Source organism: Falco biarmicus, chromosome 1 (assembly GCF_023638135.1).
Source record: "Falco biarmicus isolate bFalBia1 chromosome 1, bFalBia1.pri, whole genome shotgun sequence".
Classification (NCBI taxonomy): domain Eukaryota; kingdom Metazoa; phylum Chordata; class Aves; order Falconiformes; family Falconidae; genus Falco; species Falco biarmicus.
The window spans coordinates 55,130,552-55,274,730 of record NC_079288.1 but is presented as its reverse complement, the minus strand read 5'-3'; the positions used below and the strand labels follow the sequence as shown (position 1 = coordinate 55,274,730).

The 144,179-nt window shown below is 39.0% G+C and overlaps 1 long non-coding RNA gene across 1 annotated transcript; it reads left to right on the top strand.

Annotated features, from left to right (window-relative positions):
- Positions 1–67,702: 67,702 nt before the first annotated feature.
- On the top strand, positions 67,703–120,666 carry LOC130143906 (uncharacterized). Its single transcript, XR_008819920.1, has 3 exons — positions 67,703–67,848; positions 86,167–86,258; positions 118,950–120,666. It is a non-coding gene; the product is annotated as an uncharacterized LOC130143906 (long non-coding RNA).
- Positions 120,667–144,179: the final 23,513 nt, after the last annotated feature.

Sequence of the window (144,179 nt, the reverse complement as noted above, 5' to 3'; positions counted from 1 at the left end):
ACTATTGATCTTACAGGCTTACTTCTCTTCCTGTTTGTATAATTGTGTCATTTGGGAGAAAAGCGGGGGTGGCCAAAATGGATCCTAGGGGCAAAAAGCCTAAGCTTGAGTGATGCTGAACTTATGCAACTTCCTGCAAAACCCGCAGCACCTTCCCCAATGTACCCATCATTTTACAGCATCAGGTACCAAATGTGGGTATGTTTGCTGCCGTCTACAGCGAGAACTCGATGGCCTTATAATGTGATAGGCATGAGGCTGCAGGCTCCACTGTCTGTCTGCCCTCTGCAAAGAAATCCCCCGTATTGGTCAGCAGTCAAGCCAAGAACAAAACTACTTTCAGAAGTAGTGAGGTAATAAGAGACCCTAAATAATAGGAGTGCAATACAGACAGCTTTTTTATCTCTGGGAAATGTTGAAATGACAGTTTCACTCTTTTAGTGCTAGTATGAAGCACTGAAGACAATTTCAACATCAATTTTGTCTCCATTCTTTACAAACTCAAGTGCTTCTCTTCTCTCCACCTCTTTACTCATCATTCATTCTTTCACATATATGCGGTCCCCTGCAGCCACCTTTCCCATTTGCACATCTTCCTGTTCATTCAATGCTCTATTTTAACCCATCACACAGCTAAGAAAAGTATAACAAATGATATGTAGAGCAGAGATATTTTGGATATCTCATACTACTTCAGAGTATGTGTACTAGATGAATTTTTCATGTATTTTCGAAGTTTTCTTCTCAGCTGTCAGGGTGAGATAAATGCGTTCATGGTACTCCCTGCTGCCCTGATGTAAACGCTGCAGCTGGGGAGTGGTAGGTGAGGCACTCTGGTTAATAATCCAGGTTATTTTCTCAAATTGAAGAGAACTTAAATTCAAAAGAGACCTGGATAGTCTTTTGCTAGATTAGACAGAGTTCAACATAACACAGTGAAATACATAGCATGTGTTGCAACAACACCATATTCCAGCCCTCAAATACCAAGGAGGTTCTTCACACCATTTTCACAGCTGGGAGAATTGAGGAATGTAAAATTACAGTGGCATTTCCTTGCTTTGAGGAGATGAAGGTCAAATAGTATCTCCTCCACAAAGTAAGAATATAGTATGTCCTGTGAAAATACTGTGTAGTCAGATAGGGTGCATTATGGAGAATTGTGGCTTTTTTCTTTTTCTTTTTCTTTTTCTTTTTCTTTTTTTTCTTTTTCTTTTTATTTTTATTTTCTGGAGAAAATGATTCTTCAAAAAGTGTGACTGGTAAAAATTCACTGTGTATGTTGGTAAAATTTCATACCTCACAGAAAGGGAGAGAATGTAGAGTACATTATCTACTGAAATATACATTATTACTGTGGACTACAATAGACTGAAAAATGGTAAATTAATATTCTGACAGAGTTTCATGTCAAGGAATTGGAAATGGAGAATTTGGCCCCTTGCTATTTTTTCATAGAGAATGAGACATTCCAAGCACAAACCTTAGAGCTTCCAGTTGCTCTGTGATGGATAACTTATAGTCATGCTGCCTCTGTAGGCAAACATACTGATACATATCTTTGCAGTGATGTGGTTGTGCATACCTCTGAGCAAAATGCAGTAGGAAGTGAAATGAGTACAAAGTACCAAAGGCAGATTACTGTGAGCTCAGCAAATACAATATGTATCTAGTCAAGGCATAAATATTCAAGAACTGGCAGAAATTATCAATATGGATGACCAGGGAAATACAGGAGGAAATCAAGGCCAGGAGAAATACAGCCAAGACATCTATAATTATATTTTTTTAAAATGTTTTGTCAAGAAAATCCCACTGAGAGCTAACATCTCATTTCCAAGAAATCCCTTAGGATAAATCAGAAGTGCTAGCTCTGAAAGAGAAGGTATAGGAGGCAAAAGAAAAAAGGTAAGGAATGATCAAGAAAGCTGATATCAGAAATGAAAGGAAAATTACATGGGACATGCATATGAATAATAAATGGTTATACAAATGTAAAGTATTAGGAGCAAGAGGTTGATCAGAGAGACTACAGGCCCTTGTGGGGGAATACAGAAAGGGAACTTATGACAGAAGATATGGATATTTCTATGAGACAGAATGACTTCTTAAAATCAATGTTCACTAAGACTGGCAGGGAGGCTTGGAGGAGTGAGTCAGCAACACAATTTTAAGTGGCTGGCTGGGCAGTTGGGAGGGTAACTTCTTCCACGCTTTAAACCTTCAACTAGTAGCAAGTGATAAAAATGGAGGAAATTGTAAAACTTACTGAATGATTTTGGTTTTACTGTGCTTCTAAGTAGAAACAGTAATGAACAAAACCTCAGTTCTGGGAAACCTCTCTACTTTAGGAGGATCTAAAATCCTGGTGGAGAGCAGGATAGTGGTATTACAATTTCAATTCAAATGAACAATTGAGGAGAAGGTGAATTTCTTTTTTTTTAATATTTCATTTTAAAACCGGTTTTGGAGCTGGGCTGGAAGAGTACTGGATCTGTGGAATATTGGCATTGGGGATAAAGAGAGATTTGGTCCAAGCCTTAGATCAAAACTGTCAGTACTTGCAATGTTTCTCTGACAACCACAGTAACCCAGTTATAGATGTTTTCCTATTGATCCTATACGATGGATAAAACCTCAATAAATCTTGTGCAAATGTCAACTGAGTCTCAAGATATTAAAGGACAGTAGAAAACAGATGAAATCATAGAATTTAGAGGGTTTTTAACTGTGATGCAAACCTATATGCCGTGGCCTCCAGGAAGCCGAAGCTAGACTCTTTCATTAAATATCTAGGTTGGTTATTTTAGAACTGAAATTGGCTAAATTTCAGATTTATGTTCTGCAAGTACAAGATCTAGAAGCTAATTTGACCTACTGGTTGTACAACATTTAAGTAAATCAAGCCACATTATTTAAGTGCCTTAGTATGGATGCGGAAGTCAAAGTTGGGCTGTAAAATTCAAAATGCTCCAGATACTTACAGTACAAGACATAAAATAGCTGGTGTTGGTGGGCTTTGACCATTTTTAGGTTTTCCAGTTGCTAATAGTTTCTAAGGTTCATTAGAGCACAGATAGTTCATTTTCTGAAGGATTTTGAAAGATAAAAACTTAGTCTCGTTCTATATCAAAAAATTTCTGCACACAGAATTTTCTCCCATGGAAAACTGGAGTGGTAGATGTGGTCGACTGTGTATTTACAGGTTATTTAAAATGTTCTATTGCAGGAAGAACAGTTTCAAACTTGACTTTATTTTCCATTATGTATACATGTATGCAGAAATCTAAGCAAAAATGTGTTTTTAAAAAATCTGCCATTTTTCTTGTAAAACAATGATTTTACAATACTCTATGGGTATACATTTCCTGTTTTCCCTCCTGTGCCATTCCTTGTTTCTCCATAAAATGTTGACTGTTTTCTTGATATTTACGAAGCTCTTTAACTTTGACATAATAATAGACTTCTGTAAGTGTGGTTTAATCAAAATATGTTGTCGTGGTTTAACCTCAGCTGGCAACTAAACACCAGGCTCGCTCCCTCCCTCCACGGTAAAATGGGGGATAAAACTGGAAGGGTAAAAGTGAGAAGACTTGTGGGTTGAGGTAAAGACAGTTTAATAGGTAAAGGAAAAGCTGCACATGCAAGTAAAGCAAAACAAGGAATTAATTCACCACTTCCCATGGGGAAGGAGGTGTTCAGCCATCCCCTGGACAGCAGGGCTCCATCACACATAATGGTTACTTGGGAAGACAAATGCCATAAGATCAAATTTCCTCCTCTTCCTCCTTCTTCCCCCAGCTATATATACTCAGCATGACGTCCTATGGTATGGAATATCCCTTTGGCCAGTTCGAGTCACCTGCCCTGGCTGTGTCCCCTCCCAATTCCTCGTGCCCCTCCAGCCCTCTTGCTGGCAGGGCCTGAGAAACTGAAAGGTCCTTGACTTAGTATAAACCTTACCTAGCAGCAACCAGAAACATCAGTGTCCTACCAACATTATTCTTACACCAAATCCAGAACACCGGCTACTAAGAAGAAAATTTACTCTATCCCAGTTGAAACCAGGACATATGTCCACATGGTTCTCACAGATTTCTCTTTAATCCCTACAGCTCTGACCCTCTCATGCGACAGACTGATGATTTGCTATAAAAGTTGAACTCCTGAAAACCTTCATTTCTTGGGGGAGATATTGGCCAAGCAGGTAATTTAACTGTCAACATTTTGATCATAACGGTGACCCACTGAGAATAATAGATTCAAGATAAATAAGATTTCTTTTAGCTCTAGTGGTGATATCAGAGCTTAAAGAAAAAGTGGTTTTATTTCTGTTTTCTTTGTAGTGTGTGTGCATCTATGTGTAGGAGTAGGAAACAGAGAGATTCCTCTATCCTGGATCAGTTATCAGTTGGATATGAATTCACCATGATGTAATGTTTATAGCTAGCGAAGTATTAAAGGATAAATGAGAAAACAGTGTATGTGCACATGTAACCTTTGAATTAGGAAAGGTCCAAGCCAATAATTAAATAAAGTTAGGGAAAAGCTGTACAGATACAGACTGATCAGGGAGTCAGTGCAGGTTAATGAAAGGGAGGTCGTGCTTCACATGTCCAGTTAACTTCTCTGAGAAGGAGCGGTCGTCAATGAGACTTGACAGGGGTAAAGAAAAAGATATAATGTATCATGACTTCAGGAAGGCTTTGTGACACAGTACCAACCAAAAGGCAAGCACATTTCATTAGCCAGTATGGGATTGATGGGGAAATTAGTCACTGGATACAAAAGGGCTTGGGAGCTTAGATCGCAGTGAGTGGCAAACTGCTATTCACTGGTTAACAAGAAGCGATGAATGAACAACTGCAGAATTGGTGTCCAGGCCAGGTCAGCTTTCAGTAAAAGAGAGAGAGCTATAAGCACAGCAGACAATGAAGTATTAACACTTGTAGTAAACAATAATCTCAGCCTGGAGAATTCTCATCAGTGAGCTAAAGGGCCCTGGCTAAATTAGAGCCTGATTAAAAAGTAGCTTACTTTGCTAACATATTAAATGATAAACTAATGGAAATAGTGTGTTTAAAAAAAAAAAAAGAGACAAATAAAAAACATTTTCTTTAAATGAACTCATGCTACAAGTTGTGCTGAACCTGAAGGTTGTGTTAAAATATAACATCTTAGCTGGAATATTGAAGGTGTTACTGCCAGTACACATCGGTCTTAATGACTATGTACCTTGAAATAGTAAGAGCAGATTTAAAAGGTTGCACAGAATTTAGATTCCCGTGCACCGGGAAATACTGAAGAACAGAAGAACATGAAGTATTAAACTGGGTCACTGCTGGTTTTTTTTGAGGATAGCTTATGGTATGTGGTGGTACAGCAATTACACTTGTTGTTGGATGCTGATATGCAGCTGTTGGGAAGGTGTAAGGTGATTGTGTCTGCCTGGGTTAGTGCAGAACCTCTCATCTGAAAAAAATAGAGGATATTGAAAAATACGGTGCAGGTTAGTATTTGTCTAAAAGTTTACATGGATTGTCAGTCAAAATGCTATGGAAAATCTGTATGAACTAAGGCTTACCTCTCTCCTTTGCACGTTGGATGCTTATGTTCAGCTGCTGGCTTTCTTTTACCGGTCCAGTAGCTTTGTGTAGAAATTGTATCCTGGACTCGTCTCTCTGCCTTGTTGTGATATTGAGATTATGCTACCAGAAATACGTGTGAACTTGGGGGTGAGATTTTTCTAAGCATTCACAACTGATATCTGTGTTCCTTACTGGAAGACAGTGGTAAAATTCCCTTTGATTCCAATGGGAGAAAAGGAGTTAGGACTGCATACTTCTGAAAATCCAACAATAATGCTTCTCCCCTTGCCTTTGGCCATGTGTGTGTATATATATATTATACATACACAGACACACACACACTTATTCAAGATCTAATGACTGATTTCAGTGAGGGTTGTATATAAGTACTTAAGGGCAAAACTGTCTACAAAACCTATAGAAGTGAGGCAGATCTCGGGGGTCGGGGAAGAGAAACCTCAGTTTCATGTTCCTCTGTGAATCTTTTATTAAAATTACCAACGCACAGAGCTTCCAAAGAGGTTAATAAGTATAGAGAATGAGTTCTATACAAGTGTTTTGGTTTAACCTGGCAGGCTGCTAAACATTACACAGACGTTCGCTCGCTCCCCCTACAGTGGGGTGGGTTAGAGAATCAGAAAAAGAAGTAAAATTCATGGCTTGAGATAAAGGTTGTTTAATAAGACATAAAAGCAAGGGAAAACAATAATAACAACAACAATAAAAGAATTAGAATATACTAAACAAGTGTTGCAAAATGCAATTGCTCACCACCTGCTGACCTATGCCCAGCCAGTTCCTGAGTGGCAGCCCCCAGCCATTTCCCCCCCTAGTTTATATACTGAACCTGACATCATATGGTATGGAATATCCCTTTGGCCAGCTGGGGTCAGCTGTCCTGGCTGTGTTTTCTCACAACTTCTTGTCCCCCCAGCCTACTCACTGGCAGGGCAGTTTGAGAAGCTGGAGGTCCTTGATCACTGCTTAGCAACAATTAAAACATCAGTGTGTTATCAACATTATTCTCATCCTAAATCCAAAACACAGCACTGTACCATCTACCGGGAAGATTAACTCTATCCTAACTAAACCGAGGACAACAAAGTAGTATTTCTATACTTTGCACTGCTGTGAAAGCTGGATCCTTAAATGAAACCCTTCAGCCTAAGACAGTTTTCCTTTAATTTTTGCACTGTAAAAACATATTCCAGTGAATAATTCTTAGCTTGGCTGAGGTTGGCACATTAGTATTGATCTTTGGATAGGGAGAGAAGCCTGTTTTGAGGCTCTGCAAAGTACCTAAGATGATTATCTGTTCTTCTGCGGAGTAAGTTGCCCTGCAGTGTGACCTCTCAGTTTGAGCAGCTTGCTATTGTACCTTAATTGACTTTTGTTCTGGACATTTGAGAAAATAAAGTAAAAGAAAGCATCCTTCTCAGAAAAAAGTGTGATGTATTGTATGGCTTAGATGCAGAATTTCCAGATCTAGCAAAGTTCAGCAAGAGCCTGCTATCAGCAGACATCTCGCAGTGTCTGAAAGCAAAGCTTGAAGCATTTTAATTGAATCCTGCAGAGACCGGTAGGCTTCTGTTTCTCAGTTCAGTGAAGACATCTTGTTTCTTAAGTGATATTTTTCCTTTCTGTAATTGAGTAATTACCAGGCTAGTTGCTTTCTCTTTCTTTCTCTCTTATTTCTCGCCCTGTTTCTGAGTGCTCCTGTTTTCTTGTTCTGACTGATGCTGGTGGTTGGTACAGTGGTGACTGCTGTTGCATACCAGGCTTGAATAGCAGCAGGCACTAGAGTCCTGATTTCATGCTGTGCTGGCTGGTTCTCCCATCTGTGCCTCTTTGACTTGTACTCCCAGCTAGTTCTCTAGTAAGACCTAAACCAGGTCTCAATCCCTGAATATTCAGCTTGGCCTCCATTTTGGGAAGCAAGTGATTTATGCTTAAAACACTCAATGAGAGTACAAATTAAATACCTGGGGAAAAAATATAGGCATGATTCATCTGTTGAATTGGACTCTCGGAGACAGATGCTTTTATTCAAAATCTGAATCATGTTTACAGTGTCTAGAAATATCACTTGAGAGCTTGATTAGTAGGAGGCAAGCACCAAATGGTGTTAGAACTGTCGCATCGCTATTAATATATGCAAGCCATGAAACCTGTTGATTACTGCTCAGAAATTGGTCTCACTGCAAGGCTAGAATCATTGGCTTTTTGTTCTGCAAAACAGCATGCCACCAGCTGGACCACAAAATTTTGCATGGTGTTGGGGTTGTTTTAGCATAAATAATACTTCCCCTGAAGAAACAGATTTATAAAAAATACTGGTTTTTCTATGGTGTTATTGGGCTTGAAAAGCCTTTACATTGCTTATTTCAGAATCAGATTCTCATCTCCACTTGTAGTATATGTCGGAAATAGCTTCTGCCTTCTGCAGCGCTGATGTCGTTATAAATGGGTATAAATAAAAGAAAAAATGTTTATAAATTTACAAATATTAACATTTAAACAATCCTAAATAATTTTTTTACCCTTGTATATTAATAATTTTAAAACGAATTAGGGAAAAGGCAAATTACCCCAAATAAATGGTTCTGTTTCTTGTTAGACTAATACAGTGTGAGACCTGAAAAACCTCAGAATGCTCTATCTATGAAGAACACAAATTTTTTTAATTTGAAGGAAATATGAAGGCATTTAAACTAATTATAGAGGAAAAGCCTACCAAACTGCAGTCATACGGTCATAAGACTGTTTAAAAAGCAAGGAAATTAAGATAATTGATTAAATTTTTCACTTGTTCACATGGGCATGGATGAGTTGCCTGCCCAGATTCTTTATGGGTTTTGAAGCTAGCCAGAACACTGAGTTGGACCCTGAAAGAAATCCTGTTCAAGTGAAAGAAAGAAATGCAGGCAAGGACCTACTTTCCTGTGCCTGGTGAACTATCTTAAGGTTGGATTTTAAACCTTATTTGTATCTCTAGTTAAGGTTTAGGATTCTTAAATATTCAGTAAAAAACACTGAAACAAGTATATCTCTGTGAAACAATTTTTTCAGCACCAGTTTGCTACCAGAATCCAGTAATATCCAAGTGTACTGTCAGATTTCCAGGATAGTCTTGGAAGTCATTGATATAACCTTAGACAGCAATATTCAGTAATTTGTTTCTACCATTGCCTTATGTCTATTTACTTTGTAGATGTCTCAGAATGTTCTTGATTTAATTCTGAGTTAAAAAAAAACAACAACCCAACACAAAACACATACAAACAAACAAACCCACCAGCATTTGAACAAAAATAATTTAGGTAATATGACGATCTCTTAGAGATGATAAGTTTTTGCTGGAGAATACAGTCAAAGCTCAGCCTTCTGGTGGAACCATGCCAACTGATTCAACTTTAGTTGAGAATGGCATTTTTAGATCCAAGATTAATTTTCATCAGTCCAATATGGGCATCCCCCCCTCCCCTCTCTATTTTTTGAGCTTGCTAACTGGATTTTATTTTCGGTGTAAATTATAAAACTGTAACTGTGATTCTGTCACTTGCCCTACTCATCGTGGTCCACGTGTCAGACACAGGGAATTTTCATTATAGTTCCTGGGCTGAAAGGGTACATGAATGTGAAATTGAGTTTCCTGTAGCCAAGACAGATGTCTTACCTATGAAGCTGGTATTTACAGAAGGAGGTGTGGGGGTTTGTTTGTTTTGATTTGCTTTGTGGAAAACTTTAGTGTTCTTTCAAAGATCTATCACTAAATTGTTTCCTGTATAAAGGAGGAAAAGGTGTCAGCAGAGAAGTATCTTAATTAGTTCTTGAAGAGTTACAGTGGTAACTCTCAGGTGGAGATGGGAGATAAGGAATTAGGTACTTTGATTCTAGTGATCTTACTGCCTCAATACAAACTTATGCAGATGGGAACAAATGTTCTTGGTAATTTTACATTTGACGAAGAAGTTCAGACATGAGGAACTTGTTAGAAGTTGGAGTCTTAAAGCCTTCTTAAACTGATGGTCACCATTGTGGCTTTGTTAAAAGGAAGTTTTGTGATATTGGAATTTGTCTAACAACAGCTGTCACACATGGCATAATTAAAGTTTGTGAATACTGTGAATATTGGATATCTGATTATATGTCATGTCTTGAATATTTATCATGATTTTCTTATCTGGACCAAATATTCTGTGCTGATGCTTTTTCTTTTTTTCTTCTTCTTCTTCTTTTTTTTTTTTTTTTTTTTTTTTTTTTTTTTTAAGAGCCTTCTGGAAATTTCCAATGGCTGACACACAGTCTTAGGAAAGACTAGAACAAGGATGAGGCAAATAATAATGCACATTGCTTTCCATTTTAAATAATTTGCTAGAGTTAAGAAAGCTGATAAATTAGTTAGCACTTCTGATTATTGTTGACTATATTATCTGTCATCAGGGTTATTGCTGGAGTTGCAGCTGAAAATTGCTGATTATAGCTTCTCTTTGCTTTTGTAAAATAGGTTTTGCTATAGACATTTTTTTCGTTCTTTTTTTCCCGTCTGTTCTTTGGTTTTAATCAGTGTTTATGATATAAAGATTTAATTTGGGGTATAAAGTAATCACATTCCTTGAGTTTTCCAAAACCTGCTTTTACCAGTGCTAAGGTCATCAATTAGGTAGGAGAGGTGTACTTTTGTTTTATGGGGAAAAAAAATGATGCCTACAGTCTTCTCCAATGTTTTTTGGTGTTTGGAGGCAATTCCAAAAGTGAACTACAAATAAGATTCTTGAGGAAGTAATTATTAACTTTTTCAGTCTTCACATCTGATCAATATTAAATCTGGTTGGCTAAAGGTTTAACCAATTAAGGGGTCTTTTGCATATTTTATTTTTTTCCCCCATATTCACCAAAATCCGAGATACCTGAAATCTCACAAGGAAATTTGTTCTCAAGACAGCAGTCTCTGGGAACCAAGAGATTAAGGAAGTTTGAGGTGTTTGGATGTTTGTGTGGATAACAAGAATAATGAGAATTATACCAGGCTAAATACTGGATGTGATGTTAAACATCATGCCTGATGCTTAAGATTATTTACAGGTAAAGGTATATGGGATACATTGGCTCATGCAAGTCATCTACTAAGATATCTGACCTTGGGTGGCATGCCTTTGCTTTGACTGCTGTCTGTGCCAAAGCCAGATGGACTGGGCTGTACAGCTTTGTCTACAGCACTGCACCTTAGCCGCTGCCCATGAGCTGGGAGAAATCTGTGTTTCATGTTTTGGATCAACTTGACTGCAGCGTGAAAGATGCCTCCAGAAGAGGAGTGCTAATAATAAATGTGAATAATAGTGTCAAGAATACAAGCAAACCTAGAAAAATGGCATCCTAGAAGACACAGAGAAACATGCAGAAAACCCTTTCCATCAGCACAGAGTCAAATGTTCTGAAGCCTTTTGAATTGGGCAATGGTTAAGTTATGTATTTTCAGTTACTGATTAGTGAACAAAAGCAATGTAACTATAACTTATGGTCTTCTTGGTAGTAATGGTGTCACAGTGTCATGATAGGGGGTTGGAGTGGTCAGAGTGTGTTGGAAAAGATCAGAGCTTGTCAATAAAAGCTTATTAACATAGCAGAAGTCTAGCTTAGGTTATATTTTTATGCAACAGAATCGTTGCTTCAGAGTGTGTGTCCTAGGAGCCTCCTGCATAGTTCAGCCCTAATTCTTCCACACAGCACTCCCTCAGATTGCTATCCTTGGCCTGATTATAGAGAGGAAGAAATTACATTTGCATCTAAAGTGTGTCATAATCTCATTTTTTTCACCTCTCATATTCTTTTCATAAACATCCTTTTGTGCCATTGGTCATCAGTAAGAAACCCCGTCTTTCTATTTTATAATTTCTGTGCATATCCCAGCTTGTGTTCTCATTTTTTTTTCTTATTCAGAAGCAGTCTCTGCTTACTGTACATCTGTTGCAAAACAAAAGATGACGAAGTGGTTTATATATCAGTTTGATTTATAGATAAAGACTTAAGCGATAACATGGTAAGGCAGACAAAACCTGAAAAAAAACGTGACAGATGAGATGCATTAAATGAGAGTGGCTATAAGCAGCTCAGATGACATGTCTGTGTACCAACGTTGCATGAATTTCAGCAAAGAGGCTGCTATAATAAGATGTGTGAAAGCTGGTGATTTGAACAATTATTTTTTTTTCCCCTCCAGCTGAGGAGACATTTGCCAGTAGTCTATGAAGTAAATTCTCTGTAGCAAATCATAAGAATTTGATTCTTTTCATGTCTGTATGATACAAACAGAAATATGACAAGATGCCACCCCCTGCACATCCTTAAGAAGAGAGTCTTTATGTGGTGCTCCGTGTTAGTTTGGTGAGAGGCCCCGTTTGTTTGTTCTCTGCTTCCACTTCTCTCTGCCGTTGTGAAGCTGCTGATCAAGGGAGGCACCCCTGCCTCTTCCCATCACACCTGAAGATGTGATGCTTTTCTTAATAAGGATTGGGGGAGACTCACGTGGGTCAGCATCTTCCTACTCCTCTGTGAAATGTTGCCCCTGGACATCAGATGAGCAGCGAGTCTTAACTGACGGGGTTAGAAAGGAGGTTAGTGAGAGCTGTTGTAGTGCAAGTCAGGTACTGGAAGGCTGCTGTCGCATTCTGCCAAAGCCTTCTCTTGTCCAGTCTGTTTTCCTCAGCCTTTCCTGACAGGGCAAGTGCTTCAACCCCTGGAGCCATCTTGCTGGTCTTCTACTGAACACGTTCCAGTTGTGTGTAAGTTCATCATCTTCTGGAAACCTGGTGAAGATCTCCACAACATGGAGTGTTCTCCTGTGTGCAATTAGGTGGGCTGACTGCACAAATCTGAGCTCAGTCACCATCTGAGTAAACCCATACCAGTTCTTCACAGTTAATTTTCGCAATTGTATTGTTGGCATGACTGCAGATTGGACCCCACATTGGTGTGTATTTTGGGAAGAAGCAAGTGGTCCATATTCAGCAAAAGCTTTGCAGGGACTGGCTGGGTACTGATTTTCCTGCACTTCTGTTAAACAAGTACTACTTTCCCTTTGCGGATGAAGAAACTGGAGGCAGGTAATTAACAGGTAAGTAGTCAGCTGCAGAGGCAGTGTGAATCAGAGCTGGAGCAAGAGCTTGGCTGTTCAGTAACCCTGCTCCTATGATCATACTTACAAACTCCTCTCTCTTAAAAGTTAGTTTGTTACACAATCACAGGGATCTTAATTGCTGAAGCCTAACTACACAGCAGATTTTCATGTCTAAAGAAAGCAGTGAGGTGCCTTGTATCTTAATTCAGTTACTTTGATGTTTTGGCCTTACTTTATTGCGAGCAAATCATGAAGGCATGTAATTTCCTAGCCATTTGCTCAGTGTATTGAGGACAACCCCGGTTCTCATGGTGGCAGGCAGCTCCGTGCTTGCATTTGAAGTGTCCCAAAAAACGGCTTTTCTTTTTACTGCATCATCCATGGAGAGTGTGGTAGATACTCCCTGGCTGTGCCTATCAGGAGGCATACTTGCATGTTGAGGAGCACAGACTGTAACCACTGGGATACCTGCTGTCTCCTGCTGGAGCATGGCTGGAGCACTCATTCAGGAGGATGTGAGAGGGTGGCTAAAAGACTCGATCACCCAGTCTTGGAGCACGGATTTGAACCCAGGTCTCCCAACCATAAGAAAACCCTAGCTCCAAAAAGACAAGGCATTTTCAGAAGGGCTTTTCTTAACTTCTTAGCTCTTTCACTGTGTACGGTATCTAAGAAGGCAGATCTCCAACATCTGGAAAAATGGATGGAAAAAATAGCCTAGGGAATCATGGGTAATTCAGGCACTGATGAGCGTGTTGGTGCCTTATTCTGCCAAGCTGACTCTGTAATATATAGCACAGGTCCAGCAAGAATTTTTAGCTTCATCTGAAGGGCAGACAGCCTCAGCAAAACCTGAGATATTGTTTTCCCTCATCTCTGAAATAATCATGAAGTGCTAGAAATGCAGTGGTACTGATGGCAAGTCTTGTACTGGAGTTTGAAGGGGGAATATTTGAAATGACTAGAATATTTGATTTTTTAAGGGAAGAGTAAACATGAAAATTCTTTTTGTATTCTACAAGTTTTGGCAAAGGGAGGGAATTTAATTGCATCTCCTGTACTCTATTCTGTGGTAGTTTTCCCTTAATGACATTTCGTCGCTTTTGGTGTTTCTGAGAATTACCACAAAAAGAAACTTCTATTTTTTGAAAACATCTTTTTATTATCTGTTATTGCATACAGAATGCTATTTAAAAGTAGTTAGAAAATATGACTATGGAATATATTAAGAAAAGAGATAGGAAAAGTAAAAAAGTGTCATTCAGCATTTTAAAGGAGATGATATACTATTCTTTTTTCCTTCTCTCTCACTCTGAATCACACTAATAATCTTAAAAAGAATGAAGAACTGTCTTCTAATTTTCCTATGGATCCTTTTGAATAGGTTTTCAGGTTTTGGTTGGTTGGGTTTTTTAGTTAGTTGTCGCTGCTTCTGCAGCACACTTGCAAGTATTGTTTCTCATATTTAAGTGTTTAGGACTGCTGGCTCTCAAATTAACAGTAATTCACACACAAACATGTGCGGAAGCCACCCCCAACAACAACCACCAGCAAAACCAGAAGATTTGGGCAGATCACAACAGTTATGTCCAGTGTCACAAAATGTAAAATAACTGGCTTAAAGATATTTTTTTTAAGCTTTGTCTCCCCTCTGCAGACTTCCATGGCTGTCCTCTGACGACAGGGATCAGAGGATAACTCAGGCTGGAAAGGATCTTCGTAGATGTCCAGTCTCACTTCTTGCTCAAAGCAGGGTCAGCTGTGGGGTCAGGCCAGATTGCTCAGATTTATCCTCTTGGGTTTTGAAAACCTGCAATGTTGGGGATGGTGCAACCTGCCCGACCAACATGTGCCAATGCTTGAATGTCAGCATGAAGAAAATGTTTTCCTTGCTAACCAGTCCAAACCTCCCTATGCTCAGTTTAAATTCTGTTACCCAATGTGACACACCTTTGTGTGAAAGGAATCATAGTGTTGATGGCAGAGGGGCTGGGAATTAATTAACTTACTGTGTTCTTTATTTTCCTTCCTGTCCTTTCCTGTGCAACATTTTCTTCATATATAAAATAGGAGTAATGAACCCACCTGTATTACTAAATAAATAAATAAATAAATAAAATACAGATCAACAGCAGGAAAAGCACCAGCTTTAGCCTTAGGTTGATTCTCTGCTTATAGCTACAGTGAATGAATTGTGATTATTTAGTGAGATGATTCTGCAACCCTAGGGAAAGGAAGAAAGAGGAGGACAGGAAAGTGTGAAACGTGTGGTGCTCTCTTGCTTTATTTGCAAAACAAAGTCAATGGAGTACTAATTAGTGTTGAGGGTTATTGCATATTGCATGTCAGAGATACCTTCACTGTACTTTGCATATACTTTCAGTAATTAAAACCTGCAAAGGAAGTTATTGCTTAAATTTCCCTTCTCTTGCAGAATGATGATGATAAACCTTAGCAGCCATCATGCAAAGTAGTATAAAGCAATGACAGCCTCATCTTAAGGGAACTCTGTGGATTGTCAATGTGTTTCTTGTTAAGCAAGCCATTAGAGTTATATGTTTCAAGAATGAGGAATTTAAGAGTACAATAATTTGCTGGCAGCCCAGTGTAATTGTAAAGCATAGGCAGGGCTAGAATGAAACAGTAAAGTAAGGAAATGAAGAAAAAAAAAAATCTGTTCCTTTCAGTTGGTTTTGGAGAAAATTATGTGAATTATTTTTATATTTCTCTGTTTCAGGTCTGCATGGCTTTAAAAACTCAGTATCAGAAGGTATTTTTACAGCCCAGTGCTGCTTCTCTTTCTCTAATGATTTGAAAATGACCTAATATAAGGGAAAAAGGTGGGACTAATATTGGCATAACTGACCTGTCATACTACAGCAGATCTACTTATTTGCATTTGTATATTACAAATGTGTGTTTAATAGAATACTGTGAGGTAATTATTATGAACTGCCCTGTGTTACTGATAGCTATGAAACATGCTTATGACTCTTTAATTTCCTGTGTTGTGACTTGTCCCTGTGAAATCGCACACCTAACCCTAGCAGGCAGAAGTGGGCACATGCACTGACCTTTAAAAATTGGGTTTTGCCAGGGAAAAGTGCAGCATGGCTGGTTCCAGAGTTGAGAACTCTGGAGTCTCCTACTGGGTCTTTGTGCTGAACCTCACCCTCCTAATATAGACAATATAGACAGTTGAACATTTTTTTTTTTTTTTCTTCTTTGTGTTCCCTTCCCTGCCCCCTCCCTGCCCAGCTGTCCCTATTTCTGTCAGCACAAGCTGCTGGAGCTATCTCCACCTGCTCCCAGAGCTGGTTGGCTGTGGAGTCAGGCAACCTTGAAAGGCAACTCCTAGGGAAGGAGAAGAGAATGGATGCTTGAGGATAAGCCAGGAAATATCACTTGAAAAAAAGGGATAAATGTATATGCACAGTTAGGTTTTGGTTCAGCTGAAGAAACGTTTTTGGGTTTTTTTGTTTGTTTGTTTCCAAAATGTGAAACGTTTTGTGGGAAGGAAATGGACTTTTCTGGGTTAGCTGTTACTTACCCAAAATTAAAAATTGATAAGTGTGAATCATATCCACTTCTGCAAAGTCTTTGGTGCATCTTGGAGACATTAAAACGTTGACCAGCAAGTTTTGCTGTAGAAAAAGCATAGCCATAGCTTGTGTAGGATATGGAATGATTAATTTGAGAGACAATGAGGTCCATAGAGAGGGGAGAGATTTACACCACAGCACTAAGCTCTGTCTGAAGTGCACTGCGCCTATCCTGTCTCATCTTAGTAAGTTACTCAAGTTCTCTGTGCCTCACTTAAGCTTGACTATAAAATGGAAATAGTAGTCACTTGATGTCCCTGTTCACACAGGACATGTGTGCAATAATGCTTATTATACTACACAAAGTTTCACCAGTAGTTAGAATTTGTCATTTAACCAAAGCAGGGATAAAATCAAAAACCCAAAGTCTCTTCCTATGTGTGCTCACCTCATAGAAGGCGTTTCAGTGAAGAGCAAAAGACTCGAAGGATGCCTAGGGCTTGTGATCTGTCAACCAATATGAATAGTCTGTTAGTTCAGAAGGATTTGGAGGGACCTGGTGGCTCTTTGTGAAGCTGCCTTTCCTTATGGAAGTCACCTTTACTTTTTTCTTTAGTTATGTACTTAGCATGTGCACAGGAAAACAAATATTCTTGACCAGCTAGAGTTAATTTTGTGTAACTTTTACGTGGACTTAAATCCCTGCTAGTCTCCAAGACCTTTGGTTAGAAAAATGTAGTGCTCCCTGTCTCAATCCTTTCAATTGTAAACAAATGGGATACAATTTACTTAGCTCAATTTTCACACCAAAAGGCATGAAATAAGGGGATAGGGACTTCAGCTGTCATAATCTTTTCTGCAATATGATAAAGAATTCAGAAGGAGTTATAGTATCAGAAGAACATCTCAAGTCATGGTAATTAATATATGATTAAGAGAAATCAGATTAATTTTCCACCGGAATCTGTGTATTTCTTCAAATGATAAAAAAAATGTAAAGAAATGTAACCACACTTATATCTGACAGTCTCCAATCACTAAAACTCTGTCAAACTTCCAGTTTGAGTTAACATATGTAAATTGTAGTCCAAGGTGGTATTTGTGAGTTGAATGCTTGGGAATTTACTGGGCAAGAGAAGCACATTGGACCTTATAACAAGAGGATCCTATTGCACTTCAGATCAAAAAGCTTTAGAGACATAGGCATTGTTATTAGATAAAAATAAAAATAAATGGACAATTGAGCTTGTGGACAAATTGTTTCTACAACACTCATCACTGAACAGATGAGGTCCACTATAGACAGATAGGAGCAGCCTTACATTCACAAGCCCTGATCCTCATGGGGTAGTTCAGCTCCCCCAATATCTTTTGGAGGAACAACACAGCAGGGCATAAGCAATCTAGGGGGTTCCTGGAATGTGTTGACAATAGCTTCCTTCTCCATGTGCTAGAGGAGCCAATGAGGAGAGGTGCTACGCTGGACCTTGTTCTCACCAGCAAGGAGGGGCTGGTGGGGACTGTGAAGCTCAAGGTCAGCCTTGACTGCAGTGACCATGAAATGGTGAAGTTCAAGATCCTTAGCGCAGTGAGGAGGGCGCACAGCAAGCTTGCTATGCTGGAGTGCAGGAGAGCGGACTTCAGCCTCTTCAGGGATCTGCTTTGTAGAGTAGTGTGGGATAAAGCCCTGGAGGGAAGAGGGGCCTGAGAAAGCTGGTTGATATTCAAGGATCACCTCCTCCAAGCTCAGGAGCAATGTGTACCCACACAGAGAAAGTCAAGAAAAAATGCCGGCAGGCTTGTATGGGTGAACATGGAGCTCCTGGAGAAACTCCAACACAAAAAGGAAGCCTACAGAGGGTGGAATCAAAGACAGGTAGCCTGGAGGGAATACAAAGAAATTGTCTGAGCAGCCAGGGATCAGGTGAGGAAAGATGAAGTCCTGCTAGAATTAAAGCTGGCCAGGGGTGTCAAGGGCAAGAAGGAAAGCTTTTCTAGGTACATTAGTGATAAACGGAAGACTAGGGAAAATGAGGGCCCTCTCTGGAAGGAAACAGGAGACCTGGTTACCTGGGACATGGGGAAGGCTGAGGTACTCAACAACTTTTTTGCCTTGGTTTTACCTGGCAAGTGCTCCAGCCACACCACCCCAGTCGCAGAAGGCAAAGGGAGGGACTAGGAAAAGGAAAGACCACCCACTGTAGGAGAAGTTCAGGTCTGAGACCATCTAAAGAAGCTGAGGGTGCACAAGTCCATGGGACCCAATGAGATGCATCCGTGGGTCCTGAGGGAACTGGTGGATGAAGTTGCTAAGCCCCAATCCATCATATTTGGCAAGTCGTGGCAGTCAGGTGAAGTTCCCACTGACTGGAAAAGGGGAAACATTCCCTCCCATTTTTACAAAGGGAAAATGGAAGACCTAGGGAACTACAGGGCAGTCAGTCTCACCTCAGTGCCCGGCAAGATCATGGAGTAGATCCTCCTGGAGACTATGTTGAGGCACATGGAAAATACAGAGGTGACTGGTGACAGCCAACATGGCTTCACTAAGGGCAAATTATGCCTGACAAGATGGTGGTGGATAACAGAAGAGTAACTGACATCATCTACCTGGACTTGTGTAAACCATTTGACACTGTCTCACATGACATCCTTATTTCTAACCCGGAGAGACACGGATTTGATGGATGGACTGTTTGGTGGGTAAGGAATTGGCTGGATGTTTGCGCTCAGAGAGTTGCGGTTGACAGATCAATGTCCACGTGGAGATCAATGATGAGTGGCATTCCTCAGGGGCTGGTATTGGCACCTGGTGCTGTTTAACATTTTGGTCGGCAACATGGACACTGTGATTGAGTGTACCCTCAGCAACTCTGCCAATGACAACAAGGTGCGTGGTGTGGATGACACGCTGGAGAGAAAGGATGCCATCCAGAGGGACCTTGACAGGCTTGAGAGGTGAGAACCTTGTGAAATTCAACAATGGCAAGTGCAAGGTGTTGCACGAGGGTCAGGGAAATCTCAAGCACCAATAAAGGCTGGCTAGAAAATGGTCTGAGAGCAGCCCTGAGGAGAACTTGGGGGTGCTGGTTGATGAGAAGCTCAACATGACCTGGCAATGTGCACCTGCAGCCCAGAAAACCAATATAATCCTGTGCCACATCAAAAGAAGTGTGGTCAGCAGGTCAAGGGAGGCGATTCTCCCCCTCCACTCTGCTCTTGTGAGACCCCATCTGGCGCACTGCCTTCAGCTCTAGGGCCCCCAACATGAGAAGGGCACGGATCTGTTGGAACGAGTCCAGAGGAGGGCCACAAAGGTGGTGGGAGGGCTGGAGCACCTCTCCTATGAAGACAGGCTGAGAGAGCTGGCGTTGTTCAGCCTGGAGAAGAGAAGGCTCTGGGGAGGCACTATTGCAGCCTTCCAATACCTAATGGGGGCTTACAAGAAAGCTGGAGAGGGACTCTTTACAAGGTCCTGTAGTGCCAGGGCAAGGGGGAATGGCTTTCAACTGAAAGAGGGTAGATTTAGATTAGATATTAGGAAGAAATTGTTTACTGTGGGAGTGATGAGACACTGGAACAGGTGGCTCAGAGAAGTTGTGGATAACACATCCCTGGAAATGTTCAAGGTCAGGTTGGATGGGGCTTTGAGCAACCTGGTCTGTTGGCAGGTGGTTGGAACTTGATCTTTAAGGTCCCTTCCAACCCAAACCATTCTATGATTCTCTAAAGAAGAACACGTCTTTTGCTCCCAACAAGTTACTGCACTTTATGGTATATTTCATTGCATCACAACTGTTATAATGACCAACTGTGCCAAAAAATTAAAGGTATATGACTTGTAGCTATGGTACCTATCGCAGATGGGACAGGAGGATGGAGGAGTTTGTCTCGAGCTTGAATGGCAGTGTTTTCATACAAGCCAAATATTTGACATTTCAGAATTTGTTTGCCAATTACTTCCTTTTTTTTCCAACTGACTCATGGTTAAGAAATAGAGTCAGTAAACAGGTAGCCTTGTTTACAATAGAGACAAGTTTTTGCACATTGCTAGTATTTCTGCATTTAAAGTAATGTATTTATTGCTAATGCTAAAATGCTTCCATAGAAAAACAGTGCTGCTTTATAGCTGCCTGTTCATTTAAAGCATGGTCTAATGCGATAGGTAGGATAAAGCTATGTCCTTGGTTGTTGAGCTTTAGGATGCTTCTTTTTCTCTTAGTTTTTCCCTGTGGAACATTGAGTCTACTGTCATAGTGGTTTTGGGGGGCTCTACAGACAATAGTAATGTACACATGTGAAAAATGTAAATTATAATTTCCTAGCTCTAATTTTTCATTGATATCTTTGTTTCAGGCTGCAGTGTGCAAGATGCAATTGCATCTTTTTGCCTATTTAAGTTAACTCAACCTTGTGGCACTTTGCTGGCTTTGACTGGATCTGACAGAAGCATCCAGCAGGGCAGCTTACTTCTGATGCCAAAATCCCATCAGTGAAGAGATAAAACAGAGTACAGAAGGATGAGTTAGAATGCTTCAGTCTGTTTCTCTGTCTGCATGACACTGGATAAAGTTTCTTAAAGGATAAAATCTCTTCAGATATTAGATCTACAGTAAAGAGGAAAAAATAAGAGTCAGATATCTTTAAGAGAGTAGAAATACTGACCCAGACTTATTTCAGATTCCTGTGCTGGGAGCAGAAGACCTATACGATGAGGAGACAAAAGTGTAGTTATGAAGGTGATGACAAAGTTTGGTCAATTCATGGCAATTTTTGCATAGAGAAGATGTTAGAAAATCAACCTGGCAAACAGATGCAGGGCAGAAGAAAAAAATTTTGCAAATGAGGTAATGGGAAAAGGCAAACGTGGAGAACACAGGGAGAGACATCCATGGAAGAAATACTTTTCTAGATCAGCTTTCCTTCACTTCTGAAGAGTGGAGATTAGTTATCATCCTTGTTCTTTTGCTTCCTTGTGTAGCTGAGGACATGCTGAGCATGGGTCTTTAGGTACCTTCAAAATCAATAACTGTTCATGGTAAACAATTTCCTTATTTGTTCTCTAGTTAATATGTAGTGCCGAGACATTTTCCTTTGTGAAAGCATATTCTGGATGCATCATTGTGTGGTTATTTTTTAAAAGAGTTTAGTTTTTAGTGGGATTCATACCTGTAAGTTTATCTCACTTGGAAGTCTCTTAAGAGGAAGATGCTTGACTGCTTTAAAGGCGCATTTTTTGGCACTGTTTAGCCTTTATTGCCCGTTCTTCTAAGATGTACTTTTCTGTTTCCTTCTTTACATAATTTGAAACCTTTTAAAGCTTTTGACCACTTCTCAAATGCAGGGTTGGGACTGTCCAGTTTCATCTCAGTAATATAGTATTTAATACTTGGAAGTGAAAATTATATGAATATAATATCTGTGACATAGAAACTGCAAATCTGATTCTAAAGCTGTAACAGTGTTATTAATGGGCTATATTATGATGTATTTGCTCTTAAACCCAGGGCATGAAGTAGGTAAGATATTCTTCTCCCATTCCTTATTACTCTTCAACAAACTAGTCATTCACTCTGTTTCAGCTTAGCCCAGAGATTAAAAAGGTATGATGCAGTCCCTGTTTGGGTTGTTCATTAGCTGAAACAAACATAAATATTAATTGTTTCCTCTTTTATGTAACGATATAGATATGGATTACGGTAACAGGGTTTATGTTTAATAAAATTTAAGGAGAGAATAGCATTAGCCAAAAATATACTGAAAATGTAGTGTTAGGTCTATTTTGTCATAAAAGCTTGATAACAGTGGGCTGATGGAGCATCTCTGCCAGTTATTCAAGGTTGTCTGTGGAAATAGATCAGTTCTGAAGAACAAGAAGTAAATTGTACTGGAAAGTAATGACATAGTTTATTTTTCTGTGATACTTATTACAAAGAAAACATTTATTTTGAAATGATAAATGGTAAAATTAACTTTTCATCAGAAAAGGGAAAGCTGAGTTCTATTTACATTTTTGGTAATGGAAAGCCAATTGCTTTTTGTTGAAAGCAAAAAAGTCTAAAAAATGTTGAAAAGTTGCCTCTCTCTTTTTTTCTAATGAGCAACATGAGAAAGCAAAACAGACCTTTACTAAGTACATTTGGTTTATCAATCTCATGAAAAAAGAAATGTTCCAGAAGAAAATTAGCAAGCAGTTCAAATAAGATCTTTGGGTAACAATGTGTGAAGAGATTGAAAGAAATGGGAAGCCCTAAGAACAGGCTGTTCCTGAATCTCCACTGGAAACTTACACAAACTTTTTGTAGTTGATATTATACTTGTGGTTTCTACTGGGATTTGATTAGGAATTGTTAATAATGCAATAACGTATGTTGCTTTTCCTTAAAATTCCCATCCAGTTTTGCAGATCTAAGGAGTGGTAATTTGTTTGCAGGAAATTAGTTCTTGGTGAGACCACTGATGGGGGTATGGGAGGAAAAGATGAGAACCCAAATATTTTGGAGCGCTTTGTCCAATAAATAGTACCTTTGCTTCCACCAATTATCAACTTGCCTGAGGAATCTGGCATGTCTGTAAGGCAAGGCACAGGGCCAAGTTCCCGTGCCAGTAATGAGGGGTTTAACTTAAAGTATACCCTGAATTATTGAAGGTAATATAAATTTCTACTAGCAAAGGTAGGAACTTGTTTCAAAAATTATCTGATTCTTACAGGACTTTCACTCCTTGCTTCCTTCTGTATATTCTTCTTGGTTAATATGGTTTCACTGAGAAAGAAAATGAGTTTGTTTATAATTTTAGTGTTTTCCAAGGAGGATTTCTGCAGTATTGCATACAGCACATAATACAGTCTATGAAAAAAGAATCAAATTACAGTAGTTCTTGCTTCCTAGGCACTGTTAGATGTAACAGATAAATGAATAATATGGCAGAGCAGAGTCTTGCTAGTCTGTACTCAGGGGAGAAACTGCAGATTTGATTAGTGAGACTTGAAGACTGCCCACCTATCTGCCCACCTATGGATAGTGTTGTGGTGGGTGGGATCAGGGAATTTTTCAACTCAGAAGCTTTTTCTGATGCAAAGTGACCTTTCTCATTACTGGGCAGAAATCTTTCTCTGTCTGCTCTCGGATTGCTCACCTGGAAGCCTGTTAGTGCTTTCAGACTAATTATGAAAGTCCCTGCCTGCTACTCCAACACAGGCAAAAATTTGCCCTGTTGATGGTTATCACCATTACACCACCCCACCCCACCACCCCCTTCCCCCAAAGGAGAAAACACCCTCCTTCCCAAAGCCATACCAGTGGCTGGATGAGGGTGAAGGAAGGTTGTGAACTATCACATTTCCTATGGAGGAGGAAGGCAATCACCCTGGAAATGTGGTAGCACAGCTGGGAAGCTGCTGCATGACCAATACCAATGTTTGGAGCAGGTCTGCAGAAACTTAGTTTGTCTCTGTTTGTCTCTGTAGGTGGCATCTCTTGTTCTTCTGTATCAGTGTGTGGTAACCACCTGAGTAATGCAACATCACTGAGACAAAAACAGTAATCTTACCTGATGATAGTGCCTGCAGCCATCAAACCTTGTATTTGTGCCTCAAGAACTAAGCACAGCTGTGCTTAATCACTGTTAATTAGAATTACAGTGAGGGTTCCTCATCTGCGATAGTAGTATTCGACTACATTATGTTCAACTGGGAGGTGAAATATTGAGCATTGTTATGAAGTTTGATTTTAACGTGCTTTCCAAACTGTCAGCCTTTGGAAAGGTGATAGGTGGAAAAAAAAATGATAGGTGTTGGTAAGGGATTACTGAAGTTATCTATAAAAAGAATGAAACTATGATTTCATATCAAACCACTGCCAAAAACATCACTATCCTATTCACCCATCCAGTGAAATTGAAATTTGTCATTTTAGAAACAGGAAACATGTATCTTCCATCCTGTGGAAAAAAAAAAAAAAAGATCCTGCCAGCAGCTAGACCAGCTGTATAATGCTAATTTTGGGTTTTGTTAATGATTATGAAGTGTAACAAAGGCAACAAAGAGGAAATAGCTTTTTCAGTTATAAAAAGGTGCTTTTTTTTGTTCTGTTTACTTATATACCAATATACCTACAGCTATGATGTGTTTTGCAAAATTTCCATGGTTTGCAAGAAACAAAGAAGAATGAATAGCATGCTTGGATAAAAGATGTACCCAGGAAAGGATTTAGTTTTTACCAGCAGTAGCATTTGAAGAGCTTTCTCCATTGAACAAAAATCACGGTTTAGTTAAACTAAGGTTAGGTAGTTGGGATGCTGTGGTCTCTGTCTGTTGCTATGAGTTGTTTCCCCATACTGTCTTACCCATTACACTCTGTGTGGGTCTCTTGTCTTACAGTTGCATTGTAAGCTGCTTGGGGCAAGTGCTGTGATTTCTGTGTGTCTGTAGTATAGCTTGCAGGGGGTGCTGGTCCCGTGTTCTCACAGTCTTTTGGTTATATTCTATAATATAAATAGTGTTATCGCTGTTGATTTATGACAGTTGTAAAGCAACAGTTTTTGTGTAACATGGTTCCCTCCTACCTGTAGTTAAAAACTAGGCTAAAATGACTTTTAATTAAACTTAAAAGATGTTTCCATGTTAGGCTGCTAGTCAGTAATAGTTTTACAGTACACTGTATATATCTACAAAAGAGTATATGATCCTAAATTGTATACATCACAAACCAGCACATTTCAAATTATTAATGCGAGTTGCACCCAATAACATTGCAGCAGTAAGTACAGGGAAAATTTGGTGAACTTTGGGGAAAGAGTGGTAAGAGATCTTATGATTTATCTCAGGCAAGACCAACAAGGTCCTTTTGATTTTAAGAGAAATATTCATTAGGATAAAATAGCAGAAACAAGTTCTAGATTATATTAATCTTTCAAGAACTCTTTTTTATTTCTTTGTTAATAAAAGTAGGGAATTTCCATTTTTTTTTTTTTAGTAGCAGAATGTCTTGAAAGAGACACACCTGTGAAATGGCATAGAACACAGAAGCTGTGGGGAGACTGGATCACATAGTCTGTATTGTTTTGGTTTTTTGGGGATTGTGGTGTGTAGTGTAGTTGTTCTTTGTTTTTTTTTTTTCTTTCTTTTTTTTTTTTTGGTAAGTTGTAGGGGGTTCTGATTCTGCTATTAGTCCAGCCAAAATGAATCCCCATACTGAAAGTCATATTTTTCTTAGAAATTGTCATGTCCCAGAGTATTACTTAGTACAGTAAAACCACCCCATATGGAAGATGAGACTATTAAGAGTCTGATCTTTTTGTTTCTTGGCATCTGTTTACATTTTTCTGTATTTCTCAGGTATAAATGCATCTGTGTAATCAGCCATGCACAGTGTAATTTCTTAATGTATACAAAAAGTAAAAAGTTCCCAGTCCTAATGTTTTTGAGAGAGAGATGTTAACATAACTTGGGTGTACATTGAATCTACAGCTGCAAAATAAGGAAGAAAATGTACTTTATTCCAGAGTTTTGTGGGCAAGGGTAAAAGTTGAGTAGAAATCTTATATAATTGAACCATAATATTTTATTGCTCTAAGAATTTCTACTCTTTAATCCAGCCTTGGGTGCCATTTTTTGAAATAAAGGCTTTTACAGTCAAATTTGTGGTTCATGCACATCAATCTGGCTTATTCATTTGAAAAGCAATCCTTTAAAATAACCATGTAATTAGACTTCCACAACTATGGGTGCTAGTGTTTATCAGCAAATGGCATTGACTTCAATAGGCCATCAGTTCAAATAATTATTTTCAAAGGAAATCAAGTGTTTAAGCTCTCTAAAAAGATTTTTGTTTTCTTTAGAAGTTATGCTCCAGCTTGTTAGAGTTATCCTAAGTGAAAAGCAAACCAATCTGATCACAAGAATTAGATTAACTCAAATTTGTGCAGCTGGTCTGGAGTACCCCTCTATTGCTACAACAGTCCAGTGACCTGGCTACATCTTAACCTTCCTTGTTTTGCAAGATGTGTATTTTTAAGAAGTTGTCTGTCCTGGATATTCAGTAGAAATATGGGAAGCCCACCCCAACTATGAATACTTTGGAAAGTGAGTAGGTTATTGCCTAAGTGAATGTGTACCCCAAGCCCTGTCTTATGCACCCAGCTGAACCAGACAGCCTGGGTTTGGGTTACCATTAAGCTCAGCAGATGTTTCTACATAATTAGGAGGTGGTTGAAGGGGGTGGTATGTTTATAGCTGTGTGAGAGTTGGGTTGACTCTCTAGTGGAGAGAAAACTTGCAGGGGTCTGTTTGTAAACTAGTGGTTTTACATTGGCCAAAAGACTGATACATTGCCCAGCTGCCAGGCACCATCACTATATTTGACAAGGATGATCACATACAGAAAATGCAAAGGCACAGCTGTGCTGGGGGTGGCAATGAGAGCTGAGCAATGACAGTGTTTTCTAACCTAGGTGGTGTTTGTTCAGAGCAGCAGCCTGACAAGGAAAGGCTGAGCTCAATTATGAGCATTTCAGTAGACAACTTGCTCTGCCCTTCCTGCTTTGTCTTCTCTCCTGAGAGGTTAAACTTGTAGGCACTTTGTACTTGAATTCATTCCTCCTCTTGGCAATTTGGTGTTTTCTGCCACAGCCTCTGGGGTCTCCTTGAGATTTCCCGGTTGCTCTTACCACGGCTCTGCATGTGGACTGACACTTGGCTGCCCTAAATGCTGTTCTGAAGCCTGTCCCACAACGGATGGCAAAGCTAGCAAGCACTGAACTTTTTGGAGTAGCAGACTACATAGATTATTCTGCACAGATACATCTAAAAATATTATTTTGAAATTGAAGTGAAATATTTTTGAAGTTATCAACCATTTATTGACTGTAGATAGCTTAAATAGCCAAGTAGATTTTTTTAATATAAAAAATTAATACAAATGAACCCTTTAAGCCAAGAATATAATGCATGTCAACTCATGCTTATGAACTCATTTAGTTTTCACAAATAGCAATTTTAGAGTGAAAAAAACTCATTCATGAAAGATCTCCTACTAGTTGTAGAACCAGGAGCTAGAAGGGAGGCAAACACTTCCTTAATGTTTTAAGAAAAAGCTAAGAATTACAGAAACTTGGAGCATAAGTCTCAGATCTCAGTTGTATAGGTAGTGTAGAAATTAATTTTTAAAGTGGCCATCAGTCATTTAGATGAATATGAAGACTGAGCCAGCATATTTGCACAAAGGCCAAATTCTTTTTGGACAAATTTGAATAGGAAAAGACTTACAAAAATTGTAGACATAGTGTGGAGGACATACAGATAGTTCTCATCTGTGTGAGATGCAGGGCCATGTTCTGCACTGGATTACTCTAAAAGCATGTATGAAAGTTGTATTCCTGAAGGATCAAAATCTCACTGGGTGATTGAAATCACAGCTCAGTGCTGAAAGATTAGGATTGTGTCTGGAAAAGGTAGTATCAAAGGCTTGGAATCTAATGCTGCTCACATTCATGCTATGCACAAATATCTTGGAGAAAGACTGGTATGCTGAATTTTGACACAGAATGTGCTTTCAATCCTACTCTGTTATAACAAAGAAGTATGCCTTCAGGAAAGTTATCTGTGAATTCTACTGGGTTTTTTAGATGAAACTGCAGAAGGAATCCGTTGGGTTTTGATGTGTACAGCTCTGAGGTCAGCTAGCAAGCCGACATTAAGAATGAGAAAGTCCTAAAAGGACAGTGTAAAAGCTGTTGGGGTGCCGGAAGAAGATGGGTTGCCTGCTGCAGACTGAATTCTGTCACCTGGGGAAGTACTGCAGACCAAAAAGTGGTCCAAGGAGAAAATGGCCAAGTAACGTCATGGAATGAAACAATGGGTACCTGATGAGCCCGTATGCGCTGAAGACTGGTCAGATGGATAAAAACTGGCATGTGATTGTCCCTGTGGATCAAGGGAAGGAGATCCTGATTGTTGTGCCACTTAAGAGACTTGCTGGAAGTCATGTCCTGGTTTGAGCTAAAGCTCAAAGCCAACAGAAATATGTATCCTCTTTCACAAAGGCCAGCATTTCTCCATCTTTCCATTTTGATTTCTGTTTGCTACTCCTCAGATTTGAGGCAACAGAAGTAATATGCCAAACAGCTAATTTCTCTCTTTGAATTCCGTGCCTTTTAGGTTTCTGAGACTCAGACTTTACTTCCCCTAATTTGGGTAATTTAAGCTGAACTTCCAGGCTGCAATATCTTTGCTTGCGTAAGAGTGGGGATCCCCTCTTTCTTCAATGGGAAAAACAAATACTTTGATTGCGTTGCAAATTCAACAATGAATAAGGCAGGCATAACTTACCATCATCTGAGCTCTTCCAAATTTCATATAGCCATTTCATTAGAAACAGCCAGATGATACTACTGATTGTTTGTGTTGCTCTTCCTTATCAGCTGGTAAACCCCAAACTGTCTTGTAGCAGACAAGAAAGTACTCTTGCTTTCTGATGTTAGCTGTCATTGGTTATCCACTTACCTTATCTTTCTGGAGTTTCCCTATTTGCAACTTTTATTTTCTTCTGATATGTTTTCCACAAAAGTGTTTCTCTAACATGCTCCACATTTCTCTTGCTGTGTCTAGTGCCTGTCATAAATGTGAACATGAATACTCAGGCTCTTAATGATGGCTTTGAGCTGTAACTACTTAATAATAAAAAAAACTTTATGTGCTATTAGTGCTTTTATAGTGTGGTGCTGGGAATGGCAAAGATTAGATGAGAACATTTTCCACTGAAGTTATATTCCCAGAACAGGTGTCTTGTAACAGCCAGTCATGTCCTGTGACTCTTCATGACTTTGTTCCAGCCTAAGGGCTTGATATTCACATAACAAAAGCAAGATGGGCTTTTTTTAAGTTTTAGCTACAGTATTAGTAGAAATAGGTAAGACTTCCATTACATTTTTGGTTTGTTTGGGGTTTTTTTTGTTTGTTTTGTTTTGTTTTTTAATGGAAATATGATGTAGAAAATTTTAGGATGAGTTATTTATTCAAAGGCTGGCATGTTAAACATAAGTTTCTATTCTATATCTTAGCCGGCAGGAAGCTACTGTCTTTTTTCTGCAAATTTGCAGTGTGAGATGTAGTTAACGTTGCCTTGTAAAGATCCACTTCTGCAGTGGTTTATGAAACTATGATTCAAGCTTTTATATCTCTGGATTAATTTCTTATTGTCTTCCACAGAGGAGGAAAAATCCCTTCTTTTTATAGCTCATTCATTTTTACATTTCCTTCTGTGTCATACCCCTCTCTATTAACACAAAGAATCCTTTTATTTTATATGCCTGTAAAAAGCAGCAGGCTACTCTCTTAATCAGTGTTGTCTAGGTTCATTGCTGGAAGGCCTAGGTCATTAGTAATAAAGGTCATTACTTGATGTTTCTAACACACAGAGACTTTCTGATGATTCCTCCCTCCCTCATTTAATCTCCCAGTGACTAGAAACAGGCCTGACTTCGTGTTATTAAAGTTATTTTATTTTCTTAAAGGATAAACTGGTGAACTCCTGGAAACAAAAGCTCTATAATTGTGGTGGTGTGTGCACAATAGATGCAAGGGTATGACAGAGCACACAAGACCTGAAAGCTGAGGCATGGGGGAAGAGAAGCAAGTGCCTGCTATCAGATTCACCGCAGGTTCCTCCAAGGGGCTGAATCAAATGCTGAAGGAAAATCCCACGGAGCCCCAAGGCTGCCGTGTCATGCCTGCCCTCATTACCTTACATCTTAGCCTCCTCTGATTCCTAGCAAACTAATTGAAAAGACACTTTGTAGTAAAAAGCTGTGTTTGAATCACTTTGAAAACCAAGCTTCTCTGGTATTTTTCCCAGCAAATGTTTTTCTCGGATCTTTGAGCTTATTAAACAAAGCGATCTTCTGAAGCTTCTTGGAGTACAGGCATAACTCTGCTGTCCCTGAATAAGGGCAAAAATAGCAAATTCTAAATGCAGTGTTTTGTCCAGGTTTTTAATCAGCCTGGCTTTTGAATGTTAACTCATCTCTCGTGCTTTCCTTCCCCTTCTTATTTCAGCTTTTATCATCATTCCTTCTGTCTCCACAATTAAACAAATGACATGTATTTAGTGGGGGATTTGGTTTGGTTTTTAGTTGCTTGCTTATAAAAGAAAAAAACCAACTTAGGTGCTTTGTTTGTACAGAGATAGGAATTTTAGAAAACAAAATTCTGTCATTAAGGAGCTTTCAGATGCCCTCTCCAGAGGGAAAAAGGTATTTATAGTAGATCTGGATGAAACTCTGTTTTTCCCATTTTCATTCAGTAAGAGCAAGATGAGAGAAGAGAATGCAAATCTAAATCTGCTTTTATCCTCATTCCCCTCTTCTTCTATTTTGCAGTGCATGGAGAAGTGTGTGTCCATAGTTCATTGGTGCATTACAGATTCTCTTCTGAAGTGTATGCCATCTGAGGTTTTCCTGAGAGTTATTAAAATACTTTTGAGGAGGGATTTTTGGGAAGTGGCAAGTTAAATGTGTTAAATCCTTGAGCCTAGGATCAGATTTGAAGGGCACAGGGTGACCCACGGCAAGCACTAATAACTCCTAAAGTCTACATTCATTAAACTTTTGGACAAATTTTAAATTTATTTGGCCACCTGTGTCACTGCTGGGTGTTCTTCAGCTCTTCAAATGACCTCCTTGCCTGAAAGGAACACAGTTAAAGAGGAGCTTTACATAAGCTGATCCCATTCCTTTTTATTTCAGCCACCACCTTCCCCCATGATGGACTGTGCCTGCCAGCCTATAGAACTTCTCTACTTTTGGGCCATCAAGGCAGACCCCACCCTGCAACTCAACATCTGCTTTTATAATCTAGTTGTTTCAGAAAAATTGTAACTGAAAAATGCTCATTGGAAAAAATAACAAAAGGAATTGTCAGATAGACACATGAAAGGAAGATAAACATCAACTCTAATGACTACCAAGAAAATAAATGTTTTGTCAATTTAAAGCCCACTTGCTGCTCCCATAGCTAGCTTTTAAAGTATTGCTTCATAAATTGAATTCTTTTTCTAAAGATCAATGATAAATCATAAACAGTTACACTTTGAAGAAAGCTTTCTTTCTTTATTAAGAAACATAGTGGCATTCACAACTGCTCCGTTATTGCTTAGTGTGTTCAGAGGCTCGCCTTTAATAAGACCTGGTAGTGATGTTTTCCACATGTATACTTAGGGACCTTGAAAGAGCTTATAAATGGACAGGCTTGCAGTGCTGCGCTGAGGTAGTTTGGTGTCCTCATTGTGCAGATGGGTCAGCTGTGGCGGAGAGATAATAAATTACATTCTTTGTTTTGTATGATAGTTCTGTTTGCCAATTTACAGGTCTCTGCTCATCACAGATTTCATTATTTCTTTTAATGTTTAACATGGACCTATTGGAACTAGTCCAGAGGAAGGTCACAAAGGTGGTGGGAGGGCTGGAGCACCTCTTCTATGAGGGCAGGCTGAGAGAGTTGGGGTGGTTCAGCCTGGAGAACAGAAGGCTCCAGGGAGACCTTATTGCAGCCTTCCCTAAAGGGGGCTTCAAGGAAGCTGGAGGGGGACTTTTTACAAGGGCCTGTAGTGACAGGGCAATGGTGTATGGTTTTAAACTGAAAGGCAGTAGATTTAGTTTACATATTAGGAAGAAATTGTTTACTGTGGGAGTGATGAGACACTGGAACAGGTGGCCCAGAGCAGCTGTGGCTGCCCCATCCCTGGAAGTGTTCAGGGCCAGGCTGGATGGGGCTTTAAGCAACCTGGTCTAGTGGAAGGTGTCCCTGCCCGTGGCAAGGGGGCTGGAGCTAGATGATCCTAAAAGATTTTGTGATTCTATGCCAGTTTTATAGAAAGAGAAGTTAAGTGCTCAGTGGAATGTAAGTCTTGGAAAACTCTGTTGGTCCAGCAGAAAACACAATGTTATTTGGAAATGGTCTGATCCACATAATGTGTGACTATTCTGCACTGACTTGAGGCTAGATGAACAAAGCAAAGCAAATTAAGTTAAGTGCTTCTTATGAGGATCATTTTTTTTGCATGCCTGAACTTGATATGGGAGATTAGCCATTCTCACTGGGAATTGCAGAGGATATGAATTTTAAGAGGCAGTTTTCAGAAGACTCTTCAAAACAAAGCAAGTAGTCAGTTTCTTTCTCCCAAAATGCAGAGGTGTTCATTCACCACAATGTTACTCTGTCCTGTGGTATGCAATTTCATTGAATAGAAGCACATAATGTAGAATAGCCCTGTGGTATTAATTTTTTTAAATATAATCATTTGTAGAATTTCTATAATTTGAATGATTTCTTATTAGCTTATGTTACCACTTCCTTTTCTGTGCAATTAGATTTTGTCTTGTTTTATGGAATGCTTTATTTGCTTTATATACTTGGGTTTGTTAATAGGTAATAAATCTAAAATAAAGTGTAAAATTATGTGGATATTAAAACCAGAATACTTTATTATAATCATCTGCATACATCCAACTTCCACCAAGCCAGGAAAGTGAATAGAATATCAATACTGAAGACAAGAACCCAACATTTATTTGTAAAGATATTTTAGCAGACTAATCCCAATTTTATTTTAAAATTATGAATTAATGCACATTTACTCCAGGAATAACAGAATAATAAAAAATCCTATGTATATTGAAAACAGAGTTATTTGTAATTATACATGGGTTTAATAATTCAGTAGGTGCATTTTTTCAAAAAAATAATACTTGAAACTGGCTTTAACAATCCCATGAAAATCTGTATCTGTTAGAAAAAATAAATCACTTAAGCAAGTGTGAGCTGCTGCCTTAAGTGAATCTGTAGGTTTAATAAAGTGAAGCTCAGAGGAGGAAGCTGAAAAGGATAGAATTATGTGGATTATGAGAGAAAGTTTCCTTTGACAGGAACAGTACACAGGGCCCAACAAGAAGCCCACAAGCCTGGGTGCTGGGCTCTGTAAAGCTGGAGTAAACTGTATGATAGGGAAAAATCCCGCACCAGCAGGATGATCTAACTCTAATGTATTTTTTTCTACACTGCATGACACTCACAGAAAGGTAATTAACTCAAAACCAACAGGGAACTTGTAGTAAGCAGTACCTAGAAAGATTAGTATTTAGAGTAATGCAGGAAGTGTTTGTTGTGGGTGTAAAATTGGCTGCTCAGGCAAAGCTTTTTAACAAGCATTAATGCCTGTTAAATCATATAATCGTTTACCTCTGGTGGCTTAGGTCAAACTATCCTTCCACAAAAACCTAAAAGCCGATTGATGCACCTTAGACTGCAGCACTGGTGAGAAGGGGGTGAGGGCGTGTTGCTTTTCAGAAAGCCATGGGATTTTTTGCCTTTGAAATGCACTGGCTGATGTTGCAGCGTCTCATTAAAGCTGGCTGCTGCAGGAGAGTTCTCTGCATTTACTTACAGGCTTGCAGGGTTTCTTCTGATAGGGCTTCTGATTTTTCTGGCTGAAAAGGACAACAAATGTAACAAATGTGTCCAAATCACTCTTACACGGGCTAACCCGGTGAGTTGAAAGAGCTCACTAAGGCGCTACTGTTGCATTCGTTTTCATGAGGCTGGTTAGATGCAATCAAAGTTTTCTGTGTTGCAGGCAAGACAGAGATTCTTGACCTACAACATACTTGAAGATCTAACCCTGCACCTTTTTCCTGGCTGATAACTGCTTGTTGGATGCCTATCAGATCAGAAAAATGTGCTACTGTACACTGGTGTGGATGAATATCCATAACCTTAGTATTACCGTGCAGCTTAGCAGATGCTCTGATGCAGGCTCTCAGATCATTTGAGGCATCTAATTCCCACTGAAATAAAAAAGACCTTTTATCCAAGTTCCTCAGCAGAGCTGATTCTTTGTGAAAACCATCGGTAGTAAGCGACAGTCTTGTAGTATACAACCCTTCAGGACCGATCATGTCCTTAAAACATGTTTTTCACTGGAGCTTGCATTTATCCAAACTTAGAAACTACCAGTACTACTGCCAGCTGCTGAGCAGGGTTAAAATGAACATCAGGACTTATAATTGAAATAACTGTGTAATCCAATTGGATTTTTGGGCAGGCTTTACGTCCTGATCCAGACCTCCCAGTTCTCATGGGTAGGCCTTGATTCACGTCTGTTACCAGGGGAGGAACAAATGTAAATTGTGAAATGTTTTTCTCCTGCTTGCTCTGCTTTCCACCTGCACTTCAAGTCTTGGCCTTATTATGTCATTGATCTACCATATGAGTGCTCTACCATTAACAAGCACTGGGTCTCTTCAGAGCTAATGAGCAGGGAGGACTTAGAAAGAGAAGTGAAGCAATGAAGATCATGTTAATGAAATCCATCTCCAGAGCTGTTAGAGGGTTCAACCAGAATGTGAATAAATTTGGGCTCAAGAGTCTGGAGTGCTATAAAGTTATAAAAATGTAATATTTCTATTTTCTTTGGGAGGTACTATTACACTTAATTGCTCTGTCTGAATACACAGTTTGGGAAACATTGCTCTGTTCTGATGGCAATAGGGAATAGCCTATATAATTTCTTGCAAACCATTATTGTGAGTGGCTTGTTTTGCTTTTTACCTTCTAAACCATGTGTTCTTTTGCTAGATTTTCAGCAAATGTTGGGAAATACTAGATTTCACTCCCTCTCTAACATGTAGGTGAATATTTTTTTTGTTTTCTTTCAAAATTTATCCAAATTGAAACAGGGAAGAATATGGGGTCATGAAATCAACCTAAGATGTGGCTTGAATTCTAATTCAGGTTAATAAAAAGAGGAAAAGAAGCAACACATTTTACAGATAAGGATTTATTTATATTAATAAGTTTTAGTTATTAAAATAAATAGCATTTATATTTAGAAATATAACATGTTTATTTATTCAAATATATTAAATTAAATTCATATTAAAATAATTAATATCTGCAAGTTGTGCCATTTGAATATGTAGATAACCGTGATATCCAGCAGAACACATCATCTGTTGAAATACCTTGATAAAATACTAGTGTCTGCCAACTGAGGTTGGATGGCGTGATTAAAGCTAGCATTTAAATGGGAAAACTCTGAATGTTTGCAAATGAAACAAACTTAATATAAGCCCCAGATTATCCAAATTTAATTCCCTTATCCCTGGACTATTTCTGTTTTGTTATTATAAAAGCCAGATAACAGATACCATTTGTAAAAGGTCTGTGAAGAAAAGACCACAACTTTTAAGTCCACTTTTGATCCCCTCTGAGTCTGTTGGAACTGTGGGGAGAATAGAGGGGAGCAAGATTGTTGGCATATTGGTGGGGACATCTCATGGGCTCGTGTCACTCACAGCAGGTGTCAGCTGAGCAGGATCTGGTGGGTCACACCAGACTTGAGTGCTCACAGGAATATCTGAGCTGAATGGATCAAATTGTCACTGTTGTACCTATTAATATTGCCCGCCTCAGTACTCTGGTAAATAATTGGATGTAGATCTGAGTTGAGAATACATCAGTTAACAAGCAGGATCTTCACACAGGTAAGTCACCCTCAACAGACTTTTTGAAAACATTTGACTTAAGCAACATAGGATTATCTAATTTATTGAAGCTTGTTGTTTGTATCTTGATGTATGAAGCCATGATGAACTCAGTAGTACTCTAGAATTCTATACAGAAGCTGGTAGTATTCTAACAGCTTTCTCTTAGGATCAGGGCTATCTGGCCAGTTAGGACTGAAAATACTAGTGATCTAAATTTACTGAGAGCTTCAGACTGTTGGTGCTCCAGTAAAATGAAACTCTCTCTCCCACATGCTGCCTCTCAATTTAAAACAAACAAATAAATAAATAAAACATTTGCTGGCAGGAGGTGGAAGCCAGCTTTGTGTTAGATATATAATGTGAAAAATAGAAACACATGCTTCTTGAAAATTCAACAAGTAGCAGATGCATTCATTCCCAGTAGGTTTTGTAGCAATTTTCATCTCTCTCCTGTTTTTTTCTGCTTAGGACTTAGGACTGCATAGCAAAATTTTCCTGAGAAATCTGAGACTATACTGTGCTTGCTATCTCAGTAGCCACCAACCCAAGGTTTGTACTCCGATCAGGTGAAATATATACTTTCTTTTGGTCCATTTGTTATTTTCAAGTTCTCCCTCCTACACTATTTAAGACTTGCTTTCAGTACACCTAACTGAAAGGGCAGTAGTATAGGGTTTAACAACAGAATTTTCCTAAAGGATTTTGGAGCAGCTGCAGAAAAGCAACTTACACAGTTATCAGGTTCAGGAATTTTATTTTAAATTAATGAAAAATGTAACTTAAAGTAAGGATTTATCCACTTTGAATTTCTGCAGGAATCATAAATTACATTACTTGTATCAAGACTACGATAAGAATCTGGTATTAATGTTCATCCCTGGTTCCAGTAGTGGAAGAGTTTGTTATGGTACAAACCATACCATAATAAATGGTACGTTCAGATTTTCTGAAATGGGCCCTGGACTTGGTAAAATTCAAATGCCTATGTCAGAATGACATCAATTAGAAATGCAGGCATGAGCCATACTGTTTGTCTGGTTTTTGTTTTTGGCAGAGAGGGGGAAGCAGAGACAAGAAAGGAGCTGTTTGTTAGTTTATTCAATCAAGCAGTTTGAGTGGTTTCAGGAAAGTTTTGAATGGCAGCCAGCACTTTGCAAATTATTATTATTCCAACATGAGTTACTTCTGAAGTGAATGCTATCATGCTTCTATTGTACAATATGTACAGTGTTTTATTTCACATCACAACAGCACACTACTTGAGAATGTAATCTTTTGGGAGCTGTTATTGCTTTGAGAGTAAAGCTGCATATGGTTACAACTTTAACTTTATACCATAAGTGTTTGTGTGCCTGTGTGCAGGCAAAATGGCTTTCTACATTAAGATGACAGATTTGACCCTCTGTGTTTATGCCATAAACAAGTCTGATACAGAAAACAGTTTTTGTCTAGTCTAACCCAAGACAGCTTCTGTGTAGTTTAACTTATGGTAAGAGTATTTTTGCGTATTCTATAAGAAGGATTACTTTTTATTTTGATGATATAGAAAAAAAGGACAGTGGAACACAAAGCCATTGTAGGATGTTGAGACAGTCCAAGACAGGTTTCTTGAATGCAACCAGCTTGGCTTTGGGTACCTGTAGAAGTAGATGGCACTTCCCAGGGTTCACATGTCAGTCCTCTCAAGCCCATGTTGTCATGAAGACTGTGAGTGCCATGAAGGAGAGAGCTGGAAATGGTAAGAGGCTTGAAAGCAGTAGAGGGAAAGAAAGGAAACTAAAATTTAAAAATAAAAAACCCCTCCAAACCCTCTAAAGTGTTATTTTGAGTATATACTGGTTTTACATGATGTCTAGTAGGGACTTGTGGAAAATTTCCACTGCATGGAAAATGTGTAGCAAAACTGTGGTATTCAGTGAATCCAATGGTAGGCAAAGCAAAGTAGTAGATATACAAGAGCTCTGCTCCTAAACAATATAGTAACTTGCATTAGTCATATACCTAGATGAATAGGGGAGAAATAGAGATGATATGAGGAGCTGAAGGAAAAAAGTAGAGTTTCAGTGCCAGTATGAAATCTACCTTGTGTTAAATGCTTGTAAAGGATATAAAACGCAGGACAGTTGGCAGCTGAATAATGTAAAAGAGCAGGAAGCACTGAGGTAGCACACATTTCAGAGTCATTAATATGACTGAGATATGCTTAAAGTACCTTTTATAACACTTGTCTGCTTTTCTTTTTTTTCTTGACAAAACATTTTTCCTTTTGAAGAGCTGGAATTGTTCATGAAAAAGTTTCATTCTCTCAAGAATACAACCTTACAAGTACACAAAATCTTGTTTCTAGGAGTTCTTTCCCTCTCCTATTTGAATATCAAACTGAAAAGGAGTAGGAAAAAAAATTAAAAAAAATACAAAAGCCACAGAAATATTTTGTTTATTCAAAATCCTCCAGGGGAAAAGATGAGTGAAATAGTTTGGTTTAGTTAAAAAGTTTTGGTTTAGTTTCAAATTTGTACTGGTTTTTTTCAGTTCTTTGAGTAATTCTTTTCATCTTGTCTAGGGAAAAAAACCCACACCTTATCTCATGGCAAATTTTTCTTTTCTCTTACTGGATGTAGAATGTCTGTCACAAAACATATAGTAGTGTTCTTGGAGAAAAAAACAGAAGTAAGGAACAATTATATCATTGATTACACATGTAGGCAGTAACAAAATCTCTGAAGTTAGGAAAGCCAAGAGGTATACAGATGCATATATGTGTGTGTATATATATATTTGCATTTATGTTAATAAGGAATAGATTTCAGATGTTAAGCATTAGGCTGTATTTCTGCTTTCAATTATGTTTTCCAGCTGCTTAAAGGAATCATAACTAACTTACACAGTGGTAGTGCACAGGAGCACGAGTCATGGACCGCCGTCAGACTATGCTGGGTGAAGTATAGGTAGGAAAAAAAAAGATGAATCAAGCACTCTGAGACATTCTTTTAAAATTATTTTTAGATTTTTTAAATTATTATTTAGGTTTTCTTACAGAGTAGGAAATGTAATGTGGTAATTTCTGGGACCAGTTCACAGGAAGCAAAGCCACATGGGCAGATTGCTGTGTCTTTGTAGCTTTTGACTGAACTGACACCTCTACACAGGTGTAAGCAATTGCAGGATCTAGCTTTTGCAGTTTGAACTAAAAATACCTAGCCTGAGTGATACAGAGGTTATTGTTGATCTACTTATGAATGAGTATTTAGAGGTGCTTACATTAGAAAGGGAGGATTGTTTAGTAGGACAGTAAAACTGAAAGGTTTCTCAATGGAGATAGACTAGCACTCTGAATTTAGGTTAGGATGCAAATCTATTTTTAAATATTCTGAGCTGTAAGACTGCAGTTAGAGGCTGTAACCCTAAGAATATGGCAATGCTGAAATGACAGGAGGGGTTGAAGTGACCACACAGTCTCTAAATAGAAAATGTGTGCTCTTATTTTCCAGTACCCTTAGCGCTCCACTTTCTCTAAGCATCACCAACTTTCTCCCAATGCAAATACTAATTTGAGTTGAAAAGCAAGAGGGTCAACGGACAACCTCACTGTTTTTCTCAATAAGAAAACAGAAAGGTGCAGTAGCAGCAGTCACTGAAAAAGTGGCAGGAAAGCTTTGGCAGTGCTGGCTGATCTGTAAACTCTTCAGAGAGACTAGTAAAACTGGAATAAGAAGATGTGAAAAAGTTTAAATATTTTTAATGACAACAGCTTTTCCCAAGTGAGAATGTAGCACAAAGACAGCCTCTGCTTCCAGATCGTAAGGAAATGAGGGATGGGCGTTAACAGCTGCACAGAGGCAGCCAACTGGCTATTACAGGGCTTGCCCTTATGGAGACAGTGACCCAATATGACCTGTGGGAGAACAAGTTTCTCCATCTGGCTTGTCCACCTGGAACTATGTGGCAGCTCAGAGGGAATAGCAGTTGCTGTTGCTGCAACTGTGCTGGCACCCAAAGTCTTTGGCTTGTCACTGCTACCAATGCTCACGTTGCTCCTGTGTAGGGCTGACTAAGTTCTAATTTGTCATTCAAGTTAATATTTTTACTAGTAGTGCTGAATAATTACAGTCACCTTTAAATGACTTATATGCCACTAGATATCTGTAAAAGTCAGTTTTCCATTATCTGCCTGGGCTCTTTAGGGTCCCTGATATACTCAAACCTGACCTTATTTTGTTTGAACATCTGGCTTGAAATGGGGTCTCCTCCAGAAGCTATTTGACAGGGGTGGGCTCAGTTTGCAGAGGTGTCCTCATTTCACCTGTGGAGGGTAATTCTCTGTACCCACAAGTTTATAGCAGACCTATCACCCCCATTTCAGCATCTGTTTCTTCTAATCTTCAGAAGATTTCCAGTCTTCCTCCCCTACTATTTCTTGAAAGGCTAAAGAAAGAGAAGTGTTGCGATGTTTGGTAATAAAGCATGTTAGATGCTTCTCTTTATTCCTTTCAGAAGGAGTTCAAGGACTGACAGTTGCAAAGACTGATAGGTACGGTATAAACACAGATGACAGGCAAGGAGAAGCATCAGTTACAAAGGGCTGTGGGGTTTTCATAACATTTGTCACTAAAAGTAAGAAACTTCATGTTATTTATTAGCTTCCCTCCTCCATTTTTTTCTCCTCCTTCGAAGGGAAAAAAAACCTGTGATCTGATCATTTAAAGAAGCTGTTGCTTTTGGAAAGGATGCTAAGAACTCACATGGGCTGCATTCCTCGTAGCAAGGGAGCTGTGTGTGTGAGGTGAAATTTGACCCTAAAATAAGGAGTTATTTCCTTAGGTTTAAAAAAATATTTTTCCAGTAGAAGTCAACAGATTCAAACTGAAATAAATTAGTTACCTCTGGCAGTCTTGCAGTTCACCTTGGATGCATATGTGCACTCAGTTTTGCTTAGTCTTCTCTCCTTCCCTCCCTCCCTCCACTCCAACCTTCCTTTGTTGCTGACTTCAGGCCTTACGGTTCACCAGGCTTGTTCCCTTTCAAGGACACTGCAACACAATAAAGATATCAGGCAAAGTTTCTATAGGGTATACATTTTTATCTGGCTTCACAGAAAGAGCACAACTCATAAGAAATGCATGGAAGTAATTGTTAAGTTCAGAGAAAGCTGATGTGACTAATTTACGGGGCCTGAAATGTTTGAATGTCGGAGGGGAAATGATCAAACAAACAGGATTTTCTGCCAGCAGCACACTGCTTTGCCAGCTCTGGTACCCAGGTGCAGGTGCCTGTTTCCAAGCTCGTGACTATTAGAGGCTGAATTACCAGAGTGGTGAGAGATATAATCTGCAGACAGCAGAGTTAAAGCTGCAACGCTGACAAAACTGTCCTGCTAGCCAATGCAGGAAACTGCCTGGGCATTTTCATAAGAAGGTAGCTGGAAAAGGTTTCCGTTTAATAGGAGGATTGAAAGAACTAATCAATACTTAGAAAGGATGAAACAGTAAGGGAACGTTACTGAAATAAAGAAAAAAAATCATGTTCCCCCAGGTATGTTCTAGTTCTGCAGAAGAGGTATTGTCCATAACATTTTTTTCTCAGGAATAGAGGCAGTATACAAAGTACACTAAAGAGCCTGTGTATGTGTGCGCGATGGGTTGACCTTGGCTGGATGCCAGGTGGCTATCAAAGCTGCTCTATGACTCCCCTCCTCAACTGCATAGTTGAGAGAAATTATAACAAAAAACCTGTGGTTCAAGCTAGGGACCCAAGGGAGATCATTCAGCAATTACCATCATGGCCAAAACAGACTTGACTTGGGGAATTTAATTTATTTTATTAATTTATTAATAAGATAATGAAAAATAAAACCAAAACTTAAAAACACCTTCCCCCCAACCTTCCATTTTTTCCCAGGCTTAAATTCATTCCTGATCTCTCTACCATGCCCCACCCCCCTCCCCATCCACCTCTCCCCACCCCATCAGCACAGGGGAATGGGGAACAGGAGATGTGGTCAGTTCATCACATGTTGTCTCTGCTGCTCTCTCCTCCTCAGGGGGAGAGTCCTCACACCCTGCCCCTGCTCCACCATGGGGTCCCTCCCATGAAAGACAGCTCTCTGTGAATTTCTCCAATGTGAATCCTTCCCACAGGCTACAGTTCTTTATGAACTGCTCCAGCATGGGTCCCTCTCACAGGGTCACAAGTCCTGCCAGGAGCCTGCTCCAGCATGGGCTTCCCATGGGGTCACAGACGCCTTCATGCATCCACCTGCTCCAGCATGGAGTCCTCCATGGGCTGCAGGTGGATATCTGCTCCACTGTGAACCTCCATGGGCTGCAGGGGCACAGCCTGCCTCACCATGGTCTTCACCATGGGCTGCAGGTGAGTCTACTCCAGCACCTGGAGCACCACCTGCCCCTCCTTGCTCACTGACCTGGGTGTCTGCAGGGCTGTTGCTCTCACATGCCTTCACTCCTCTCTTGTGCTGCAATCTGTTGCAGAGGGTTTTTTTCCCCCCCTTCTTAAATACGTTATCCCAGAGGTGCTGCCACCGTCGCTGACGGGCTCAGCCTTGGCCAGTGGTGGGTTCATCTTGGAGCTGTCTGGTGTTGGCTCCATTGGACATGGGGGAAACTTCTAGCAGCTTCTCACAGAAGCCACAGCTGTAGGCCCTTGCCCCGCTACCAAAGCTTTGCCACAGAAACCCGCTACAGTGGGAGAAACCTCACAAAGAGGCTTTTGTTTTAATTAATTTTCATTCCTCTATTTAATCATTTTTATTTGATTTAAGACTCCCAAATGACGATCCTTGAGGGAAAAAAGGGCATTACCATGCTCGTGTTTTCTGGCTTGCCTATAACTTTCAGCTTTCAAATTTTGTGTCTTCTTGCTAAGAAAATATAAATCAAATTACCTTTAGCAATTAAGTTTCTCATTATTGACATCATTGACTTCATGTTTTGATGGTGAAGCTCCTGATGGAGGATGATGTGGATGGCACTGGATTCTGTGGCAGAAGGGAAGAGTGTAGGAGATTACTCCCCAGCTCACTTGATTTTTACCTGATGATTTACAAGGTATGTAAATGAGGAGACAACCACAGAAGGTACATTTAATGACATCTTAATGCATCATGGAATTTACGACAGGGCATGAATAGCTTGTGCACTCAACTGTTGGAAGCAGATGCTGCTATAATTCTACTTAATACTTAGAAGTAAGGTAAAGCATATTGTTTTTTGAACAAATGTTTATGAAACATTAATAAGAATAATAACATGCACTATTCAATGCTGAACATATAATGTGAAATCCTTATAAATATTTATGACAGCGACATTTTGATTCACTTGTATAAATTGATTTCAAGTAGCAGTTCTGAGATTCTCCATTGTTTCTTCCCATCTTAGTCATACTGGTATCCTAAAAAGAAAGGTAGAGTGGAAAGGAGTCAGTCATATAAATATCTAATATAAAAGCTGATATCAGTTAGGAAAAGACTAAACTGCTTGTGTAGTAGAATAGGTTATTTAACAGTTTGAAACCAAGACCTTTTACTTGTAATACAAGTTTGTTATTGTTATGAGAGGAATTGGAGAGCTTCATTAAATCTGATGGCATTTACATATAAATTCTAGATTGTTTTGTGATGGTCCAGTTTTCTACAGGTAATTGAAATGTTTGAATTAGTCGTTGACTGTTATCAGTTCTGGGTTTTTCAGGAGGTGCAGTATATTTGCAACGAAATCCATCATGCCCTTTTCTGTAAAAATTTGATCTACTGATTTCAAAAATTATAGTCTTTATCTTTTCTCTAGAATGACAAGGTTTTCAATCATGTTATTTTAATTAGGTTAACAGCCTTTCAATCCACACCTCTGACATTTTTGACAACGATGCTTAGCAGCCAACAAAATGTTATGGACACTTTTCCAGTGTAAATAGGAGATTAAAGCTGTGCAAACCTTTTTTTATTATTATTGTTTTTTACACCGTCACCCCCACCCCCACCCCCAGCTTGAAGTTTTTTTAATTGCTAAATATTTCTTATTATCTAGGGTCTAGTGTTTCATAATACTTTGAAAGGGACAGAAAACATTAAGGTTTAGATAGAAATTGTAGCCACATCTTTATTTTATACAAAGAATTTGCTTTTGGAAAATTTTTACACTGAATCTTAAACACCTTCAGGAACATCAGAAGTGGGTCAGTGAAGTTGGATGTAGCAGAAAGTATGCTATTTATGAGCTTCAAATAAACGACAACAAAAAAATGAGGTTTGAATGAGCATGTTAGTACAGAGCCTTTGTCACACATCTCCAGAGATCCTTTAAATACTTGGGCAAGGTGAAAAGCCTAGTGGAGCTTGTTGCACAGAGATCTGCCAGGATCCATTCTAAACATTGTAAATCTCGATGATTTTAACTGTTTGAAAATTGGTCTTTTCTCTCCTTGGAGAAGTCTGAGCTTCTGGTGAAAAATCAGAACCCTCATTTTTTTGTATTAATCTTTAGTAGTTTCATTTGAGATTGCTGTCATGATACCTTAGAAGGTTTTTATTTTAGTGTCTCATGCCTCCATCTACCAATATTGTTGATGCCACCCCCAGCCAATGTACTTGTTCCAGAAGGCATCACAGTCTTTCCTTAAAGCACCTAACACCTACTGAAGGCTGAATGTATGGGATAATTTATCTCTAACTGCTTGCTGTGAAAAGCTCCAGTGACATGTCTGAATCAAAATATTTGTATTTCCCAGATATCATTTTGATGGAAAAATGTGGAAACCAGACAAATTTAGTTGAACTGACAATTTCCTATCAAGCCATTTGTTTTTGTGGTAAAGCACATGGGTGCTGCTGCTGGTAATGTCCCTGCTAAGCTCCTGGTTGGAACGGGGGAGGCTCAGATTAAATTTCTGGTGGTAGTAAGTAATAATTTTGTGTGCAGAATTAGCTCAGGAAGGAAAGGAAGCCTGGGTTGTCTTCCTGTCGGGGTAGAGGTGGAGCTACTAACATACAGAATTTTCCTTGTCTACTTAGTTTAGTGGAAATACCACTAAAATTGAGAGTCCTAAATCAGCGCTGTGATATGTAAGTTGTCTGCCTGTAAATGTAGGTTTACTAGGGAACCTATACAGTGTTGGCAAAACTGAATACTGGCTTAATGATACTATATAAAGAAATTGTAGTTCAGAAAGGACTGACTTTTGCACTTCTAATTCAATAGTGTTTCTGAAAGAGAATGAAATTTCTAACTCTAGTGTGTTGCAGAATTTCCAAGAAAATAAAATTAGGCACATTTCAAATGCACAGGAGGGAAACTCTATTAAAAAAAGCAGTGGAGTCATGTTTTATACACTTGTTCAACAAGTGTTTAAATGGCAGTTTCTTTACTGTTTCCTGTGGTTTAATATTATGTGTTTGCCACTAACAGTGTGAAAGTGCCCTAGACACAAATAAATCTGTTAGTAACCAAAAAACCCAACAAAACCCCAAACAAACAAAAATAATATTTAACACTCACAGGGGATTTGAGAGGTTAGGGAAATTGATCTAATATATTTTCCTGCATTGATTGTAAAGGTCTCATTCTCTAATTTCATTAAGCTTAGCTCTGATATGAGGTGCTTTTGAATCAGTCTCTCTCTGACAAAATCTGACTGAATTTTTCCTTTATTCTTTTTACTACACACACCCCCTTTTCTTTATTCTCCTCTTCTTCCTGTTTCTCTTCTTTTCTTCTGGTGGGGGTTAGGGAGAGGGACATGACAATGTGGTTAGTTAGTGTACTGTAGCCATAATAATGTGAGAGCTCGATTAAATTTAATTAAACAGGTTTAATGACCAAAATGTTAATGCTGTACCAGTTTATTATTAAGTTCAAACCTTAATGTGATTATTTTTACTAATTAATTCAAGGCTGCTACAAGCCTTCAGTATGCTTGAACGTGCAGTTGATGGGGCAAATTATCTTGATTATAGAACTCCCCTGAAAATGAAAAGTATCCACCAATATTTGTAGACCTTGTACTGGGTTTCAAGAGTGTACTTGTAACCAGGATCTGACTTATTCCATTAAGAGTTTGAATGATTCAGTGAGAAGGAGAAAAGCATTATATAAGTCCTTGCTGCATGACACACACTTTATGGGGGGTGTGTGTGTGGGCGTAGTAAGAGAAATTCAATTACTTGGCGATGTAGTCAGTTTACCATTCTACAGAGTCCAAAACAAAGAACTCGGATTTATAAGAAAGGAATAATAAAGCCCAAAGCAACATTCACTCTCAAATAATTATTGTTCTCATTAACTGTTATTGACTTCTGCAAATAGTATTAACCTGCTGATATGGTAATGCTGTGAAAATATTCCATTAGGCGGATATACCTGCTAAGGAAATTAACACATTCTTGCTTCTATATAGACTGTTATAATTTCTGTTTCTTTCCTATTAAATTCTTAAAAAAAAAAAAAAAAAAAAGAAAAAGAAAAGGAGTAGGTGCAATGAAATATTTATTAATTATTTAAAATAAAAACAATTTGTAATGAATTATTTTAAAAGGTCCACACTTTTTTCTAGCATTGTGGGTGCTTTATTTCTATTTTACTTGCCTGGTTAAAGTAAAAGACAGGCTGTCTTTTTTCTTGTTTTTGGAGATGTTTGGAAATTAGAGCTCTGTATTTGCTGAGAGACTCCCTGGAGGCACAGAGGTAACAAGTGAGAGAGGTGTTCAGGGTGCCCTGTCACACTCCTCGATACATTTTCACGTGGGGTGTCCAAGGACCAAAGAAGGGTAGCACTGTGTCAGAAGCTAAGGCCAGGGGAGGTACTGCAGCATTTGCAGTCCTGGAGGATAGAGCACCCTATAAACAGAAACACAGACAGAGAGCTCCCGCATCTCTGATAGCTCACAGTGGGGTCTGGTTCTGCTTGCCCAGCTTCTGTATGGTTCTGTTTCATTAGTGCCAGGATTTAAGTGGAGCATGTTTCACCCCCGCACTTCTGACAGTGTTCTTTCTGTGCTAGTACCATGACTTTTCTTTTACCATTATACATGTTAACTTTTTTTTATTATAAGTGCAACACATATAAGCAACAGAGCCTAGTAGTGTGGAGTTAAACATGTTCTGTTTTAAAATCAGATCACCAAATATGCCTTTGAAATACTCCTAGAAGCCAGAAAATATATACTTTAGTGTTACCAAGACATCCATCTCCACCCCCAGCCATTCAAGGTCTTGAATGAACTACAGATTTCCTCTTGTCTGCCACGTTGAGTTGAGTATAATCTGATGTGTTAGCTCAAAATTGAGTTAGAAATCTTTCTAGAACAGGCTGGAAGCTTTTTATATATCTGAAGCTTTTCTGTTTCTGATTAGATAAAGAAAGCTAACGCAGCAACAGCCCCTGAGGTAAAATAATACAGCTTTGACTTCCAAAGCTATGCTTTAAACTGCAGCATTTAGATTCAAAAGATTCTGGGTTTATGGTGTTTCTGTAGTCCTAACCCAAACCAGAAAGTTGTGTATTTACTCATACATCTACAATGACAGAATACTTGAGAAAGGAAAATTTTTCAGCCCATATCATACCTGCACTAAAAATTTCTGATCCAAGTAGATCTTGTTTTGGGCAAGATTTCAGTTGGTTATTTCTCAGATTACATTTTACTATTTTACATCATAAATGGGCTGAAGAAAATGTGTGTGCCCATTCCTGACATATTTTCTTGGGCTTGCAGGATCTATCAGAGAGTACTTTTTGCTACTAATTTTTCTGGCAGGTAGAATTTAACTGTTATCAACCTTGGGTAACAGAACCCAGCAAATGTGATTTGGCATTCTGCTGGTTTCCTCTCTCTTCACTGCTTTCTGTAACCAACAGACAAAATGAATCAACTAGTAACTTCTTGCATTTTTTTCTAAATTCTCTGAAGATTTATGCATACCTTGAGTAGAATTTGCCAACATTCTTTAAAGTTTCTGTTAACTAGTATAATATTAAAGTAAGGTACATCTTGTACTGTGAGGTTAGAGAATACTTTCAGAAAGAAAGAAAGAGAGGAATAGGTGCTTTTTCTGTTGTATTTTTATTTGCAGCACCAAAGTGAGTGCCAACACATCCTCTTTCAGTTATTCCAAGTCAGATCCAAATGCTCGGGACAATGCTCTTCCAAGGGCTATGAATTTTAGTGCAAATGTGAATTATAGGTAATGGACTTGGCTCTAAAGGAGCTTTAAAAATCTCTCTTATGAAACAAAGCTGGTGCTGATCTGTCTTTGACTATAACTTCAATAGCAGACCACAGTCTACTGGCTTCAGTCAAACAGTGATTTTATATCTGGGAAAGCAAAAGCATATTGTCAGCTTGAGGCAAGAGGTTTTAGCTGTTCACTTGCCATTAGGAGGAGATATATAGCTAGACCAAAAGCACCTCCAGTTTGACTGTACTTTTGAAAATAATCTCAGAATATTGAAAATGTGTCACTTTTTTTCAGATGCCTTTCTCTGATCAGTTGATATTTCCATTTGTAATGTCACACATGGAAGCAGGATGTTGGCTGTGCCATTTGTAAAGAAACAGCTAGATTACAAATGTTCAGCTTTTATCTTTCTTTAGATAAATGCTCAGAATATAAAAAAGTATTTGGCAGATAAAAGTAAGAGCCAGTGCATGAAATTTTAAACCAAATGGGACCTACGAGATCATCTGGTGTGATTATCTGCATGATACAGTACAGAAAAACTCATGGAGTAATTTGGATTTTTGAAACAGTTTTGCAATAAAGACAGTAAGTGGTCTTAGAATCAACGTGGATTTGACTGCATCTAGTTAAATGGACATACTATATGGTAAAGTTCATAAAGCTTAAGAGCAAAAGGGACCCCTGATGCAGTGTGGGTCAGTTTGAGTTCTTTTAGGTAGCCAGTTACTTTTTCATGCAGCTGCCTCGAGTGTTTCTAAAATATATATGGGGTTTTTAGTAAAGATTGTCTTCCATAAAGGTTTCAGATCTTGATCTGAATTTGTCATTTTGTCACCACTTTCTCTGGTAAGTTGTTTCAGTGGTTGATCGTCACTCACTAAAAGGCTGTGCATAATTTCCAGTACTGGGATGCAGGTAGGAATAGGAATGACTCATATGGTTGGTTTGAAGCTGCTCCCTTCTATTCAATGCAATCCAGGGTTTGTTAGGCCAAAGAAGAACAATCTATTGGAAAACCATGGTCTGTAACAATTGAAGCTTGGGACAAAAGGACTTTTATTCCTGTTCTGAGTGATCATTTTGTCCCATACTGTGTGATCATATATAGCAGCTGTAGACGAGGGACGGGAATCAAGCAGTCTCCAGATTAAGGTTTAGTTTAGGCTGTATAGTCCTATTCAGTCTTGCTCTCATTGTCTTAAAACTTGATTTTATTCTCTCTCTATATATGTATAAATATATATAAAAATATAATAGATACACACACACGTATATGTTTTTAATAACAAATTGAGAAATGTCAGGAAAAGGAGGTGACTGCATCCTGTCCAGCCTCATGGGGAATGAGAAATATTCATTGGGGAAGCCACAATTCCTCTGGCACCTGAGAAGTTTTAATGTCAAAACCAATGATGCCTAGGGATTGTACAGGCTTAGATGATCAGCGACAGGGGAATTTGAGAAGTAGTTTTGGAATTAGGGTGCCACAGTGAGAATTAGGTTGGATTTAGGCAACCACCTCCATAATGTAACTGTGGCTCTTTCTGTTAAAAGTTATATAGTTATGGGTAGGGAATTTAAGTGCAAAAATTGTGTGATTCTTAGCAATAAGAGAGAGGAAAGAATAAGGCATGTGCTTCAAGGCACACCTATGAGCTGAGAGGCTTTGAAAGAGCTCTGAGGCCTATTTAAAATTATCTACTATCACAGTTTATATCTGCAGACTGGATTATTACATGCATATATGTAATGCGATGTTACATGCCTTTGTGTGTAGTTGCACAAATGGTGCTGGATGCATGAGCAGGTTCAGATGCAATTCCGAGCCAGTACCAGGAAATTGTTTTTCCTGAAACTTGACCCCCCCATATTTCAATTTTAATGCAGTGAGGACCTAATTCAGACTTATATCTGTCAATGGGATGATTCTCATTGGCTTAAATGGGCTTTTAATGAGACACCCAAATGCCTGGGGAAAAAGTCCTTTAATTTGGTAAAGAAATTCAGCATCAAGGACTCACTTAACCACAGGAATTTTATCTGCACTCAGACTCATTACATTGTTCTGTCATTAATAATCACAGTGCAAAGTAATTGAATTTGTGATGTTATTACACGGGTCTTTGTCTAATCCGAAATGTGAGTGCAAGACTTTTTCTTTTGGTTTGATTTGGCTCCCATTGCAAGGCAGAATGAGCAGGTTTATTGTGCTATTTGTCAGTGATGCATTGGTATTACTTAACAGGTGAACTGCACCATACTGAAAATGAATGTGGGGAGGAGCAAGGGCACATCTCCAATTACATGCCTTATTATGTAAATTACAGGTGGTAGGTGGTGAGAGCCCTGCAAAATGGATGGGCTGGTTAAAATCCTGCCAGTACTTCTTTGTAATGTGTACCAAGAATAATCATGAGTAAAACTGGAAGCTCTGTTTCCAGGTGTGCTTATGATACTTGCTTTCTCTTAAATGAAAGAAACAAATCTGATTGAAAATATCTGAATGTAAAGAATTACCTCCTATCTTCAGTTTGGTGGAGAGGAGAAGGAAATATATTGTTTTCTTGGTGCTCCCCCTCCTTCTCATTAGCAAACTGGAAAGTTTTAGTCCATGTTGTATAAACAATCTGAATCGATTTCACACTAAGCAGGCTTTACAGATCCAAGCAATATTCTAAAACTGTGTATATTAAATACCTATCTATATGTGTGTGTGCATGCATGTATTCATTATTGGATCACTGAGCTTTTAAAAAGAAGAATCCTTCGAAACATTCTGAAGATGTTCTGAAGAGATTATGCAAGCTTTTATATAAGTAGAAAAACAGTCTTTTTAAGAGTCATCTATGTTGTCTTTTTTACTACTATTTCTTCTACAACTACAATATTTGCTTTTATTTACTTAAAAGCTGACTTACTGGATAGCTTCATGTGATGTGCATCTCACTGTTTTGTTGGCCTTGAGAGGGTTTGGCATCCCAGAGGTCTTATTTCAAAGTGTTTCAGTTGAGCACTTGTAATATGAGACATACAGACCACAAAATAATAGATAGCAACAGTGAGTAGCTGCCCTCTCATTTCAAAAAATAATGAAAGCTCTGGGAAAGAAGAGACCAAAAATTTCTAAAAATGAAACAATGTTAACACAGGGTTTGTGAAACTAGCAGCTTATTCTAGCTGCTTGCATGTATAAACCCCTTGAGTTTCATGATTTGTATTTATATTTTTCCAGATGAGTAATTAAATTTTTGAGGTTTTATGCATAAAGTTAACAAAATCATCAGAGAATATTTGAAGGCCTTTCAAGCTACCATTACTATGCTGAGTAAGCTTGTGCCACAGTAAATGGCCACTGCTGATGCCCTGTGGATGTCCAGCAGGTACAAAGAGCAGACTGAATTCATACTGGAAGCAGACCCGAGGAAGTGTCAGCATCTACACGTGAAAGACACTTCCTTCACACTCCTCAAAGCGTAACTCAAAATTTTCATTAGAAAGACACTTCACCATCAAGCCTGGAGTAACATTCTAATGAAGCAGTAAACCCATGCAGCCATTAGTTAGAGAGCTAAATTCTGCTGCTGTTTTAGTTTTACCAGCGTAAATTGAAATAACTTCTGGAGAAAACACATGAATATTCTTGATTTACAATGAACGAAGTATATAATGGAGGCAAATGGTCGTACATAATGGTAAAAGCAATTTAGATATTTCATTGCTGATTAATCCACACATGTAGGAAGATGAGCATTATAGCTTGCAGATTGTTCTCTGGCTTCATTCAGATAGCCAAGCAGTCAATAGTGTTATCTAATTTGGATTTTGCACAAATTAAGAGACAACACCAAACAATTTGTTCAGTTGGAGCAGAGAACACTGGAAGCAAATGTTGGTCTTTTTCTAGTTTTCTGGGTTTCCATTATATTGCTATGTGACTCACTGTAAATTAAAAGAAACATTGCGGAAAATATTTGGTGACTTCTTACTTCAGAATCTTCTACAAAAGTGAAATTGAGTGCCAGAGGAATATGTGGGCAATGGTATTTTCATCATGAAATTATTTTTATTTGAGGAACGTCTGTGAAGAAACTTTTATGCGTTTCTGTACAGAATTGAATCATTTTGACTGAAAAAATTGTAACTGTAAATATGAAGTGGTAGAATATGTCATGAGTTTTCTTTCAAGCAATCATGACTCAGTCCACAAATTAGTAACAATATTGTGAACTTTTGTAAAACTTAGTTTCTCAGGTTCTTAGTCAGGGAAATGTATACAGTGAAAATGGATTTCTATAGGTCTCAGTGCCAGAACAGGAGGGAGCTGTCTGGATCATGCCTTGAGAATGATGGAAGCTGACTCAGTTCAGCTGAATTTTATAACAGAAGTGTAGTAGGTTTGCGTAGCAATGTTTTGGTAGGGGGGGGACTACAGGGGTGACTTTTGTGAAAAGATGCCAGAAGCTTCCCCCATGTCCAATAGAGCCAATGCCAACAAGCTCCAAGGTGGACCCACCACTGGCTAAGGCTGAGCCCATCAGCGACAGTGGTAGTGCCCCTGCGATAGCATATTTAAGAATGAAAAAAAAAAAAAAAACAAACCAAAAAACAAACCCAAAAAAACCCTGTGCCAGAAGGAGAGAGGAGTGAGGATTTGTGAGAGCAACATCTCTGCAGACACCCAGGTCAGTGAGGAAGGAGGGGCAGGGGGTGCTCCAGGCCCCAGAACAGAGATCTCCTGGCAGCCTGTGGTGAAGATCACGGTGAGGCAGGCTGTGCCCCTGCAGCCCATGGAGGTTAACGGTGGAGCAGATATCCACCTCTAGCCCATGAAGGACCCTTGCCAGGCAGGTGGATGCCTGAAGGAGGCTGTGACCTGTGGGCAGCTCGCACTGGAGCAGGTTTGCTGTCAGGACTTGTGACCCCGTGGGGGACCCACCCTGGAGCAGTCTGTTCCTGAAGGATTGCACCCAATGGGAGGGACCCACGCTGGAGCAGTGTGTGAAGAACTGTAGCATGTGGGAAGGACTCATGTTGGAGAAGTTTGTGGAGAACTGCCTCGTGTAAGAGGGACCCCACACTGGAGCAGGGAAACGTGTGAGGAGAAAGGAGTGGCAGAAACAACGTGTGATGAACTGACTGTAACTCCCATTCCCTGTCCCCCTGTGCCACTCAGCTGGAGGACATAGAGAAATATGGAATTTTAAGTCACTGGAAGAAAGGGTAGTCTTCTCTGTGTGGAAGGTGTTTTTTTTCTGATTTGAATGACAATAAATTAAACCAACTTCCCCAAGTTAAGTCTGTTTTGCCCATGATGGTAATTGCTGAGTGATCTCTCCCTGTCCTTACCTTGACCCGTGAGCCTTTCATTATATTTCATCTCCCCTGTCTGGCTGAGGAGGGGAGTGACAGAGCGGCTTTGGTGGGCACCTGGCATCCAGCCAGGGTCAAACCACTACAAGAAAAACCTAACCAGAGTAGAAAAGCTGGCATCTAGCTGGGAAGCTAGAGTTGAAATTTTATATGGGGAAAGGATAGTTCAAATCAATGCTCTTTGTGCTTGCAGGTCATGTTGCAAGTTCTTGATCACTGGCTGACTTGCTGCCTTTTGGCAGTCTGTCATGAGGGATTCTTAAAAGCCAGGTTGAAATAACTCTATAGTATGTCAATGACTTCTGTTTCATGACAAAGTAAGCTAATATTTATTTAAAAAAAAAAAAAAAAACAAAAAAAAACCCAAACAAACAAAACCCCCCAAAACAAAACAACAACCAAAACGCAAAGAGAAAGAATTCTGTAATAGCTGAGATACTCTTGTATGTAATAACTCGGAGGGAGTGAAATTCAGCTCTTGCTGAAAGCAACGGTGGCATTAATCTAAAATCTTATTGATCAATTTAATTCTCCAGAAAACTTGATAAGTTTTCATATTCTAACTTGAAAATACACAGCATATCCATACCAGTTACAAATGGTGAAGAAAGAAAATTCAGGAGTCCTTCCCTCCAAGAGGCACATCCTAATTTGAGATCTTGGTGTGCAGCTATTAGTAAACTTCATCCTCATATTTGGATGAAAAAATGTATGTGTTAACCTTGGTTCAGAATTTCAAGAAATGAATGCTGAGAAGAAAAGAGGAAAGAAACTGTTGGTCTGCAAATAGCGAGTAGTGATGGCATATTGTGGAGGTGATAATATTCTTAGCAGACAGTACTTACCTTCGGTTTTCTCAATAAGCTCTGATACATTTGTATTACCAGGTAAATCCTGCCTAGGCTTGCAGCTGCTTAAAAAAAAATTCCCTTTTTCAGTAATCACCTACCAGCTGGGATGGAATTTGATCCTTTTCTTATATCTGTAGACCTCACTTTCTCCTTGCTTTTTAAGAACCCGGTTGCAGTGCTTGTGAGTTTGTGTAGATAAAGTGAGTTATTTTGTCAAATGAGTATGAATAAAGGAAGCTTCATGAACTCCACTGTCCTGTCTCCTGATATGTATCTGCTTAATTGGCATCTGCACCACGAACAGAGACTCACCTCCTTTGCCCTCTTTGCAGGAACGTTCCCTGTTGGTACTACCTCTGCAAGGTGGGGGAGCTAAGAGCACCTGGGATGCTTGAGCAGAGCTGTAGCTGTTTTGAATTGCACCTTTTTGATTAAGATAACTTCCCAAGCATCTTTAAAGGATGTGACTAAGTAACCTGAGGAAACGGTGGTACTTACAGCAGCAAATTTCTGCTTTTGATAATAGAGAATGCAAATACTACTTTCTATTTGGTTTTACAGATATTTCTTTTTTTTTTTTTTTTTTGAGAGAGAGATCCTACTTTAATGTATGATAAAGGACAGAAACAGTTTTTTGGGCTTAAAGCACAGCCCATGGTGTTCCTCCTCCTGCTTCTCAGGCCATGCACAAACACAGAGGAGGGTGGCAGAAACGGCTTTCCCCTGCGGTCAGCCGTGCACAGGGCATCCTGTAGGCAGGGGAGCGCCTGTGCCTCCCTGTTGAAAGCAATGGCAACAGCATTTGCACTGTGGCTCTGTAAAATTAGGAAGGGTGAGAGTTAGAGCTGCAGCACCAATTTAAGGAATTGTAGGGTAGGTAAGTTAACCTACAGAGAGAAAGAAATCATTAACATTAAAAAAGGAGGTATATACTTCAGCTGTATTGGAGGTAAATTTTGAAGATGTCCTACAAAAAACTGAGTGAAGGTTAAGTTTGAACAGTAGAGACATCTGAAACAAGCAGGAGAATTTTAGATGCTTAAAAACAATGAGAAGGAAAAAAGCTGGTCCAGCCATTGTGAGACTGTGTTGCTTTATTAATGCCGAGACTTTATATTGCCTACTCTAAGTATGATGTGCCAAATTGAAACAATTGTGTAAGTACAGCCAGCTGCTGTGCTGGCCTGCAGTTTGTTGGATGACTCCGCTTAAGTTTCATTAGCTTATACTAAGGAGGAAAAAGGGAGGGATTTGTATGATATGTATGCTAGTGTGTCTTAGTGTGCAAAGATTAACCCACTCAGCATGGACATGATGATACAGTGGAACAGTTGTTTTCTGCTATAGTAAGTGGTTTTAGAAGTGCACAGATGGATTTATCTAAGGAAAATGAATCTCATTATGTTTTCTTTGATTTGGTTCAGATGGGTATGAGATTGAGACTTTGATGATAAACTCTTAATTTTAGTTTTTGGTCTCTGTTCAAATATAAGGTCTTTTTTTAATTATTATTATTATTCCCTAAGTTTTCCAGATTTTGCAGAAAAAAAATTCTGTATCTGTTAGAAAAGCCCTTTGAAAAGGGTAACCACTTTGCTAAGAATTGTCCAACCTTTTCCACAGTGCTGCAGCAAACACACAATGAGAGATTGTGTGTTTTGTTTCAAAAGTGCATCATTCACTGTGAAGGAAGATAAACAACCAAAACTCGCAGAGAAAATACGTCATTATTGCTGATTCACAGCACCCAGGGCAGCAGCGAGAGCCAAGGGATTTCTGCTAAAGCCAGTAAAGAAACCATTTGCCAAGTGATGTTGGCTCATTTTGTGTTCAGGCCGCTGAGCACAGGTGCCTCTGGAAAGGTGCACAGTGTCCTTTATTTGACCCTCTTTGATGTCAGAGAAAGCTGCTTGGTTTTCCTCTACCTTTGAACTGCTGCTTGGAGTGAAAAATCTAAAAATAAAAAATTAAAAAAAAAAGAAAGAAAAAAAAGAACAAAAAAAGGAAGTTAATTAAAAAATTAAAAAAAAAACCAAAAAACACCACAAAGAAAATCTGAATGGAACCTGATTTCATTTCTTCAGGCTTTTGGTTTATTTTGAGATCCTAAAAAGCCTCCTTCCTTTCAGGATGAATCCACACAGTATTATTATCTTCCTGTTGGTAGTGTAGGAGGAAGTGTCCTTTTTACTAGGACAATCTGTTCTTGCTGGAAAGGAAGATTATAAACAGAACTTTATATGAATGACTGAAGAGGGAAAAAGAGAAAGTAAAATGGCAGTTTTCTTATGATTTTGTTTGGGGGGTTTTTTTGGTGGGGTTTTTTTTTTTGTTTGTTTGTTTTTGGTTGTTTTTTTTTTTCCCTCAGCTTTAAAGGAGTGCAGCATTTTGATGGCCAGAAGCCTATCTGCAATTTTTCCTCAGAATTCTAGCTTCAAATGAATTTTCCCTGTCCTATGTCCCTGCTTCCAATGAAACAAAATAAATCTCAAGCTGAAAATTTTTACTATGTGCAGCCACTAGAGCTCCTGTCTGATTTCATGGATTTTGGACAAAATGACAAAAAAAAAAAAAAATGACATAAAGTAGAAATACTGGTATATACCAGAATGCTCCGTCAGGCACTTTCAGTAAAGCTTTGCTGCTTTGTGCCCCAGGATCTGTAATTCCTAATTGGAGTCATAGATTTGTTGTATAGTCACAACTTGTAAATGCTGAATATTTTATAAATAACATTTTCAATAAAGTATAAACAGACTGGAAAACATAGGCTGCAGCCTAAATAAATGCTCATTTACTTTAGACAGAAGTTGAAGTTAAGGATACGTGGTCAAAAAAAGCTAGGCTTGGATTACACAATTTTTCTTCCAAAATAAAAAACTAAGTACAAGACCATTGTTCTTCCTATCTATTGGGTGAGATTACATGAAAGTTTTATTGTAATTTGTTCCCTTTAGTACCCTTTAGTATGTTATATTAGTTAAAACTGCACTGTTACTAGCATTACTTTGTTCATTTCTTTTGCTTTAAGTTATTTATGAAAGTAACCCATTTATGAAGTCTCATTTTTTGCTTAGAAACAGATGTTAGGTAATGATAAATCAAATTCTACACATCCCTGCATGAAAACTGTTGCAGTTATTTTAGCTTTGCACTGTACAGGTGCTTTGTCATTGAAATATGGACGATATCTCAGCTAGATTTTATTGTCACATTTTTTTGCTTTGTGTGGGTCTTGGGACAAATGTCACTGGTTTAAATTTAAATGTAAATTATTAAAGCAACGTAGCATTAATTAAGAAGTCTGTTCTTTCTCCTGACTGTACAATTGACTTTCCCAGTGATATCTGGAGAATTGTTTAGTCTCTGTGTGCTTTAGTTTCTTCTTTGCTGGTTTCTGACTGCTGCTTATGTATGTGACAAAAAGTGGGAGAGGGAAGCTCTGAACCAAAGGACTCTGCTGACATTCAATAGAAAGAGAGAAGAGAGATTGTGGTTCTGATTTCTGAATATTGTAAAGATTTAGTTTTCATTCCAATATGGAACCAAAACAACATCAGAAATTCAGAAACTGTTTTAAAAAGAAGTGTGTGTGGGAAGCTATTGTTGCCCAAACAATTCTGAAATGGTATTACACATAGTCAGTAAAAGATTTTATGCAAGGGTATCTAAAAGCAAAATACTACAATACTTGAATGGAAAGCCCCATACAGATGGTTGTCAGAAAACAAGAAGCATTTCCATTACCTCTGTTGCTGCTGTATCTTGCCTTACCCAGTCAGCCTTTGGAAGCAGCCACACCTTTGAGAAGTGTACTGAAAATGTAAGATTGGCATTCCAGGTGAATATTTTCTCAGATTTTTCAGAGGGCAGCCTTCCATAATAGGGATCATTAGCAGAGATCCTCTTCCTGTCACACTTTGATTTCTAATCCCATGTAATTCAGGGATGGTTTATAAACTGAAACATGAAGGCATACAAGATAGCTTGCATAATTGTGAATGGTCTTCATGCTAGTCAAACAAGAAATGAATTCTCTCTTGAATAAATATGCACTTCTCTTACCAACTGGTTTCAATTTTGTAAGTATTTTTAAAAGAAAATTAAGCCACTTCTTGCAGAAAATTGAATGCTAAATTTGAAATCTCGTTTTCAATTTTATTTGAATGTAATTTCAATTCAGACTACTGTGATCTGACTAATAACATTTCCTGAGTTTTTTGTTTTGTATTTCTTCATGGAGTCTTGCTCAGGAAATACACACATGTGCCATTTACCATATTTTGTATGTGCAAATAAATTTCTGGATGACTGTATACAGAAGTGGACATTTTCTCACATTATAAATATCTGGTAAATAATAAAATTACGTGGTGTCCATGTGAGTGGACTGTAGATATCAGCACTTAGCTTAAACTGTTCCTGCCTACATCAGCCTAGCACAAGGGCTAGGGCAGTAGGACACGCTGGTGTTGCATCTGTCTTGACCTGTCCCTCTGCACGAGAACAAGGTTCAGTTTGTTTGTTCTTATGCTTGGATCTGATCTGTTGGAACACTTGACCACTGATGAATGAGTTGGGGGTGGTGTCTGGAGGGGTTGTAGTTCTCTGCAGTAACATTCTTCCTTAGTCTTGCTCACCAGAAACACAAATTGCCCCAGGATATTCGTTAGATTTTATATAAAGTGGTAGATCATAAGGTTGTTTGATTTTGGGGTGTTTTATACATGGGTTTTTTTATGTCATTAAAAGGCAAGGAGTAAGGTTATTCAGAACCAGAGAAGCAGTGGTTCTGCCGGGTGGACTACTGGTTCAGCAGCACAAAGTGCAGGTGCCCCAGTGTTTCCTGGGAGTGAATTCGGTACAGTTAGATTTTACTATCAATTTGCGGACTCGCACAGCTATACTGTTTTTACTGCTTTGAGCAAAAATTTTCTTTTGGCCTCACACTAACAGTTTTCATCATGGTGGTAGGATATGTAGGATATTGCTGTCAGCAGGGAGCATGTGTTCAGTTAGCTTTCAGCTGGAATTCTCCACATCTAAAGATTCATTAATGCTTATCCCCCTTGGATATCATTCTCCAGCAGTTTAACACTACTCAGAATGGCTTTCATCCCCTGTGCCATGCTTCCTGGGATTGCTGCTCGCTGCTTCAGTTCTTTTATTGGCTCTTTGCAGCATGCCCCAGTTCTGGTTGCATGGGTTTCCATCTCACTGACCGTCCTCAATAGCTGCTCATATTTGTCACCCAGTCCAGCTGCAGTGAACATCAGATGGGTTTTCACAGCTTTTTCCAACAAGGTGGTGGTTGTTGAGACTGTGGGCTAAGGGATCTGCTGGAGCACACTGCTTCTGGTTACTGGAGTTGGCCACTCCACAGGCCAGCTACTGAGGGTGCACCACTTGGTGTGTAGGGAAAAAGCTCCTGCTACCATTTTATTTTGACATTTTTTGAGCCTTTAGTGTTCTTTTCACTCATCAGCAAGTTTGCTTTGTGTTGCCTTTCTGCTATTAACACAGCAGCAATAGCCACCTGGGGATCCACTGGAGTGCAACCACTTCTGCTGGAAATCCCCCGCATTTCCCTCTAAATTACCATCATCCTGCTGAGATTTACTTGCTGCCATTAGACTTTTATACAAAGACTGGTACAAAATCAGATTTTTTAATATCACCCTATGGAATTATTCTGGAGGAAACCCAGTGTTTGTGAGACTAATTACTGACTTGTGAGACACCTTTTAAGCAGGTATGCTGCAGTGGTCCTAGTTCTCAGCTTTTTGGTGTTAATGTTAAATTGCAACAACTTTATTCAAATTAATAGAGTGCTTCTGGATTTCCAAAATGTCATTGGGACCAAGTTATTCTTCACTTGATTCAGCACTATTATTCATAAGTATTTATTTTAATAGGAGATCAAGGTCAGTCCTTCATATCCTTATAAAAATTCTGAGGAATTTATTGACAGGTATAAACTGCCCTTCAGTTAGGCTCTGATGAAAGGCAAAAGAGTCCACCTCAGACTGGTTCTTCTGTATGTGTTCAAAATTTTGGATGTTTTTTTCCTTTAGGCTATGATCTTGCAGTTGGTGGGATTCTGCCCCTGCATGTTAGTAACTCTGTCATTTCTCTTGGTATAAAAAGAGGTAAACACCAAACCCAAGCCATCTAGTTTATTTTAACAAAAAATGTAATTATAAAAATGAAAATATTAACATGTAACCAAGACAACACTTCTCATGCTGTACAGCTCAAGGGTTGTTTATTACATTATTCTTAAATGATTATTTTGCTTTACAGTGCCTGACAGAAATGAATTTTGTTCTTGGAAATTACCAAAGTTGCTCAAGAGTATGCTTCTGTTTTGAAAAAAGAGATTATGGAATATCATTCTTTTTGGTCTTGATTATCAGTAACTGAGTAGAAGAGGGTGAGGAAAAATATAAAATAATTCATCTTAACTTTCACCAGGCTGTATTTGGATCTTGCCAAGTGTCATGGTTTAACCCCAGCTGGCAGCTAAGCACCAGGCAGCCTCTTGCTCACTGCCCCCCCCCCCCCCCCCCCCCACACACACACAGTGAGATGGGTGAAAAGTGAAAGTTAGAAAACTTGTAGATTGAGATAAAGACAGTCTAATGGTCAAAGCAAAAGCTGTGCACAGGAACAAAGCAAAAACACTCCCCATGGGCAGGCAGGTGTTCAGCCATCTCCCGGAAGGCAGGGCTCCATCACGCATAATGGTGACTTGGGAAGACAAATGCCATCACTCAGAACATCCCCCCCTTCCTCCTTCCCTCAGCTTTATATGCTGAAGCATGATGACATGTGGTATGGAATATCCCTTTGGTCACTTGGGGTCAGCTGTCCTGGCTGTGTCCCATCCCAACTTCTGCACCTCCAGCCTTCTCACTGGTGGGGTGGGGAGAGAAACAGAAAAGGCCTTGACCCTGTGTAAGCCCAGATGAGCAATAAGTAAAACAATCCTGTGTTATCAACACTGTTTTCAGCACAAATCCAAAACATAGGCCTGTAGTAGCTACTGTGAAGAATATTAAGTCTATCACAGCCAAAACCAATATACCAAGTTAGACGTGAATATTTGTCACTATCTTTTGGTATTTGTTCTGGATCCAATAAAAGGAGACTTTTTTTGACCTCTTTTTATGACACTTAATTCTGGCATACTCTCTCTTCTCTTTTGGGACCTCACATTCCCAATATGCTGAGTTTTGCTCCCTGACAGCTGCCTTCCTTCACCCATGAGTGCTCCCTTGAATGCTCCTGTGTCACTACCATGCCCCAGTTTGGTTAAGAGGAGGCACCTCCCTGCCACCTCCTCTGTGGTGAGGTCTGTCAGGAGGGGAAATGGGAGAGAGATCCACCAAACCCCCAAATACAAGTTATCTATTTGAAATAGACACAAACATGGAAATGGCAGCGTTGGTATGTTCATATACAGTGCGCAGCCATTAATAATAAGAAAACATGCAAATTATTATCTGCCTCAATTTCAGTATCTGGATTAAAAATGCTGTGCTTTAAGAGAATTTGTTTGATCAAGAGATGGTACTACAAAATAAGAGCACATTTCAGCATTGTCAATGCAGCTAATGTACCTTTTGTATACTTCAGGAATGAAACCGTCAAGTATGATGCTAGAAGTGTGTTACACCACTTCTCTCTTGTGTGTGTTATAGCTTGGTGCTTTTAAATCAACATGAATAATTATATGTACAAAAAGGCTTCTTAAAACACTTGGAATGGTGTGGATATGCTTTTTATCTGCAAAGGTTTGGTGTCTTCTTTTAAAAGACTGTGTGTGTTTTAATGACCAGAAGATATGCTATTTGTGAATGTGAATATGTGAATTCTAGATTGAGAGGAAAGGTATGGAAATTATTTACGAGAGAAAAGAAAAGTTTGTTTACTTTCACCTGGTAGCATTGCTATTTTACAGCCAGTTTCTAATAGCATATTCAGGTAAAATTTTCCCAGAATTTTGACTGTTGAAGTTGGAGAAAACAGATATCCCAGGTTTGTTCAATTATTACATTTTTGTTGCTTTTGGGAGCTATGCTAGTAAGGTTATGGAGCTAGATGTATTTGTTTCTAAATCCAGGTTTTTATCCCAGTTTTTCAGAAGTATTTGAAATACCTTATAATTAGAAGTATATAAAAGCTGAAAAAAATATTTGCAACCAATCATCAGGGACAGTTTTATATGTTAACTGTTAGGATTCCAGGGTACTAGAATTTGAGGGGGTGGGGGAGTGTGGGGGGTGGAATTTCACCTAGTTTTGCAAATAAATTTTGCAGAAAGCCAAAATTTAGGAAAGGCAAAGTGCATAATTTTGGCCATTTTATAATGAAATGGCTAAGATGTTTCAAAATCACTTTTTGACTACCTAACTGTAACTTCAATAGTGTTAAGAACCCAAATTTGAAGCTTAATACTTGGGTTTAAACTGAACAAACCATTTAATTGAAATCCATATCAAACATGTGTTTCGTCTTAAAAAAAACAAATTCTATCCTTTGTAATTATGGCCATTTGTTCAACAGTTCTTTTTAGAACTTTTTATTCCTATTTGCCAATATTCACAGCTATTTGTTTGCATTCTTATTCTTTTAAAGAATAACATTTTGAGCAAATGATAGAAGCAGGCAGGTGACATCCACCAGATGAATAGACCACTGTTTAATTCTCAGTCCTAGGAAGTTTTTAAAACTTAAATAAATAAATAAATAAATAAATGCGTATGTCACCATTATGATTAAAATGATAACCAAGACCCTTTGTTAAATCAATCGTATCGTCTGGAGAACTTAAAGAATCACTGAGAACACACCCTAGGACATAATCTGGTCAGTGATGGGGAAAGGGATAAGTCATGTATGCTGTGAAGCCTGCACAATTCAGTTTGCAGCCTGGCATTGCTGTTATTTGTCTCCTAATAAATCTAGAAGGAGGTAATAATGTCCAGTGCTATAGCTGCACATAAGTAAATTGCAATTGTTTTAGTTTTTATGATTTATCTATCAGAAATTACTGCAGGAAAGTTTGCATGATCTCTAATTCATAAGTGAACTATTAAGTAAAGAGTTGGGCACGCAACAGATGATCACAGTAGTGGAGAAGCAGTAGCTTACCATCTCTAATGCTGAACAAGCTGTTAGCAATGCTAGTCTGAGTGTGTGTCTCCGTGGGGTTTGGAAGTCGTGGAACATGCACATCTATGGCGGTAGCACCCTCTGTCACAGCTTCCTTGCAGGTGATAGATGCCAAATACTTCCAGCTGCTAAAATGGGGACAGGTCATCTGCCTTTTTGTGACTTTCACTTTTTCAATAATAATAATGTAAACTATTCCCAGACTGAAATATAAAATAAACAATCCTACCATTTGTTTACTTGGTGTAAAAGATGTTTGCTGGTGCACTGCATTTAAGAATGGTAAGATCTTGCTAGCACTGCTCCTGGTAAAACTGTCATTTGTTTCAGTAAGTGGGATTAAGGCTGCTGAAATATATTCTTTGGTAAAGTATTTGGTTTTAGTATTAGCATCCCTTCACTTAAACGGCAGAAGTCTTATATAAATATCACAACATATTAAAAAAAAAAGAAAAAAAAGAAAAAAAAAAAAGGATGATGTAGCTTCAATTTCTAGATTATTACAATAAAACTGAGTGATAGAAGCAACTCCTTTTCCTCCAGGAGTATAAAAAAGGAGTGAACAGAGTAGGTTTGTTCAAGGAGTAAGGTTAAAACTCTTAGGAATGGATTCACAGATCGGTATCCTAAAGGGAATGAAGGCATTTCTCTTCCTTAAGGCAGGTACCAACACTCTGGAGAGGTGAGATTTCTTGAGCACCTGCAGGGTTAGTATTTCCTAGTAACTAGATCAAGGTAACTGCCTGCCTTCTGTGCACATAGTTTAGATGATCTTGCATGCACTGTAATAAATTATTAACTCTAGAAATCAGGGGTTTTTTTTCAGTCTTGAGCTTCTTTACTGTGCCACCTCCCTGGAAACTTCCCAAATCCCTCACTGGAACCAGTCCATATGCAAAGAAAATATACTTCTCTCCCCATGGTCTGTACAATGCATGCATATTTTTTCGCTCTCTTGCAAGCTCTCACACAAATTAAACTGTAATTATGAATCTGTATCAGGTATCAAATCAAAATGCTAGCTACTAAACCACAGATTACAGCAGTAATCCCCCCTGCCTGACAATCCCTAGTCCTTTGCGAACAATTGGGCCATTTATTACTCTACTAGTCTAAACAATTGTATCATAATAGCTGAAGTGAAACATTGCCACATAAATCAAGGTGCTTGCTTTTTCTAGTGTCTTCAAGGCATTCAGCTCAAGGTGATGTAAAAAAATTCTAGCTGGACTACAGAAATATGAAAAATGTAAGAGAACTTGCTGTGTGCTCTGTGAGGTGCTGGTCATAAATTAGACCCTACGGTGTTATGTCGCACAAACTAGTCAGTAACATTGCAAGCAGTTATTTCCCAGGAAGCTGGGACAAATAGGTTTATTATTATTTTTTCATGCACACCTGTTTTGTTTTTTGGTATGTAATTTCATCCTTTTTCTTAAAAATTGTTTTTTCCTCCCCACCCCTCCCACCACTATGTTTTCCTTCTGAAATTCTGGGGATAAATCCAGAGGAGTTGTGGTAAGGAGAGACTGTGAAAATTACTGATGCTTAGATGCAGTTGAACTGAAGAAACAGAGGGTTGCTGGACCAGGATCTGATCTTCATTAGGATGACAGGGAAAAAAAAAAAAACAAGCGGCTGATTTTAGTGGAGCTATTCTGTGTTTCTACGGATATATAGAGGAAGCAGAATAAAGCCCAGTCACGGACCTAGGATTTTCATTCCTATCATACTACTTGCTGTATTTCCAAATTTTCCTCTAGATAAATATACAACAACTGGTGGAGTTAAAGGGTGCTAGAGATATTACATAGCTTCATTTGGAAGAAGTTGGATTTAGGATCTACTTAAGGACTGATGAGCTGAATATATCTCACTGATGGAGAAAAAAAAACCCTCAAAAAAACCTTAGAGCAGCAGGATCCAGTAACAACTGAGTGGGGGAAGGAATGTGTAAAACCCTTTTACCCTTCATTTTTTCACTTTGTTACTGTTTTGCCAAGCCAGGGAAATTCCTAGTCCTTTGTTTCTGGGAAACATTTATACCAGTGCAAACATTGCTGCTGAGTCTGTGAAGGCAGGTTTAAAGCTTTGTACAACAATGCTGCCCTGAACTTGAGCGCTGTGCAAATGAATGGAGGAGAGAAAAACACTGCAAAAGGCAGACTTGCACATAGACGCAACAGCCTTTTCTAGACGCTTACTCGGTTAGTACTTCTCTGGCAATAGCCAGCCCCTCCAACAGCCCCAGCAAAGACTCATCCACTGCTCCAAATCTGCCTGTAAGTACGTATTGTGCATTCCCTCTTTTTCCCATCCTAGCCTTAGCTATTTTGTGTATCAAAGACTAGGCAAGTCAGGAGCCACAGTGCTTCGAATTAGGTTTTAATCTGCTGCTGCTGACTCTCAGCTCTGTCATATTGCTTTTATTCACAGTGTCTTTCCCAAACAATAACATAAAGTACTCCTCGGAGAGTAGGTTCAAGAAGTAACTAACACTCAGGTTCATTAGGAAGTGTGTTTGTGAGCAAGCTTCAGGTTTTTCCATAACCCTTGACTAATTGTTTTTGTCTTATTTTTTGCAAATGCATCCTGTGGGTAAAATTTGTGACTTAATTTGAAATTGCATTGCATTCTGTCATTACCTGTCTTGTTCCCCCACTTTTCCAGTTTCCATGTTTCTGATAGATTTATGGGAAAAAAAGGCTTTTGCAATGAGGATTTCACTCATCTCTGTTTATTCTTCGCTAATACAAAAAATACAAACATAATAACCACTCTCTTCTCCTATGTCTGGTTTATTTAATGGATTTTATCATGGATATAAGTTCATAATTTAATTCCCTACATGTATTTCCAGCATGTAATTAATGTCAGCCTGGGAAATATTCCTTTAGTAGTTTCCATGATGGAAAAGTTGATATATTTAGCACAGCATTCCAGTTCTACAGAAATTAACAATTCTTTCTTTTTTACTTTTTGCTACTGAAATCACAGAAACATACTTAATTTATAACAAAACAAACAAACAAAAAAGGTGAGAAAAATACAGAGAGCTAGACAGGACTCTGTGAGGAAGAGCAGGGCTCCACAATGAACTAGGCCACTTAGAATAGGTTTTTTCGAGAGGTTTGTAAGTGTTCAAATAAGAGCCTTGAATTGACCTTATTTTCCTGTTGGTTACTGTGCTTTCCAGATTAAAAGCTGTTTTCTTTTATTGAAATCGAAAAGTGCCAAACATTGAACTTGCTTTGTAAGGCATTCATCAAGAGAGAAAATATTTCAGTGCAATGACATGACCTGACATTTTAAAGCAGATAACAAATGACACCTTGTCAATGCCACCAATTTATTATTCCCTCTCTTGTACCTCTGTGTCGCAGTGGGATACTACATTCTTTTTAATCATGGGCCTGTGTTAAACAAATTTTTACTAGAAAAGAATATAAAACACCCCTAGTTGTTTCCCACTCACTGACCTCCCAGCCATCCCACTGTAACATATAAAGACAAAGGCTGCATTAAATTTTTCATTATTTTATCCAATTTCTGATCCAATTATGTGAGGCTCTTCCATCACTAACATGAATGTATATGCTATAATGTCAACTGCTGCACATTAATCAGGCCTTTTTTTTTGTTCAGTGGACACTGGTGCTAAATCATCTCACTGAAAAAAAGTGGGACAAGAAAGAGATGTAAATGAATAAGGAGGAAACTCTTTTTTGTGCAGTTACAGCAGGAAATCACTGGAGTGGGTGGCTTTCCAATCAAGCCCACAAGGACCTGGAAATGAACCAAGTTGTTCTGCACCTTTCATTTTCATCTAATTAACAAAAAAGAGACGCTTCTTCCCATGGCTTCACTGTTCACTACTTCTTATAAGCCTGCATCAGCCCCTTGAACTGTGGTTAGGATGCTGGTCTTGTTTAATTCTTGTAATGAATACACCAGTAAAGCTGAAAATGTTTGGTGTTATTAAGGCTGATTTCTGGAAATGTGATAGAAGAAAGGCTTCTACTGGGAGGCATGTCTCTCTCATTGGAGTCTGGAGTGTTACCTTGGATACTGTGCAATTTTAGGAGTGAGTGAGAGTTAGGCTTTCAGGTGAGAAATACACAATAGCTTCTAAGTTTAATATTTAATTTATTTCATTGAACAGGGAGAACAAGATCCTCCATGTGATTTCTGCCTCTTAAGGGTCTTGGTCTCCAATTCAGGTCAGAGTTTAAGGTTATACTTATAATTAGCACTGGTAGGCATAAGCAGCTTAGAAGCTAGAGCACTGGGGGTTTTTCCTGGGTCTTCAGAGTCAAGACTAGGGGTGACTTATATGGAGGAAACCAAAAAGTTCAAGAGAACAAAGCCATATTGGGTTGTGCAGACCCTTGAATTTGCAGCAAAGCCTGGTATTAGAAGAGGTGAACCCATTTTCTCATGTTTTGTTATGGTTGCCTGGATATCTGGAAGGTCAGTTTTAGCTTGAACAACCCCATAGTTTCAGGAATATAAATGTTTCCTGGATTTCACATGACTTGAAAAGAGTGGCTGTTTACAGGGCCATTGGCTTGTCTTTCTTCTTTGATACTCCATAGATTGAAATTAACCTTAATTTTAGAGTTACATTTGTGGTGATTAGGAATTCTTCTGAGTGCAGCATCTTCTCAAAAATCTTTTAACAAAAGCTGTTATACCCAACTTCAGGACTAGTTAGTTTTCTTGTGGTTGCACTTTTGTTTGTTTAGTTTTATTTTTGATTTTGTTTTCTTTTTTTTCCCCTGATATTAATTTAGCATTAAGTCTGTGATAGGAAGGAATAGTTTGCATTGCGTAATGTATGTATCTCATAATTGTTGGATGCATATTTGAAACCTTTTCCACAATAATTGGAAAAAAATATGTGGGTATGACATTCAGCACAAAATAAGTGGGGGGACTTGTTTTTCAGCCTTTGAAGTACTTGTGTTTATATTCTTTACTTTTTGAAATACCCAAGGAAATCTCTAGTCAAAGAGTTGTTAGAGCAAATAGACACTGAAACCAATACTAGATTTTTAAGAAAAAAGAGCATTTGGACTTTCAAGTTTAAATAGCAGAGTTTTATTCTTTTATGGATCAAACACCTTCCATGGTTAAAAGTATCATGGCTTTTAATACACAGTTTATGATTTCTGTTATTTCTTCCGCATAATGCAAACATCTTAACTATCACAGTAAATACAGGCATCTTAAATTTATGGTGTATTTGATTTCATTCAGCTGTGTCAGACAACAGCTCTGTATTATACTGCAGCATAAATAAGTATATATACAATATGGTAGTTAATACTTAGACTACAAATTATAGATGTACATTTAAACTAAAAAAAAATCCAAAATCCAGCAATGGGAATGAAAGGCAGTGTTATGATTTTTTTTTTTTCTTTCCATTTCCTTAAGGTGAAATCCAGGGTTATTACTTCCAGGGTGGCTTTTACCTCAGGGATAACATGGCCCATTTTCACCAGAATTTCAGAGGCTTTCGTACAGCTTTTCTTTGTTATCTTATCTTGATGGTGACATGCAGTGGCAGCCTATCACAACAGAGGTAACCTGCAAACCTCCTGGAAACTGTTGCAACACCTAAGTTACAATATGTAAAAACCTCTTACAGCATGTAAGAGGCTGCCAGGACATAGCTTTTGAGAAGTGGTCAGAGTTATTGCAGTGTTCTCATGCTGTCAGGCACTCGTGCCAAAGCCCTCAGTGGGCTATCCACAGGCTCACGGAGACAGAATGGGACAGACTGGGCTGAGTGCAAGATGAAACTTGAAGCCCAGTTTCCTGCTTTCTTAATGCTGGTGCTGTGAAATAGGACAAATACAGCCTGATCACCTTCAAGTTAACATGTTGGTGTAGCAACAACCAGGAGAGAGGTTGCAAGGATGGAGTGCAGCATCAGTTAAATGTAACCATGGGTGACTGGCTGGTTTAGGCTGCTTAAAGAGAATTAATATTTAAGAATTGAATTACCTGTGTCACTCATCGCTTCAACTTTGTTGGTTTAGAAGAAATACTAGTGGATGATGGCAGTGTGGTGTATGTAGTGGGAGGCATACTGAGTGAAAGGGTTAAAAGACTCTATGTTGCAAAAATAACATAAAGATAGATATAAAAAAAAAAAAGAGTTGTCTTATAAAGAAATCTCATTTCTCTAACTTTGCCATCCTTCGTGTATTAGGGAGTAATATCAATGATACAGATGTAATATGGTATATGAGTTTCCATATTTGGCTAAACCTTCTACTCAAGTAAAGCTCCCTAGTGCAGCTAAGTCTGGTCAGCTGAGGATAAGAATGAGCGACTGAAATAAATAACTTTTTCTTCTTTCCAAGTAACAGCTTTTTGGCAGTCTTGGTAAGAGCACAGTCAGAATTGTGTGCAGTTTGGGACTTCTCATCACAAAACTGAAGTTAACAGGTTAGATGAGATTCAGGAGAGGACAGCTAAAATGCAGATGAACCAACATGCAGTTATGTCTGGAATAACAGACAGATGTGGCTACAGACCACTGTGGTGGGGGTAAAAGAAGAGTGCTGGGTCGTATATAATTTTTTATATACTTTGTCAAAGAGAGAGCTTTGCTGTCTTCAGGAGGCTTTGACTCAAGCATTATTTAATCAACAGTAGGTAAAGAGTAGGTAAAGGTATACCTCTGTAATATAAATACTTTACTAAAAAGCACAAGGAGGACTTGCTTAATAATGGTGGCAGATACTGAAAAGCACAAGGAGGACTTGCTTAATAATGGTGGCAGAATAAGGAGCAGAAGCTTCAAGAACAATAAAGGGAAGGAGAAAGATTATTTTTTAAAAATTTTTTTTTTTTTTTAGTAATTGGTAAAACTGAACAGCAATTCAAAATAGAAATTGCTACAAACAGAAGAACATTTCCTAAAGACAGTGACCTTCAGGCATGATACCATGACCTGACTGGCACTGGTGTCAATCCAGGAACATTCTGCTGAAGCCTGGAGTTACTCTGACTGGTAATGGGAAGCAAAATCTGCCCTCAGGAGATTTATTCTGCAGAGTAGGCAGGATAGTAAAATCAACTGCAGAGTGAGAACTCAGCATTTTTTGTTATGGGAAACTTCTAAAACAGCCAAGGTAAAACCCTGTTGATCTTAGCGCTAAGTAGAAATCATGGTGGAATACAAAAGTGTGAACTCACTTCAAGGCCGTGGTTTTCATGTCCTTTCAAACCTCACCTTTTTTTTGTGAACTGTGCATATGTTCAGTTTAACAATTCTACTTTGTGCTCTTTGTCTTCACATTTAGTCCTTATCAGCTTCCAACAACACTACTTCACATGCAGCTCTATCAAGTTTCCCAAAGCGTTGTCTCTGGAAATCTTTGCAGACCTACAGCTTCCAATTTGTCTGCATTCATGTTTTGGTATCCTATTAAAACAAAATCTAGTTTCTGCCACAGCAGCATAATCCTCAATAAAAGCAGTCAAAAATTCCAGATGATAGGCTGAAATCAGCGATTACAACAGAAAAAAGTGAAGTTATTTATATGATTAATAGCACCATATTAAATGTGATAACCTAGAAAGAGAAATGAGAAGACTGGATAATCTGAGTACTGCAAGTGGCCCATCACAACCTTGAAGTTCAGACAGGGTACATTCAGGACCCTGTTTTCTCCTGTAGATATTGGAATTGGTTGTTGGTTGTTGTTTTTTTTTTTTTGTCAACTTTGGTGGCATTTATACCGGTATAAAATTGTGTAAGGGAAAAATTCAGTGTCTGGTTTCTGGGGATTAAAGGGAAAATATTACAGTGGTCTCCTGTTCCATTTCTGAATGCAGGTCTACCACGTACGCTGCTCCAGATATCTGCAACTGAGCTCACACTCATGCAACTTGGGAGGGTAGGAGGTCACCCTTGCCGCAAAGCCTCTTATTGAGGGGATCTTGTTAATCCATACAGCCTGGTTCAAACTAATTAGGATGGATATGGACACTGTAACGAGAAAAATAGGCCACCTGTCCTTGAGAAATCCCCAGGGACACGGGAGTGGAGAGATAGCTGCACAATTGCTGACTCCAAGGAAGGATCTGCAACAAACTGCAGAGTGTCACTTCCAGCACCTTCTGGCATACCTGATGAAAAGCAATGGCTTTCAACTTTTAAAGGTGAACTACAAGAGCAAAGTAAAAGTTAAACCTAATTAAGCACCAGTTTCTATGCTGAGGTCTTCCTCTGAGAAGACAGTGTGGGACAGTATGAAGAAAAGGACATGATAAGCCACTCTTTTGTGTTTTGGTTTGGTTTGGTTTGGGGTTTTTTTTGTATGCCCATGGACCCTTCTCGGGCTGTGTTTACTCTGCAAACATGTCATCATTCAACTATGTAAATACCCTTTTGTTTTTCCTGTGAACTGCAATCTTGATTATTATTTTTTTAAATACATATACTTTTTATTTTCTTCACTTAGGAAGAGGAAAGGTGTCACAGCAGTTTATCTAACCAGTTCTTGCTCTGAATTCTTCTAAGCAAGGCAGAGTTTGACCCAAGATTTTAAAAAAGAAAGGGTAATTTAATGAAACTTGCATAATTCTCTGAGGGGAGGGTTGTTTTCTATAGTTCTTATTAGCCAGTTCTTGATGATGTGATCCCAGAAAGAAAACTAAAAAATTCCTAATACCCCAAAGCCACACCCTTTCTCCCCAATATAAAAAAAATATAATGAAGAAAATACTTGCACTCTGTAGATCGCTCTAAGCACAGGTATGCAGAGCAAAAGACACATTTTTTTGTTTGTTTAGGCTTTTTTTCAGGAATCACAGAATGGTTGAAGCTAGAAGAGACCTCTGGGAGTCATCTGGTCCCACAATTCTGCTCAAGCAGGGCCATCTAGACCTGGTTGCCCGGGACCATGTCCAGGCAGCTTTTGAATATCTCCAAAGATTGAGACTCCACAGCCTCCAAACATCCTGTGTTTCAGTTTGTGCCTATTGCCCCGGTCCTGTCAGTTCAAGAGGATGTAGTAGTCTACAGTGAACCAAGTAGATGGAAGCTCATTTATGTGTTTTGTTCTAGTGACAAACAGAAGTGTGTAGCATGAGACCATCCCTTGCAATGTCTTTTGGTCCATTTCAGGGAAAGACAGATGTGAGTCTGGCAGTCCACGCTGAAACATCCTCAGCACTGTCAGCCACTTAAGGATGCAGAGTTTGCCTTTCATTCCAAAGATGTGAAATATTACCTTCATTTTTCTTCTAGAATTTAGCCTTCAAACCCACAAATCTCAGCAGGAAGTACCACACCAACCTTTAAAATTGGGCAGTGGGTAGGACTTGTTACTTTCAGTTCCCTTTTAAATTACTGAGCTGCTTTTCCTTAATTTTTTCTCCAGCTACTTGACTTCACAGCTCAGCATTAGCAGTTTCCCTTTTTCTATTTCTAAAAATGTTTTCTTACCCCCCCCCCCTTTTTTTTTTCTCTTTTATTTGTTTCCTCTCACTTGAGTGGCAGAAGACAGTAGCCATGTCACACTGATACAGCACTGACAGCCCTGGCGGTGTCTTGGCCTTGTTACAGAGAGCTGCCACCAGTTTCTGGCACTAGCCATGGTGATGTTTAGGACAGATGTCCTCTGGCTGTCAGGAAGACATGACATGGACAGCCTTGGCCTGAGGCTGGGAGGGTCTTGTGCAGGGAGGCAAGGGCTGCTCATGGTGATGGAGGGTGTCTGCTGCTCCTTGTTTCTCCTGGTTTTGACAGCCTTAGCTCTAGCCAGGGATGTGACCAGATCACGGCATGCTCCTGTCCTCACCCTCCTCCAACACTCAGCCAGAGAGTGTTGCAGCTTTGTACAAGGACATTGACCTAAGGATAAGAGAACACACATAACCCCAGTCTGTACCATGTCATAGTCCTACGGGCAGCTGGAATGTCCCCACAGCTGTGAACAAAGGAAGCTCCACATCGCCCACCTTCTCTTTAGCCTGTCATCACCTCCTAAAACAAACAAACAAAACATCTCAACTGGAAATAGAAGAGTGTATAACAAATTAAATCAACATTTTTAAGTTTTTCACCTTTATGCAAAGAACAGTCTAGCTTGCCAAGACTGTACAGTAATATATTGAATATTCTAGGTGGTTCAGCACTTTACTGAAGGGCCTTTTGCTGTGTTGCCAATGAGTCACATAAATTCACTGGTCACCTTTGGAAATCTTGGTTGAAGCCTGAAGAACTTTTAAAAATGGTTATAATTCAGAATTTATTTTCTTCTTTTATAGTTTTGTCCTTCCTTACTTCAGCATTTCCCTTCAGAAGGACTCCAAAGATCATGATCAAAGCTGCATGGGGGATCATGCTGATCACCACTGCAGGTTACAGGTATAAATTTCTTCTGAACCTACATCACCTCCATACTTTGGGGATCTCCACTGCTCTAATCTCAGTATCCTTGGTGAAAAAAATAAGTTGCTCTCCTGACCCATGGCTGATATAATTTTCACAGCTCCTTTGAACTCACTGCCACTATATCAGTCTGTGATGTTTGGGCCATAAAGATTTGTGAGGGAGTTATTCAGTGATACTCTCAAAAGTTGCCTTTTAGTCAGCAAGCAGAATCTGTAGAATCTAATTATCAGGGGAACACAGATGATTTTATCAATGCTGTAGTGCCCTGTAGTAGCAGTCAATGAAACCAGTGTACTACAGATCACCACAAACCAAAAGAACTGAAGAAGGCCAGTTTTGCAGAAATAATGCTTTTCATGTGCAAAGCAGCACATGTTGCCTAACAAAAGTTCAGAAAGAGACAAGGAGAGGAAGAATATTGGATGTACAAATTCTGAATCTAGATGAGAATGTAGAGAATGTGACTTGATATGAGAATTTTCTTCAAAATCTTACAAGTAATTCTTCTGTGTTTTACATAAGCAAATTCTTAAATATTATGCAAAATGCCACTGCTCTTCACAAATAAAGTGTTGATGAAAAGCAAACGCAGCAGTGTGATTTGAAGTCTAAAGTGCCAACAGATGTTGTTTTTGAATGAACTTCCATTGCTTAACCACTGGGTCTAGTTATTGCCATCTAAAGAGGAAGATGAAGCAACTTTGCATGCTGTGGATGCTGGCTGTCAATTTGCAGCATGCAAATTAAATTGTAGCTAATCCTTAAAAGGCAGTGCCTCTAAACACAATAGGTGGGTGGCTCAATTGTCAAATGCAATGTGGCTGCAAGTTGCCTTTGGAAGCACCTTCCCCCCTTGCCCCCCCCCCCAACTGGGAGACTCTGCCAGTTCCCCATGTTAAAACCAGAAAACATAAGTGGGATAGATACCTTAACCCAGCTCGCTGTTGTACTGTGATTTCCTGATTGAAATGCCCCAGAACCACATTTCTTGCACCATACTTGTTTCCTTGTTATCAAGCAGGGCCCTGCACTTGCAAAGCTCTCATACATGCCTGCAGCTGTGCAGGGCAGTTTGGCAGTGGGACAAGCTTTAATTGAGAGTGGAGAAGTGCATGGTGAGAAGATGTAGTGGCTTGGGTGCTGCTGAAATGCCAAAAATCTTTGCTTAGAATAATTGCTTCCTGAAGATTATTGCAGGCATATCTAAAACTCTAAATTATGGTAAAATGTGGGAGCTCTCCAAGGTGGCTTTAAGCTGACTTTGCCCTTATTTTACTGCCCTTCTGCTGTGTCAGCAGATCTTGGATGCAACCAGTCATTTGACCTAAAGTACTTATTTGTAATTAGGTGTCAAAAATAAGGTGACAACAGCAGTCTAATTCCAGTGGCTCTGTCTACCTGAAATGCAAATCTCTCTTCATTGAGTAATTAAGCTATGAAATTTAGAGTGCTCAAAGCCTTTGATGTTTTGAAGTAATTAGCAATATGGAGAAAGATACTGCTTTCTGCAAGTGCCAACAGCTGATTTGTAATAAACCCAATGCATTTGGTTTTCTGTTATTAAATAAGTTGTATTATTCATTATTTACCAGTATTTTGCCAGCTGCCAGCATTTGTAAAAATGTTTGTATAGCCCAAATGCACTGCAAAGATGAGCACAAACTGTTCAAGTCATTAATTACCATTTACGTGACTGTAGCACGTAGGAATTGATCCTCATCATATAACAGAGCCCTATCATGCAAGAAGCTGAACAAACCAAAACAAAATTGTTCAAAACTTGATAGCAGGCAATACTGAATAATGAACAAAACAAATATTCAGCAAATAATTTTAAACAACAAATCCTCTGTTGTTTGTATTTTTATGGCATCATGGTAAAATGTGATGAAGACATGCATACCCTCAGCAACTGTTAGGTAGTTTGCAAGCTGGTGCTTTCCTGGGCTGGTGCACAATACACTTGGAGGAAAAAGGCTGGTTTCTTTCCCCGGACACCAAAGTGGCAGACAGGGTCTGCTGGATACTGGGACAGAGAAAGGTAGCAAAGGTGCTGGGACAGGACAGGGAGCATGTCCAGGTTTTGCGGGGAGTCATGGTGGGTAGCAAACAAGGTACAGGACAGGATTAACTCAGCTGCAGGACTGAATTCCTTGTTGGGAGTTTTACATTTAAATGCTTCACCTTAGAAAATGGCAATTCACCTCTGGCAAGGTAAACATCTGTGAGCAGTCACAAGCATTGGGAAATATTTAGCACTCTTTCTTTCTCTGACTTACTAAAATGCAAACTTCTACCCCTACAAATCTGATGTATATTCCATCATTGGTCTTTGAAAGATATTTCTTCCTACCAGCTGGCCTGGTATGCTTAATACTCATACTTTTCATGTGGGGGTATGGGAACTGCTGGTTTAACCTCAGACTTGCCATGCTTTCTTCTGGAGAGCTTCTACAGGCTTATCTGGAAAGCTAACTGGCCTGAGAGCATACAGTTCTTACTTTCGTTTTCCTCCATTTAAAGTCTTTATTGCTTGTGGAAGTGGGTATCATTTATCTGATTGGTTATGCCTTTTTATTGTTATTATTATTATTATTTTATAAACAGTTTCTAATGATCACAGGCCATCAGCAGTCTGCAGGCTAACAAGGGAGCAATACCGAGTTCAGCTGTTCAGCTCCTGCAAGGGTAGCCTGTTAGCCATCCCAGCCTGGTCTTTATCTAACTGGTTCTCAAATCCTTCAAAAACGGACCTTCCACATCTTCCTTTGGGGGATGTATCTGGTATTTAGCTACCATTTTATGACATGAACTGGGGCTAGTAGGCTTGTGTAACACACAGGACAATAAACTTTTGACTGAAGAATAAACAAGCTATTGTAAAATATTTAGCAAGATTACTGAGGACTAAAAAGACTTATTATTTTATTGGTACTAAAATTATAAACCAATTTTCAAAGAGGTTTAAAAGTATTCTGAGCTGTTTACCGGGTGTTTTGTAAATGAGTTAATTTGGATGCTGATGCTGCTATCTAACAATGAAATGAGCATGCTTAGATAGGGGCTGGGGCCAGGGAAAAATGTTTCTGATCAATCACAGCAAAGCTTAAACTTGTTTATGAAAAATATGAATTAAGGCTATTCATAAATGCTGGGTATGGATCAGCTTTGAGTTACTTTTAAAACAACTTATGTGCTTTATTATTTTTTCACTTTTTTGCATTATCATCAAAACAAAATCAGATAATGCAAGTTTTGCAGTGTTTCACTAATAGGAATGGTATTTTAATTAGCAGTCTCGTGAACTGATTCTGGGAATAGCATCTGCCCAGTTAGTGTAGATAGGCAGGGGTGAGGGATAAGGGAATATTTTTTTATACCACAGGTCTTTTGAGGATTTACGTATGGTCCTGCCTATGAGTGTAAAGGACTACTGCTGGTGGTGTCTGTGTGCTTAAGTGAAGCAGGTGCACAAATCCTTCAGCATCTATAAATCTAATGGATCAAAATATTCTCTCACTATTAGAGTATTGCAGTCCTGAAATATCTGTAGAATACCCTGATATATTTTTTACTTCATCTATCATTTGCATACAACACCACTTAGAGATACAAATGGTGTCCATACTGCACTGTTACAGCAACAGTTACCTTATGTGATTGCTAGCAACATGAATGGGAACAGAATAACAGGCTTGGAGGTGCTTCACAGGATGACAGGCAATGAGAAAAGTCGGGAGGAAGGTTTCTAAATGATAACTAAATCACAATTTCTTAACTCCCTCCCTTTCACTGCAGTAGCCCAGCATCAAGCTCTTCACAGGTTTTAGAGGTTTTTTTAAATATTATAATAACACATTCATAGAAAGGCAAAGGTATCACATACCTGAAACAGTGCTTCTGATTATACCTGCAGGTGCAATATTAGTGCATAAAGATGGCTATTTGCATATCTAGCTCCAGAGATACAGATGCAAATCAAGCTCAGTATATTTGCACACATTTCCTAATCTTCCTTATTTAGCTCATGGACCAGCCTTGGTAAACATTGTGACATCTACAGTACTTAGTTCTCTGATGCTTTTCTTCCAAGCTGAATGTCTGGCTCCCTGGTAAATGAGCTGGGAGCACACTGTGAGTCTTAGAGAATCAAACCAGTTTGAGAATGATAGATTCTGGAGGTAAATAATGACCTTTCATATTATATTTTGCTGCCATTCAGGTGAGATTTAGTTACTTTTGCAACAAACAAACTGAGATTTTTCTGTCAAAACCCAGTGCTTTTATCTATGCTGTGGGCAATGCTCTCATATGTAGTCTAAGTTTATTTTCAGAGATGTAAATCTATCAGTTAGATGGGTGATGTGTTAAAAGATACAGGTGGCCTGTGAATCCTCTAAGTAAGGAGGAGGCACTTGAGAGGTTTTAAACTCCTGAATGATAAAGAAGAGGTATAAATAGTGGCTTGTAACAGTATTAAAAAGCTTTACCAACATAGAAAGAGGGGCAATATTTACTGCAAGTAATAAATATTTGTAATTGTTAAGTGGTGCTTTTCAAATGATATTTCATGTCTAGTTTTATTTTGAGTTATTTTTTAAAACTTCAGTTCCTCATGAAAACAAGTTGTATAGCTTATGGTATTACCCCAGCAAAATGATTTCCATAAATAAAGCAAGAGGCAATAGAAGGGAACGTATATAAAGATTAATGCATCAGACTTTTAAGCTTACAGTGACTAACAATAATTTCAGAGACTTAAGTTATTGGGAAGGAAATCTCTCATATGGAACCAGGCAACAAATCCAAAACTACCTGAGCAGCATGGGCAATTTACTTTCCTTCCACTTAAAGAATTGTATTTTTATAGCCATTTTCCCTGAGCTTATTGATTTTGTATGCAATTTTCTCCAAAGACAGAAAGCAACTAGATTTAGCACACAAATGGATGTAGATGGTAATTAATGTTTGTGCTGTTTGTCAGCCTAACGCAGCCGATGAGAACTTCTGTGGGCTTCCCTGCACAGGATGGGAAGGGGAGTATTTCCTTCCTGCAAAACTGCATGGGGAGGGGACCATGCAGCTGTGGAGTGGAGTAAAGATACCAGAAAGGTGATGGCAGATCTGGTCCTTCTGATTTGGTCAAGATTAGAGATTCATGTATAGAGTCAGGCAGTTAATATTTCCTTCTTTAAAAAGAGAAAAGTCACAATCAGATGCAACTGGAAAACTATACCTTACCTTCTATTATTTCAAATTAATTTCCATTGAACTAAGTGTGGAAAAAAAATAGGTGTAGAAAATGTCAGAGAATGTAAGGTCGCTTTACCAATTAAAGGTAGTTAACCTTGCACTAAGTCCTAGATGCTGGAAAAAAAACCCCAAAACTAAAAAACCCCACAACATAGGCTGGATCTCAGTTAACATCTGTAGCATGTAGGAACCACATAACATCAGTTTCTTTTAGAAGTTGCAGTTTCATTTCCTAATACAGTGAATATAACAACACTGTTCATTAGGGATCAGTTTAGATTCACTTTAGATAAAAATACATGGAGAATAGGGGCCTAGATTATTAATATATTATTATATCATTCTTAAATAAATAATGTAGAGATCACAGAATAATGAATAATAGTATCAGAAAATTCATAAAGTACATTGTTAAAAAAGCAAGAAAAGCATTAATTCAGATCTGGGGCAAAAATTTAGCTCAATTTTTATTTAATTCTAGCTTATAACTCCGTTACAGAGGACCAAAACAACCTGTATAACAAGATTCAAATGTCTGGAAGGTACTGTCAGTTAGTGAACTGATGCTGTTTTGCAATGTAGCATGATGCAGTTGTATCATCTAAGGTGCATGTTATCAGTAGAGTGGATCTAGAAAAGGGTTTGCTACAAACTCATTAGGTATTATGCAAATCATACATTACCGAGAATCTCTTACTGTACCTAGAATAACAGAGATGTCAATGTTGTAGCTCTACAGATTGGAAAATGCTAATTTTATTTAATGACATCCAGGGCCAGTGAATGAGCCACTAATGATCACTCTCTTTTGTTTTCCATTTAAGAAACATATTCGGTACAGTTGGTAATCATCAAAACAAACCAGAATCAAAACTGACATCTCAAGCTTCCAATTATGAACAAGCTGCACACATTTTAGAACAACAGTCTGAAAATACTGGAGACCAGGTGCAACCTTTCACCCTTCAGATCTACCTACTTTAAATTCTTGATATCTGCTGCCTTGTCATTTCCTCTGTCACTGCATGGTGATCCCTTTCAATGGGTAATAATCCATTGTATTGTATCTCACGGGCTGAAGAAGCATAGTAGATTGGATAGGTACGGTTCCCACATGACATACCTTATTAACTTCAAACAAAACCGACAGGGTAAACCGATGATCAGAAACCCTTACAAGCATGCATGGTTAGAAATAAATAATGAAGAAAAAAAAAAAAAAAGGAAATTCAGCTATTCACAATGAATTTCAACACTGTAAAATACACAAATTCAGAACTGATGGGAAAGGTGCCTTGACATTCTCAGGAACCTGGCTTCTCAGTTTTTACTCTCCTTGTTTCAGCCAGAGCTGCTTTGCATACTGTGTTATTTTTGGAACAAGGGTTTGTTTTTTTCTAAGGACTTCAGGAAGCCTTTATCCACGGCTCACAATTTGTACAGCCTCTGTTTACAGTTTGTAGGTGAAAGAATTGCCAATTTGAAGCACAGAACTTTTGCTCGTATTCAGTTACAACAAATGCACTTTGTACAGAGCTTAATGACTAACATCATTGACTAGCACATAGTATCACAGAGCGTTGTCCTGCAGGCAGCTGGGTACCCACTCTGAGGCATCGAGTCCTTGAGCAAGCTGCGTAATTGAGCCTCTAATGAGGCATGCCTTTTGCATGCTTTTTCAAAGTAAACCCCTGTTTGTCTGCAAAGCGTAAGGAAGCCAGGCAGGAGCCAGACATGGTGTAATTAGAGAACAATTTTGAAACATGTGTCTCATGTTGTGGGGAGTGACGCTGCAAGACTTTTCATTTCAGAAAGTACAGCATCCTGTGCTCTGACTTTTAGAGGGCACCAGTGCAAAGAGGAGAGTGTGGGCAGCTCCTGCTGCTTGAACAGCCTCTAGGAGCCCTAAGGCCTTTCTGGTTTATTCAAGGGTCTGTGCAGCCAGCTTTGACTTCTTGTGCCCCTTCCGCATGCTCAGGAACCCACAGATCCTGAAATGATGAAAAGCTTTGTACGTGGAAGGTGACTCTTTGGCCTTGCACATGCACATAATTGCCAAAGCAGGACAGGTGAGCAGCACTATGGAACAGTGTGTGCCAGCAGAAATCACAGCAATGAGGGAATGCAACACCTCTGAGGTCAGACACAGGAAAGTTTTACTTTGCAGAGGAGTCTGGTAGAGAAAAGCATCCTTCTGGCATAAATGACAGAGGTGATTCCTGTTATGGCCTGGTACGCTTGACAGAAAATGCATTATCTAGCAAGACAACCCTATATAGTGCATCCTGCAGACACTAAGGGTTCCATGGAAAATCATTCCTAGATCTGGAACTTCGTAGTATAGGAACATAAAAGTGAGTTTGAAAGAAGGACTTTTGTCCTCACCTGAATGTGGCACATGAAAAGGGAGAGTGTATTTAATTTGTGCTCACATCCAGTACTACTGTTCCAATATTTTGTATTTATGTATATTCAACTTTCTTCTAATAAAGGAAACTAAATGCATATTGACTCTTTGAAATGCATACTGTCCTGATACGAAGGCTCTTGTCACTATGCTAAAAGATGTTTGAAATACCTCCCCTATGATATCTATCAGAATAATAAATTCTGAGCTTTCGATACCCATAATCCTTTTCTAAAAGATATCAGAGCGCTTTTGCAATTTTTCTGTGATAAAGCTCATCAATCATACCGGTCTCAACTGTATAATCTCTCATTATTACATTGTGAATTTATTTCCTGTAGCTCCATTGCTTCTTAGTGTTTTGCATGTGCACTTTCTGTTCCTGGAAGATTTATGCACCGTGGTCTTGGCCTTCTCAATAGTTTAACAGGTATTTAAGTGAAATTATTCTAAGTAAACATCCAAAGTCATTGTGTACCATTTATCGACTGGGAGTCAGATAAGGCAGCACTTCAGAGGGTTGTAAATTGTGTTTAAGCTTGCAATAAACTAACAAATCACATCATACATATGAGTGGTTCACCTATGTGAATATCAGACAAGTGTCCTCACCAGACAGGAGAAGAACATGCCTGTCCTATGTGTTACAGTTCAAGGGATGTGTTTAATGAAAACAAAAAATAGGATTCCCCAGAAGCCATTTTTCTTTTGGGAAATAAGACAAGTTTCAATTCAGTTTACAGTTTTATTTCTTGGGAGGTGAAAGGGAGGTACAACCTAGTTTTGCTGTAATCTCTAACCAAAAACCCAGCCAGAACTGCTCTCCCAACTGTTTAACTACCTTAAGTTTTATTGAGAAACTTAGCAAACCTAGTGCATTCGGAGCTGCTGGTAGCATCAGCTAGATTCCTAGGCTCTGACTTAAGCCTTGTTCTTTCCTGGATACAGTATGCATGTGTGGTGGGTTAACTTTGGCCAGCGGCCGGCCACTCAGCCAGCTGCCCTGTGACTCCCCCTTCTCAGTAAAGCAGTGTAAGAAAATATGATGAAAAAGCTCACGGATCAAAATAAAGACACCAATTACCATCATGGGCAAAACAGGCTTGACTTAGGGAAAATAAATTTATTTTGTTGCTAATTAAAATAGACTTGGACAATGAGAAACAAAGACAAAATTAAAGCACCACCTTACCCCTCCTGCTTTTTCCCAGGCTCAACTCTACTCCTTCATTCCCACTCTTCTACCTCCCCCTGCTCAACAGCACAGGGGGATGGGGAATGGGCAGTTGCAGTAAGTTCATAACTCCTACTTGCTGCTCCTTCCCCCTCACACTGTTCCCCTGCTCTGGTGTGGATCCTCCGTGGACAGCAGTCCAGCATAAACCTGCTCCAGCATGGGATTTTTTTCAGGGAATACCCCCTTGCTCCGGTGCTGGTTCTCCTTGGGCAGCAGTGTGGGTATATGCTCCAGCCTGGACTCTACAAGGGCTACAGGGTAATCTCTGAAGCAGAGACTTTTTTGGTTTTGGCAGCTGCACTTCTAAACAGCTTTCACAGGAGCTGTGTGGGTGGGGTCACTGTACCTATGCAGGGGTCAGCGTGGCAGAGCAGCAAGAGCTCAGATGCAGAAAGAACAAATGTATTTCAAGGTCATCAGAGCCAGGTGTATCATTAAAGCACTGGCTTCCCTTAGGCAGGAATAGGATATTTTCAGCATTTTATACCTGCCACGGAAGAGGCTGATGTTCCTCTGCCTCCAGCCATTCTTTGCAGTTACTTATTGCGATTAATTTTGTTAACATTGCTGAGCTCTGTGTTCAGATCAGCTTGTGGGGTGATGTTGAACACCGTACCATTAAGTCCTGCCCTAAAGCCCACTGCAAACATAACCAGCCTGTCTAAAAACACGTTCAGTCAGGATGCGCAAACCCAGTGCACTGGTCAGGAGGCTGCTTTTGGCATTACTGTCTGCTTTTTTTCCTCTTCCTTTTTTGTGTCCTCTTAAATCACTTTACCCCAAAGCACTGCTCTGTCCTCAGTGATGCCACCTTTAATTACAAACTACCATTGATGTATTTTTTTCAGCTCTGTAATTCAGATGATTAAGCAGCATACTCTTAAACTCATGTTTCCCTGCCTTACAGGGCAGTGTATTTTACACTTGGTTGTAGAGGAATGCAGGCAGTGGGTTGATTGACATGGATGATGTGCAGCTGTAGCTCCTTCCTGCTAAGTGGTTAAATAGCCCTGAGGAGCGTGGGAGAGGTGGTTGGAGGAAGGAGGAGTGGTGTGGCCTGGCCTTGCCTCTGGAGGAAGGAGAAAAAGCACAGACATTAGCATCTGACCAACAAGGTAAAGCCTTGATGTAGCTTGCTAGTTTTGTTTGTGCTGTGACAATTGGGGCCCTGTGTGAAGCAAACTGGTTTGGACTCCAACTACAACGCTTGGTCACAGACCAAGGGCCAAATACAGAAACCCTCTGTCTGAAGCCATATGTATTCATTTGTGGACAGTTTGTAAGATTAAATTACACATCAATATTTGCTTATTCTGCCATGTAATTAATGTACTGCAAGCAGATTTAGAATCATAATTTGTATAGGTTTTTCAAGAGCTGGTTAATATGTTTACTTTTGAAAGTACTTGTCTATTAGGTGGACTGTACATGGGATAAATCACCCAAACAGTGATCAAAAAGAAAGCATATTTGACCATCATATCATTTAATTAAGAACAAATGTTTCTATAGAATTGCTGGACTACGGCAGATGAAAAGAGCAATTCCTACTTTAACAGCTCACAAAAGTGCAATCGCTGCAGTGAAAGATCGGGGTATCATGTAGGTAATGTGCCTTGTCAGTAGCTGTGGTACGCTGTGTAATGGAAGTGGTTTCAAGAGGTTCTCCATCTTGTTATGCTACTGCTAACGTGTTGAAGTGATCCTTCCTCCAAAGTGATGAAAAAGCACCTAAAGCTAGCATGCTGCTGGGAAACACTTTATGGTTGCCGAAGACACTACATACGGTGGGACATGTACCAAGACCTTACTAGACTTACATGCAAGAGTCAGTGAGGATAAACACTCCCTGATGAAAATAACTTGAATGTGTCTGCCTTGTAGATCAGAATATCAGTAATTTTTGAGAAATGATAATTTGTTCCCTGGTGCTGTAGTGACAGTCCCAAAGGAAGAGCTGGTCAATGCCCATTGTGCCTTGTACTTGCTTGCTTTTGTGCTTTTTTTTTCTTTTTTCCCCCAAAAGCTGTAAACCTGTAACGTCCTATTCCACAGAATCCAACTTGTGACCTACTATAAGGGGCACTATCTCATTAATCAGTGAAAGCAGAAACAACATGTCAAGCTCATAAAAAATTATGGATCTGACTTGCTAACTATTGAGCTCTCTTGACAAATAAGATACCGTTGTTTCTCAAGGCCTTTGAGGAAAAAGCCGCTGAATGTAATTAAGGATCTGGTATGGCTGCCTTTATACTGTATGTAGAACAGTGCTGGCTGCACAAAGAAGACTTTATCTGTATTATCAACGCAACTTATGTTAACAATTGTTACTGTACACGGAGTGGCTCTTGAAAGGCTTCTCCTTTCAAAGTGTTGAGGTTGTTCAGGACTTCAGAGGGAAATGGGAAACAGAAGACTAATTTGATTTAAATATTCCTTTATTTAGAAATAAGGACATAGAATAAACCTTAATACAGTCAAGAAACAAGTATGCAAAGATGGAATAACTGAGCTGAAGCATATAGTGTATGCATTGTTTTAGGTCCCCGGCCTCCTTTCTCATTTGTTTTTGAACACTACATACTGTACGTATCTTCATGGCTTTCTAAGACCCTTTCTATCACACCCATTTTTATGCTAGTTTATTTTTATGCTTCAACATAACACAATGACTTTACCCTAATTGTACTGATTCATAAGTGGGTAAGTCCCCAAAACTATTCCAAAGGCTGTGAGGTTAAAAATATTGAAGTAAAATGAGTGAAGCTTTTTTACCAACTTTAGGCCAGCTATAAAAATAACCGAAGTTCTTCAGCCAGCATTAGAGGTGGTAGAGGGAGATGGGAGTTTTCATACAAAATTTGGCTGCTATAGATCTCCTAATTGTATGCGTCTGTCTTCTTTTTTTCCCAACGCATTATGTCATTCAAGTCTGCACAGCTATCCGCTAATGTCATAGTTGTAGATAATATTGGCTGCCATGATAATTCAATTTGTATTGTGTGCTCAATTTCACAATTTTTGTCCCACTTTCTTTGTTTCCTTACAGCAGGTAAGGGAAAATTCAGTGTTTGAATCTGAATTTTCCTATCATATTCTCAATTGTTCATAATCTTTTGAAGGTGTTTTGTAACTGTAAGTCGACTAGGAAATGGTCAAGCTATATAACTTTTGAACCTATTTCTGTGAGGACAGCATTTCACCTACTTTCTTATGTGATCTGAAGTAGGTTGTGAAACTTACTTGGTATTTCTGTTTATGTCTAGGTCTACATAATATCTCAGCCACTGTAGAGGGCTTTTCCTTCCCGAAGTCATACTGAGTTGGCAAAGAAAAAGGACTACATTTAGATGTTATTTGATCTAAGGGATAAATCTCAATTATTTTAATTCTTCCTGCCCTAATAAATGATAATAAACCTTCCAGTACTAAATCATGGCAACCTGACACTCCTGTTCTCTCACCTAGGTCCTATGTGATATCTCCAATTGTTAGAAATACGGTGCCCCACTTTGGACAACTGAAGAATTGGCATTATCTTTTACCCAAGTAAATCACAGGTAATAAGTAATAATATTTTTCTGCATCCTTCTTACTTTATCCTCTATTTCTGCAGCATGCCCTGAAGGCTTTTCTGTGAGAATGAGGAACTATGCATGGCTCTTGCTTCTTCTGTTCAAATGAGTCCTTGGTAATTACCAGATCAGTTTTGCTGGCATAGAGAGAGATGTCAGCAATGGATCAGGTACAGTACAAGGACATTGGGCAAGTAAGACTTCAGTTTAGATGGGACAAATAGGACCATTTATCGATGTAATGAATGGGCAGTGGTCTGCAAAATAGAGCCTTAAGGTGGCATTCACAAATAGTTTGCTTCATTTTTTACCCATTCGTTGTACTTCACCTTTTCACTTCTCTCTCAAAAATGAATGCATTCAGTGCCCAGATTTACAGCTTTGAAAAGTATGGATAGTTCTGCATAGTATTTGGCACTTTCTTATGTGCAGACCTGAAACAGTAGGGCTCTATAAATAATAACGTATGCTGCTACCTCAGCATGTCAGTTCATTTAATGAGACACATGTGACAGTTTCACATGCTTTACAGAGTGTTGTCTAGAAGGAATGTCTTGTCAGCACAGCAAAAATATCTGCATCTTCCAGCAATGTGAGTCTGCTCCAGCCTGGCACTATTTCAAAGCCTGGAACCCAGGAAAAGACTGTGTTTCTAAACAAGACACACCTGAAACAATCACCTCCTTTGAGGTTCTTTCGAGCCATGTTGTGCTGTCACACCAAGCTGCTGACAAAACTTGTTACATCAGATAATGTCTGATGTGACTGAAAAAAACCCCTTAAACGACATATGCTAACAGGACTCAATTACGTGTCTGTCTTCCCCCCCCCCCCCCCCCCCCCCCCCCAAAGAGAATGTGCTGTCTTTAAAAATGCTGTGTGCTCACTTGTTTATCCTTCATTTTTCTGTAAAACACTGACTCAGAGTAGTCACACATTCTCAGGGATGCTGGACTTCTATTTTTATTTATCCTTTCATTCTGAGCATCTAGTTTTGGTGTGGTTTTTTTATTTTTTATTTTTGTTTGTTTTGGTTTTTGGTTGTGGGTTTTTTTTCCTCCTATTTAAACCTTTTAAGAGCAGTATCAAAGATCCATGGCTGAAAGATGACAAACCCTCTGAGAATGTGCTGGAAGGGTATTGCAGGGTATTGGCAGTGTGAGGCTGACAGAGTACCTCTCCAGGATGCCTTGTGAGTGGCCCATGGGGCTGGTGCTCATATTCTGTGGGTTTTCTTAAATTTGAGGAAGAACCATGACGGGCATCTAATTTCACTCTTCACACAACATGGGCCAAAGCACCTTCAATATTTACATATCCAAACGTTTGAACTACCTTTTTTTTTCATTACAGATATTTGTACAAATTAAAGAGCTACAAGTAATGGGGTAACCCATCTATACAATCTCTTCCTATGTACCTCCAATGTTCAGGCAAAACTGTTGTGCATTTCATACCCAGCTTAATTTCCCCATTGCCAATATCATGCATAAAAAAGTTGTGGGCATCTTTTCATTCCTCTTCTGATACTTAAGACTTCAGTGTTCATAGTTTAAATGTGTTTTGTGTGTAGTCACTGAGGGACAAAAATAAATTTTTGGGTTTTGAGGTTTTATTTTGGTTTTATTAGTGGAAACAGAGATGCTAGGAATGAAATAATTACAGCAGTTGGAGGCTTTATCCCTAGATTGTGAGACTTGCATTAAGGGTGAAAGAAATCGCATCAATTAAACATCACTGAAACTTATGTATCTTCTGTTCCCATCCACTGGCAACATCTTGCAGTGTCTTCTTTTATTAGCTTGAAGAAACATCTGGTGTCCTATTTAGTTGTGTTACCTTTTTTAACCTGTAAGTATTTGTAAACCCAGATGGATCATTTTGTAATCTTCTCATGGATAAACTAAACCAAGGATCTCTGTTTTCTAAACTTGTCACTTGACTGATGTTAAGCAATAGCTGCATTCAGAATCGCCACAAAGCTCTTACATGTGTGCAATTGCCCCCGTGGTCCCAGAAAGCATGAGAACTAATGCATCACACTCGGACTGCACAGGCACAGCAAGTCTAACGCATCCTGGTGGCCCTCACCTGGCTCAGGTCACTTAGACAGGTCTAGTAACTTGGAAACACCTTGTACAGGTAGATTTTGGAGAAACTTCACATGATCTGGCAGGATAAAGTACAGTCCAACAAGTATCCCACTTTGCAATTAGTCTGTTACAGTGTTAACCACAAGCAGACTTGCTCCTGTCTTTCTGAGCAAGCCATCACTGTAAAGTAAGTATACTACTAATGAAATTCAACACAGTACATTCAGTTGTTTCATTAGTCTTTCATGTAATCTATTAGGTTCAGTTGAGCTAATTGTACCAGGTGTCTCTCCTAACATGCTATTTTAAAGTTTTCTTCTTATTGCGTAGGATTCTAGTATAAGTGTAAAAGCAGTCTTTCAGTGTGGGTTATAATTTCACTGCACTTCAAAATTCTGTTGTGACAGTGGGTAAATCATGTAATCATTTTGTGCCTCAGGTCTCCCTCTGTAGGATGGTAATACTTTTGCTGCTATGGGATGGGAGAAACTATCGTGAGAATAAACCTAAGCACTTGGAAGGTAATGGGGTTTTGCAATTACGGATGCTAGGAAAGATCTTACTAATAACAAGTGGAGAATCCTTGCTGGAGATACAGAAGTTCTGAGGCCTGAATCCACATTTTAACAGGACAACACAAACCAGCTTTTAAAAGTAGCTTGGTTTTTTTTTCCTTTGTGTTGTGCAGAACTCCATACACAGTAAGGAATAAAATGGATCGATCATAGCGATACTGTGCACTTCGTAACTCCTTAGTCACTGACCTTGTATGAAGTCATTTAAGAGGGCAAGCTCAGCCCTAGTTTCCTCAGCCTGTGTTAAAACTTTGAATAATGCACAGCTTTGTTGAAAGTTTCAGTGAATTTAAGGTTTCCTTACAATTCTTTTTTCACGAGTTTAATCAATGGGTCAAACCACAAGATGGAGTTTGTGCATTTGTCAGTGAGGCTTGTGCTTTGGTTGGATGCCAGCATTGTCAGATTCATTTAATGCTGTGTTATAAGAAGGATATTAACGTTCACACTCCTATTTCCAGGTTAGCAATGGCAGACTTTAAGAGAAATTGCAGTAAAATATACTGTGGTAGGAAAAATTAAATTAAAAAAATCTGGTTCAGGATTTAGCCAGGATGGAATGCACCACATTTGCTGGGAAATGATATATGAGCTGAAGCTGAAATGTCCCAAATTTATTTTATTACTCCTTGGAACTGCCTTTGTTTAAAGTTCCTAATTTGTGCATAAATGTGTTGTTTCAGAGAGAAAGTGAGAAGGAGGGAAATGATGTGACAGGTTAATTATATTTAAGAGAATACAGAGGAGATCAAAGCCAAAGAGATAAAAGCTGCAACTACTGTATAGGCTGGAAATTTCTTCTTAATCATAAACACCCTTAAGTACAGTGCTTCAGAGAAAGCCGCCCTGAATTCAGGACAGAGTCACAGCTGAGATGGAAATCCTCTATTACAGTGTTTTATGACCTGCACTGGCTGCTGCTGGCAAGCCCCATACTTATGCAGGCACCAAAATGTCTGGGAGCATTCACGAGAAAACAGTAAACCAAACAGTGCTGCCTAGGTCAGCGGCTCTAAAATACCCCCCCATGGGCTGTATTGCTGTGAACTGTTTGCAGAGATGGCAGTTGACTGTGGGCCAAGAAAAATCAATCTTGTATCAACAGATGTAATCAGAACCCCTATGGTGGTAATGACTGTCACAGTTTCCATTAGCTGGGAATGCTTTAGCTTTGGGAGGAATGGCTTCCCCCCCACACCCACTACTTTTTTATTGGTGCTATATTACCAAACCAAAGTTATGAAACTGCTGCATCTCCTTTCTGAAAGCCAATAGTTAATAAAGGGAGTGTAAGCCAAAGCAAGATGCTGCCAATATTTTAAGCAAAGGTCCATCTCCACAGTTTTTGTTTCTGTTGTTTTGCTCTAAATCCACTAAACCTACTCTCTGCTTTCCTCAAAGTATTGCTGCTGTATTTTCCCTCTACAAAAAAAGCCAAAACCAGGAGCTCCACACTGCTCCCTGGGAAGCTACTCACCCCTCTGTACTCCCAGTCTCTGCACCTTGATCCTCTACATCCAGCGCTCCTCCATCTCAAGTTTCTGGTGGAAATTTCTTGTCTTCTTGAAGTGCATGGTAAAATGTCTGTTGCCTCTGCTACCAAGACCTGTGGTAAAAAGAAAAAAAAGGCATTAGGTTGCCTTGGGCTTGGGGACATTTGGCTGAATGGAAAGTGTAAGATTTTTTTCTTGGACAGGTAGAAGTCAGGTACTCAATGTGATCCTTTTGCTTTTTTAGGGGGTGGTATCTGTTGGTGCATATTAGTAAGTAAAGCTACTGTGAGAACAAGGCAGTACCCAATGCTGCTGGAGGACTGTTGGAAGTAACTCACCTCTGAGCTTCTCTCCAGACTCTTTCTTTTCTCCTTTGCCATTTTTCAGACACAGGGTAGTTCAGCTGGTTTAGCCACTTCTCTGCACATTTGAAATGCCCAATCAAGAGGATGAAATGGAAATGCTTATAAATCTTAGTTCAGTCCCAAACCTGTAGAAAACTTCATGTGAGCAAGCAAGGATGCATGTATTTTTTTTTCCTGCTGATGTTTTTACACACGTTTATTATCAATATGCATACCTGGTAAGTGCTATCATACCCATACCATTCATGCATTCACTTGAAATCTGTGCACCAAAACTGATTTTTCACACAGCAGGTCATGCTCAACAGGAGTAATGGTTTTGCTGCAGAAGCTATTCTTCATGGGCACTGGGGGCTTGTAACTGGCCATTCAAAAAGTCCTGGATGCTTCTATGAGTTATTTGCATGTGTGGATGTGAGAAGAGGGTTTCAGGGCCGCACAGAGCGCACTGGTGTGCGCAGGTACAGCAGCTCACATAAACTGCCACCTCAAGGCTACTGCACGTAGGTTTATTGATCTGTTATTACAGATTAGACCAGCTCATCTGAAGCATAATGAAACTGTGTCACATTGAAGGATAAGCTTGCAAACACGTTTGTTTTGTGCCAGTGGAGTCTGCATCAGAATCCACCACCTGCCTGCTCAGGTAGAATTAAACTGAGTTCATCACAAACTGGCCAGGCAAAACCCTGGGCAGACTAGATGACCATAGTTGTTCTGATCTTGCACTCTTTACATAGGAGAGGGTGATTTAACGTGTATACATTTGGGTCAAGGTTTGCCCAACTGTCCCCAAAATTCAGTGCTTGTCCAGAACATTCTATGCTGCTTCTCAAAGGCATTTTTTTTGCTATTCATGTTTATACCCAGGGGAACTATCTAATAATTTAAGCATTAGATAACTGGGCAGGAAAAAAAAGAGATCAATCTTTGTGATATTTTTAGTAGTACTTATTTACTGCAGTCATCCTTGAGATAGGCTGTTAAATGGCATATCAATACCACTGGTTGTGAAGAATGTGAAGGTGCATGAAAATGAAAGCTCTAGGAGTTTTATGAAGTAGAACTGATAGGGATCACTTCCAGTATCAGACAAGAATATTTTTTACACATGATATTGGCAAACATTGAACAGAACTTCAGAAGCCTGTGGTACTTTTAATGTAGCTTTTCTAGATGCTATTAGATATAAAGCTGTGTGTGTACAGTATATACTGCAACAGTATCATGGATAAAAACTGTGTGTGTGAATGAACATATTATATCAAACCCCTTTGTTTCCACAAGGAGACTGCCCACGTTTTTATAGGAGGATTTTTTTTTATTACTGTATCTAATCAACTGATAAAACCATAGCCTTATGAATACTGTAAGGCATACTTCATACATACTGAGTGTATATATATATACACCTAGTTCATATTGGGTAACATCTGCCGGTCCAACTTTACATAGCAATGTTACTAAAGTCATTAAACACAGCTTACAACTTCAAACCAACAATTTAGCATCTCTGAAGCCCACACAATTTTTCTTAAAGCTGTGTGAAAAAAACACATTTTCACAATTCCTTTGGGGTTAACCTTCTGTAATCAATACAAGCTTTTCCCCTGCCTCTCCATTCGCTGACAGCATCAAGAAGGCTAAGGCTTTGGCTTTGTGTCAAATTTAGGAAATGCTTATCCTTTTTTTCAGAAGGTGTCAGAGGAGGTAAAATGATATTTCCAAGTTCTTTCCAATGCCAAAAATTCCCTTTCTCAAGTACCTTACTAGCCATAGGGTGGGAGATAAGAGAAAGCCTGGAGTGTGGGTCTTCAGAGCAAGTGCCAGCAGAAGTCTCCATAGGACTGCCTGGGCTCAGCATTTGTCATTCCCAAGTGCACCAGGGCATACAGTCCAGTATTAAATCTAAAGCTCTTAAACCTCCTTAAGACTGCCCAGCTGTTTTGCAGGCACAGTCTCAAAGACTTAAAAGTCATGGTATACAATGGGGATTTTATAGCCAAAACAAGATCCAAGCCAAGCCTTCAGTGGCTTGAATGCATGGATATGCTACAGGAGATTTCCAAGAAGCAACACACACTGCAGAAATTTCTCTGGAATACAAGTAGATAGGAATTAAATCCTTGCAACATTGTATACTTTCACACTTCTGTTATAAGGATCCATTCATCATATTCTCTAAAAGTAAAGACATCACACAGATTAATTATTTCCTCATAAAGGCAAGGACTTCTGAAATAAGGTATTACTGCCACAATCCATCTACTGACAGTTGAAAATTTCTAGTAAATCTTTTTCCTCTGCTGTATCATTGCAATCTACACAATGTGGCCCTACTCCTAAATGTTTTCAGTCCATACTCTAAAAGAGCTGAACAATGAATCTCTGGAAGTTTTGCAAATCCTTCCCCCCAAAAACCAATGGTGTAAAAAATGGTATTATATATTTAAGAAAATGGCTTTAGTTCAGTGGCATTTTTCACACAGAAATTGTTTCAACAGGAAGTTTCCAGCTGCTGCAAAGGAATAGGTGAATGCTTAAAGAAAGGGCAAGTCTTCCAATTAACCAGTGGAATTACAGTTAAAACAAAAAAACCTTTGTTTAAATAGATGCTGTCACAGCAAAAGATCATTAACTATAAACCACAGTACCTTTTTGTTTGCAAAGTTTTCTGTTAAGTTATACTCGTCATCACACATGTGGTTGTGCATACAACTGCATCCTCTGATTTCACGCCAGAGACAATAATGTATGTTCATGGCTGGCCAGAACTGGTGCTAGTGAAGGGGACTGGGTGGGGGTGGGGAAGGGAAGGCAATAGTAGTTCTAGGACTAAATCAAAACCCCCACAATTTTCATGTATGAAAAAACCATGATAGATGCATGATTTTCACATGAGAATTAAATGCTCATATAACATCAGATCATCATCTTTACTCAGATTGGGAGGTGCAGGTGGCTTTTTACCCATCTTTACAGCATTCTGGTGCAGTTTTATCAATATTTTGCATTCTTGGCTAGAGTGTGTAACAATGTCATGAGGGAATACCACAGATTTTTATTATTAATAATAGTTAAATAATCTATATTATGAATTAACTAATTTATACACATCAATCAGTATATGAGGACTTACTTCAATGGGGCAGCTTCACCATGTCTCTTTGTTTTTAAATGTCTATCCTTCACTGTGCTGTACAGGGATACCCATCATATAGACAAAAGTACAATTCCCTAATAATGAGGGTGTAAGGGTTGACATAATCCTCTTCTTAAGCAAATACCCCAGTGCAACATCATGGATCATGTATCTTAAATTTTGTTATTGGAGTAATCATTTCTGGTTCTGGTAGTGTGCAAGCAGTGAGGCATGGATGCTGGTTTATGTTGGTAGCTGTGCTACCTGCTCTATTTCATCACGGACTATGAAGTTTTGGGGTAGTAACTATTAGAGCCACACAGAGAAACTTCACAAAGTACTCCTAGTAAATCCTGACAAACTTATACAGGCTTTCAGAAGGTCTCTTTCTCTTTAAAGGAAGCCAATAGTTAACACAATCCTGATACGATCACAACACATAAGAAAAAGTGTCTTCGCTCTATCTAAAGTTCTTCAGATACAAAGTCCTGCCAGAGTTCTTTGAAAAATGAAGCCTGGCAGCAAGCACATTATTTGTGGCTTTTTCAGAGTCATTGAGTCCTTTTGAGTAGATGTTTAGAGCATCCAGGCAGCTTTAGGAATATGTATTACTTAAGACAGAGGGCAGCCATCACAGGCTGCTGAATAATATTGATTCTGTTTTAAAATACAGGTGTTTTCATCATGTAAGCCACTTCTCTGGCCATACATTTTGAGTTGCTATTGGACTAGAAATGCCACATTAGTGACTACAAAGGGATTCATGTTTACTGTGGGACAAGACTTTACTGGTGTAGTTATTTTCAATGATCTTCAGCCTCTTTTAAGAGTGGTGTGAGGTGGGTCATGACCGTGAGGACAATGTGTGTTCAGGGAATAGCAACACTGTGCTGCATCCTGAGTGCACTGTAGGTAAGTTGAACATCTGTTTTAAGGCACTAACAAATTATCTGAGTCTCCATGATCAGGGTATCATGGTTTTAATGAAATCCCTAAATCTTCTCTGTATAACTGTGGGAAAGCATTACCATTACAAACACACAGAAGAGATTCACAGATTTATTTGTGAGTGTCAGAATTTTCTTTTTTCTTCAGAAAGCCGGTCTTTGGCAGTCCTAACATTCTCCATGGTTTAATTTTTAAGGCAAATCTTTCTATAGTTCTCCTGCTGTAGCTGTAACAATTCAAAGTAGTGATTAAACAGACATCTCCTGCTGGCTAAGACTCCTCTGTGATACATTCTGGGACTGAAACCCGTTCTATTTTTAAATGTTGGGCAATTATATGGCAATAAGTTAAATCTGAGAAATGCAGTAATGTGGAAATGAAAAAAAAATATATTTTTCTAATTGAAATAGAATAGGTAAAGCAAAAGGATATTTTTGCACTCTCAGTAGTGAACAATTAACCATATTTAATATGAATGAAAAAAACACTTGGATTTTGAAGTGGGTCCTGAGAATCTACAATTGGGTGTTTGTGGTGGACACAGAAAGACAAATTTATATAAATCATAGTTCTAGATGTTTCCTTGAAAAATATTTTATTTCTTTAGTTATATTTAATGCAATAATAATGAAAAAATGAATCACTACTTGCACAAAATAATCCTTAAAAGTGCTGAAAATTCAGGAAACTTCTAGACATACGTGACCTAGAAGTATCAGCCATATTAGAGATGTACATAAGTTTTTGATAATAGGAAGGGAGATGAGTATCGAGTCAGCAGTGACAGAGGTAGAACACTGTCACAGACCCCCTCATTTCTAGTACTGCTTATGTGGCATCTTGGCAAGTCAGCACTGTCAAGAAGCACTTAGGCTTCTTATTTCATGTCCCAGCATTGTTAGAATGACAAAATGTGTCTGTGTGCATGTGTTTGTACATAAACATGTATAAATATATATAAAAGAATTAACCCTCTGGAAAAAAAAAATAATGATTGCATTAGAGTGTTTTACTCCCACAGTGTTACCCAAGTAATCAGATGGTTCAGTAGCAATGATGAAATTTCTTTGAGCTCATCATTAGCCCTTCTCATCTGACATTCCTAGCAACTAACCCCCATGCCCTGAGACGGAGTCTCACAGTGGGTGACACAGAGACATCACCACCAGCCCTAAAGCTACTTCTGCCAAGGGCTTTGGAAGTGGCACGCCTGAGTTGGAACGTCACGGTGGTCAGGGCTCAGGATTCTGGCTCTTGTCGTTTACCTGCAGCACGACCTTTCAGCCGGGTGGTCCAGCTCCCCATACTGCCCACAGCTTTCTTGCCTGCGTCCGCCTTGCCCATTTAGACGGTGGGTTTGCTCCCGGGCGCACTCATGTTGCTGTACTGGCAGGGTATGCACGCTGCACTGTACTGTACCGGCCTCCTTCCTTGCAGGGCCTGCAGCTGGTAATGCAACATGAAGGGAGAACTCCTGGCACCTTTTTCTGAGCTATACTTTCATCTCCTGAATTATTTAGATTTAGCTTATATCCGTAAATGTGGGAACATCTACAATACAATGCAATAGAGAAGAGAGAAATGTGTTCACTGACACCTGAAGTTAATCTTTGCTGGGCAGCTAATACCTTCCAGCTAGTGCTGGTTAAATTGTGCACTTACCTGTGCAGTGAGATAGGGAGAGGTATATTGTTTATTCATACACGAAAAGACTTTGCTTGTTAGTTTTACAACTTGGGAAGCAGGCATTTAAGGGAGCTGCAACTAAACATTTATGAAGGACAGCACGTACTCTCCTCAAGTTCAGTTTGAGTGTGGTGGCAAGGTCTGGGGACAATAAGGAGAGGCTTGTCTCTTGTCACAACAGCAACGTGAGTGCCATCAGCGACAGCAGCAGCTGTTCAGTCTCCTCTGTTTACTAATGTGCATGGCAGAGCCTCATCCAGTCCTTTAAAATGGCTGCTGCAATGCTTCCAAAGAAAGTACTGTCTAGGAGAGCTGTTCCTAATGTTTTACAAAAAATGCACTTGCTTAAAGGCTGGTAAATAAGAGGATTATGGATAGTGGGAAAATAATTGCTTTACCAGATTGTCATGAAGGTAAATGAACTGAATGCACAGACTATGAAGCACCTGAAATACAGATTCTGATTTTTTTCAGCTTGTGACCATTAATGTCAATAGCAAGTGAAGGCTCAAAACTAGCTCTGGGGCAGCAATGCTGATATAAATTACCTCTTTTTAGTAAAGAACACAATTAATGAAAAGTCATTCGCAGTTACTGTGTTGTTTTGTTAGTGAGCTTTCTATCCAACTAACAATTCTTCATTTATTTTCTGCTTTCAATTATCTTGTTAACTTGTGGTTTCCTTTTTTTTAATAGATATCCCTGTCTTCCCTAGCTAGGCTATTTGTAGTTTTTTAATGTCTCCCACTGCTCAATGCTTATATTGTTCCCCATAAAACTCTTAGAACAGAGTGCCTTTTTCTGTTTGGCTTTAACAGGGTTGAATGTCAATTGCAGTTTTTCCTCTGTTTCATAAATACATCCCATTTTATTAAAGGTTCCCGGCAACAGAGAGAAACCCAAGCCAAAGTTCTTGGTGGATGTTGCAGATTTTGCTTGCTTGGTTAACTGTGATGAATTTACCATTCTAGACCATCATTGTCTATCTTAATGCACAAATAGATAAGATTAAAACAATGTACAATAACGTAATATGAAGGAAAAAATATTTCCTGACCATACAAAACCTAGCAACATTTCCAGATTTTAGTACTGCTGACCAGAAACATTTTGGTTTTGTGCAGATTTACTGCACTGTAGGGAAAGTTGTGTACTTGAACCTTGTACATTAAATGAACCATGATTGAGTTTAAACGTTCACATGAGATTAACGTATTAAAGGCATAAACAGCCACAAAGACATGACTGCTTTTATGTTTTTTATGTTTTTACTGACTTTGAATTTGACTGTCTTTTAGGGCACCCAAAATCATTAATGGGCATGTTTTTGCCACGAGGTATGTTCTCAGCAAAATCACGTGAATGTGTAAGTAGGCCCAGATGGGGATGTAATCATTGATGACATCCAGAACATCCTTCTGATACCTGAGCCCATTGTCATTGAGCTACATAATAGACAGCAGAGAAGTGGTTCATAACAGTAGCAAATTGCATCCTGATACCGAAGTAGTACAGGGGGTTTTGGTTAGAATAGAAATGGAACTTACACTTTTGTCCAGTACTTCCTCTGAACCTATCATGTGCAATTTCTCCCTGGAGCTGAAGGAACAAAGTGCTTGTTCTTTGAGGGGTTTTGTTTGCCTTTTACTGAATGTTTTGAGGATAGCTAAGAGTTTGCAAATGTCTGGGATCTAGGTTTTATGAGCGACAACTAATTTTCTGGGGCAACCTTCTAGAAAAGGAAGAAAGCTAAGACATCTAACTGATGTTAAAATGATACATTTATACGTGTTATGTATATTTAATTGTGGCAGTAGGGACCTGGATTCAACCAGCAAATCACTGAGTTCTGTATTGGAAGGGTTTTCCTGAACCTTAAATTTTGTATATTTGTGTTGTTATTTCTGTGCCTTGCTTTTTGATAAGAAGTAGAATGAGAAACATAAGGAGATAGAGCCCAAGTAATTATCAATTACATCTTCAAATTAAACCTGGGATACCTGAAATTTTGTGGACATTTACTGATACAGGAATAGAACTAAATCTCACCACCTAAAACTCACAGGAAAAAGCTATTCTCAGAACCTTACCATAAGCCATATCCTTGAGATTTGCATCTCTTTTCAAAAAAGATTCATATGACATTTGGAACATCTTTTAAGCTTTTGGAGTATTATCTGACATGAGAGTTGGAATGAGCTGAGAAGTAGGTGTCACGAATCTTTTCCCAGCCCTTGCACTGACTTGCTATGTAACCTTGAACAAGTGGATCAGGCAAACACTTTAGGAGCTCTCTCTGATCTTGTGTTCTTTGATTGTTGTTTGTTCACTTGTTCATCCAGACAATCTTTTGAGGTATAAGTTATTGAAGGATAGGAAAAGGAACCCACTGGTGTTTAACACCATTAGCAGCCCAACTGCATGTGACTTCAACCAGCATTATTTAAGAAATGCTGCATTTACAATATGCCTCATTTATGCCATCTCTAAAAGGGGGAAAATAATGTAGATAATAAACTGCTCATGGTTTGAAAATGAAAAAAAAAGTCACTACACAAAAGCAAAATATTATTTTATTTTAGGGTTTCTGACTGCAGTGTATAACTCGGGGAATCTTCACATTTTCATGAATGACAAATCTATCTTCTATTTTGCCTCCTACAAAAGGGAAAACTTTGGCATGCTCAAGTATGCCTTTAAGGCAATGCTGCCTTTGGGATCTTACATTAACATAATGATAAATGTGCTGTGTATTGCTTGAAAATGCTATGCGCCAACGTATCAGAATATGTTTTCCCTGCACACCTCTCGATTAGCATTTTATTTACATATTGGCAGGAACAGGATTCTGAGAAAGACCTAAAGAATAAAGTATGCTTTAATATGGTCTTCTCTAAGGCCAAAGTATTAGTTCCAGGAGCAGTTATCTGCTGGCATGTCTTTCAGAGGTAGTGGGGGTAAGTTACACATTCTGAATTACTGAACCCATGTGTGCTTCAGCAAATAGTAGTAGTGGTGATACATTTTTCCATCTTACGCTACTGTTGAATTTATTGTATAATTCAGATTCAATGCACACCTTGGACAAAACCACTCCACCCCCGCCCCCGTTACCTGATCTGTCACAGGACAAAATATCTAACTTTGGTAGAATCTATCATTGGTTTCATCCTTTTTGGCTGCCAAGTAGTACAAAAATGTGGAAGAAAATAGTGGAAGCTTCTAACGTTACTAGTAATTTGTTGGGTTTTTGCTTAAGTCATAATATATTGATTATGCTTTTTGTTTTTAAATAATTTCCACAGCCTATCTTATCATCCTGCGTTTCCAGTATCTCACACTATTCAGAAGCTCCACATTCTAGATATCTATTTTAGCAGTGGCAAGTGTGACAAGATGTATACAGTAAAAAAACGACTGAAATGAGAGTTGTTATGCCTTCTATATAAATTAAAAATACTGTTGACATTGTAATTTATACTTATGCAGTGCTTATAAATCCTTGTTATTAGAAACCCTTCAGGCTAGGGACTGTATGAGTGCATCACAAAACCAATCTATCCTATTGAATTGAGTAAAAATAAATTTCAAGATGGAATGTACAGATATAAACAGATAAGAACCTGCAAAGAATGCATGGCCAAAATGATGATGAGAATCATACCACATTAATAGAATAAAAAATTTTGTAGTATGATAGAAAAAAAAGTGTTTATTTTCACATCTGAGGATAGATGTGAAAGAAACTAACAAAGTAGCCTTAGCTAAGGGAGATGGTATTTTCAGGAAGATGCTGTCCATGTAAAACATCCTTAACCAAACCTGGTAAAAAGAGCATTGTAGTACATGAGATGTGAAGTGATTAGAGAAAATGAGCCCATCAGACATTTACAGAAGCAAAAAAAGACTGTATCTGAGAACTGCTATTGCGGTTTAGGGACAAAGGGATCCTAAATTCTTCTCCGAAGCAAAGATAGCATGGATGCTGTGCTCAGAGATCCCAAAATGGAAAAGAGCACAGGAGGAAGAAGGGACATATTGATTATCATCTTGTGGAACAGGCACAGCAGAGCTTGAAGAAAAATATTAGATATTCCAGTTTGTTCTTTCTGAGTTTGAAAACAAGTAAAAAGGGGGTCAGGGGAACAAACTAAACTTGCAGTTTAGAGGAAAGACAGCTCAAGGATGGAGATAAAGTTTTCTGAACCATTTAGAGCAGAGCTGGTAATTAATTACTGTTTTCATTGACTTTTATAAATGGCTCTGAGCAAAGAGTTGGTTCAGGCTATGATAAATATTATTTTGAATGTTACAATATAATAAACAGTAAACTAATATCCCCTTAAGCAATGAATGTAAATACAGTTGTTGATCTTATATTTCTGGAGGTTATGTTATTTTAATCAGCTCTAGAGAGGACACTCTCTGGGAAGTGCCGCTCTGATGTTGAATGTTACTGGTTCCTACTGGTGACTGTGATGTCTGAAACGAGAGTAGTTTAGTTCAGAAAATCTGGAAACCTGCCAGATCCAGCTGAACTCAGTGGATCAGATTCTGCTGTTTTTACACATGAGCAGCTGTGTTGACTTCATTAGGGTCTCCTGTGTATAACGGAATACTTTCTTGTAATATGATTATATTGGGAAACTGGGATTCAGCTGTATCTAATTTATTATTGCATTAGGTATCAGTTTGCCTGCATCATACCTGTCAATAACATCTCAAAATAAAAAAAGTAATAACGTCTGGAAAGAAATAACTTTAGTAGACAACTGATGGCTTTGGAAAATGAAATAGATTAAACAGACAAAAGAAGTGGAAAAACTGATAAAAATGTCAAAGAACCAGGGCCAGATAGTGAGGCTTAACATCTCTGCTGCCCTCTCACTGATGGTCTGACTTAGCAGCACACTGAAGAATTTAAAATGCAGTAACAGCTGAAACGGGGTCATTACAAGACTGCAGGTTGGATTTTTCAAGCACAAGTTGAGCACTGTCCCCAGTCCTTGATGTCTTAACTTTGACCTTTAGTAGGTGCACAGTTGGGCCAGCCCTGGTATTTCTGAAATGACTCTCAGAAGCTGAAGCTGGGGTATAGGTTTCCAGCCTGAAGATGTGTTTTCTAGCTTGTATTGAACTTCTGTAGTTTTCATGCAAGCTTACTCTAGACAACCAGTCTATGTAGATGGACTCATCTAGCATCATTAGCATGACTGAGAACTCAACTTCAAGGAGTTCTTGTGAGACCTTTTTAAAATTGATTATTGTGCTGTTCAGAGGCTCTAGTTACACAGCAGTCATTAGTGACAACTGAGGCACTGAATAAAACAGACCTGTCAGATATCCTGCCTTTGAAAAGACAGATAAATTAGTCTGGGCAGAGTGCCATGCTAGTCTGGTTATATTACTTGCAGTACTTTAGCTCAAAGAGAGCTATCTCGGGTATCCCTTCACAAGAGGCTAGTGTGCTGTCTGGATGACCACCATGCAGACAAACAGATAATAACATTTTGAATTAGCTTTGCTCGCTCTCCTTCAGTTAAAGCATTCTGGTAACTCCAAATAATAGGCTAAAAGTGGCATCTTTTGCTTTATTTTGTTGGCTGTGCTCTGGGGGAGGCCATTGATGTTAACCTACTGCAGTGCAAATGGTGGGTGCCCTTTAACCTTTCCAGCTGGCACCACTATTACTCAGTCAGGGTCCTCCCGAGGTGCTCTCATTTGTCTTCTGGCCCTGGGGGCTAGTGCAAGTGCAGTCCTGTCTTTGGAATGTGGGCTGGGGGTTTGTGGCCCCAGCCTGTGTCAGCTAATGCAGAGCATGACATTGAGGGAAGAGAAGAAAGGGCAGAGTAGTCTTCCTGCTCTGTTTTTCTATGCCAGACTCCAGCTGGACCCAGAAAGGGGCCCTCACAGTTGACTTGATGTAAAACCTGTAGGGCGCATTTAGTCATCTTTCCAACGATGCTGTATCTCCAGGAATGCTATAAAAATGTTATCAACAGATTAGTCGTAGGTTTCTAATTTGACCAGAAAGTGTATGTATTCATTCACCCAGACTAAGATAACCAAGTGAAATACCTACTGCAAATGCAGTTTCTGAGAAATTGTTTTCCCTTCATTATATATTTTTCTCTCCCTCTACATCAAGATACAATCAAAATATTTCACAGTAATATCTTTATCTCCCCCCCCCCCCCCCCCCCCAAAAAAAAAAAAAAAAGGGTGAGTGAAAGAAGAATTAGAAAGAAGGACAGATTGTCTAGTAACCGGTATGGGCCGGTGGTTTGGATCAGCACAAGTTTGTATCAAGGCTGATAAATAACAGCTACTTTGTACAGGGCAGAACAACCCCAGAAGGAGAGACCTGCCTTCCTCACAGAAAAGCATTCAGTCAGGAGGATGGCCTTGAAAGCTTAGGCTCAATCAAGTAGTAAGAGGACTTGAAAATTAATTTCCCATTTCCTAAAGAAATGCTTTTCCTGTGCACCTGTTTGAGCTGGGTGAGGTCAAATTTGGAGCATTCTGATCAGTTGGCATTTTCTGACAATAATTAGCATGTTAGGAAATACCTCATTGAAGCTATAGGAAGCATGACAGAACATCATCTAGCAACCTTTTGCTCTTGATAAACATGTATAATGTTCATGGTACTGGAGGAGTAAATGGAGAAGTATAGGTAAAATTGATATTAGCCCTCTGTAGCTTGCTGGATCTCTGGTCAACCTCAGACTTAGCAAACTACATTTAAGGCATAAATTTGATTTTGCTGATAATCACTGAAGGGGCTTCTGGTAAACACTGATGTAACAGAATAAAACCAAGTTCAACTATATTTAAGCATCCTGTTTTTTTAGTTTAGAGCTACAGATGGGGAATTTTAGAAACCTGGGCAATTTTCACTTGGAGCCCTTGACCAAGTGCTCGTGTGGCTCCTTGGTGTGGATGGGAAGGAAGGGTGTTACAGAATACATGCAGGGCTACTGCAACCCCTCACAACCATGTTCACCCAGGAAGGAGCCAGAATTTAACTCAGCTAAAGTGAACTTTTTGTACCGCTCCTAATGACTCAGTGGAGACTTGTGAGACTCTTACCAAATGCTGCTAAATAAAATTTTCCACTTCAGCAGCTTATTCAACCAGAGGGAATTCTGTCTGCAGTACAATTGAAAGTATTCTTGCTCAGAAAATAGAAATAATTGATTACCCTGCACTTGTGAAGGCATTGTTCTTCAACCTACCCAATGGTCTGTGCTTTGAATAATCATATTTTACTCTGCTTATCTTCCATGCTGTGTGGTTATCTGCAACAGCTCTTTCTGGGAAATACTGTGTCACCATCACCTCACACAGTGAAGTTCAGCATAGTATTCCTGTTATTTCTATTGCCATTGTTCTTTTCAGCCTCAGGAAGGGTCTGACACCACTTTGCATTTGGTACTGCACAAACATCCTTTGAGCATTTCCATCACTACAGAAAGAACACCCTTTCCCTATCTGTCATTTGTAAAGTGACAGAGAAGTGTTTAAGTTCCCATATGTTAAAATGGCTCCTAAAGCATCATTGAGAAATGATGAGTGGAAAGCTTTGGTCAACAAAATCCCTATGGCCACCCAAAACTGAGTGGTTCCTTCATCTCTATTTATCTGATACTGTGCATAAATAGTTCATACAGCTAAAACAGCTGTGACCGCCTCTTGCTCTCTTCACATTAAGAAGTGGCAGACAACTTCTTACCTTCTCAGAGGCCTGCATTATGGTTAATATTTACATTACAGTAATACCTGGACTTTCAGGTCAATAAGGCAGTGCTGTCCAAAGCATGCAAACACTGGCAAAAATACAATACCCTACCCTGAAAATCCAGTATCCCGGGATGCGTGACATGCAGGAAACCGAAGTCAAATTCATTATACATCATATTTACAACTTTTCTAATCATTATAAATCCACAGAAAGTGTTGAAACTCCCCATCTGTGCTTCAAGATATTAGGCAGGGCCCAAGGATGCATCTGGAAGATGAGACTGCAGTGGCAACTGCAGGGAGATTGCAGGCTGGAGGGTAGGTGTGAACAGCCAGGAGCTGTGTGCTGAGATGCTTGGAGAGAGCTTTGGTCAGGTGGAAGCCAGGGCAACAGCTGCCCTCCTGAAGCACAGGGCTCAAGGGGGAGCCAGCACTGCCTGCAGCCTTGGGCACTGCAGTGTGGTGGGGGCCAAGCCACAGCCCACATCCCCACTCCCGGCAGGCCTGCTAGCTCTTGGCGTCACATCCAAAACAGCATCACCTTAAAGGCTGTGCTGGTGGGTTTTAGCTGAGACCAATGTCTTCAGCAGCTGCAGAGGGTGGCTGGTGATTGTGGTTGTTCTCTGCATTCAGCATATTCCTGGCAGACTTTACAGACAATACAGAGGTGAATGTGGCCTGGAAAGGCTCAGCCTTGCTCAGTGTACTCGGATAAGAATTCAGATCTGAAGAGCTTATCCAAAAGGAAGCCTCAGCGCTCCAGTGGCTAGCCTCTGTCCAATAATAGACATGTATTTTTTTCTTTTCAGTTTGTCTTCAAATAATGTGTTGTTCTTACAGAAAGGATTTCAGCACTAAGACAAAAGTGATTCAGATATCCCAGCCTGATACTCTCCCTTCTGAAAGGAAGCTTTCTTTGCTAGGGAGGCAGTTGTCTAAGGCAGGTACACAGCAAAAATGCTGCTAGCTCTGCAATTCAGTCTGAGGCACAGTCACACACTCAACAATAGGTGGTTTAGCAAGTGCATGAAATTACAGATGTATGTGCTAGGTTTGTACAGAAATTGGCAGAAGCTGCACTGAACAAGATAGAACAAAATGCAAGGTAAGAGATTAAAAAGCCTTAATGTACAAGGGTCCTATTTCATGCCATTTTTATGCTGGTGTTACATATTGTGCTGGATGGTGTTACATGTTATGCTGGATGCCACACAGTGTGTCTAAATGTTATCTACCCTGTAACTTTAAATAATAGTTCAGTGCAAATCTCAAAAATGTTAGGCTAGTCAAGGGCCTTTTAATAGTTCTTGATTTGTGCTCTCCCAGCAATTCTCTTTTTGCCTCTTAGTAGCAAAAACTTTCTGCCTAAGAGGAATGGCAGTGATTTCTAACTGGCAAAAATTGTAAGCTTTGTTGTAAATGAAGCATGGGATACACTGTCAACAGAAGCTGTCCAGACCATAATGAGAGCATTTAAATATTTCATGATTTTTTCCAATGTTCTATCAGAGATTGAACACTGGAATGAGTCTTAAGTGAGAGTAACTTACCAGATGAAGAGCATAATGAATGTCTTTCATAAAAATGAATATTTAAACAGTGTAGTTAGTTGTATTATAATTGTTCAACCTCCATGCAATCATGATGTTTCACTATACTTTCCTCCAGTATAATTCTAATCTGAATATTATATACATAAACTGTACTGAATAGGAATAAGAACCCATCAGGCATGGAATCATCTCTTAGAAACGCACCCTTTGGTCAGCTGGGATGGTTAATCCAGCCTCATTCTGTGGATACTGAATGTGTGCGTGTGAATACAATTTGATCTAATACAATAACATATATGTATTTTAATCCCAAATCCAGAGAAATCGGCAGTAAAACTCCTATTGCCTTCAGTGGAGATTGCCTCTTATGCCCCCCAAGACATTTTAAAAGAATGCTGACTCTTTTGAGAGTTTAATATTGCTATTAGCTTACCTTGGGTTGAATAGACATTATTTTGCATGCTAAATCAACATAGCAGCTTAATCTGCTCTTAAAACTGTTAAACCAAATTTCCAAGAGGGAAATGATCAGTAGGCTGCTCCAGCATGGGCCTGCACGTGCATGTTCCTTCATTCCCCTGCATCATTTCACTAAAGGAAAAAAAAATAATTTAGTAGACATTAGCTGACTGCTGCTCTGCAGGTCCATACACACACACACACTTACAGGAAGCCTATTGCAGGCAACAGAAATACAGCTCCAAATTTCAGTGAGGCTTGACTGGAGAACTAAATCAGTATGTAAGGTCATCTGGGAACCTTTAGCAGCAAATTTAGTTACCAAATCTTTCTTTATAAGTACCAGCTACTTTCCCATTCAGCAGAACTTTTGCAGTCTTTTGTTAAACTAGCAGCATATTTAGCCTTCTGAAGTATCTTATTAACTGGGTTTTGAGCACCATCTTTTTTAACAGTTTTTGCAGTTACAGGTCAAACGTGGTATAAAGTTGTAAGACAGCTCTGAAATCTGTCTGTGCATATTAGGTGTGAATCATCTCTGTGTGTATGAAGGATACCAATGTTGGAAATATTCCTATTCAGTGCGGATGGCCAAATAAGTGAGAATAGAAGAACTGTGCTGAGAAACTGTTTTTCTGACCACCAGAAAAAATACAATGGCACAGTAGCTTTGGGCTCCTCCCTCCCCAGAAGGGAACAATCATCACCATTATTGAGTGTATCATGAGATTTAACATTTTGAGTGCAGAAATGCACTGGATACTATATTTGTCCGCTGTTAGTCAGCAAGGCATATTGAGGGAGAATGGGATGAAGAAAGCAGAATGAGGTGTTTTTTTTTATGAAGACAGTGTTTCAGCTTCAATTCATTCACATGGAATAACCTAAGCAAGTTTTTGGAAGGAAGTTAGAGCAGGATTTTGCTGGTTTGGAGCTAGTTAGTTTTAAACTGAATCTATTGCACTTGATCCACGTTCACTAGAAGCATGCTGCATATAATTGAAAACTTTTATATTTGCCTCTCTACATTTTCAAGATTTCAATGTAATTTAAAGGATTACAGTTTTGTTCTGGATTAGCACATGGATTTCTTTTTTTGGTGAACACAGTAGTAGATGGGGATATGAACACACAAGTGGAACATTTAAATTAACTGAAACACATCTGATAATATGTAAGCCAGTTAGTTAAGACAAAAAAAACCCCAAACCCTCAAGTCTATCAGTTTAGGCTTTTCTTATTAGAAAATTTTTATTGCAGTGAAATCTCTGCAAGCACTAATCCCTAGTACATGGCATTTTATTTCATTTAATTGATTTTCTTTATTGCAGCCAAGTTGATAAAAGATTGAAAATCATCCATTGTACATGTGTAAATACCTTACAAATCCTCTTTAGTATGCACACCAATTAGCTTATTAACCAATTCAGTCTACAAAAATCACACTTTGAGATGCAATTCCCCCTATTTGCATAACAAACAATCACCTCAACCCGTGCACTAAAAGAAGGGGCAAGATTATTAGTACATCTGTCTACATCTAATAGTGCTCCCACTGCCACGGTTATGTGTTGGTTGGTTTGGTTATTCATGACTGACGGGTACAGCAGTGCCATTGCTGTAACACGGCATGAAAGAAATCAGCAAAATCTAGGTCTCAATAAAGCTTTTTCCATTTTTGTCTCTTAACTAATGATTTGCCGAGGCTCTTCCCATGTTGACAATGGTATTGCATTGAACAAGGCAGCACCATAAAACCTGCAGGCCCCTACAAGGCAAGAGTAACATTCCATAAAGTCATCCTTATGAAATATTTTTTGGCTTCTCCATAAATTTCATGATGTGCTCCTGCAAAGCATTCAGAGCCTTTCAGCTCCCTGTGGCTCCAGCAAAAGATGAGAATTTCTCAGCTCTTGGAAGGTTTATGCTTATGTGGACCCTGCAGTCAGGGAACTCCTCTGCTTCACTAGTGCAGTTAATTGCCCCCAGACATAGCATTTACTCTCTGCTATGAATACAGTCCCTTAAATGCACTTGACAGCAGGCGGCGTGGAAAGCCTTTCTTCCTCCTATGCATTAAAAGTGACTGAGTGAGTAACACATGAGTGGAAGAATGAGGCATTACCATGTATGAACAGTGAGTAGATATATAGCAAAAAGCAAGAGTGAATTTTGGGGCAGATTAAAAGAGATGTGTCATGAAGATAAGTAATGCTAAGAGAGAGATGGAAAGTACGTAATAGAACTTCCTTAAAAGGGAAAAATCAAGGGAATCTGAAGTACATGACCAAAAGAGCTAACATGATAAAAAAATTAACATCTACAATGAGCCAGGGGACATTAAACAGGCAGCTAGAGAACTCTTTATAGGTAGAACACCTAGCATGAAGAATAGTAGTAGCAATTATAACATGAATTTATGATTGATTTATGAAGTTGTAGATATTCTTCTGCTAGTAAGGCATTTGATTGGACCCTTATCTTGTAAAGGCAAATATTCACAATCTTAGCCAAGGACTTTCTTGCACTGCTTTCTCCTATTTGTGGTAGATGTTGTTTCACATCTAGCTGTAGCACTTCTGACAGCCTGAAAGCACGCTAAATAAATAAAATACTTATTTTAAGATATGGCAATTACTTATCTGCTTGAGCAGATCAAGTTATAAGTCACTGGATAGTAGAAACAGATTCTTGTTGGATTCAGATTTAACACTGCAAATCCGATTCTTCCATCTGAATTCTTACAGGATGTAATTTTAGATGTAAAATAAATACTTTTACCTCCCCAAGTCCTTCAGCTCATGTTTCACTAAACAGTTCTTACTGTCTGGTCATATTAACAATAAGTTTTATAGCCACCTTTTCCAGTAAGATTTTATTTTCAGGTCAAACTATCTTTTTCCATGGAATAATGAAGATTTAAACCTCATTATGTAACACAGGTCTTAATTTATATTTACTCTTTCTACATGTTTTATTTTTATAGATGTTTGGACTTAATATTACATTGAGTCAAACCCTCAGCAAGTGTAAACTGCTTTAGGTATGAGAAAGCTAAGGTGGTGAATCTATTTACACCAGTTAAGGATCGGGCTTTTATTTCTGTCTTTTAACATCACTGACTTCACAAGTGTACATCAGCTGACACACACACATGCAAACAAATGGTTCCTATGCTTTCACAGTGCAAGGCTAATGTGCTTTTACAGAATCATTCTCAAGAATTACACACATATAGCTGTTGCTGATTACTTTTTCCTTTTAATTTTGGATTTACTCAGACCTGTCCCTGCTCCTGTTTGAAGTCTTTTCTATCTACAGGACTAGCAACATCATAGCATGAGGCAGATCTTTACAAACAAATAAATAATAATTAAAAAATACACCGAGAGCCTGCATGTACACAAATTCCAAAACAATAATTCATTGATAGGGACTCTGTTTATTTTGACAGCCATATATATTAGCATTTGGGGAGAAGGAGTTTAAGTTTCAACAGATGCCTTGAAAAGTGGGGAGACGGGGGGATTATTTGAATTTGAAGAAAAGCAACAGGCCACTGTTGTTATGAATGGCCATCAGAGTGATTTATTACAAACTAAGCTGCAAGGTACAAATAAACTTAGTGTTACAAGAGACGGAGATACCAGAGAAACACTTACCTTGGCGTCAGAGATACCTCCCTAGACCACCCTCAACAGCTTGTCCAAGCACACCCCCAGACTTACAACAGGGCAATGTCAGGCAGCAGCATCCCTGTTCATCTGGGTACAAAGCAGTGTACAGTCTGTATTCATGCTGTGCTTAATACCCTTTCACACACATACTCACGCAGTTACGTGGTAACCTGAATTACATGGTACACCTGAGCTAGCTGACATCAGAAAAGGTTTTCAAGTGCAACCCTACAGTACAGGTAGTATCATTCCTTTAATTCCAAAAGCAGTTCAAAGGATTAAAGACAAAGGGTTGCCTTCCTGTGGCCTGAGAAACAGGATTCATTAATTTTATGTTTGATGCTTGAAACCCAAAGTGATGCAAGGGGTCTGATGCAAAGCGTATATTGTATTATGACTATGTTATCTTAGCCTGAGTGACAAGGTAATATCCACACACAGGTGAGGTTTCTGGACAAATACACCTACAGTACGCTCTGACCATTAAACTGAGTTTTTGCAGGTTTGGTCATATGATGAATCTCACTGTGATTTTTCTTATGGCCCCATCAGACAGAGAAAACAGGATCATGTCTGTATTGCATCTGTATAAATCATTTTAAACCAGCTTTATTAAGACTGCAGTACTATAACTTCTCAATTTTTTGCCTGCTGTCACCTAATAATACCAGTTTCCATAGCTCATAAATTCAAAACAACAAACTACTTCTAAACTTTTAGAAGATAAAAGTAGAGAAACAAGCACAAAGCCTGGCACTTATTTCCCTTATTTCCCCCTAATATTTGTTGACTGGGTTTAAAAAAAAAAAAAAAAAGATAAAAGGATTTCCTTAAGAATGAACTTCAGTTTACAATTCAGGAAGATAGAGTCAGTCATGTAAGTTTAAAAACACAGCCTGCTATACTGCTGTGTGTACGAATCAGCGTAGCCCTTGATGCCACCTTTTGGAAGCCCACTGTGTGCATGTTTCAGAGCCCAGGACCCCGCTGCTGACACAGATCCACTCCCATCTACAGAGTCAGCTGCTGGATTTTGTCTTTTTTTTTTACTTCCCAAAATAAAACAAATGTCCGGCACAATCCTACCAAGGAGCATCATTGCTAATGTGTAGACAGCGCTTGCCTAATTACCTGTCACCACTTCTACATGTTTGGGTTTTTTTCCTGCTCATATGGGAGAATAATTCACTGCAGTTTTGGTGGTACAGGACCACGCGCTGGAATGAAACCCTCTCTCTTGAGTCATTCAGGCTGGTTGCTGAATAGACATCAGAAGGCAACATCATTTGGAGATTTCTTACCTGCAAGAGATTGCTACTTGCAACCCTTTTTATGCCATTATCTATCTCCTGTGCCATCTGGCCCCTGTTGCAGAATACCTGCAGATGTATTAATAAACCAGTCTAATAGAGCTGTACATATTAAATATACAGCAGAAGCAGCTGGTTGGTGTTTGTTGTGAAATTTCTATTTTTCCCTAATTTTTCAGCCACCATAATTTAAAGTCCTAAGCTAGCTCCTTCAAGGAAAAGAACATGGAGGGGTTCTTTTCCTCATCTAACCACAAAAGAAAATAATTAATCTTTCACAAAAGAAAGCTGTAATTGAAAAGGAAGTTGTAATCAGCATAAATGTCATTTTCCTCTTTGGAGTGGAAACTTCAGGTTTAGCCCTTGAACAGCATTGTCAGTTCATCTTATTATAATATACCCCCCTGACAGCTCTCATATTAATTGCTCCAGATTGCCTGCAGTGTGCTCATTTGTTTGTTTGTTTTCTCTTAACTAAGAACAATTTGAATGACTTTCAGAAAACTTTACTTCCTTTCAGATACAAGTGGAGTCAGAGGGAAAAAAAACCCATACCTTAAATGACTTTAAATTTTACACTAATTTAATGTAATAACATAATACTACATTAATTTTAATGATCAAACTAGTGCTCTTTGGGATAATGCTTATGAATTTCTCAAAGTGGGCCTACAGACTGAAAGCCATGTAAACCAACATATATGAAAATCTGGCTGTACACAAATAAATAGAATGAACATCATTTTTCCTATAGATTTGTTAAAATCTATTGCAGTTTTGAATTTTCCCACTGTTTAGATGGGTGGCTTCAAGCTCAGACCATTTCTATATAAAAATTAAGGAAAACTAACAGTTTCAGGTAGTTTATGACATTTTAAACTGAGATTAACAAAAGATGTTTAAGGGATTCTTTAAAATCAATTTAATACATTCTTTTTTAAGCCCCTGACTTCATCAACCTCTTCTGAAATGTGAGCCTTTATATGCTTAGGTGAATTAGTTGTCACGAAATTCTGTTCCAAGTGAAGTTACTATCTTCTGTTAAAAAAATTAAAGCTCATGCATAGATTTTTTTTCCTGTTTATTTTACTTCATAATTACTGCCTTGAAGGTTAATGTCTAATAAATTGTCCTTTTTACACATATTTTATAACTCAAACAACAAATTGTGGACTACCGGGTGTCATAGCACTTCAAAAAGAAAGCTTCCTGTTCTTTCTTCTCTATCAGTGATGTCCCTAATCCTTGTTCCAAATCTGTTTCCAAAGTGCTTTCTCACCACCAACTGCAACCTGCTAGTAAGGGCATATAACTGTGCCTATGGATCAGCACCATCCTGCACAGCTGTCTGGGTTGGCCAGTCCAAGAATTCAACCACATCCTCACATGGGAGACCTTTGCCAGACTGCCAGCTCCACAGCTGCATGAGAAGGCTCAGGAACTGTCATTAAGAACCAAAATGCTATCTTTAGGGTGCAACTGAAAAATATCTGGGAGGAAAAATAAAAGCACCCAACCAACACACACACACACACACAACCCCCTCAAGCTATTTTTTTTTCACCTTGACTGAATAGCTGTTTCAACTTATCTCACCTGGTATCTACTGAACTAATTATGCCAGCATTCAAAACACAATTTAAAGATTAATAAAGAAGTGCATATATGGGATAAAAAAAAAAAAAAGTGAATTGCTAACATCACCAATTAAAGTCTGAAAAGCTGAAACCTGAGTAAGTCAGCTGGGGTAGGGTGGGGTAGGAGATAAAAAAGCTATCTGCGGCAAATTAAAAAAAAAAAAAAAAAAAAAAAAAAAAGCCTCTAAATGAAAGCTAAAATGCTACCTGGGGCAGGTAGCAAATATTTGAAGGTATTTAAAGCAAACAACATTAAACCTTCCTCAGCTTCCTTTATAAACTCAGCTGCACTTCTTAAAGCTCACAGAACACGATGTTGCAGTTTTAAAGAATACATGCAGAAGTCTCTTTACTGGCAAAGATATTAGGAAAAAAGAAAATTAACTACACAGATTCAACCACTTTTGACTAATACTCATGAAAGATCACAAGGAACTGGTAGATGAGTTGTGGAGTAAATAGTAATAATTCTACATATTCAAGGATAACCATGTTTATCAAAGCCATTGGCGTTCAGGCTTTGAACATTACTCTGAAATTCTCAGAGATAAGAACAGCAGCTGCCCCGAGAACCCCAAGTACCTCAAAGATGTCCTGTTTTGCTCCCTAACCTCAGTAGCTCATTTCTGAACTCCTTTGTGTCTTTTTCAAGTACCTTTATGTGGTGTACAAGGCACTGACTTTGCAAGGATTCTGAAGCAAAGACCTTTACTATTCGGTAGCCACAGCTTCTGTAAATTTACACTCTGTACACGCGCTGCCAAAAGCTTACCATTAGTCAAACTCTAGCGTCCACACTATTTTCCCATCCTCCAGAGGCCAGACCACACTCTTTGTCTCTGCTTCTTCCAGGTTTTCTCCCACACTCCCTCAAAGTTATTTAACCACTTTGCTGCAGGATCACAGCTGTACATCGTCAAAGCAAGGCCACAGCTGCACATTATCAACGTCAAACAAACCACTGTCTTGGTCCCCCTACACCTTTAAGTTTTATTAATCTGAACGCTGCACTGTAATCATCAGAAGCAACACACAGCAAAGCATATGTGTGGTCTCTTTTGATTTTAGATGTAATGCAGGACAGGAAACCCTGTTACCTACCCATCACTCCATGCTCCTCTGAAAACATGTGCTAGTCCAATCTGTCAGTTTTCTGAAAACCTTTCTACCCCTTCCTCTTTCCTGTGTGCATACCGGTTTCCCCTGAAAAATGTGCTCAGCATGGGTCCCATTACTCATATATATTTTGTCTTCTTTGTCTATTGAGTTCAAATTGCTAAAAGCCATCCTTGTAATTGTTCAGATTTATGCTCACCCAAGCCTCATCTCCATCTGTTTCAGTGATAGCACTTGAGAGGGTCAAGTTGGATGTGAACTGTAGTCCTAGAGGTGGAAAAACAACTCTACACATTAAATGTATTGTCATCTTCTCCCCAATGCAGTGGGCAAAAGAATATAAACCAGAATAACTTCTGAGCAAGACAACTGTAAAAAGTCTTCACTAGAGAGACACAGAAGCCTGTTTGGTGGATGAATTGCACTTCTGATATTTTTCAATAATGTACATGGCCAGCTAGCTTACTTGCTTCTCAAGGGAGAAAAGCACTTCAAACACACTTCTGAAGTACAAGGATGTGGCGAAAAAGAAAAACCTATAGTATAATTCATATGCATATTAAAAAGACATGAATGACATAAAGGACTACTTCTCTGAGAGAGATACAGAACATACATTTATCCAAACTATACAGTTACTACAAACTTTATTTTTCTCAGTGTAAACCATTATAGAATAGTCTGCACAGTGCTGGGAAAAAAATGCGGCACCCTCCTTTCTTCTAACAATTCTCTATAAATGCATTAGGCTTAGCTTCTATTTCATCCAGACTTTTCATATGTATTTCCTTCTGTACTGTGAGAAGCAGCCATGGATGGATATTGATGGGAGGATATCCTCCACTGTATGCAAATGCTCCTCCCATACTGCATGAATCAATGTGCCCTTAAGCACTCCTTGCTAATGAAATACAAACTTTTTGTCTACCAGTCAGTGTAGGAAAGCATTATTGCCTCTAATTTGTAGGGAGAAATGGTGGTGCTCCGAGAGGACATGTGATTTATCCAGGGTCATCAACTAACCAAGGGCTGAGCCTCAGAGAGAAAGACAGTGCCCTTCTGCCCCTGGGCTATCAGACATGGGCCTCTCCATCACAGCTGCCCCAGTCAAGAAGTGTTACTGAGAAAGGGAAAAGTAAAAGGTCACTGGGTAGGACAAAAAAATCAATGCCTTCTCAGCTCTCACAACTAGAGAACTATTGGATTCCCACCATCCCACACCCCCCTGCAAGTATGACTTACATGCATTTGAACTCATTAAAGGTAATAGAGTTAAGCCAATTTGTTGTCCAAATAATACTTCAGTAACAGTGTCCTAAAAATGAAAATGCATTCTGTGACTCCAGTGCAACTTTGGAAACCAGCCCAAAGTGATTTATTCCTCCCTAGCTGTGCTGCTAGAGGTTGCAAACACTTTGCAGAGCAACCTTTGTGTTCTTAACAATGAAGAACATGAACTGACAGACCATTTGTGGTTCTTGCAAGGTCATCCTGGTTAATCATGACCAATCAGTGGTGGGATGGGGCACATTGAGCAAGTGGCTTCTTAATGTGACACGTTCCAGTAGTATTTAATAGCTAGTTGAAGTGGGTATCATTAGTATTTCCTGGATCAATCTTCCTTTCTAGTGGACATTGCATTTTAAAAGTATGTTACTGTGAAATGTTTCAAGGAAGATAAGCAGTGTAATTAAGCATCACATTATAAGTGAAATACAATTTACATTTCTTTTAAGAAATGTACTGCTATCAGTTCGGTCACCGATTCAAATCTTCTAAAAACTGTAAATGTTTATCAAAATAATAAGTTCGTTGTGATATACTATTTTTGCTCAACTGCCTCAAAGGACTTTAACATGGAAGGCAAAGATCCCCCTCTCCAGTTATGAAATCTGAGAAACTTAAAAGATAGTGACTTCCCCATGATCACACCCTTCCAAGCTGAAAGAAATCTTGGAGTCTAAAGAAGTGGCTTAGTTTCTTAGTCTGAAGATTATGAACTCCCCCCCCCCGCCCCTTCTGGAGATCCTGACACAGCTTAAAAGTCCTTCAAAGCCCTTGAAAGTCATGGCCAAAACCAGTGTTACTTGTAACTTAGAGACACTAGAGTGCAGTTTTTGAACTTCTTGCCAGAAGCAAATATAAATTTTGAAATGTGGATTGTTATTAAGGGACCGTCTCTCACATAACCATATGTTACACAGTCCTTGCTTTTCTGCTGATAAGGAACACTTAAGGGTTTTTTTCTCCCTTTTTCTCCATACCACTATGAAAAGTTGAGCTCTGCAGAACAGAAGCACAGATGCAAACCCCTTTTACATGATCACAAATTCAGCCCGGGCTTTCTAAATCAGGTCTGTGGCAAGAGGAGTCTGGCTTTGAATCATGGTCTGAACATAACACAGCTCTTTGGAGAAATATTATTGCCTCTGACCCTGAAACCTAACCTTCACTTGATTCACATCACGTGAAATTCAAGACCAACAAAACATAATGTAGCATATCCTGAATAATCTTTAACTTTAATTAACTGCTTGCCTGTCTTAATTTTCATTGTTCTCCTTCATAGGAAGAGTGTAAACAGTCAGTGCAATCTCACCCTGACATTAGATAGACTGAATTTCTGTCCTACACGTAATTTTTTTTAAAATGCATTTCACTGTTTTTTCTTCTGAAACAGACATAAATAGCACCACTGTAGCACAGTCCATTCCAATTGACATATGATGATAGGAATATCAGAAGTTACTCCTGTGTTTAGCCATAATCCTGATAATATTGATCAGAAAAAAATCTAGTAACATTTAAAATTGATTTTAAGACACTTACAGGTTCAAATGCTTCTGAAATTTTGAGAAAACACAGAGCTGCACTGGATTTAGGCATTCCACCTTGTGCGCAGCACTAAGGTTAACATTCCCCACCAGCAGTGCCATACAGCATAAAATCCTAAACAGAGATGCTATTAGGCCATTTACACAATGGTTTTCTTTGGTAACACTTTCAGATACATGGCTGAAAAGTACATTGATGCCAGAAGTAGATTTTCTTTATCATTGAGTAAATACAGACCAATATATGTGCCTTAGCTCACTTAGACTTGTGTTCAAATGTTGCATAGCTGTGCTATGCCATAATCCATCAGAGTTACCTGTCTCTGAAGCAGCAGTTACCAATTCAAGTTTCAAAATGTTCTTGCGCTGAAAGTCACTCACAGTTAGCATTGCAGCTAAAGAGGTACCTGCATATTTCTTTGTTACTGTGCTTCAGGACATGAAAGACCACCAAACTATTGTAGAAAAAACAAATCCTGAAATATATACAGTTATTTTTGTTTTGTTTCTGTATGAACATCTGATATGTTAGCAGTGAACATCTTAAAAAAGGCTTCTTTTCCTCATCAGTCTCATTGGAAATGAAACACAGTGAGAAGGATGAATGATCATGTGTGTACGTCTGCATGTATGTTAGCGGAAAGGCAGGGGGTGGGTAATGGGTAAGAAAGGGGTTGAAAACAGAAAGGACATGGCTTGTCTCCTATTCTTTGATTTGAGCCTTGTTCATCCAATGGATCAGTGGTCCACAGCAAGCAGCCACAGCCGGCACTGTTTGGCAGCATGCGTTCTGCAGGCGCTGGCTCAGCAGGGCTTCTGAACCACTAGCCTTTGTCTAGTCACTCACTCTGTGGTCTTAACACCTACTGTCACTCATTCCCCTTTCTCTTATTTAAATAAGTGTTTTTATTACAGATACAAGCATAATTATAAATATATATTCTGTCATACAGGGAAAGAAACCAGCAGGACTGAACTCATCCTTGATGGAAATCTGCTTACTTCAAAGCACCAAGTCCCCTAGACACACACAAATAAAAGAGATCAGGCCTATCTGTCCTTCATAAGTTCATCCAGTTGACTGGAAAAATCCCATAGTCTAAAACAGAGGTCTTCCTTAACTCCCCTACAAGTTATTGTCTGATCCACAACAGTGGCAAACAGAGAGAAAAACCCCAGACTTTGGGCAAGTCTGGAGAATACCACTTTACAATCGGTTTTCACTTTGAAAGGGAATTACTAACCTAACCAGAAGCAGCCAATTTTCAGTGCCACTTACATTTTGGATTCAGTAAAGTGACAGAAATTATAAATGCAAAGCACAACTCGTCCCTGAGATGCTGTGAGTGCTTTGTAGAGCCAGAGAGCAAAGGAAATGTAGGCTTGCAACAAAAATCACCCTTATGCCTCTTCTTATGCTTGGTCACAGAAGGTAAAGCGCAAGAGGACAAGAGGAACTATACTTCAGGAAAGAGAAAAGAAATGATGCTTACTTATTTAAGTCTCTTACACTCACATAATAAACAAGGTTAGCATTCAGGGTTACTGCACGGCAGTAAGCGACTGCAAAAGATACATAGCAATGGAGAATTAGTCAGACCCAGCAGCAGTGGATGATTTAACTGATGCAGGAACCAGTAAAACAGACTGAGGGGAGGAATCCACATCCCTGGGCTTCCAGCTATTCAGAGTTGTCCCCAGCACAAGGCTGGCAGCCACAGCAGGTACTCAAAGATGCAGATCTGCTTCAGTATCTACGCTAGACTGCTGTAAAGACATGCAACTACAGGGATGCTGGTGTGAATTACTTACAGTGCTTGGGTTTGGGGTGTTTTTTTTCCTTATCAGCATTTAGGCAACAAGATTAAAACCACAGAATGAGCTAAAGACAGCCCTGGCCTGTGAATAGGCTTGTCCTGATATGTTTCTGCAAAGTATCGAATGATCTCACCAGCCTAACCTTGTTTAGTCTACATAGATAAGTATGCCTGTTAGAAGAGACAAATCCTAAAATATGCCTGTTCTATTCTCTTTTTTGTTCCTAGATATTTTGAATTGTGCTCACACCACTTCCTTCAACCTTTGACCCTGCTACTCCAAGAGCTCCTATAAACACAATTTTACCCTTGGAACACAACAGCCCTGCAGCAAGTAGCACATCCCTCTCCCTAAGTCCCCAGATAGAAGAAAATATGAAAGGATCTATTAAACCTGAAAGTAGAATATCATTTTGTTAAGAAATACTAATATGTAGTATTATGGCAGTAGCTTGATTCCTTAGCCATTGGTGAGACACAGGACTCGGTCACACGGATAACCATAGCCCTTCTGTCCTCCTCACCTCCTCACTATTGACACCCCCTGATCGGAGTGAAGCAGAGAGGGAGACACAGAGACCTTTGTGGCAATTTGCCTTACCTAAGCTCTCAGATACTTTGTGGAGGTAACTTCCTTACCCCTCTCTCCCAGCTATGAAGTAATCACAGACCAACAAGGCCTTAGAGCAGAGCACTGGGTTGGTGCCTAATGGCCAGAAGGATAAAAGTCAGCCATGTAAAACTTTTTGAAGTTCAAATTAGTTTTTCATTTGACTGCTTTAATCCTAGCTTTTGCTATAGACCTCAAGTTTCTACTATTTTTCACTAGAAAGTCTCAATTTCATAATCATCACAACTGAGCTGAAAGGTGGACAATAGCAGATAAAATTGAGGATAAGAATAAGATCTTATTGCTGGGCATAAGAAAATATTTCAAAGAATTTGGATTCAAAGTGTCTCATCATAGACAGTGAATACCAACCACTTATTATTTCAGTTTGTGCCTATTTAGATTCCTGAAGCTAAATTCTCACATGGCAGCCTTTATGAATTATGATTTCTATCTCCAGTTGGCAAGGGACTCCTATCTGATGAATAATAACATGGCTTCAGTTATTCATTCCTTGATCATCGCTCAGTTGGACTACAACCATACAATATATCCTTAGCAACACAAACTACTTCAAGCACATCAAGCTTGTCTTCTGCTTATGGCAGGCTATAAAATTGTGAATCATTATATCTTGATCTTTAGCTACAATCAATATATAATAACATTACATATATATATATCCTGCACAAAGCATTAAAAAAAAAAACCAACCCTTAAACCTTCCTGTAAGACACTCAACTACCCATGCTTTTCCTCTGAGACAAAGCATCCTGTAACAAGGTGTTTAGCCATGTTTCTTTATACTGTGCTTTTCTACTCAAGTATCAAGGACATAAGAAGAAATCCAGATTTCCTCTCTGCATTCTACAGTACAAGACCGATGAAGACTCAAGGGATTAAAAAATGTACAGGACTAATAAAGGTTTGCACCTACAGCCTGTAGGCTGAGGTAGAAACCAGAGAGTCTTTTTTTTTTTTTTTTTTAATATTAAACATACAAGACTTGGGTCCTTCGTTCCCTCAGATAATGTATGTGGATGGACTTACTCATGCAAACACCTCTCCTTTGCAGAGGTAAGAACGCAAGGAGAAGCAGGGTCCCAATGGAGGCTTTTCTTTTGTTCAGAAACAGGCAGTATTACTGCCACTGTGCAGCTACTGCAAATACATCACTTGTGATGAGCCAAGGGAACAATTTCCATAGTTTTGCACCAAGAAGGTCTCAGCATGGCATTGAATTTGGAATATATACATGACTTATCAAAAAAGTCCATTAGCAATCACTGATGATCATTTCTGAATAAGACATTTTCAATATACCTGCAGGACAATTCACTCAGAGCCGTACAGCCAGCCATCAGCCCTCCTTTTCCACCTCCAGAAACCAAGGATTTGTTTATTTTCTTCCTTTGCAAAGGATGAGAGGAAACAGCAGATATGTTAACCATGTAAATTCATACAAAATAGTATTAAAAATACATCAATGTATTGCAGGTTTTGGACTCCTTGGAAAAGTTGCATGACTGTACAGAATTCATGGCCGTGCTGCTGTGCCAGAGCCACAGATCTGAATTGCGCGCTGGGAGTCCATGTATTACATGTCAGCAATAGTGACTGCAAGGGGGTTGCCCTCATGTTGCATTGTAAGCTTTCCTTCTTGGTGTTGAGACAGCAAGCAGGAAGGCCAACGCAACAACAAAAGGTGACAGCCGGTAGCAGGAGATAAAGCCAGTCAACCTTCTTCTTTGCAGATCCTTACTGAAAAATCGCTATTGCCAATAGACTGAATGGCTCAGGTGAGAGGGGACGGGATGCAATTACTTTCTCCCCTGCTGAAAATCTATTTGAAGGTCTGTAACCACATTTTTAAAGAGCCAAAACACTTTGTCTTGAAGAGGACCACTTGCCATATTTGAGAATACGTTAAAGGAAAACAGATCAAAGGAAAGTGAAAAAGATGAAATGAATAGATTAAAATAGCTTCCTACTCAAATGGTACTCCATTATGCCTCCCAGCCAGGTTGTTTTTTCCCCCTTTTTTTAGAAAAACTTATATCTTTTGAAAACAATGGACAGTTTGACTGGAACATGTATCAACACTGGAAATCATGAGTTTCCTTTGATTATTTTGTGAGGAATGAGTTGAAATTCATTGGAGGAAACAGTATGGTATGCTGTAGAATAGGTTTACGGATTAAATCTATTTGGGTCCTTACAGACTTTAAAGTTATTAAATATATTGAATGAACCACAGCCTGTGATCTGAGGAGAGTTCTTACCAGTGGTAAAGTATTGCAGAAGTAAATCAATTGTGGACTCACTTATTTATTTTTTTTCTCATATAACTTTCGTAACTATTAGGAAAGCGTACAAACTGACCTCTGAAGCAATTCATTTTTTCCTCAAAACTTCAAAAGTAATTTTAGTTTTAAAACCAAGAAAACAAAAGGAAAACAAATTTTAAAATCTCAAAGGCTGTTGTGAAAAGGGACTGCTGTCTTCCAGCCAACTCTATTATACAGTAGACAAAGGAATACAGCTTGCTCTGCCATACCTATATTGATTTTGCAGACAGAAAAATATAAAAACATGCTTCTAGCAAAACATCTAGTATTCTGACTGTAGGTGTACTTTAAATTCAGTCACCAGCAAGAATTTTTTATTTATAAATTAAAAATTAAAAAATGCTAAGAAATTAATTAAGAAGTTACAAACTGAAATCTCTGCTATACTGGATACTGAGGGATTGCTAGAGAACCCACCGCTTAGTGATATTACTTTACTACTAATTAGTTCAATATTCAATATACAGGACCCTTGAGGCCCTTGTTCCCCTTACCCTTCTTCCTCCCCCCCCCCCCCCCCCCCCCTTACTGCAAAGATACAATACACAAACAGGCAAACATCCAAATGGCATTGGTTATAAAATGGAAATACATACATATATATAATTGTTAATTAGTTCTATAACTAAAACCCATCTGTATGCTTGCATAGCTACCTGGGGCATGATGATTCCCATACAGCTATGCAGAAGGAAGGAGGTATTTGAGGCAGATTTCACTGTTGGGGAAATCTCCAACTGGTTTATGGTGTCACATATTGTGTGTAGTTACGTATAGCTGGGGATCTGCTTCTGAGGCGGCAGATCCATCTCACTGTGGAGGCAGAGGAGCAGACTGAAAGTGGAGCGGGGATATCCAGCACATCAAAGTTCTGAGGAAACCTGGGTAAAAATGATCCAGCCTCTGATTTATTTGCCTTTTTAAAATGCTTTTCCCTTACAAAATGAGTACTCCATAAAAACCCCCTGCTGGCTATGAAGTCAAATGCCAAAGAAGAAAGCAGCAGTCTCTACAGAGAAGAGCATTGCTCCTCCTGAGAGTCTCACACAGCCCGAGGACAGGATGTGGATGCTCTCCAGGAGCACCAGCACATGTCCAGGGCAGACTAATCCTAAATGTAGTCCTTACAAAGGAGCTGCAGAAGAATCTCTTCTATATGTTAGAAACCTTACCAGTCAGAAAAAAGAAGTGTCCAATAGGCAGTTTGTTCTTTGACATTTTGAGAAATGTTTACAAGATCACAAAACATATTATAGATTATAAGCGATATACAGATTAAATTTTACAACAGATATTAGGCAACTATTATTAATGTTACTACAGTCTTATTTACCTAAACTTCAGAAGCCCTGGCTTACATTTTAGAAGAGCATCTACTTTAAACTAGCCATTGCAGTGTTTCAACAGAACAAGCAGTGCTTGCTGTAGGTATCTCAGCATATTTTTTTTCAAATTGTTTTTTCAAATGCATCTCTCTGCCTGAGAATTAATTATTCCTAAACTATCAAGACAAGGCAATGCCTTTTTATATCTACATATACATATAGAAACTTGTATATAAAGGGATGCAAGTAAGATTGTCAGATAGGAATAGTGAAAATACATAAAAATGATACAAGTATAATAGCTGCACGTATAATAGTCCGTAGTGCATAATCCAAAGGCTGATAGCTTCTGTAATGCAGAGAGTGCTGGTGAAACAGCTCCCCTGAGTAGTCTAACCTCTGTCAAGTACATTCCACACAAACCACTGCTGGGAAAGGCTTTTTCATTTCATATTTAAAGTGAAATAATAACAATATTATTTTTGTATTGGAAAAGGCATTAATATCTTAAATTAGATGCTGGATGTAATCAAACCCTCCACCTTCCCCATTACAGGTGCTGTTTAACATCTCAGCCACCCTGCAAGCTATACTCTCCATAGGAAACAGGGGACTTGGTGCCATCAAAGGCTGTGCTCATATTGACTTCATGGTGACTGTGCCACCATGCTGCAGATGAAAACCTGGCATAGACCCTTCCCTCTCAAGCTCCTACCAACAAAAGCTCCCTCCTGCTTTATTTCTTCCTTGTGCCTTCTGCCAAACACACCTCTAGTTCCCATAGAAGAGGCACGTGTTTTCATAAATGCTGGTTTTAAGCGTCACAGCTGTTAAAAATCGACTTCTGCCTTGCATGCCCACTGCATGTCAGGGGTAGAGGGTGGATATAACCTCTCAGTCATGAAAAATAATTTCTCTGTCTGAACCAGCTAAAAGGTCATGTCTTCTGGCATCACAGGTTTTTGAGCCAGTCTAGTATACATCTGACTAACCTCAGTGAAGTACCAGTTTAAAGACCATGGATAAGATTTCAATTTTATCACAAAGTCCTTCACTGCCCATCATTTTAGTTTAGCCTTCAAAGGATAGTGAGAAGACTTCTGGAAAATGGCAACTGTGCATTAGTAAGAAAAAGGACAAAGGGGAGTCAAAGAAATAATGTATGGGAAAAAATGAAAAAAAAAAATCCAGTTTTCTTAGAAAAATACAGAACATTACATCAGGAGACTAAAGGTATGATAAATATTGAACCAGTGCATAAAGTGTGAATGCTCCCTGTGTATGCTCTGCAGACTTACTGATAAGCATAACAGGGAAGTCTAATGTAAATTATAGGACACCACTCCAAATTTTGGATTTTAAACTCCTCAGGAAAATGAAACTTACACTATCTCTATAGCAATAGTGCCAACAGCAGCTGTTGAATTTTCACAGAATACATAAGCCACAGAATGTGTGGGGTTCATGTAGTGTATCTGCAGTTTTTATGAGGCCATTATTTCTTTTTCCTTGCAGATCATTCTAGCTCTCTGCAAACAGGGACAGACACTGAATTACCTGATTATTTTATTTTAAAAACAGAGTCCACGCTGAATAAGCAAAAAGTAATCAGGTACGCTATAGGTACAGCACAGTTAATCTTGGGGAAAAAAATTAATCTACAACTGCCTAGAGCTGCTATACTCCTCATATTACAGTTTTGCTAAAATAATTCTACTGTAAATATTCAAATAATGCATGCAAATGCCAAGAGTGGGACAGCTGATGTGTTACAGTAACAGACTTCTGTCACTGTCAGCCAGTCAATCTGGATTCCTATCCATTACAAAGTTTCCAGGGAAATAAAAGGTAATGGTGCCACTACTGCCTTAGATATTTTTAATTTCCAGTACTAAGCCACGTATAGCAATGCTCAGATTATGTTTGAATATGTGAATCTACTACATTTGTGAAAGTAAAGCAAATCTTTTGGGACCCAGACTTGCAGAAGGCTAGGGAGGATGAAGAACTTTTCACCTTCAAGTCTATGAGAAGTTTATCTGGAAAAATAAGACCGTGTGCTGATGATGCTTTCAATTGAGGTTTATCAACCTGTTACAGCCCAGACAGGTGGGATCAAAGGTTACAGAAGACTGATGGCAGAATTATCAATAACACCAAGGTGACATTAATGAGAATATTTTCTGCAAGTATGCAGTAGTTTTTATATTCCCATGAGTACCCAAATATAAAGGAAAGGTAATTAATCTCTATATTAACTAGCAATTGTTTACAACACGAGGAGAAGCAAAGGGGCATCTTGTCAGCAGGAAAACGTTTGTTGAGAATAATGGACTGTAATGCTGGAGATCCGGTCAGGATTTCTTAGCTACTCTGCCTAGACCACACATGGGAGGCTTTTTAAAGTTTTGATTTCATAGGAGCATGAATTTTTTTCTCCAGTGTTATGATGAAAATCCTCCTTTGGCTTTACCGGCTGTGGAGCTTGATTTGAAGTCTGACATGGATCTGAAGTCACACAAAGGAAGCAGGACCAAGCTTTAAGCTCTTATGGTCAGTGGGAGGGAATCACATCCCCTGACCTTGCAGCAAAATAGAGCAGCTAGGTTGCAGGTTGAAAGCTATAGATTGAAGGTTTGAAACTCTTGTTCTGACTAATATGCTCCAATCTTGCCAAAAAAGATATTGCTGAATTTAAAGCATCTATGTGTGCTCTAGGAATAAAAAGGATATCAGTTTGTTTTAGAAATGCAAAATACATTTCAGAAGACTAGGAGGAAAAGGTGTTCCTCTTTTCATGCAAGACTAAAAACTGTCCCGTGAACATCAACAACTCTATATCATGCATTAACAAATCTAAATTATTAGAAGACAACACTGAACCCATATTAAATTCCTAAGTATGTGACCAGACATTAAAAATATTTAGCAATTTTATTCATGTATCTGACTTCAAAAAAATTGTGCAGAAGTTCTGGATGGCAGTAGCTTGTGCAGCAAAAAAGTAGTATTCAAACTTAAATAATGCACATGTGGTTTTCTGATTTCAAATATTGCTTTATCTAATAAATATCCAATAATGCAATTTATCACTAAAACTTTACTGAAGTGAGTTCACAGCTGACTTCTTGTCAGACACTAAAAGTATGTACTGCATTCATTTAATATTTTTTAAACAGAAGCCCATGGAAAAAAGAAAAAGGATTTATATTTTTTTACCCTTCAAAGTCTATTTTCCAACAGATTTTAACAATTTAGAATAATATATATGCACACATGCTCAACCAAGAATCCAGTCAAGGTATACGAAAGATGAAGGATAGACAGCCTTGTACAAAATTTGCCTTCCATCTCAGTGTTTCATACACGTGCAAGACAGAGTAAGAAAGAGTGTATCACTGGCCCTAAAGATAGAATAGCTGTACTGTAAAAGGACTTATCTGACTTCCACAAAACTAGAGAGACCTAAAATTAGCTCCTTCTCTGTAACTCACAAATTCTGAAAAGCTCTTAAGAAGAACGTTAGAACCCAGCAGCCTACTGGCTTATTAACAGTTTTATCATCTTTGACTTCCTATCACAGTGTTTTCCCTTTCCACATACTCTGTCAGTCCTGGCTTTATGCTAGGCAGGAATCAGACACTCAAGAACAGTTGACTTCTATATATATTTAGGTGTATGCAATAAGATTCTATTTGCAGAGCACATGCCCCAGGGTTATTTGAAGGAAGGTGCCCAAATACCAGAGTCCCTTACCCAGACCAGGTGTTCAGCCACTCACTTCCCATGATATGTAGATTCTCATTTACAAATAATCTCCATCCCATTTACTTACCTGACTATCACTTCATTTACATCTTGAGAATTTTCTCAGCGGAATTGCGTCAGCAGGTCTCAAATTATAGCCCAGCCTTCTACTAGGAAGCTGGTTTTGGCTCTCTTCAACCGTAACTAAAGCCACTTTACCTAAGCTGTACATATGTCCTGAGCCTGGAAGACTCCTCAATCTGCAGCAGTCCAGCAGCACTGAGCAGTGACTTGGTTTGTCTGGAATTGCAATAGTTTCTAAAGAATTGCATGATCTTGACACACACACACAATGTCAATGCTGCAACAGTCAACAATATCAAAGCTATATGGAAAATGCTGTGGGCAGCCTTCCTTAAGTTGGGGTCTCTCCCTTATCTCCATAAAAAGTAGCAAATTTAAATTGCAATTCTTAAAATGAGATTCCTTTGAAATGTTTGCAAGTATTCAGGATACTGAGATTACCTACCATACCAAATTTGAAGCATATATATTTCTATGCTGCCTTTGGCAAGGAGCAATTCAAGATGACAGTAACAGTAAATATATCAAGAGCGGGTGTGTGTGTGCACACATGCGACCAAGACAACACAAATGGAAGAATAAAATGAATGTGAAATTTTCAAATTGATTGACGGGTTAGAAATGTCTGCATTTTTACCTCAAATTCCTCCTGACAGCTCCTATATTATACAGCAGCCACAACCCAGAGTGCCTATTAAAAAGCAAATGTTTGGGTCTGAAGTGCTTACAGGACAAAGAGGGCAATTTTACCTGCCATTGCCACCCATCACAAACACTCGTTTTATCAGAAGCTCCTGGGCATGAGAAGAGCCCACTGTCTCATTTTAAAGATTGCAATGCAAATGCTGAATACTACCAGTTAACCACCAGTCACTGAAAGGGAGGCAAACTCACTGCCTGTTGGGGTGAGAAGGATGGAGGACAGCACATCAAGTCACCTCTTTACCATCAGTAGCAGTACCATGAGGAATATGCAGCTGTCTGTAAACACCATGGTCAAATGGATGCCAAGAAATAAAACAGAGAAAAACCAGCTTGAAACACACATATAGGCAAAATTGGGTATCAGATCCTAACACATGGCATAGGGTAGCAGGAAAATGACAATTTACATGTTTCAATTTTGTGGAGAGATGAGAAGGAAATTTTTGGGTAGTTTGCAGAACAGAAAGGACAGATGGGGCAGTGAAGTATTTGGACACCTATCCTTGCCCTTCACACATCAGGTGTCTGAAGCAGTGCATGATAATGAAAGCAGCCTGTGTCAATAGTGTCCACTAACTGATCTTGAAGACTAAGATTATGTACCATATGAGCAGCCTCCTTGATTGAGAAATCACTTCTGGAAGTCTGAGCCCATATGCACATTTTGTGAGTTGAGTAGCATGTATGCAGTTTACTGCTCCTAGCAAAATAATCTTGTTCACCCTTAAATGATGGATGGTGTGCTGTTTAAGAAGCTGGTGTTCCTCCATTTGGAAAAGAAAGAGATCACATTACAAATGACTACTGCTTTCCTCCACATCCTTCTCCCTAGATTCAGAGTCCACTGGCAATAATTATTAATTATTCCTACTTTGTCTTCTTCTTCATCACACTAATAATATGCCAGCTCATCACCAGAAAGCATTAATCTAGAGATGTCTAAAGGAGCATTAAAATCACAGCTTTAAAATGTATACAACATTGATTCATATTAAGAGGGCTTTGGGCATACTGAAGAGCTACTTATAGACTTTGGGCACTTTAAATCATAAAAGAGCAGGAAAGTTATATAAAACCAGTTAATATTAGATTAAGTGGCAGCAAGATTGGAAACTTTCTCTGGCAAAGCTTTGAAACTCATTTTCATCAAAGTTATTACTTATTACAAAGGAAAGGCAGATTTGGGAAATCATGGTTCTTGCCAAAAAAGGCATAAGGAAGGACCAAGTGATCAGCTGCATGCAGCTGTATTTCAAAATGGGTCATTATCCACTTTCTGAATTTTTAAAAAAGTAACATTGTGGCAGAATGTTACATACCATATAGCTGGAGCTCCTGTAGCTTCTTTGAATTACATATACAGTTTCATACTTCTTATTTTGTCAAAAGAAATAGAAAGAAACTAAAGTTTCCAAAAGTGAAAAAACATTAACGTTTTCATTTACAGCTTGTTATGATGTGAGAAGAAGCAACAGAATTTAGGCTTTGACAATTCTGAAAGCTGGTAGTGTGGAAAAAAAATGGTCAGAGTCTTTAGCTTTTCTCTTGGAGAGCTGCAAAGAGCCTGTAGCTGATCAGAGATGGGATATTAAATTACCACCTCACATGTTAAATAAGAATAGCAACTCCAGGTTACCTATGGGGTGTCAGATTAATTAGTGAATGCCTGCACTCTGTGTTGGAGATGTAAGACACTGTAGAAATGCTAAGTATCACTACAAAGAGGAATTTTCAAATCTTGGTAAGTTCAGTTTACACAGTTGAATTGACTTTATATTTCTGCTAAATAATTCTCCAGTACTTTCACTAGTGTTGCCCACCATATAACTGCAACAAATGAAATCTTATCTTAAAGGTAAGAAGATAGTGATATTTGCAAACTATCAATAATAACAGTATAATCCAGAACAGCCCTAGAAAATATTAATATCTAATAATCAGGATGAAGGCTCCTATTGTGTTACATTCTCTTAAACAGAATTCATGCTTGTTCAATACTTTTTGGTGATGGGAAAAATAAAAAAGAAAGAGGAGAAAGAATTAAAATTTGTATTTATTTCTATCTTTTAAAAAATCCAATAAAGGAAGTGCTGGAATAACCGAAGCCTGATGTGTTCAGCCCTAATCCCGTTTAAGTCAGTAACAAAATTCTACTGACAGCAGAGCAAAAAGGTTTCACCCAGCACATCAAATTATTTTTTAGCATAACTACCGAAGAAAAGAGTTAGGCTAGACGATTTGGAAAACAGCACAAACACTGAGGTCACAAAGGCAACTGATGATACTCATTTGTCCAAGGTAGTAAAAAAGGAAAGCAACTGTGTAAAGGTGCAGAAAGACCTCTGGCACTGAGTGGAGGTGAAAGGACTGGAGACGTTAAATGTGGATATAGTACTGTACATGAGAAAAACCCAAATTTAACTGTACACAAAAGTGGCCTCGGAGTGAGCAGATAGCTGTCTAGGAAATAGATCTTGCCATTAGGTAGTTCCAAGAAATATGACTTGGGGGATGGGGGGAGGAAAAATTTTTGAGCTGTTAAAACAGGAAAAAGAACTAGAGAACAGTTCGTGCTCCAGTACCAGCTCATAGCTCACCTGACTGGTGATCATTTTGCTACTGTTGCAGTCTACCTCCTCTACAACATACAGAGGAAATAAACCAAAGGAGCAATAAGGATGGTAAGAGACATGGATTTGTATAAGGATCTAACAAACCCCCTCATCCTAGAAAAATTCAACTCTGAAGCTCATGATAAAGGTCTAAAAAATTCCAAGAATCATGAGGCGTATATGTGGGGATCAGAGATTCATGAATAAATTTAATACAACGATTGGTTGTATTATGAATTTAGCAGGTAAGCAGACAGTGGCATATGCTGCTTCATGTGCCACATAACCAGGCAGTGGCATGTATTTCCATGGGGTGTCACAGGAATGAAAACAACATAACCACATTGGTTTAAAGAGTAATAACAATAATAAAAAAAAAAATCCATCAAGTGATATTATGGAAATATATTAACTTCTTGCTTAGGGAATCCCCAAGTTACACATTTATCCTCTTTTCTACTCCTCCCTGACCTGTGCTGCTGGCCACTACCTGCATGGCTCTCGCTCTGCAGATCCCTTTCAGAGCTCCTATGCTGAGCCACTGCTTATGTGTCTTGCTGAGTTGCTTATGCATGTTTAAGGAGGGGTCAGAGATTCATGGTGCAGCAGCACCCATGTGCCCTGATCCACCCCAACCCATGTGCCAGGGTGTCCTGCTAGTACTCGCTGCCCCTCACAGGGACAGGTGACTCCCGCAGGCCCCAAGGCGACCTGCAGCACACACTCCTGCTCTGCCCAGCCCTGCTGGGTGACCCCCAGGCAGAAATCCCTTAAGGGATGAGCGGGGTTTCCCAGCACCATGCCAGGCACAGGCAGCATGCTTGGGCAAGGAGCAGAAACATGACCAGACACACAGGTTCAGGCCCAGAAGTCTGTTGAAAGTGGTTCATTAACCGCAAAAGCCTTTTCACAAGCTAACACATACAAAAATTAAAAGCACCTATATTTGATATGATATAAAATATATTTTGCTCTAATATCTTTTTTTTTTTTCTTTTTACTGAGTACTTAAGAAACTTCAGTCAAAAGCTGAATAAAGATGTGCCTAAACCACCAGGCTTTTGGGGGCTTCCTCCATTATTCCAAAGGACAGAGGGAAAGGGCTGCTTTTGAGAGATTCTTCTGCAGTCCTACAGGGCAGGGCCCTGTGACCTCAGATATTATGCCAAAATAAAATCTCTTTCCTTTTTGCACATGAAGACTTTCTATTCTCCTTTATGCTTTTTTTTTTCCTTTTTTCCTTTGTTTTTCTGTTCTTTTCCAGGACCTGACAGCACAGTCTTAAGATTCAAGTACTGTTTTAACTTCTTTACAAATACAGCTTTAGTGTTCCTACTGTGAACATGTCAATCACAGCACCTGCAAGAAAAGCCTTGGTTTAGGAATGAACAGAAATCCATAAATATCCACAAATATCCTGCTAGCTTACTTATTGCTTTTTATTTGGATGAGTTATCTAAAACAAAATTGATGAAAAATTGGTCTGAATATAGGTTGTGCCGGAGTACAACTGCATTATTTTCAAACAGACCTTTTGTTCCTTTTGTTTTTTCCTGCTGACAGGATGCCCCATTTTCAGGAAAACAATCTGCTTGTCGGCTGCTGCTCTCCTTGGAGAAGGTATGGCAAGGCAGCTAGGAGGTAATGTCCTTGTGCGTGTGCAGCTGTCCACGGGAATCGCCAGTGTATGGTGAAGCACTAAATGGAGAGGGAGAACTGGTGGTGAATTTCTGGCTTCCTTCTGTCTAATTGTGTTTTAATTATTTGACTACTGGTTATCTTGCCCATCAGCTGCCCTCTGTGGCAAAACAGGCCCCATGAATCAGGCCTGTCAACTCAGCAGGACCTGGTTGTTTATAGAACTGCAATATATAATTTAATAATACTTCAGGCCAGATCCTCAGCTGATGCAAACACGTATAGTCTCACTGAAGTCAGTCAATCTGTTCAGATGTACTTTAGATGAGGAGATAGTTATCTGTCCATAAACATCATAGAAAAGAGCCTTCACTTATGCATTATTGCAAAGGCAGGAAAATCCCACTCTCCCACTGGGCTGTCTTGCTGCACGCCAGAGTTTTTCAGAGCTCTGAGCTAATTTGAGAAAACACGATTACAGATTGTCATAGCTGCAAATGATCTGCAATTCATCACCTGCAAAACAAGGGTTATCAACACTTAAAAACGCACGAGCTCGTCTGATTTTTTTGAGCCACTGGAGCAGTGGATCACAGCAGTGCATACCCTGGATCTTCTCCCTTCCTCCCAGGTTACCAGCAGTGCGCTATGAGCACAGCTCTTTCTCTGCAGAGATTCTGCATCCTTTGCACAACAGCATAGTTTTTGCAGCAGTCTTACTGACACCCATTTAGAGCATTTTAACATCAAGGTCAGGTATCCTGGAAAGTGGCACATGTGGGTGTCTAAAATCCTTCTGCAGGGAACATACTGGACCAGGATCTCCATCTTCCTGATTTGGCAATCCCTAGCTCCAGTCTTCCTTCAGAGGCTTTTGAGGGCTACTAACCCAGCTAAACCAAAGCCTGGTTTCTTGGTGCTGGAGGTTAGAGTTAGCTCAGGACTGCTGAGATGATGCTGAGGAACAAAACCAGGCACCTGAGGAACAGTAAAGTGCAAAAATGAATCCCTTCTCAGACCCCAAATGTTCCAGATACCAAATGAGCAAAAAGACCTCAGGATAGTAACTGAGACACAGGTCTGAACATCCAGTTTTGTATTTTTCTGAGTTATTTTTGCAATGGAAATTATTAATAGTTTACACCTGAATCACTACATATGTTTAGATGCCCCCCTCAGGACTTTTTTTTTATATGAATCTAGATTTGAACCATATACTGTGTTATATTCCACAAAAAATTTCTAAGAATTTTTATCCTGGTCTTTATTGCTAAGCTAATAGCATGGCAGAAAGACTGCATGAGAATGGTTTCTGAGCAGCTACTTCAAAATGAGATAATGCCACATCAGCTGCAATTGCTATAGGAAAGAGACCTTGAAGAGAAGTTATTTAATAAGAAGCACACCTGTGACATTAGGTTTTTGTGGGTTTTTTTTTTGTTTTGGGTTTTGTTTTTTTTTTTAACAATACTGGTATTTCATCCTTGAAAACAAAAAGGTTATGCTGCCATCATTTCAGGTATGTATTCAAAGTGGGGTTTACATTTTGAAGCATAAGAATGAGTGGAAACCAAGGAGAAAGTGCGATGCAGAAAATATGGTGTACGCTAATGCCATCTAGTTGGACTTACCAAAGTGCAGCAGGCTGTACTGTCAATCAATGGCATAAATGTGACGGTATGCCCCAGGCCATGCCACGACTAGCAGATGTTCTGAGGACAATCTGGTTCTCTCTCAGCATTGCGTACTGCTCAACAGATCTGTTTGTGAAAGCTCAAGGCTCAGTCTAGTACATTATTAAACCCCAAAATATCTTCTTACAAGTGGCATGCACAAAAGCACTGCAAGACAAAGCTTAGGAAATAAACACAAAAAGACCTCAAGACAAAAATACCCACAACGTAACAGTCTGTCCACCCCACCCAAGATCCCCCAAGCTCTGGTAAGTTAAAGACAAGAATAAGAAAGGAAAATAAGAAGGTTACATATTCCCTGATGACTGTAAAAGCAATGACTTTCTCAGATCAGATATATGTGATGGATTATGTGGTGATGAAAAAAATTAATACTGTTTTAAGAAATGTAATTGGTATAGCTTGTGAGCATAAGGTGACAATTGTAAGCACTGAGCTTGTTAGTGGGTATGGGATCTAATCTTTTTTCTTCTGGGGTAAGTTTTAAAGACCTTTTCAGAGAAAGCTCTCACTGACATATTAATATTTTCACCATTAGACTCAATTGACCTGACTTTGCTCTAGGTAGTAGCTGTAAGAGTCAAAAGAAATCCCTCCTGGATCAATGTCATAGGAAAGTTGAACCTGGTAGCTAATGTGAGTGGTTAAATGAAATCACATGCACTCAGAAAGAATGTTTATGCTTCTGATAGTACCTCTTTTGAACCACAGCTCAGCTGATGCTTGAAGTAAAGCTAATGAAACCTTTCTGATAGGATGCATCTGTGTCAATGATGTTGCATTGATTTTTGTCAAAATTAGTAGTGAAACACAAGTTTCACAGCTTGGAAAGATGGTTTTGATTTAACACAGATTTTTCTCTTTATTGTCCAGAAAGTTGTTAAAACAGACCTAAGTGCTCTCATTTTTAAAGTAGCTATTTTGTGGTAAGCGGTCCCCTTTAAATGAAAGTCATAAATTGTGCATGTGCTCCTGCTGGCTATTAGCTTCTAGTTAGTACATTCTGAATTACCTTCTCAGACTGAAATGCTTATGTGAGTCACAGTCCATAATATTGCTTATTCAGCTACATCTCTGTAATTTGAACTAATTGAGTTAAGTAATAGTGTCACAAGACTTTAGAGCAGACAGTTTCTGTCATCAATTATCAAGTCATACTAAACACTATTACTGTCAAAACTGACATCAGTATATGGGAGTATTTATCTTATTCCTGGTTCTTATTTCAAGAGTCATTTACATATGGTATCTATTTTTTGCATACGTACCTTATTCACATTATGCAAAGTGTTCCCACCCTCCCACACCCCATTCTATCCTTTTTTCTGCATTAGCTGTAGTCCTGTTTCATTATTATTATAATTTATAGTATCAATCCCATTATTTTCAGCACTGAACCACAAATGTGTGTTCCCTAGTTGTCTGTTTTTCTCTCCTCCTCCTAATCAGTCATTACCGTAACAAGCTCCTTGTCACTCTGGTTGCCTGTTCTGCACATTTATCCAAAGAAGGTGCTAGAGAGACTTAAAAGATTCTCTGCAGAGGAGCATTGAACTGCCAAAATCCAAAGGATCAGCATCATTGGAAATGAGAAAAAGCTCATGGCTGATTGTGGCTTTACCTGTTTCAGCAGAGCAGTGCAACATGTAGTTGCTGCTGATGATACAGTATTGGAGAAGATTTTACAGCAGCATTATTTTGATGCTATAAATAAAATAGAACACTATTCCTGTTAATAATAAGGCTTAATAAGGAGGAAGACATAAATCTTTCAACCTCCCCTAGAGTTTCCGCATTTTGTTTATCCTCTTACTTCCCACTGCTCTCTTCAATATTTCATTTCTCTTATGATTCTTTGTTATCACTTTGATACACTAAGATATATGGCATTCTGCTAGAGCTTGTTTCATATTAGACTTGTTTTTCTCCTTCCCATGCCATATTAGCATTATTAGTTTTTCTCATACCTTTCTTGTTCTTTATTCTTTCAAAATCTCTGTTTTTCTGCTTCCACTTTGCTGTGCATCTCTCTACACTTGTATGCTAGCTACCTTCTGGTGCTGCCTTCATCTGTTTTGTCTTCCTTTTTATTTCAGTTCCCAGTCTTGGGCCTCCTTCTTGTTCTCTTTGTCCCAAAGGCCTTTTCCTTATTGATTTGTTCAACATCTGATAATTTACTAATTCATTACCTATTGTAAGTCATTATTAGTATTAGTATAATTGTTATTATTAGTAGTAGTATTTAGACTTTCCTACTAAGCAGAATAATTTATATTGACATTTTAATAGACTACAGATTGAGATCCAGGTGTAAAATTAAGTATGTGTTCTGCAAGATTAACAGGTTACACTGCATTTGGCATCGCTAGGACTGCTTCACAGAAGAGCCAGTACAAACATGTAATACCACTGTGTTGCTGAAGGCTGGCTGAGGTTTCATACTGAATCAATGCAAATTTCTTATGCTTACTTGATCACAAAGTGGTCTTCGTTGTGAAAGTTTCAGGAGAACTTTATTGAGTTAAACCTTCCTACCAAATGCTACTGTGGATATTATGTGGACAGACAAATGTATTTGGAAAATATGCCATCACTTCAAGAAGTGTTGTAAAAGGAACATTCGTCAGTGGCTAATTATTTTCATAATGCAAAAAAGAGGAAGCAGCAAGTCCCAGAATTTTCACTTTAGAGGTAAAACTTCATAGTTCTGTCAGACAGAAGGGGACAGCAACAGAAAGATGGCATACTGGGGGAAAAATCTCCCCAGATAGGAACAAGCAAACATAACATGTTAATTCAGTGATGATGACTTTCACAGATTTGTGTCCTTCCTATACAAAGTTTTCCCATATTTCATGTAGATTACTTATTTCAGAATACAATTCCTAAACACATGTGTAATAACTGTAACTTAAACTCCCCTAGCATCAGGATTTAATATTGGGCAAGAACTTGTTTGGCTGAAATTGGAGAATACAATAAGTTGCCCCTATTATGCAAAAATAAGATCTGAAGAGTACCTGAAAAAAATTTAGAATGACATAAAGATGAAGATTGTCAGATATGTCACCTGGACTACCATTTTCTTCCCTCAGAGATGCAATGCGTGATGTCACACCTCTCACTAAAAAAAGACAGGTGCTCTACATCTCTTGAACATCTCACTTGCGTTTTGAAGATGTCCTAAACCACTGCACTTTGTATTTTAAAAACTGGCTTGCAGCCTGTGCTCTGGTACACCTTTGCAGAAGACAGCATATTTCACTCCAGTCTTCCCCACGGGCTTGGGAGGCACTCCTTCCAGCTGAACCATTTCCAATGCACAGGGAGGGGCTGCTGCTGCTAGGATTATATTAGTATGTGCAGAAATTTTGAGGCCTGACCTTTGCACTGCTACCTGGCTGAAGTTGTCCATCCTCAGAACTTCTACATGTAGGGCAAGGCAGAACCAGAGAGCTGCTTCTCCTCCATGCAACCGTTGGGAAGCAACAGAAGACACTATGACAGTCACAAAGCACTGCAATCCTTTCTACCTGGACTTTTCAGAAGCAATGGTAACTGAGGCGTACACAAAGAAGTATTTCACAGTGCGCTGTGAACTTGCAAAAATAAGCCTGCAGTCAATAATGTCCTGCCTGCACTGAAATAAACTGCCCGGGACTCCCACTGCCCTCCCAGGAGCATTACTAATTTCCTTCTGTACCTCAATAACTGACCAGCACCTCCAAACCCACGCTGCTCCTACAGATCCGCCTTGTCTGTACACAGCTTCTGAGAGGCAGCATGACAGCATAAGTCTGAACTTTTCTCTGCAACAGAGAAAATGCTGTCAATTCTGATATGAATTGTGTCATATTCAAGCACTGTATCAAACACCTGGCCATGTGAGTTCCTCCCCAGCGATAGTCCCCCCACCCCCTTACAGGGAATTGCTACTAATAACATTTTTCTAGTTTCTTACCTACTTTTTTGTCTTTGAATTTCTATTGTGGTTCTTTTGCAGTCAGTTTGAAAGAAGCACCACTGACAGGCCCTGCCTCAGCTTTGAGTATCATGATTTAGAAAGCCTGGAGAGAGCTGAAGGAGACCAGGCAGGATCAGCTGGGAACTTTCCTACTAAGCAGTGCTGGAAAAGGCAAATTAATTACTTTTAAAATACTGAAATCCAAGAATTTTGTGCCAGTCTTCCCCATATAGAGCAGTTACTTCATACATGACAATTTTTGCTTCCAAAAGGACCCTTATGTATCCGGTATAGCTGAGGGAAAAGAAGATAACATAACTCACAACACAGACTGAACAAAGTCTCTGGAGATTTAGTGCATAGCTTCCAGTGTAAAGTATCCTTTAGCAGCAGAGCTTAAAATATTCTTGGTTTTATCACCTTTGCAGCTTGGTCCTACATCTATATCTGACCTAGATTGCATCCTCCTCACTGACTTAATGCAGCTTTTAGGGGCATGGACTGAAACCATACAGGCTACAAAAACCCTCAGGAGAATGGTGGGGAAGGCAACAAGAAAACTGCTACAAGATTTTCACCTAGTAACTGTTCATCTAACATCCTCCATTTTGGTGAGTTATGACATACAATTCTTTTGGAAAATGCTTTGTGATGATGTAAAGTAATCTTTAACTAACAAAGTATTTAAGACCTGCATTCTGTGCAAATAGGCTTTTGAAAATGGCTTGAGAGTAGCACTACTCCCGTAACTAAGTATTATTTTCCTCATCTGTACATAAGATAAAAGAGGAAAGTAGGCAAATCATAGAACCATTTAGGTTGGAAAAGACCTTTAAGATCAAGTCCAACCATTAAGACAGGATCCATCACTAATCATGTGCTTAAGCACCACATCTACATGTATTTTAAACACCTCCAGGGGTGGTGATGCCACCACCTCCCTGGGCAGCTTATTCCAGTGCTTGACCACCTCTTAGATGAAGAAATTTTTTCTAATACTCAATCTAAACCTTCCCTGGAACAACTCAAGACCATTTCTTCTTGTCCTGTTGCTTGTTATCTGGGAGAAGAGACCAACAGCCACCTGCCTACAACCTCCTTTCAGGTAGTTATAGAGAGCGATGAGGTCTCCCCTGAGTCTTCTCTTCTCCAGGCTAAACAACTCCAGCTCCCTCAGCTGCTCCTCATAAGACTTCTGCTCCAGACCCTTCACCAGCTCCGCCGCCCTTCTCTGGACATGCTCCGGCACCTCAATGTCTTTCATGTAGCGAGGGGCCCAAAGCTGAACACAGGATTCAAGGTGCAGCTTCACTGATGTCAAGTACGGGGGGACAATCCCTTCCCTTGTCCTGCTGGCCACACTGTTTTCTATACAAGCCAGGACGCTGCTGGCTTTCTTGGCCACCTGGGCACACTGCTGGCTCATGTTCAGCTGGATGTTGGCCAAGACCCCCAGGTCCTTTTCTGCCAGGCAGCTTTCCAGCCGCTCTTCCCCAAGCCTGTAGCATTGTGTGGGGCGGTTGTGACCCAAGTGCAGGACAAGGCACTTCTTGTTGAACCTCATACAACTGGCCTCGGCCCATTGGTCCAGATCCCTCTGCAGAGCCTTTCTGCCCTCAAGCAGATCAACACCCACACCCCCACAACTTGAAGTAATCTGCAAACTTGCTGATGTTGCATCCAATCCCCTTGTCCAGATTGTCGATAAAGATCTCTCTTGATTGCCCTTAGACTTCTTGTCATTTTGACTTCAACATTGCCCACTTGGAAGACCAGTAATGGATAGTAATCAGAGGGCTGTACAAGACACGAGTGTTTTCTAGTAACATCCCTCACCAGGCCTCCAGGGAGACAGCAGATTTCCCTGTGGATTGGGTCTGGTCAGCATATTGGGCCTTCCATTCCTCACAGTGTGGAGCTGCCGATAACAACCACCTTTCTTTTCTTCCTAGCAGAGCTGGTCTTGAGTATGTGGTTGACCAACTCTCTCTTGGAAACTCTTTCAACCTGGATGGGCTTTCATCCACATCATTTTCATGGCCTTCAGGTACCAGAGCTGTTGAAGGCCACAGCCAGAAGCAGTGTCAGGTTTAAGTTTTTGTCCAGAAAACTCTGAATAACACATTTATCTTCAGACTGCAAGCTTACATTTCTGTCAATTTATTTGAAAGTCCTGGAATTTCTATCAGTCACTCTGCTCACTTCCCCATTCACATTCTCTTTAAATAGCTTTAGATTATACACCCTGTGCCTGCCTGCCTGTTTTCCTTCCCTGTAATGAGATGTCGAGGCACTACCGAAATCTTGCAAACTCCTTCTCAGAAGAAAAACAGCTTGCAGAAGTTGGAAACATGAGTGAAATATTTAGCAATCCCCAAATCATTATCTCTGCAACCAGAGGTCTAAAGGGCAAGGTTATTATCTGTATATTGCAAAACATTTTCATATATATTTAATAGATTTTGTCCATTTGACCAAGTATCAGATAATTAGGTCCAGTCATACAAAAATGTTGCAGCTATAGTATAATTTCAGTGATTTTTTTAGCAAGTTGAATGTTGAAGATCAGGCAACACAGAACATTTTTGTTCCCTGTAATTACCCTGTCCTTCACTACACCTTTACCACAACTTCATATGGTGTGGAAGGATGCTTTATTATTTCATCTATTTCCTGTCACATACTGAACCTTGGCTTACTTAAAATGTCTCCATTCTGGAAGTGGGGAGGAGAAAAGGACCTGTTCAAGGTTTTATAAGATCCAGGCTGACAAGCTAGACACAGGAAAAATAGCACCTGACTGCTGAGATTTAAACTGCAGAAGTCTAGAGGGAGGCCATCTCAGGAAAAAAGAAAGTGTGAGACGCAGCATAAACACGAAACCTGTGTAATGCATTGAGTGACAGATAGCAGTGTCAGCCTCATCTCACATAACAGGAACAAATGCTACCACAAGGACTTTCCATGGACTTGTAGCAGCCAGATCTGTGCCTGTGTCTGATGGAAGGGAAGTCAAGACTGCTATCCATTTTGTTTTTCCAGGGTGACCTCCTTAGCACTGATGGTTCAACCTGGGCTTGAAACAGTAGTTTTGATATAAAGACCTGTATAGTTAAATGACATACCATCAGAGAAGGTATTTTATAAGTGTATAATACAAGAGAGGATTGAGGATCACTATGCTTCAACAGGAAATTCATGGATATACTTTCCTGACATATCACTTTGGTGCCCATGCCTCCAGATGACTTTTCTCTTCCCTGATTTTCCTCCAAGCCTGGATGTCCTTTAAAGGAAACCATAATGAAACTAATTTCTATCATCACCAAGGGCACTGCAGATGAAAAATGTGAATACAAGTTGAAATGAACATAAATATTAGATGCTAAAATATATCACTGTCCAGAATGCAGTAGGGACTGAGTATCATGCAGTCCTGCATATATTCTGCAGCTTGTGACAAAGCAATTTCTGTTTATTTCAGGAAGATAAATAGGTTGTAGAGTTCAACTATATAACGAGTTAACATGTATGGGTACAAACCTCAATGAGAAAGTACCAATTTCTTTTGCTAGATCAATCTTTATGGAAACAAATAATCCATAAAAACTTCCAAACTATGACATGAAAATCATAGAATCACAAAATCAGAATAATTTAGGTTGGAAAAGACCTTTAAGATCATTGAGTCCAACAGTTAAGCCAGGACTGCCAAGTCCATCACTAAACCATGTCCTTAAGCAACACACCTATGCGTTTTTTAACATCTCCAGGGGTGGTGGCTCAACCACTTCCCTGGGCAGCCTCTTCCAATGCTTAACCACCCTTTAGGTGAAGAAATCTTCCCTAACATCCAATCTAAATGTTCCCTGGTGCAAGTTGAGGCCATTTCCTCTTGTCCATTGCTTGTTACCTGGGACAAGAGACCTACCCCTACCTGCCTACAACCTCCCTTTCAGGTAGTTGTGGAGAGCAATAAGGTGTCCCTTGAGCCTCCTTTTCTCCAGAAAAAATGAGCTGCATCTAACCTCAGAATTAGAATTTAGAAACAAAAACCACAAAATCCTGTTACCAAAAAAAAGAAATGAAAATTAAAGATGAAATATAAGAGTTTGATTTTCATAATGATTTAGTATCTATAAGATGAAGTGGCACCATATCAGTTGTTATTTAGTACCTCTGAGACTGAAGAGTCTTAAAGTTTCATTCAATGTGAAATGATGGCTATCAGGATTTTGTTGCTTTGGATTTAAAAATAAGGCCTTCTTTCATATTAATTTCAATTAACATTTAAGTCTGGCTATGGAAGGTGTATGGGATTGGGTTAAAAAAAGAAAAATATTTGATTAAATTATGATATACATGTTTTGCCAAGAAAGATGTAAGTAAATTATCTAGGAGGAAAAGATGTGCTTTTAGTCTACCTTACTCAAGTCTCTGCTACAAGTATTTTTCTATGTATTTTTATAACATGATTTGGAAAAACACCACTGAAGAACTCAAAAAGAACATCTGAAAACACTATTTGACCCATTAATGGACCATATTAGCTTTTTATGATTTAAATGTACTTAAATGTTTTCTGTGTTACAGAAACATACACAACAGATTAGAAGAAAGTTGAAATGAAGATATGAATAGTAAAAGTTCCCCATTTCCAAAATCACTATAGTATGAAGAATATTTGCATACTTTTGTTTTAATTTAAGTATAGTTACTCTTGGAGATCTTACCACATAGGAGAAAATACAATGACAAATATGTTTAGGAAGCAGTAGATTTTTTCTTGTGATTTATTTCACCAATTTCACTGTTAGTGGAAAGTTTTAGAAAAGGAAGTGTAGATTAAGATCTGTGACAGCATCCTCAGATTATCATAAGAAAAATGTGGAGGGCAGGTAACACACTTAGATGAGTGGTCATGAATTTCAGCATGACTAACGATGGGTCTAGGAAGGGCCTTATTGCAGTTTTTTGGGATATATCTGGACTTAGAAACGTGGTGGGTTCCCAAGTACTTAGGTCTCAGTTTCTGAATCATTTGGCACATAAATACATTTAAATCTGGCCTTTTACATGAGATAAGTTCTGCCACTGTTTTCTGTGCTGGGTAGTACTTCATGTATTTTGGAAGTAGAAAGTATTACCAGAATAAAAAGAATAACTTGGGAAGAACAGTCATAGTACTGTGAAAAAAGGTGCAAATCCTGGGTCATATTTATAGTTTTTTTAATAGGACTGCATGACACATTCAGATGAAATAGGAGCTGACAAACCTTCACCCAAAATTTGCTCTGCTGCTGTGTGCAGTCTTGCTTGTGTAGATGACACCAGCCTCAGACCTTGTCAGTATAGCATGTTCTGCCACCTCTGAAATTCTTTAAAAATTAGAAGCCTACTTGAGTAGAAATTGAGTGAAATGTTTTTAAACTTTCTAGTCTGTAACAAATTTTCTGAACCAAATTATCTAACCCTGCTCCCCAAGTGGCATGAGAGCTAGAAGGAAAAGGTGTTAGGTAAGGATCTGGGTGAGATTATTTTTATGCAAAGTAACACATAGTGTTAAAAATAGGGATAGTAAATTAGGCTAAAAGCAAAATGTGGTAATGGAGAACAATAAATTATGTGACAAAATATGACTATTAATGTGCATAAATTTAGGCATATAAAATAAGCCAACCCAAAACCACTGACATTAGCTCAAAACCTCATCGAATTAATTCACAGATATTGTGTGAACCTGATCTTTTAGTTTTTAAACCTGTTCCTATTTGTAACAAGAATGGAAGGGTTTTTTCCCCCCTTTAGATAATATACAAGATTTAAATGGAAAAATGACTCAAACTGGTAGCTCATAAGGGAATTTAAAGGGGGTGTGGTACAGAAGGTAAATTGTATGCTGCTGTTTGACTCTTCTTAGCAAGAAGAATTCCATGTAGTTAAAAAGTACCCTCAAATTGCATTTGAATGGAGGAAATTGATTTTGCCATAACAAGTTGTATTCACAACATGTATAGCAAGAAGTTCTTGAAAACATATGCTGCAGCAATGGCAGATGCCAAAAAGCTTCATTGTTGCTATTTATCTATAAAAAAAAAATCAGCCAGCCACCTTGAACAGAAGTATTTAGAAATCATCATTCATCACTAACCCTCATCAACCCAGGCGACTACTAACTGAGATTATCTCTAATCGTGTCCAAGGTATAATTAATTTTAAGGTCTTGATCTGTAATAGTGTCTTGCTCTTCAAATCTAGTAACATTTAAACTGGGCTTGGGTGTGGAAAGAGCTCTAGGCACAGTAATGGTGACCTCCGTGGGCACAGGTAGGGAACAACTGAGCGTGCTCCTACTTCTGAATCCAGTTTCAGCAGCAGTCTCCAAGAACCAACCAGATGGACCTGCAGTAGTGTGTAGGGAAGCTCTTGAGGGGTTCTGGTGCCTGTTTTTGGGGTCCTCACTAAGCCACCCTAGCCTCACCAGGCCTCACAGTGGTGGCATTTCTCAAGAGGCTGAAGACACAGACTCAGGCTGTCACTGGGGTACCCCAGCAGCTGGTTCCTGACAGGAACAAAACAGCACAGAAAACTGCTACTTTTACACCTGGATTCAATAATAAAAATGCTATCCATGCTTCTTTCACCATCCCTGTTACTGCAGTAACACAAGGAATTCCATGTTCCTGCTCTACATCTGTAGATGTTTTTCAGCTCACATTGCCGAAGCAGGG